At 48.4% G+C, this 136771-nt stretch overlaps 15 protein-coding genes, 2 long non-coding RNA genes and 2 pseudogenes across 31 annotated transcripts; 7 read left to right on the top strand and 12 right to left on the bottom strand.

The window, feature by feature from the left end:
• The first annotated feature begins 2400 nt into the window (after positions 1–2400).
• LOC120707685 lies at positions 2401–6012 on the top strand (annotated as a pseudogene).
• Positions 6013–14858: 8846 nt separating this feature from the next.
• On the bottom strand, positions 14859–18730 carry LOC120707680. The gene is made up of 4 exons (XM_039992645.1): positions 18464–18730; positions 18300–18372; positions 15300–15389; positions 14859–15171 (listed from the first exon to the last, which is right to left on the bottom strand). The coding sequence occupies exons 1-4, from the start codon at positions 18623–18625 to the stop codon at positions 15107–15109; spliced, it is 390 nt and encodes a 129-aa protein (XP_039848579.1). The 5' UTR covers positions 18626–18730; the 3' UTR covers positions 14859–15106.
• Positions 18731–22589: 3859 nt separating this feature from the next.
• Positions 22590–28456, top strand: LOC120707671 (4-hydroxy-3-methylbut-2-en-1-yl diphosphate synthase (ferredoxin), chloroplastic-like). Its single transcript, XM_039992633.1, has 20 exons — positions 22590–22753; positions 23394–23663; positions 23797–23954; positions 24100–24206; positions 24281–24381; positions 24463–24539; positions 24640–24759; positions 24833–25063; positions 25552–25668; positions 25795–25869; positions 25949–26026; positions 26261–26320; positions 26408–26470; positions 26563–26707; positions 26823–26964; positions 27109–27186; positions 27271–27430; positions 27624–27722; positions 27823–27927; positions 28125–28456. Exons 2-20 carry the CDS (start codon positions 23441–23443, stop codon positions 28224–28226), a joined length of 2241 nt encoding a protein of 746 aa, XP_039848567.1. The 5' UTR covers positions 22590–22753; positions 23394–23440; the 3' UTR covers positions 28227–28456.
• A 631-nt stretch (positions 28457–29087) lies between these two features.
• Positions 29088–34628, bottom strand: LOC120707655 (transcription factor bHLH128-like). Of its 2 annotated transcripts, none has more exons than XM_039992623.1 (6): positions 34110–34628; positions 30298–30614; positions 30087–30222; positions 29899–29964; positions 29689–29757; positions 29088–29581 (listed from the first exon to the last, which is right to left on the bottom strand). In XM_039992623.1, exons 1-5 carry the CDS (start codon positions 34357–34359, stop codon positions 29720–29722), a joined length of 807 nt encoding a protein of 268 aa, XP_039848557.1. In that variant the 5' UTR covers positions 34360–34628; the 3' UTR covers positions 29088–29581; positions 29689–29719. The 2 variants fall into 2 exon arrangements, with proteins under 2 accessions (XP_039848557.1, XP_039848549.1); XM_039992615.1 differs by having other exon boundaries at positions 30087–30227; positions 34110–34627.
• Positions 34629–39959: 5331 nt separating this feature from the next.
• Positions 39960–42430, top strand: LOC120707643 (leucine-rich repeat receptor-like protein FASCIATED EAR2). The gene has a single exon (XM_039992590.1). The coding sequence runs from the start codon at positions 40111–40113 to the stop codon at positions 41950–41952; it is 1842 nt and encodes a 613-aa protein (XP_039848524.1). The 5' UTR covers positions 39960–40110; the 3' UTR covers positions 41953–42430.
• A 332-nt stretch (positions 42431–42762) lies between these two features.
• Positions 42763–45954, top strand: LOC120707650 (annotated as a pseudogene).
• Positions 45955–50232: 4278 nt separating this feature from the next.
• LOC120707636 lies at positions 50233–53854 on the bottom strand. The gene is made up of 2 exons (XR_005689052.1): positions 52940–53854; positions 50233–51287 (listed from the first exon to the last, which is right to left on the bottom strand). It is a non-coding gene; the product is annotated as an uncharacterized LOC120707636 (long non-coding RNA).
• Positions 53855–54910: 1056 nt separating this feature from the next.
• Positions 54911–60705, bottom strand: LOC120707629 (vesicle transport protein GOT1-like). The gene is made up of 7 exons (XM_039992571.1): positions 60478–60705; positions 57735–57824; positions 56878–56969; positions 56689–56769; positions 55869–55966; positions 55707–55782; positions 54911–55524 (listed from the first exon to the last, which is right to left on the bottom strand). Exons 2-7 carry the CDS (start codon positions 57760–57762, stop codon positions 55492–55494), a joined length of 408 nt encoding a protein of 135 aa, XP_039848505.1. The 5' UTR covers positions 57763–57824; positions 60478–60705; the 3' UTR covers positions 54911–55491.
• A 4150-nt stretch (positions 60706–64855) lies between these two features.
• Positions 64856–69866, bottom strand: LOC120707624. 2 transcript variants are annotated; one of them, XR_005689050.1, is made up of 5 exons: positions 69397–69866; positions 66631–69316; positions 65766–66054; positions 65559–65666; positions 64856–65456 (listed from the first exon to the last, which is right to left on the bottom strand). It is a non-coding gene; the product is annotated as an uncharacterized LOC120707624 (long non-coding RNA). The 2 variants fall into 2 exon arrangements; XR_005689047.1 differs by having other exon boundaries at positions 65766–69316.
• LOC120707614 (protein FLOWERING LOCUS T-like) lies at positions 67199–70362 on the top strand. Its single transcript, XM_039992547.1, has 4 exons — positions 67199–67450; positions 69248–69309; positions 69416–69456; positions 69861–70362. The coding sequence occupies exons 1-4, from the start codon at positions 67259–67261 to the stop codon at positions 70088–70090; spliced, it is 525 nt and encodes a 174-aa protein (XP_039848481.1). The 5' UTR covers positions 67199–67258; the 3' UTR covers positions 70091–70362.
• Positions 70363–77556: 7194 nt separating this feature from the next.
• On the bottom strand, positions 77557–79343 carry LOC120655243 (UBP1-associated protein 2B-like). The gene is made up of 2 exons (XM_039932994.1): positions 79159–79343; positions 77557–78441 (listed from the first exon to the last, which is right to left on the bottom strand). Exons 1-2 carry the CDS (start codon positions 79341–79343, stop codon positions 77844–77846), a joined length of 783 nt encoding a protein of 260 aa, XP_039788928.1. The 3' UTR covers positions 77557–77843.
• Positions 79344–91054: 11711 nt separating this feature from the next.
• Positions 91055–93958, top strand: LOC120707591 (pre-mRNA-splicing factor ISY1 homolog). 2 transcript variants are annotated; one of them, XM_039992527.1, is made up of 2 exons: positions 91055–92126; positions 92965–93213. In XM_039992527.1, the coding sequence occupies exon 1, from the start codon at positions 91183–91185 to the stop codon at positions 92116–92118; it is 936 nt and encodes a 311-aa protein (XP_039848461.1). In that variant the 5' UTR covers positions 91055–91182; the 3' UTR covers positions 92119–92126; positions 92965–93213. The 2 variants fall into 2 exon arrangements, with proteins under 2 accessions (XP_039848461.1, XP_039848454.1); XM_039992520.1 differs by lacking the exon at positions 92965–93213 and adding an exon at positions 93440–93958 and having other exon boundaries at positions 91060–92126.
• Positions 93959–94148: 190 nt separating this feature from the next.
• On the bottom strand, positions 94149–97086 carry LOC120707584 (transcription termination factor MTERF5, chloroplastic-like). Its single transcript, XM_039992507.1, has 4 exons — positions 96725–97086; positions 95933–95982; positions 95606–95827; positions 94149–95524 (listed from the first exon to the last, which is right to left on the bottom strand). Exons 1-4 carry the CDS (start codon positions 96835–96837, stop codon positions 94458–94460), a joined length of 1452 nt encoding a protein of 483 aa, XP_039848441.1. The 5' UTR covers positions 96838–97086; the 3' UTR covers positions 94149–94457.
• Positions 97087–97291: 205 nt separating this feature from the next.
• On the bottom strand, positions 97292–99609 carry LOC120707602 (protein phosphatase inhibitor 2-like). The gene is made up of 5 exons (XM_039992536.1): positions 99422–99609; positions 98816–98892; positions 98630–98745; positions 98359–98520; positions 97292–97763 (listed from the first exon to the last, which is right to left on the bottom strand). The coding sequence occupies exons 2-5, from the start codon at positions 98842–98844 to the stop codon at positions 97639–97641; spliced, it is 432 nt and encodes a 143-aa protein (XP_039848470.1). The 5' UTR covers positions 98845–98892; positions 99422–99609; the 3' UTR covers positions 97292–97638.
• Positions 99610–99920: 311 nt separating this feature from the next.
• LOC120707549 (cyclin-dependent kinase G-1-like) lies at positions 99921–107124 on the bottom strand. 10 transcript variants are annotated; one of them, XR_005689034.1, is made up of 10 exons: positions 105364–107124; positions 105136–105264; positions 104895–105030; positions 104725–104813; positions 104523–104634; positions 104333–104439; positions 104067–104232; positions 103904–103992; positions 103615–103687; positions 99921–102673 (listed from the first exon to the last, which is right to left on the bottom strand). XR_005689034.1 is itself a non-coding variant. In XM_039992470.1 (7 exons), the coding sequence occupies exons 1-7, from the start codon at positions 106761–106763 to the stop codon at positions 104139–104141; spliced, it is 2067 nt and encodes a 688-aa protein (XP_039848404.1). In that variant the 5' UTR covers positions 106764–107119; the 3' UTR covers positions 99935–104138. The 10 variants fall into 10 exon arrangements, 1 of the variants encoding a protein (XP_039848404.1); XR_005689035.1 differs by lacking the exon at positions 103904–103992 and having other exon boundaries at positions 105364–106763; XR_005689028.1 differs by having other exon boundaries at positions 99922–102476; positions 102555–102673; positions 103615–104232.
• A 2645-nt stretch (positions 107125–109769) lies between these two features.
• Positions 109770–111638, bottom strand: LOC120657088 (remorin 4.1-like). Its single transcript, XM_039935341.1, has 3 exons — positions 110765–111638; positions 110410–110491; positions 109770–110296 (listed from the first exon to the last, which is right to left on the bottom strand). The coding sequence occupies exons 1-3, from the start codon at positions 111415–111417 to the stop codon at positions 110075–110077; spliced, it is 957 nt and encodes a 318-aa protein (XP_039791275.1). The 5' UTR covers positions 111418–111638; the 3' UTR covers positions 109770–110074.
• A 3284-nt stretch (positions 111639–114922) lies between these two features.
• Positions 114923–120491, top strand: LOC120707532 (transcription factor GTE8-like). 2 transcript variants are annotated; one of them, XM_039992458.1, is made up of 10 exons: positions 114923–115262; positions 115562–116837; positions 116929–117066; positions 117600–117667; positions 118724–118793; positions 118870–118929; positions 119025–119137; positions 119225–119267; positions 119358–119479; positions 119558–120491. In XM_039992458.1, the coding sequence occupies exons 2-10, from the start codon at positions 115589–115591 to the stop codon at positions 119822–119824; spliced, it is 2130 nt and encodes a 709-aa protein (XP_039848392.1). In that variant the 5' UTR covers positions 114923–115262; positions 115562–115588; the 3' UTR covers positions 119825–120491. The 2 variants fall into 2 exon arrangements, with proteins under 2 accessions (XP_039848392.1, XP_039848385.1); XM_039992451.1 differs by having other exon boundaries at positions 114934–115262; positions 119225–119479.
• Positions 120492–120772: 281 nt separating this feature from the next.
• Positions 120773–124641, bottom strand: LOC120707519. 2 transcript variants are annotated; one of them, XM_039992433.1, is made up of 3 exons: positions 124324–124641; positions 123245–124074; positions 120773–122434 (listed from the first exon to the last, which is right to left on the bottom strand). In XM_039992433.1, the coding sequence occupies exons 2-3, from the start codon at positions 123971–123973 to the stop codon at positions 121022–121024; spliced, it is 2142 nt and encodes a 713-aa protein (XP_039848367.1). In that variant the 5' UTR covers positions 123974–124074; positions 124324–124641; the 3' UTR covers positions 120773–121021. The 2 variants fall into 2 exon arrangements, with proteins under 2 accessions (XP_039848367.1, XP_039848374.1); XM_039992440.1 differs by lacking the exon at positions 124324–124641 and adding an exon at positions 124187–124311.
• Positions 124642–129145: 4504 nt separating this feature from the next.
• On the bottom strand, positions 129146–131109 carry LOC120707511 (pentatricopeptide repeat-containing protein At3g04130, mitochondrial-like). The gene has a single exon (XM_039992420.1). It carries the CDS (start codon positions 130947–130949, stop codon positions 129441–129443), a length of 1509 nt encoding a protein of 502 aa, XP_039848354.1. The 5' UTR covers positions 130950–131109; the 3' UTR covers positions 129146–129440.
• Positions 131110–136771: the final 5662 nt, after the last annotated feature.

Raw genomic sequence — 136771 nt, 5'->3', positions numbered from 1 at the left:
AGATTCTCGAAGCCATGGCCAGGCTAGAGATCCACAGCCCCGGAACATTTGTTGTGGTGAATGTATCCCACCCCGGGAATGCAGGATGGTACTGTCATGGTTAGGGAGTTATGGTTGTGGGTTGTGTCTCAGTTGGGTCGCTCCCGGCTTGCAGCCCGAGTGGGTACAGGTGTACAACCCCTGCAGGGTGAAAACTATACGTATAGCCGCGTACTCGGTCATGTACAACTCTTGATTCGGCCGCACTTTCATAGAGTAGTGAACCCCAGTATTCTACCTCTCTCTAGTCCACATCCCCCTGTGGAGTCAGATGAGGTGCAGGGAGAGGGAGTTTCCTGCACCGACCTGTGATGGGTGAGAGACATGATTATGGATATATATGTATATGCTTGTATAGGAAACCCCAGCCTATCCATTGGCTACTTTTTGTACCTTTGCATCCACTTAAAAGCTTGCATACGGATGGTGACGTGAACCTATTCTGTCCTTGGGGATAGTTTGGCAAGATGTAGGATCCGAGCAGGAGTTCGACGTCAACAATGACGGATGGTACGACTGAAGCTTAGAAGCACGTGCTACGCTCAAGTGCTGCCTGTGGAGATGAAGTTCGAGTTGAAGGATGGCCTGAAGACCAGCTACCGCTACTGTTTTCTGTTTGCTCCAGTTTAGCCCAATGGGCTTGTAATAAAAGTTTCGTACTGCAAATCCTCTGGATATTGTAATAATTAAATCCATGTTTGAACCTGTTTTAAGTGAGTATGAACTGATTTACTACCTGAAATGAGTTCTGTATGTGATAGCTACTGATTTAGGGACTATCACAACGATACAGGGATTCGGGTTCTTCGTTCGAAAACCTGGGTCGTTTCACCCATCATGCTTTGAAAGTTCTTGACTTGATGAATATTAAGTTATTACCAGCCCATTATGTTCTGAAGCATTGGACAAGGGAAGCAAGGGAGGGAAACATACATGACAGCAAAGGAAGAAGGATCATTGAAAATCCAAAACTGGACGCTATGATCCGCTATAGGTTTTTGTCTCAAAAATCTTTGAATTTGGCATATGAAGCTGCAAGGTCTACAGAATATTCCTTGTCGATGGACGATGCACTTGAACTTTTTGGTAAGCAGCTAAAGGAAAAAATCTGCACCTCTACAAATATATTGAGTGAATCAGCACCCAACCTGATGTTCACCAAGATGAGGCTTTGCTTAGTGCTGCACGCCTAAAGAAAAAAGAGGTTCAACCAAGAAGTTCGAAGAGACATAGAAGCTGGCTTGACAAGACACGGAAGTATAAAAAGAAAGTGCCAAATAAAACTACTGTATGCTGCTGAAAACCCTTTCAATATAGTGTTTTTATTTACTGCTACTTTCTAAACAGCAAGGTTTATGCTTTATGCAGCATGAAGAGGGTGGTTGTAATGTAGAAAGTCAAGTACCACCTGACAATTCTCATGTGGATTGCAATGCCTTCATTAGCTTTAGAGATTTGCTTACGGTAGTTTTCCATATTGCTCTCTCATTTCTCTAAACTATTTTCAATTATTGCCTTATTTTATTTTTTTATTTGTGTTTTGCAGGGTCCTAGTGAAATTGATGATATGCCTATTCAAGATCTTCTTTAGGGGTTACAGCATCATTTAGTAGCTCCTGTCATGTGCAAGGATATTTTGTTCTTTTATGATGATATTTTGTTATTTCAGGATAATAGGTGGAGCTCCTGGAGGCATGCAAAACATATGGCTAACTGTAGAAATTCATTGCAGTAGTAGCAGCTTTTGGTGGAACATTTCGAGCTAGTGTATTTTGAGCTCTAGAAGCCATGCAAACTGTATTACTAGATGTATATTTGGAGAATGGATAAATGGTTATTCTTGGATGAATTGTTGACCATTTGTGCACTTAAAAGAAAACATTATTTAGTTATACTTGGTGTTTCTATACTAAAAATTGCAAATAGGCAGCGTCGGCGGTCGGCAGCCAAATAGTACAAGGAAGCAGCTTTCCCTTTTCTCATATTAGGCCTTACTTGGGCCGATAATGAGAGCCAATGGGAGCCGGACCACACAAAATCCGGGAGCCTGATTGATAATGGGAGCCAATGGGAGCCGGACCACGCAAACTGATTGATAATGAGAGCCAATGGGAGCCGGATCACGCAAAATGCTGGAGCCTGATTACGCTAGGTGAATGGAGGGCATCGGGCGGGAGCGCAGCTATAAAGGCACGCGTGTCTTTCCTTCGTAAAGCCAGAGAATCTGAATCCCGCGTGCGACTTCGCCACCTCCTTCTCTCTCTTTTTGAGCAGTATTTTTTTTTGAGTAGTCCATCTCTTTCTCTCGTGCCTTTCCTTCGTAAAGCCAGAGAATCTGAATTCCGCGTGCGACTTCGCCACCTCCTTCTCTCTCTCTCTTTTTGAGCAGTTTTTTTTTTGAGTAGTCCATCTCTTTCTCTCTATCTCCTCCGCCACCTTTGAGCTCCCGCCCGCGACCTCGCCGCCGGCGGGGGGCACGAAGCGATCCAAGCCTCCTCCCGCATTCGTCTCTCAGCGCGCGAGCGCTACCTCTCCTCGGACTTTCGGCTAGCTGTGTTGCTGGTGGACGGTAGGTCAGCCGCCCGGTCTGCTTCTTCTCCTGCTGGTGAGTGAACCTAGCTGCTTGCTTCTTGGGCTGCTATATATTTTTTTCTCGAATACGCAGGAGAGCCGCGTATCATTGTATTGATAGAAGAACGGGCCGCTATATTTCATCTTGGACCTTTATTATTCTTCTTGAGATATGAGTTTGGACTCTGGACTCTGGATGCACTGTTATTGGGGTTTCTGAGAGGTTCTAGGATATGAGGCTCTAATTTTTCCCCGATTCTATCCCACCGGGAGGGAGAGGAGAGAGGAGGGGACGGTACAAATTTTGAGGAGTAAGAAGTAAGGAGAGGAGGGAGGAGGAAGAAGGAAAGAAGAGCGCCCCCCCCCCCAGCCGTCAATCCTGGCTCCGCCATGCCACCGTCATGCCGTCGCGGTGCGCGTCTGGGCAGAATCTCTTCACCCATATATTTGTTTCAAGTTTCGTTTTGTACATCACCTAACTCGAGTTTCAAAAGAAAAAAAATCACCTAACTCGCCCTCTCTGTTTTGCCTTGACTGTGGTATGTGAGAAAGGCTTGGTTTGTTAAGTGTTGGGTACAAACCACTAGGGGATTGTAATCATCACCTCCCTTGACGACCCAATCCCCTCCTTTCTTGAAGAGCTAATCACATGTTTAGTTACATCATTTGTGTTAGCTTGGATTGGTATGATATATATATTGCTTTCTCAGTTCTCATCAGTCAGCTCCATCGTATTTCGGTAGCCCAAATCATGTAACACAAAATGCATTTATGCCTCACTAAGTCTAAAAATATGCGAATTAATTACTCAAAGCAAACATAGATGGTTAACACATACATCATGTCCCATGCATACACATACATGTGATGGCATCTATTCATCTCCATTACAAATTATATTGTACTACATATCCTACTTCTGCTTAAAACTTTCTCTACTTAGAAGATAAGCTTATCTATTCTCCATCGAAGAAAGAAAGATGTACCATTTTTTATTTTATTTTATTTTTATTTTGAGCTAGCTCAAATTGGCCTTCCACTTCATCGTCTTGGAACCTTCAAGTGATATTCTTTCAACACTTTATGCATATTGATAGGAGTCACATAATCATAGTTGATAAAAACAGTTGTAATCCTATACAGAAGATTTTCAAAGTAAGCTTCTCTAGGTTAGGAGACTTCTGCAGAAATCTCTAAACATAGCCTTGGGTTTACCAACATCATGGTTGCTGAGAGAAAAAGTGGCATAGAATCTTCTCAAATTATCAAATGTAGGGAATCGATCTAATTCCTTATCTAACTTTGCTCGAAAAATATTACCAGAAACTGGAGTCCAGCATGGTGGAGCTCTCTGATATTGGCGAAATTTAGTGGGTATAGCATGTTTTCAGGCTTCCTTTCTAGTGTCTGCCTTAGAGGGCTTTGTGTCGCTCGTCTAATTCTTTGTTAGCCTTGTTTGGTCTTGTGATGGTTAAACTGGAGTCCCCAGTTTTGTATCAGAAATTTGCTTTCTTAAAAGCAGAGGTTATTCCTCTTTTCAAAAAAAAAAAGAAAAGAAAAATATGACCAAGAACTAAATTGAGCATTATAAATTAGTGGTTCAATTGATCCCATTTAGTTGCGGATTATTGTGTACTGCTCTTTGTGATTATCAAGTATACTTCCTCTGCAGCTATAGCCCTTGCTCTGGAGGACATTAATTTCAACATCCCCAGTCCAAATTACCTTTGAACTGCTTGCCATCACTAAATAACACATGCCCTTACGTAGTTAAGTAGAGTTGGGTCCAGAATATTAATTTCATTTGTTCAATATGATGTTTGTGGGCCTTAACCTAGTTGTCCATCTTCTCTTCCTTTTTTCTAATTCCACCTCAGCATCATCATCATACTTTAACTCAGGTTAATATTCTTTAACTCAGGTTAACGCCATGGCTTCTTGGGTTAACAGAATCATTGGGGGAAAAGGAAAGGCTATAGAAAATCAGCATCCAAAGACAGGAAGAATTCCCTTTCATTTGCTCCAACAAGCGACAAACAAATTTGACGAGAAACGGGTCATTGGACATGGAGGTTTTGGAAAGGTTTATGTGGGAGTGTTGAAGGATGGTACCAAGGTTGCCGTGAAACGGAAGAGCCTTGAGTCTCGGCAAGGCAAGAAGGAGTTCCAAGTTGAGATTGAGCTATTACCAACGTTGAACCACCCCAATTTAGTTTCTCTGATTGGGTATTGTGACAAAAAAAATGAAATGATCCTGGTTTATGAATTCATGGAAAAGGGGACCCTAAAGAGCCATCTCTACGGCTCTAATAAACCCCCGCTCAGTTGGGAGCAGCGGTTGGAGGTTTGCGTGGGAGCAGCGAAGGGACTGCAATATCTCCATACTAGTCCTCCAAATGGCATTATCCACCGTGACGTCAAGTCTGAAAACATCTTGCTTGATGAGGACCTCTGCGCCAAGGTTGGTGACTTCGGGCTATCAAAGAATGGTCCTGAGCTGAACCAAACTCATGTCATCACTCAAGTGAAGGGCACCTTTGGCTATCTTGATCCTGAATATCATACTACTCTGCAGCTGACCGAGAAGTCTGATGTTTATTCTTTTGGTGTTGTCTTGCTTGAGGTCCTATGCGGCAGACCAGTGATTGACCCAAAAAAAGTTTGATTGGGGATGTGAACTTGGTATATTGGGGAAAGAAAATGCTGGAGGAGGGACGTGTGGAAGAAATCGTTGATCAGGAGATTTCAGGCACTATCCACCCACATTCTCTGATGATATTTGGCAACATTGTGTTGAAGTGCCTGGCACAAGATAGCAAGGAGCGGCCATCAATGGGAGAATTACTCGAAGACCTGGAGCAGGAGCTGAAGTATGCCCGTACTGAGGGAGAGAGCATCACTGCAGCTGGAAACTCGTATGAGTCTGATCAATCTGGAAACTCATACGAGTCTGATCAATCTGACCATGACGTTTCGTCTCGGCCAATCAGGCCAAGGAATGGCAAAGCTTTGACCCGATCTGAAGGTAAAGCTTACGAGAGAACTTCAAACGTACCTCAGGATTCCCGAGGGTCTCGTGGCAACAACAAGAACGCCCGTGTGGAGCTCCAGAGCATCCTTGAGAGCATCAATGAAGCTGGAAACTCACATGGGTCTCTTCATGACACGATCTCTAGGTAAAGTTTAGTAGAGAGATGATCTGTAAATTCCTTTTGTCTTGTTTTGTGGTCGATAATTGCACTGAACTACCACCATTGTAATCTGTAAATTCCTCGTTGAATTTGTTGCTGGCTAAATGCCGGATCTGTGAACCTTAAATAGTGCGGATTTGCAAGCACCACATAGCCTGACATGTGTTGCTTTCTTCGGCTCTTGCGGTCTATATACAGTATATTAGTACCATTTTCATGTATGTCTTGGGAGGTGATGGCACGCTTAATTAGAAATATTTGTATGTGATCATCTTCAAGCCTATTGTGTGAATTGTCAGAATTACACACTGACTGTTAGCAGCTCAATTTTCACTCTCATTGAGCTGAGAGGATGACACTCAAGTTGGGGAAGTTTTCTGGGTTTTCTTCATTCACACTCACAATGCCATGCCATCCAACGGGAGGGGAGGCAACACATTTATACACAGCTGCAGGGCAGCCAACACTGAGGCATATTCTACTCCTAGTCTAAGATGCCAAATGAAAGGACTACTCCTAGTCTAAGATGCCAAATGAAAGGACTAACTGCTGTCCTATCTAGATGCTAAAGCAGTCCAAGATGCTGTCCTCTAGGGCAGCAATGGTGCTAGTGCATGCTGCAGAAAAATGAGATGCTGCAGCCCCACATGCTGCAGCCCCACACAGCCCCACAAAGACCACAAGTACAGAGACTTATTCCCTTCATTCTCCCCCTAAGTCTTGTGCATCGTCTTGTGGGAAGATTGGACCATCCCGGTCTTGGAGCAGAGCTCAAGGAACTTGATCCTCCCAAGGGGCTTGGTGAGCAGATCCGCAAGCTGATCCTTGGTGTTGATGTAGCTCGTCTTGATGGTTCCTTCCTCCAAGCAGCCTCGGATGAAGTGATACCTGACCCGGATGTGCTTGCTCCGTTCGTGGAAAACGGGGTTCTTCGCCAAGGCCAGAGCGGACTTGCTGTCCACCCTGAGCTCCACTGCTCCAGTGTCTCTGCCGAGTAGATCACCAAGTAGTCGAGCGAGCCAGAGCGCCTGAGTCGACGCGGTGGAAGCCGCTATGTACTCGGCCTCGCAGCTGGACAAGGCCATCACCTGCTGCTTGACTGACTGCCAGCTAATGAGGCACTCGCCGAGGAAGAAGAGGATCCCGCTCGTACTCTTGCTGGTGTCGATGTCGCCGGCGTGGTCGCTGTCGCTGTACCCACCGAAGTGTGCCGCCCCAGGGCACCTCGGGTAGTGGAGACCGTGGTCGAGAGTCCCCGCAACATAGCGGATGATCCTCTTCACGGCCTGCTGGTGCTCCGTCGTCGGTCGCTGCATGAACCGACTGACGTAGCCGACGGAGAACGCCAAGTCCGGCCGTGTGTGGGCGAGGTAGCGGAGGCTCCCCACAAGACGCCGGTACTGAGTAGCGTCCACCTCCTCCGCCGTGCTGTCACGGCTCAGCTTCAGCCTCTCCTCCATCGGAGTGAGAGCTGGGTTGCAGTCGGTGAGCCCAGCGAGCTCGACGACGCGTTTGGCGTAGGCGGTCTGTCGAAGTGTGATCCCGGAGTCGTCCTGGTGCACCTCGATCCCCAGGTAGAAGGAGAGAGGCCCCAGGTCGCTCATCTGGAAGGTGGCCTTCATCTCCTCCTTGAACGCCACCACCTCCGCATCCTTGGTGCCGGTGATCACCAAGTCGTCGACGTAGACACCCACCAGCAGGGCATTTCCGCCATTGCCCCGCCGGTAGATGGCCGCCTCGTGCGGGCTTTGCTCGAAGCCCATCCCCTTGAGCGTGGAGTCCAGCTTGGCGTTCCACGCCCTCGGGGCCTGCCGCAAGCCATAGAGGGCCTTGCGCAGACGTAGCACCTTACCCTCCTTGCCGGGGATCGCAAACCCCGGCGGCTGGTGCACGTAGACCTCCTCCTTCAAGTCGCCGTTGAGAAACGCCGACTTGACGTCCATGTGATGGACACGCCAGCCCTCCTGGGCAGCTAGCGCAAGGAGGAGTCGCACGGACTCCATCCGTGCCACGGGAGCGAAGGCATCGTCGAAGTCGACTCCCTCCTGCTGCACGAAACCTCGTGCCACCAGGCGAGCCTTGTGCTTGACGACGGTGCCGGCCTCATCCCTCTTCAGCTTGAACACCCACTTAAGGGTGATCGCGCGGTGACCGCGAGGGAGATCAGCAAGCTCCCAAGTGCGGTTCTTCTCAACCGCGTCCATCTCCGACTGCATCGCGGCACGCCATGCCGCGTGTCCCTCGGCCTCTGCAAAAGACCGAGGCTCGCCGTCGTCGCACGCGAGGTGCAACTGCGCCTCCAGGTCGTGAGGCACCAGTCCCGGCACCGGCTGATCGCCGAGAAGGTCCTCCATCGTACGGTACCGCAGCGGCTCACCGTCGTGGTACGCGTCGATGCGCTCCTCATCGTGAGAGAGCGGAGTAGCGAACTCCACCGGGCTGTGAGCAGGTGCTGGAGTAGGCGTGCCCGGAGGAGTGGCTGTTGGTGCTGGAGTGCGCGGCGTCGCCGGCTGTGGTGGTACAGCTGAGGAACTCGGCGCAGCCGGAGTCGTAGCTGAAGGGCGTGGTGCCGCCGGTGTGGCGGGCGCCGGAGTCGGTGGAGGCTCGGGGACCGGGGTAGGCATGCTCGGCAAAGAAGAGCTGCCTACTCCCCCAGCTCCCTCGAAGTGGACGTACTCGACGGTGAAGTCATCGTACGTCGGAGCCGAGCCGTCGTCCACCGCCTTGTCCCACGCCCATCCTCGCCCTTCGTCGAACACAACGTCGCGCGCCGTGCGCACACGCTGTGTCTCCGGGTCGAGAATGCGGTAGGCCTTCGAACCCGCCGCGTAGCCGATGAACACTCCCGGAGTGCTCCTGTCGTCGAGCTTGCCGATGTGGCCAAGCTCCTTGGCGAACGCGAGGCAGCCGAAGACCCGCAGGTGGGAGACCGCCGGCTTGCGCCCATGCCAAGCCTCATACGGTGTCATGCCGTCGAGTGCCTTGGTGGGCGAGCGGTTGAGGATGTAGACGGCCGTCACCACCGCCTCTCCCCATAAGACAGTCGGCATCCCCCTCTGCTTGAGGAGGGCCCGGGCCATCTCCACAACCGTCTGGTTGCGCCGCTCGACGACGCCGTTCTGCTGCGGGCTGTACGGCGCGGAGTAGTGGCGCTGGATGCCCTCATCCGCGCAGTACGCCGCGAACTCGGCCGCCGTGAACTCGCCGCCGTTGTCGGTGCGCAACACGCGCAACTTGCGGCCGCTCTCCGCCTCCGCAGCAGCCTGAGCACGCCTGATGGCGTCCGCAGCCTCTCCCTTGCTGCCGAGGATCATCACCCACATGAAGCGGGAGAGGTCATCGACGAGCAGCAGGAAGTAGCGCCGTCCTCCTGGTGTGACCGGTGTCACCGGGCCACACAAGTCCCCGTGTACGAGCTCGAGCCGCTCCTTGGCTCGGAAGCTCGCCTGCTGGGGGAAGGAGTGCCGCCTCTGCTTCGTCAGCACGCAGACGTCGCAGAGCTGCTCCACGTGGTCGAGGCACGGGAGGCCTCGCACCATCTCCTTGGCGCCGAGCCGCTTCAGGGCCTCAAAGTGGAGGTGCCCAAAGCGCTTGTGCCACTACCATGCCTCGTCGTCCCTGCGAGTTGCAAGACAAAGAGGCTGGGCCACCCCGACATGGAGAATGTAGAGGCGGTTCTTCCCTCGAACCACCCTGGCGAGAAGCTGGCGACGGTGGTCCCAGATGCGGAGGACCCCGCTGTCGATCACCACGCGGGAGCCGCTCTCATCGAGCTGCCCAAGGCTGATGATGGAGTTCCGCAGCGCCGGGATGTAGTAGACTCCGGTGAGCATCCGGTGCTCTCCGGACTTGGCGGTGAAGATCACGGAGCCCACGCCCTTGATCTCCACGGCGGAGGAGTCCCCGAACCTGACGGAGCCACCTACGTCGATGTCCAGGTCGGAGAAGAACTCCCGCCGCCCGGTCATGTGGTGCGTGGCGCCGGAGTCGAGGTACCAGCCATCGACCCTGTCGTCGTCGGAGCCGTTGCCGAGGAGAACTCGGGCACGCGGCTCGTCGAGGTGGAGTAGAGCGGTGACAGGCGGTGCCGCCGGCTGCGGCTCCATGTCCCCGTGGAGTAGGAACAGAGCCGGCTCGTCATCCGGCTGGGCCTCCGCGACGTGGGCTTGGCCCCCACGCCTCCGCTGCGGGCAGCCCCTGGCCCAGTGGCCGGGCCTGCCACAGTTGTGGCAGGCGTCGTCTCGTGCCGCCTTGGGCCTGTCAGCGGCGCCGCCCTGAGCATCTCCGCGGGCACCACCCTCGGCGCGCCCTCGTGCCCCGCCTTGGGCACCTCCGCGCCCCTTTCGCGGCTTGCCGCGCTTGCGGCCACCAGTCGAGGAAGAGGGCTCCCCCCTCCTCCTGTCACCGCGCCGAGCCTCCCACTGCTCCTGAGTGAGGTGGAGCTTCCCACCGATGGAGATGCCTCCCGAGGGAGGCTGTGGCTCGTCGCTGTCGACGACCTTGAGGCGACCTATCGCCTCCTCGATCGTCATGGTGGAGAGGTCTAGCAGAGACTCGATCGAGCGAGCGGTCTGCCTGTACCTCTCGGGGACGCAGCGGAAGAGCTTCTCGACGGCTCTTTCCTCGTCGTAGGTGTCGTCGCCGAACTGCACCACCTTCTGCAGTAGAGTGTTGAGATGGAGGGCGAAGTCATCAACATCCTCACCTGGCTTGAAGGCCAGGTTCTCCCACTCCTTGCGAAGTGCCTGGAGAGTGGTCTTGCGGGCGCGGTCGCTGCCGATACGTGCCGCAGCGATGGAGTCCCAGGCCTCCTTGGCAGTTTGCTTCTTGGAAAGCGTGAACTGCATCTCGGGTGGGGCTGCTGCGATGAGAGCATCCAGCGCCCGTCGATCCTCATCGTAGTCGACGTCGCCGTACCGGACTGCCTCCCACATATGCCGCACCTAGAGCTTCACCTCCATGACTGCGGCCCACTCGACGTAGTTGGTCTTGGTGAGGGTGGGCCACCCACCACCGGGACCGACGTCCCTGACCACCGCCTGGAGGCCGTGGTTGCCGGGGGCGCCGCCGCGCGCACCCCAGCCAGGAGCTCTGCCACCGCCCTGCGCGCCGCCGCCAAGGGCGCGGCCGCCGCCAGGGGCGCCTCCTCCGCCGCCGGGCGCGCGGCCCCCTGGGCCGCCGCCGGGCGCGCGGCCCCCTGGACCGCCGCCGGGCGCGCCGCCGTCCAGGCCGCCGCCGCCGGGGTGGACTGCTGCCCACCGCGCGGTCCGCTCCCGCGCTCTCTCCCTCTCCAACTCCTCAAGGTCCTCGTCGGCGGTGGCGTCGCCGGTGATGGAGCCGCTGAGGCTGCCGCGCAAGGTCTCAACCTCGACCTCCGCCGCACGCGCTGCATCCTCTGCCGCCTCTGCTTCCACCTCCGCCCTGGCCGCCGCCAGCTCCGCTGCATCCAGCCTGGCCGCCCTCGCCGCTGCTGCAGCGGCTTGTGCCGTCGCTCGCCTGCGCTCCTCTGCCGCGGCGAGCTCGGCATCTCGCTGACGCCGTGCGCTCGAGGCGACCGAGCGCTGAGACGGTGCGTCGGACATGGCACGACTCCAGGGGGCTGCTGCGTGGAGAAGACGCAGCCTCAGACAAGCTGCTCGGGTGAGGAAGGTGGAGTAGAGGGTGCAGCAGGTGCTGCTGCGCTAGCCGCTGCTGCTGCGCTAACTGTCGCTGCTACTGCGCTAGCTGCTGCTGTGCTAGCTGCTGCTTGGGAGGGAGAAGTGCAGGAAATGTCTAACCTACAGGAAAGTACGGCTCGGATACCAGATGTTAGCAGCTCAATTTTCACTCTCATTGAGCTGAGAGGATGACACTCAAGTTGGGGAAGTTTTCTGGGTTTTCTTCATTCACACTCACAATGCCATGCCATCCAACGGGAGGGGAGGCAACACATTTATACACAGCTGCAGGGCAGCCAACACTGAGGCATATTCTACTCCTAGTCTAAGATGCCAAATGAAAGGACTACTCCTAGTCTAAGATGCCAAATGAAAGGACTAACTGCTGTCCTATCTAGATGCTAAAGCAGTCCAAGATGCTGTCCTCTAGGGCAGCAATGGTGCTAGTGCATGCTGCAGAAAAATGAGATGCTGCAGCCCCACATGCTGCAGCCCCACACAGCCCCACAAAGACCACAAGTACAGAGACTTATTCCCTTCACTGACACCTGTTCTATCACGAATGTTGCATTCATGTCAAAAGTCAATAAAAGAATTTTTTTTTGTACCCTTGGAATCAAAATCTGAGTTCTAGGATAATAACAACTGCAACGACACACAATGATGAAACATAAGAGGAGAAATGCCTACGTCCTGTATCTATGCTACAGAAAGATGACAACTATCGCATCCTGCTTCACACATCATACAGCCGATATCCTGTGAATCATTTCTAAGCGTGCCGCAAAAGGTGCATCATCACCCAAAGTCCAAAGGGGGACTTGTCTCTGTTGATTCTATTTAATACAAACACCCTCTAGCGATCATCCTTACCTGATCGAGACAAATCGATTATAGTCGCTGAAGGGCTTGTACCATGCCCACAAACATAGAGAAACTTGTTGATACTGATGAGCTATGATACATGGATACGTCTGGGGGTGGCGTATCGCGTATCCGATACGTATCGGATACGGATACGCCTTGGATACGCCCCGGATACTTTTTGAGCCGTATCCAAAAAAATCGGATACATATCGCCTCGGATACGAGTATCCGACACGCTTGGGGCGCGTATTTGAGAGAGAAACCGGAGGGAGGAGGGAGGAAGTGAGAGGAGGCGGGGCGGCGGCCGGCGGCTGGGCGCCCTCGACGGTGGCAGAGGCGCGGCACAGCGCGTGCGCGAGCCGAAGGCGGGCAGCTGGATGGCCTCGACGGCAGCGGGGCGCGGATCGAGAGCTGGCGGGTGGAGCCGCCATCCGCCGGATCTGGGCCTGCCCAGCCTGGCCGCGCTGGCGCTGCTCCCCTCGCCGGAGAGGGAGGGAGGGGGGTCGAGCCCCGAGCGGCTCGGCGCGGCGGTGGCCCGAAGCGGTGGCCGGAGGATGGGCGCCCCGTCCGCGAGCGCGCTGGCCGCCCCCGCCGCCGGCCGCCCCGGCCATGAGGGAGGGAGAGGGAGAGAGATCGAGAGCAGAGGAGGGCGTGAGAGAAGGTCGAGAGGGAGAGAGACGACCGGCAGCAGTTTGTGGGTGGAGGAGATAAGGTTTGGTCTATTTTTGTTTTGCCCCTTTCTCTTTTTAATAATTATAGAGCATATGAATATACGAATTTATAACGCATTCTAGCCCCTGAAACTTCTATATTCTCACATTCTAATCCCTAGAACTCCTATTTTCTCACAAATGAACATATAAATATATGAATTAGTGATGCAAATCCATCAAATGCTAGACAAATGCCTTCTAATTATTAATTTTAAAAATATCCTAGCCGTATCCCCGTATCAATGTTTTTCGGGAAATGGTGTATCCGTGTATCCGATACGTATCATATCCGATACCCGTATCCGTATCCGTGTAACATAGCTGATGAGCACCTATGTATCACCAATACTTCAAGAAGAATGCCATACGCGTATCCGATACTTCCCGACACGTTCTGATACTTTCGGTTACGACAACAAGATATACCCGAAACATATATTATGACTAAAAAATAAAAGTTTCCGATACTCCACCGGTATTTCCTGATATTTGCCAATGTCACATTGAATGAGTTTGGATTTGAGGGTATGCATGATATATGAAGATGGAGAAACTTCTTAAACACAGAGATTGAAGAGATAGTTTGGATGAGACAATCCCATATTTAGCTTATTTTGAGCAATCATATTTGGTCTTATGGTACTGTTGAACTTAAATAATATAACGATTGTTGTCAGGGACTCAAGAGGAGACAAGCATTAGTCGTAAGTGGCCTGAAAGATCTGATCAGGGTTAAGTTTTCCCCTCCTGCCAAGCTGGAAATTCGAGATCAACTGACCAGCGATGACCAGGTATATGAGGTTGAGCAGGGCTGAGTAGGTAGATTGTTTTTTGAAACATAATAATAATATTTTATTTAATATGTATAATTGTGAATCTAGGTGCTACTACTAACAGAACATTACAAAAAGTAGCATGGCTAATTGAGTAATTTGTAAATGGGGAGCCGACGTGACAGACCATCATCGGCTTTCCAATTGGACAGAGTTAACGCGCGTCGCCCTTCGACGCGATTTGCAAATGATCTCAGTGCGTTGCGTGATGACCCAAGTTCTTTTCCCATCTTAATCACAAAACAACAAAATATATGTTGCCCTCACCTACAGGTTAACCATGGAGCACAACTTGCTTCTTCTTTTTTTTTAATGAAAAGAACTCGTTTTAGGAACCAAATTGCGACCAAGAGGATGTTATACTCCTAGCCTCACCAAGGATCAACCCCTAGGTTGGCATATCCTTTTTTACTACGTGGCTCATCAACGCGTTTATTTATTTAGTACTAGCATGATGTGCTTATCATTTTATCAATAGGGAACCATCAGCGAATACGCAACTTCGCTATTCTCGAGATCTGTCAGCTAACATAAACCATAGACTACTCACAATCATTTGCAAACCAAACAATCACTCTGTTCGCTGTGCTGGTGGCTGGTGCTGGAGCGGTGTGAGAGAAAAATACTGTTGGCTAGTGGGTGGCTGGTGCTGGAGCTGTATGAGAGAAAAATATTGTTGGCTGGCTGGAGGAACCAAACAGCGAACAGCGTGATTAGAAATAGGGGTGCAAACATGTTCGTCCGCGAATCCACAAATAGATCTTTTTTTTCCGCCAAAAATAAATTATTTGCGGGTTCACGAACGAGCCCACTTGCAGCATATATCAGTGCCTCTGTGGTGCTTCGTTACACTATTGCCAGATACTCCGCGGAGTAGACCAGCTTGCCCACTCCTTGCACTTGGGCGTAGGTGAATACCCAAACTTCGTGGTTGTGTATGATCAACAAATACACAGCAGCTCTGACAGAGCCTCGCATCTCCAGACATACACAACAACGAAACTTGTTGATCATAAAAACTGACGTGCGCACATTCAGAACAAGACATCTCCACAACCAACAGGAACTGGGGAAAGAAAAAAAAAACATGCATACTCAACTATTACAAAACTTGATTCATGTTTGAGGTTCGATACATTAACACCAGATCTAAGTAGTTCCTAATGAACATTCAAGCCCAGCCCAGTGTTCGGCCAAGGTCACTCTCCACAGTCCTGGCGATTGGGTCCTGTCCTTCACTCTGCCATGGAGTCTACTTTGTCCTTTGTAGGCGGTTTTGCATTTTTGGCTTTCTTTCTACCTGCAGAGTGAATCAATAAGGTTAGATAGATGTATCTCGTGAATCTTGATGGCACCAAGTAAGCAAACTGCTTGATTGTTTACAAAGAAGGAATTGGTGTTTGATGTTACTAAGATGATGAACAGCACCTTTGCCTTTTAATCTTTTGATCTGTATCCTGGTGGTTTTCTTCACAGTGAGCTTCACTTGAGGCTTGCCCTTTGCAGCTTCTGAAGACTCTGTCCGCAAAAGTACAAAAGTAAGAAACAGGTTAAAGGTCAACAAGAGAAGATGTGCCAAACCAAATATTATGTGGAAATGATATCAAACAGCACGCTGACATAATATCATAATATGGCAGAAAGAACAGAAGGCAATGGAATTCCCTAGGTAGGCAGGCTAATCTAAGACCACTCTACCTATGTTAAGAGCCTAGGACACACATAAGCCCTAGTTTGGAACAACTGCAGATTTGTGAAGAAAAACACATATGCCCTAGTTTGGAACAACTGCAGATTTGTGAAGAAAAAAAGTAAGCCTAGTTAGCTGCATCTTTGTGGAAAAAAATGTACCACAGTCACATCCTGCATCAGGAAATGAGCAAGCTAATGGCCCTGTCAGAAAAGAAGAGGCACGTTTTCTACCAAAATACCTCTTAAAAAATCATTGTACCATTGAAATGGTAAAAATAGTTTCACTATCTAGATATGGGCCTCTCTATAATTGATACTAATATACCAATTGCCATATATAGGCATATTTTTCATAAGAGTTTAGCAGTCCATAACAAATTAGAATATCTAACTGTTGGAAAACAGTTATTCTAAGAAGAATCCTTAAACAGAGTCTCTTTGTTTGATTCGCCTATCTAGAATCAACCATGGTCAGTGAGACGGATGCTGGACATGTTCTCCCTGGCAACAGGACTGGGCATCAACTATCACAAAAGTACGATTGTGCCTATGCATGTCAGTGAGACGGATGCTGCTGAACTCGCCAACATCATGGGATGCCAGTTGGGGGGCTTCCCCCAGACGTATTTGGGGCTCCCTCTATCCAGTGACAAACTCCGCCTTGCAGCCTTCGCGCCCGCCATCAGCAAGGTCGACAGATACCTGGCCGGGTGGCAAGCTTCCCTCTTGAACCCCATGGGGTGCGCCGTCCTCGTCAACTCAGTGCTTGACAGCCAGCTGATATACCTGATGTCCGTGATGCTTCTGCCCCAGGGAGCACTCGACGCTTTTGACAAACGCAGACGAGCATTCTTGTGGGCCGGTGAGGGGCAAGTTCATGGCGCGCAATGCCTGGTCGCCTGGGAACGTGCCTGCCAACTCAAGGAGCAGGGCGGTCTCGGCCTCAAGAATATTGCCATTCAGAACAAAAGCATGCTTCTCAAGTTGCTCCACCGCCTGCACACCTCCGACGACTCCTCCTGGGCACGCTGGATCCGTGGGAGAATTGACATGATCACAATGCATGGAGATATCTCCGGCCCCCATTGGCAAGACCTGGAGAAACTGCTTCCTTTGTATAGGTCGGTGACTGTCTGTGAAGTCAACAATGGAGATTCCACGTCCTTCTGGCTTGATAGGTGGCTGTCAGTTGGCCGCCTGGTTGACACCTTTCCGCTGCTCTATAGCCATGCCACTGATCCGGAGGTGTCTGTGGCTGAGGTCGTTGCTGAGGGCTTGGATCAGTTTCTGGTTCCACGCCTCACCTGGAGAGCCCGTGCCGAACTTGACAAAGTCAGTCAGCTCCTCGACATGGTGACCTTGCAACAGGCCGACGATCGTCGAACCTCACCGCTTGCTGCAGCAGACAACGTCCTCCGGGCTGGTCCTGTGTATCGCCTTGTCATGACAACTCTGGGTGCCCCTACCAGCCCCTTCTCCACTTTTGTCTGGGAAAACAAGACACCGCCGCGAGTTCAATTCTTCACCTGGCTCTTGGTGCAAGAACGAATTCAGTGCAGGGCCAACTTGGTGGTGAAAAATGTGATTGATTCAGCCACTTGTGCTCTCTGCCAAGCCGCGGATGAAGACTGCAATCACCTCCTCTTCTCCTGTCCTTTTGCAGCAAAAGTATGGCAAGACGTCGGCTTCCAGATCGACGAGGCTGAGGTCTCCACTCTATGGTCTATCCAGCGGCCGGGCGGGATACCGGCGAAACACTACCACACCCTGCTCCACCTCCTCTGCTGGCACATCTGGAAGCATAGGAACGATGTGGTGTTCAACAGTTTGCCTGCCTCGCACGCTCGGCTGTGGCAGGCCTGCAAGGAAGACACACGGCTATGGAGCCAACGCTGGCCAGCTGTCGATCGTGTCATTGCTGATTCCTGGTGCTCACGGTTTCCCATTATGTAAACCCTCTTGTAAATTTGGCCTTTCCCTCAAAAATTGCTGAAATTCCAGCTTTTGTAATGGCTTTGGCTGCCAAACAGCCCCTGAAATGAATATGAATTAGGTGGGGATGCTCTCCCCCCCGTTGACCCTCAAAAAAAAAAAGAATCAACCATGGTCCAGAAACTGGCTATGCTTTGCCTTGGTAGGTCAGTTATTGGACAGAAATGTATTTGAGCACAATGACCAAAATAACTTTGCTTTGTATGTTTTAGAAACATTCTCTGTTTTCAAGTGAAGTTAATACAGCTACCGACACAAACAAAATAAACTTTCGCACAAAACATGCTAGATGGAAAGTCGTTTCCAGATACCAACTAGATGAAATACCACCAACAGGCATAGACGCATAGTGCAGTGCAAGATGGAAACAGCACAATCAGTTTTGTCATGATCAAGGATGCAATAAACAGTAATATCCATCTTGCCCAACAAATCTACTGTGATATTTACAAACTGAGAAGCAAGAATCACGGGATGGAGAATACCGCATTGTGTTATCCCTCAACTACATGTTGAAACCAACGGCAGTAGAAATACAGTTCTGCAATTCACTACAGCACTACTTCAGCAACAATTACTTTTGCAATTACCCCTAACCCTCCAAACAACTAATCTAGGTCAATCCTATCAAATCACAACTAATTACTACACGAAATTCTAAAAAGAAATCGGCCTAATTGAATCCCAAAAGGATCAATTTTTCGTCGCTGCTATCAAAACAAGCCAGCAGCGCAAGAACCACACCTTCGGCAGAGGCCATGTCGACATCCCCCGAGTTGTTCTCCAGCGCCTTAATCATCGCGGCCTCTTTCTGCTCCTGCAACCCAAAACCACCAAAAGAGGCATCAGAGATGTCAAACCTCCGCGCCAGTAAACAGCATCCCAGAGAAGAAAACAACCAGACCTACCCGGTTGAGGCGGCGCTCGAGCTTGCGCTTCCGCTTGCCGGACATGGAGATGGGCGCGGTCCGCTGCTTGAGCTTGCCGGTGCCGGGCTCCCCATGCGCGGCGCGCTTGCGGTCCTGCTTCCACTGGCGCTTGTTCTTCTGCACCACGTTGAACTTGGCCATGGCGTGGCGGCGGATGGGTTCGGGTTCGCAGGCGCCGCCGCGGGAGAGGAGGGGAGAGACCGAGAGAGAGAGAGAGAGAGAGTAAGCCAAGCAAACCCTTGGGACGCGGCCAAACCCTTTACCCTCTGCTGCCTCAAGATCAGTGCAACTGCGCAAGGAAACGCGGCTGATTCCCTCACCGCCTCGAGATTCGGGCGCACAGGTGCCACCCGGACATGCTCTCGCGTTTCCGAACAGGGGGCTCGTTACGCGCTAAATAAAAAAGGTTTCAATTGTTTAACACCGTATAAAAATTCCAATTATTTAAACTTTTTATAGATAGATTTGCTTACTGGTTATACGACTGCAACTCGTTTCCACCGTATATTGTTGCAGGGAATATTTTGGTTACACGTCTGCATCTCGTTACCAAAATGTCTTGAGGGTAAACTTGCGCTACAAAATCTTACAGTTAATCAACTGCAATGAAGTCTACTTTTTTTTAAGAAGTGCAATGAAGTCTACTTAGCATTAGAGTACCTTGAAATGTAAGTTACTGTAACAATTTACATTCCTTGAAAGCAAAAGGTTTTGGGCTTTCGGACAGTTTCTGCTCGACACACTTGGTGCCTCTCTCTCCACCCACCTAGAGATATCTATAAGGGCAGGTATTATGGCGGGTGGATAGCCGGCGCAGACTTACATGGAGGGGAGAGAAAGAAGAGAACGGCCGGCGGCGGTCGGCGAAAACGCGGCGCGCGTGACGTGATTGGATGAGCAGGCATCTACAAGAGCAGCGGGACTCGCCCCTCTGGCTTGCGCCTTGCCGCCCGCAACCGGCGACGAGCGGGCGAAACTATAAAACATGCTCTAAAGTCCATGACCCAGTTAATGCATGGCAGGATTGTTGGGCCTTGGGGAGCCTCCGATCGCGCCCGCCCAGCGCGTAGGAGGACCCAATCCCAGGCAAGCCAGCAGGTGGCAGTCCAACGTGCAGAAGCGGAAAAGCAACCCGTCGACCGCTCTGGTACTTTTTTTCCTGCCCACCGTCGAACAGGGTGAATGTTGGAACTTGGAAGGCTCTACATGAGCACGGTGCTTTAGCTTCCTTTTGGTTTCTTTCTATTTTTCTACTCTAAATCTTGTAATACCACCTTCAAGACTTTAACACTTCATTTGAGTTGATTCAACAGTATGATAAGACTAATCCTACTCTTTGGAAAAAACTAATTCAACATTTTTAGAATAAACGTTGAAATAGTATACTACATAGTATGTTGAAATGATCTATTCAAAATGTTGAGATATTATATTGAAATAATGGGTTTTTAAACTAAAAAATAAAACAAATAATTCCGAAGAATATTCTGATTCAAACAGATTTTAAATCAGATCTATAGTTTAAGAGAAAAGATCATTTGAAGTTAGGAAATTGATTAGCTTTCCAACCACATACCTCCACTCATGCTGCAACACGTGTCTACTTCATGATACCACTTGCGCGACTCTTGCCTTTTCCGCACAGCTGCTACCGACCTTGTTTCATTCTATCTGTTTATTTTAATTAATACAGATCTTAAAATAGTGGAAGATGTCTAACAAAATAATTTACAAAATATATATAGGTTTTTCGGGGGCTCCTATCTATTTTGTGGAAGATAGATAAGACATTCATCTTTAAAGTCCACTTTGGCCCAATTATTTAGTACAAATATGTTCAACATCTTAATAGAATTAACTCAATATTTTGCTAAACATGTTCAATATTTGGCTTTCAAAATGTTGAAATTATGAAGACAAAATGTTGGAATTAGAAATATAAAATGTTGAGGATATTAAAATAGAAATGTTGAACGGCATTTTTTTTTCTCCGGCGCGGTGTACGCGAGCGCGGCACAGCAGCGGGCAAACGCACGCAGCAGCGGCGGCCAGCAGCGCAGCAGCCGCATGCAGCAGCAGCCCTGCTGCCCAGCAGCGCGCAAACGCACGCAGCAGCGGCCGCACGCAGCGGCGGCGGCCAGACGCAGCGGCGGCGGCCAGCAGCGCAGCAGCCGCATGCAGCAGCAGCCGTGGCCAACAGCAGTAGCACCGAGCGGCGGCGGCGTGCGGCGCGCAGGCGGTCGCAGCGGACGGGGCGGCGGCAGCGCATGGTGACGAAGGTGGCAGGAGGAGGAAGAAAGAGTCGATGAGATCTAACGGATGAGATTAACGGATGAGATGATTTGCATAAATCTCAAACACTAGAAATTGTGAAAGAAAAAATCTTCCGAAACATGTATAAGATTTGCCAGATTTTTCTCGCACGCGGGCCATCTCGCGACTCACGGCCCGGATCCTTGTGCTGTTTCCGGCCCTGGCCGTGTGGCCGCCGGTTTGGGGCTGCAAGCTACTTGGGCCCATCACAGATGAATACCAGCCCAATTCAAAAACCTCCTCCGCTCAAAAATAAAAAAATAAACAAATCCTCTCCGTATCATTCTGCAGCTTGATCATGTTTAGTTGGCGAAAAATTTGGATTTTAGTACTGTTGCGTATTTCATTGTTATTTAACAACTAATGTTCAATCATAGACTAATTAGACTTAAAATATTCATCTCGTTCTAATTAGCTTACTTTGCAATTATTTATTTATTTATTTTAATTGCATTTAATACTCCATGCATGTGTCCAAAAATTCGATGTGGCAAGTACTGTAGAAAACTTTTTAGGAACTAAACAGAGCCTGCTACCAGCTCCATTACTGTCTTCGATCATGAAAGCTCCGTCGTCCTGCTGATTACTCACTCCTCTTTCGTGTTCCTTTTGAGGCCTGAATAACCTAGGTCTTGACAGAAACAATCACTCTGCTATTCTACCGGCGCCATGCGTCAGGGCCAAAGTTGAGTTCCTGGGATCCGGTCAATCATCTTTGCCCAGTTGCCCTCAAAGTCCCCCGTGCCATACATGTGCTGTGAACTTCTCCAACATGTGTGCTCGACCCTTGACCGAACAAGAACGTGCGTTGAGCTTCGTTTCCAGGTCAACACATGTGGTGTGGGCTCGCCAGCTACCGGTCTCCTCCGTCCGGCGGCTGCACTGGCTGCCGTTCCTTCTTCCAACTCCCTCTCGCCGTCTCCCAACGGATGAATCCTCTTATCAAAAAAAAAACGGCTGAATCCTCCAAGGAAAAAAGAGCAGGAACGGGCGAGTCGTCGAGTCGATTGGTGACCCTGACCGGTGGCGCACGTTCTTCTTGCTGTCCAACATGTGGGCTTGACAACTGACAGAGCGAGCGATTTGGGGGTTGGGCTCAACGCTCGACTCGACAACGTTTTCTCTCGTCGGCAGGGTAAGAAGTCAGAGAGCATGCCCGATATATTCCAAAAAAAAAAGCAGAGGGCATGCCCGAGTACTACGCCTGCTCGCCGTGACACAACAGAACATGTGATGTTGAAGGCTTGAAGCGTGAATGGATCTCAAATCTCAAAATCTGAAAAAGAAAATTGAGTTACCTTCAGACAATCAAGTAAAATGTACAGTGATCTAAATCCAAAATAAAAAGATCCCGAGTCCTGAGCGTAAAAAAGACCGGACAGTTCAATTTTTTTGGGAGTAAAGACTCCATCTGCATCTCCCTAGAACATTCGCAAGCAGCAACAGCGATCGCAAAATTTCATGACCCAAACTACACGCACCCGCAGCGAGTGAACAATCCCTGCTAAAACTACAAATTCCTTTCGTAAAAAATAAAAAAAATATAGTAAACGAGACTCGTGTCGCATGGGAAAACGACGGACACGATAAAATCATGGCAGGGCCTCCGAACCCGCGCCTCCCCGCACCGGGTCCACGACCACCCGCGCGCCTGGTGACCGGAGCACGCGTCACCGGGCCCGCAGGGCCAGAGGCACACGGCCTGAGCGGCGCACCAAGACCCGGTGCACGAGGCTGCCTTGGCGGCCCCTCCGGCTTGGAGATAATAAAACCCACCACCAGGCACCAGGCTACCACGAGCTCGCGTGCCACTCCCACAAGCCCATCTCCGTCTCTCTCTCCACCCAGCTGTTTGTCTGGGAGGGGAAGAAAAAACTCGCGCTCGCTTGTCTGCTCCGCTGCGTTCGTGGTGGTGGCCGGGGGAGGCTTCGTCGCGGCACGAAGCGGCGGGGTTTGGTGAGATTTCCTAGCTCGCTGCCTCCGATGTCCGATCGCGCTAGTTGTGCTGCGTGGCTGGGGCGGGATTCGTGCTCGGTTTAGCGGAATTCTGTTCTGCAGCTTGGGCCTTGGAGCTTGGGGAAGTTGAATCAGTGCTGGGTCTGGGTGCTGCCGGAGCTGATCTTCTAGATGTTTACTTTGGTTTGGTTTGGGGAATTTTGATTCTGTGGGTAGGACTTATGAGGATGCGAGGCACCCGCTCACAGTTGGCTTGTCAGGCTGCAGCTCGATCGAATCAGTCGAATGGATTAGTAAGGCTTTGAGCTGAGCATTTCTCCCGTTCGTTTGCCAATAAGGATCTACGTCATTTTCGTCTTTGAATTATTGTTTTTTCTCGTTACCTTCACCGGGAAAGGCGATCGATTCGAGTTTACTAAATTTTTTTATGTGATCTATTATGCAAAACATGTTGTCAATTTCAGTGCACGAATTGTTAAATGCCCAGGTTTAGTAGCCCACACCATATTTGTCCTGTTCTTGCTCACCCAGCGATAGGGGTATATTCCACTTGTGCCAGTCAAAGGTCATCAGGATTGGCGTCCAGTACACTAGTACAGCGCTCCCCTCGGCCCTCACCACTTATTGGTTTGCCATGCAGGTGTTTGTAGAATTGCCTAGCTGAGGTTCTGCTACTTGCACACAGTCATGGCAACCGGCGTGGCACCAGCTCCTCTCCCACATGTCCGGGTGCGTGATGGCGGCATCGGGTTCACCAGGAGCGTCGACTTTGCTAAGGTCTTATCAGTTCCTGGTGTCAGCACTATGAGGACCAGCTCCTCGAGGAGCAGGGCGTTCGTGGTGAAGAACTCCAGTACTGGTTCAGAAACCATGGAGCTCGAGCCAGCATCTGAAGGAAGCCCACTTTTAGGTATGATTTGAGTGTTCTTTGTCGTTGCATGTTTGTATTTGTGTATTTTTCACGTCACAAGGGATTTGTCCCAGGTTTAATCTATTTGCTCCTTTTCTAACCTACCTTTTTCTTCTGTTCTTTACCTCTTTAGTCCCCAGGCAAAAGTACTGTGAATCTACACATCAGACAAGGAGAAGGAAAACTCATACTGTAATGGTGGGGAATGTCCCACTCGGTAGTGATCATCCCATAAGGATTCAGACCATGGCGACCTCAGATACCAAGGATGTTGCCAAAACTGTAGAAGAGGTGTGTCACATCTGAAATTCATGTTGGTTGTTCTTAGTATTCTCTATAGAGCATGGATGTTACAAATGAATTAATCACCCTTTTTCAGAGGATCTCTGCTTTGTGTATAGGTGACTAATAAAAGATTTAATCTGTGCCATTTCAGGTGATGAGGATAGCAGATAAAGGAGCCGATCTTGTTAGAATAACCGTACAGGGTAAGAAGGAAGCTGATGCCTGCTTTGAGATCAAGAACACCCTGGTTCAGAAGAAGTAAGCTGCCATTTTCCTCACACTCAGTGTATTCACATGCATGGGTCCTTACATTTTTCTTTGTGTTTCTGCAGTTACAACATTCCACTAGTGGCCGATATTCATTTTGCCCCTGCAGTAGCTTTAAGAGTGGCAGAATGCTTTGACAAAATTCGCGTGAACCCCGGAAATTTTGGTAAGTGAAATCTTGACATCACTGATTTTAGTATGTTTATGTTCTTATTTCACTGTGAAACACTGAGAACTGTACTTGCAGCTGATCGACGTGCTCAATTTGAGCAGCTTGAATATACAGACAACGAGTACCAAAAAGAGCTCGAGCATATTGAGAAGGTTGAAATTTTTTCACTCCCTTAGTCTTGTTTTAATTCTTATGATCATATGACACGTCATCTTACTTAATACTTACAGAGCCATTTTAACATCATTTCAGGTATTTTCTCCATTAGTTGAGAAATGCAAGCAGTATGGGAGAGCAATGCGCATAGGTACAAATCATGGAAGCCTCTCTGACCGCATAATGAGTTACTATGGTGATTCTCCACGGGGAATGGTGATTATCCCATTTTAGGATATATTTAACCATCTGTATGTAGATGCTTGACATTTTCTGCATACTATTGCAGGTTGAGTCTGCTTTGGAATTTGCTAGGATATGTCGGAAGTTGGACTTCCACAACTTTGTGTTTTCAATGAAAGCTAGTAACCCTGTTGTCATGGTCCAAGCATACCGCCTGCTTGTTGCAGAAATGTATAACCTAGGATGGGATTATCCATTGCACTTGGGTGTTACAGAAGCCGGAGAGGGTGAAGACGGAAGGATGAAGTCTGCTATTGGCATTGGAACACTTTTAATGGTAATTACTTCACTACTTAATTCTGTTGTATGAATTTAAATATCTTTCTTACGAGTATTATGGAAATGAAATGACATCATGTAAATAGTAGCCTCTTCTCTGGATGAAGAATATCTTCATTTTTTTGGAGCTAATAATTTTTGTTGTGGGGAACTGAGGATGAATATTTTGACAACATGATTTTTGTTGATTTATTATGATTCCGAATAATCTAAAAGCTTAAAATCAAATAGCTGGCTGGAAAAATACAAGTTTCAGGCTATTGAGCTTTGATATGTGCACGGAACTGGTTGGGCTATGTGATTCTGTTGATTTGTTTCTTCACATTCCGGTACCATGATTGTATAAGTTGTATAGGGTGTGTCGCTGTGCTATTCACTGAAACATAATAGATGTACAAGACTAACTATGAAAAGATTGAATTATGTGGAAACCAACAAGTTGTACAAAAAAGAAGTGGACTATATCTTCTGCTTGCTGTGTTACAGGATGGCCTGGGTGACACAATCCGCGTCTCCCTCACAGAACCACCAGAAGAAGAGATCGATCCTTGCCGGAGATTGGCAAATCTTGGGACACAGGCTACAAATCTTCAAATCGGGGTGGTAATGCACTTTCACGTTTTGTATTTTCCATTTATTCTGTCACAATACTGTAAATCTCAGTCCTTAATACTTGTGCTTTCCTTTAAACATTCCTTAATTTTTTTGCTATTTATCTTGTTTTCTCAGGCACCATTTGAAGAGAATCACAGGCACTATTTTGACTTCCAGCGTAGGAGTGGTCAATTACCTTTGCAGAAGGAGGTTGGTTAAAACAATAATTCCATAGTTTGATCATAAAATCTAATAGTGTTTGATTTCTCATCAATTGCTCTTATGAAAGGGCGAGGAAGTTGACTACAGAAATGTACTGCATCGTGATGGCTCTGTACTGATGTCAGTTTCATTGGACCAGTTGAAGGTAAACTGCACCTGTCCTACTCTTCTTGTTGGAATTTTCTGCAATATGTATTGCTACGCCAAAAGAAATTTTAGCAATGATAAATTTGATTTATAATCCGTTTGAAGTAACTATGCAGTAGTGCATTTGTTCTTTTCCAGGCATTCAACTATGAAAATAGGTTGTTGGAAGCTTTATTGTCTGTCCAATAGATAAATGTGCTTTGTAGTAATGAAAGTTCCTTGTATTTGCCAGGCTCCTGAGCTCCTTTATAGGTCTCTTGCAGCGAAGCTTGTGGTTGGCATGCCTTTCAAGGTCTGATTTATGGTTTTATGTGCTAGCACCAACTATGTTCTATGGGACTTTGAGTTTAAACTGATTTGTTTCTTCTATGACCATCAGGACCTTGCTACTGTAGATTCCATTCTTTTGAGGGAGCTCCCCCCTGTAGAAGATGCTGAAGCTGTGAGTTACACCATTTCTTTATCACCCTTGCAAGTGCATAACATTCTGTTCCATTTCTTAGTTGCCCGCTACAATTTTGTCAATGTATACAGAGACTTGCACTCAAAAGATTAGTTGACATCAGCATGGGAGTGTTGACCCCCTTGTCAGAGCAGTTGACAAAGCCACTCCCACATGCAATTGCGCTTGTCAACCTTGAGGAACTGTCAAGTGGGGCTCACAAACTTTTGCCACAAGGTAGTGATTTGATTTTTCACTATATCGTGGTCTGTGATTCTTTTTTTGACTTTAGAGTATTTAATATCTTGTTTGCCTAGTTTCATCAGACTTTGTCCTTTTGTGGTGTGTGTAGGTACTAGACTTGCTGTCACCCTTCGTGGAGATGAATCATACGAGCAGCTAGATATCCTTAAGGGTGTTGATGATATAACAATGCTGCTACATAGTGTTCCATATGGTGAGGAGAAGACTGGCAGAGTACATGCTGCTAGGAGGTAAGCAAACACAGTGGGTCAATCTATTCAATGAGTTTGATATTTGGGGATTATTTATTTATCATGCATCCATGCTTAACACACTGTTTCCTAAGTTTTTTTTCCCTTTGTTCTGATTACCATATAACTTTTCATGTTTTGCAGGTTATTCGAGTACTTACAGAACAATGGCTTGAACTTTCCTGTAATCCATCACATAGAGTTCCCTAAAACCATTGGCAGGTGATTCTCATCATTCCTATTTTCTCCCTGCGGAATTGTTGAGACCTGGTTTTCTTGTGCTTATTCTGATCCAATCAACTGCAGAGATGATCTTGTCATTGGTGCTGGGGCGAATGTTGGTGCTCTCCTAGTCGATGGTCTTGGTGATGGTGTACTTCTTGAAGCTGCTGACCAGGAATTTGAGTTCCTGAGGGACACATCTTTCAACTTGCTTCAGGGTTGCAGAATGCGCAACACAAAAACTGTACGTTGTGATGTACATTTTTGTTAAATAACATGGCTACCTCTGGAGAATTGTAGTGAAATTAAAAAGCCACAGTACTCTCCCTATAGCATAGAGAGAGAAAAAAACCTTCATAGTCAGCCATACAAAAAACAATGGCTGATGTTTTGTAGATTTTGTCAAAGTGGTTTCTGACTGTTAATGAATTTTGCAGGAATATGTGTCTTGTCCTTCGTGTGGGCGAACACTCTTCGACCTTCAGGAAATTAGTGCTGAGATTAGAGAAAAGACCTCTCATCTGCCAGGCGTCTCGGTAAGCTCCCTGACACAATTATGTGCCTGATCAATTGTACGTGTGTTTCCTTTTTAAAGTAAAAAAATACTGATCAACGGTGTACATATTTGCCTGGCAGATCGCCATCATGGGTTGCATTGTCAACGGGCCAGGAGAGATGGCCGATGCCGATTTTGGATATGTGGGAGGCGCTCCTGGAAAGATTGATCTGTATGTTGGCAAGGTAACCATTCCTGCTCCTGGAAATTTTTACTATGTTGTCGAGCAGTAGCTGTTGGTGGGTCTCAGAAACGCCCTCCAGTAAATGCGGTTCTGAACCTGCCATAGCGCCAAAAATGTTGTTCTCCACCTGCATTCATGAGTCTTGAAGCTGCTGGTTTTTTTCCTTCCCGCTGACACAGTGCATCTTTCTTCCCGCAGACCGTTGTGCAGCGCGGCATCGCCATGGAAGGCGCCACCGACGCCCTGATCCAGCTGATCAAGGACCACGGCCGATGGGTGGACCCTCCCGCCGAGGAGTAAGGGCTGTAGAGACTGCCTAGCCTCTGTAGTTTATTCTGTAAAGTGAAACACGCAATGCGTGCGGTAACTGAGCATTTATACAGTGTACGTATTCATGTTGAGTACATCGTCCCTGCACTGCACACATTTTGTACCGTGTACATCTATTATTGAGAAATAATTAAATTAAAAATAGGGGGTGACCGCAGGTTTGCAGCATCCCCGGCGAAGCGTATGCAGTTCAGAATTCAGATAATGTCATGTCATCAGCGTATACGTGGAAATAAGATTGTGCTAATATCTATCTCTTTCTGCTTATAAAAAAGTAGCTAGTTACACTTCGGTGAAGTCATGGGATGTGTATGTGTATGTACATCTGCTTCGATCTGTAGAACATGCCATGAGAAAAATCGCAACTCGCAAGTGGCAACGCTTTGCTGTTGGATGCCGCAGCAGCAAAGAACAGTGGCACGGAAAGGATCAGGGAAGTGCAGAGAGCTCCAAGGAAGCGCACGGATTCGGGGCTCGGACGTGCACCTGAAGTTCTGAATGTCCGTCAACCGTTGTCGGAGAGATCACTACGCCGCTGGAGTGCAAGAGCAATGCAGACGACAGACTAGACTCCCCATTTCAGACAAACAGACTTCCAGGTTCATCGCATCGAACAATTTCAAGATGGAAGTGTCTGTTCTTTGGCTATTCCTAGGTCGCCTACACCTAGTTTAGTTTTAACTTTTAAAGTGTCTGAATTCTGAGAAAACGCAAACAGGTCCGTAATGTAGGCATTCTTTAGCCGAAAAAAACTGAGCGTTTTTCTAGATGGAACTGTCGTCTGTTCTTTTAGCTGACTTATTTTCGCTTGATCCATGGGACAACATTCAGTCAAACAACACAATTGATCCGTATACAAAAATGAATGACCACGCGCAAAAGCAATTTGCTCTTGAGAGAACAAAATCAGGTGGCTCATAAATAGCAAAAACTGTTTTATGACAGACTAGAAAAGGATCAATCAGAAACACACCCAAAAAAAAAACAATCAGATTATCAGAACAGAACTTCTGGCCCCTCTTGCACTGCCTAGTTGACCACTATGAATTGCCTGATTGTTGCTGCATGCAGGTCGTCACTTGGAAACGACCGGCGGGCCTCCATTCATGCACGCACAACTGCACATGCACCCATTTGACAGCATATGATTGCGCCATCGATCGACACTCCCATGTGCTAACTAAAATTTAGGACTCCCTGCAGAGAATCTATTAATGAGGATGTTAACTGCTTCATCCATGCATGTACATCTATCGATTCCTCTCGGGCATCGACCGTCAGCGCTTCCTGCAGCAGGTGCACTTCTCCTGCTCGTGTTTCAGAGCCTGCATGCCGACGACAGGAGCAAAGATTCAGCAAGCCTGACGGATCAAAATTAAATATCAAGTTACCTTTTGTGTGACCATTCGAAGTTGGACAGGCGCACACATACCTGCAGTTCGCTCTGCAGGCCCTTGATGTGCTCAACTGCGAGGTCCAGCATGTCGGCAGTGCTCGTTTGCTGTCGCAGCACATGGACAAGAACATCAATCACTTCATCAGTTAGATTTTCTACTCTAATTGTATGTTCCCAGCTACATTGCCTCATGAAGATATAGAAAAATGATACACCTATGGGAGAACTTTGTTCAACGATCATTACCTTGTCCATGTTGGGCACGAGCTCCTGCAGATTCCTCAGCTTCTCGCTGATCCTCGTCCTCCGCTCCTGCACCGTAGAAACCACAATGGATCGCACGTGTGGGCAAGGCAAACATGTCAGTAACGAATCCATCTCGATTCGATTCGTGTTGGTGCATCAGGGCGTGCGTGTACGGATAGACGACGCACCCGCTCGGCGATGCTCCTGGGGTGCGTGGCGCACCCGCGCTTGGCGCGCACTTTGAACGGCACCTGCTCCTGCTGCAGCTGCATGTACCTGTCCATGCCCGCCGCCATCTCCAGCGCCGTGCCCGCCATGGCGCCGCTGTACTGCACGCACACAACCACACAGATCCATCACACAAGAACACAGGATGAGAATCACTTGGTGCCGCCGTACCTGGGAGTCGTACGCGCCGAGCGTGGCGATGATGTCCCTGGACTCCTCCCACGGCCCGACGATGGAGAACCCGCCGGAGAAAGAGCGCGCCGCGCCGCCGCCGCCGCTGCTCTCGCCGGCGCGGTCGCCGCCGCCGACTAGGCCAGCCGGGAAGGCGCCGTCCTCGGAGATCTGCGAGAGGTGGCCGCCGCCCTGCTGCGGCGGCCGGGTGAAGTTGAGCTGGGACGGCTTCATCCTCCTGCCGCCACCTCCGCTGCCGCTGGCCGTGGACGGGTGATGTGCCTCGGCGGCGCCACCGCTGCCTCCGCTCGGGTACCCTGCGTAGTTCGTTTATCCCAACCGGAACCGTATAAAATTCGTCAAATTGCCGAACTGGTTGATGCGTGAGCTGAGCCAGCGATTAACAAAACCGGGAGAAAGGATCTTACTAGATGATGATAATATAGTATTGCAACAAATTAATAAAATGCCGTCAAGGATCTTTACTAGATGATGATAATATAGTATTGCAACAAGTGATCTGGATTTATATTTCCGTACTTTGGGTGTGTTTAGTTCATTTTGCAAAAACTTGTAAAGATGTAAACAAGGCATTTGAAGTATTAAATGAAGTCTATTTGCAAAACTTTTTGCATAGATGGGTTGTAAATCGCGAGACGAATCTAATGATGCTAATTAATTCATGTTTAATCAATAATTAGCGGATGGTTACTGTAGCATCACTATTGCAAATTATGGATTAAGTAGGCTCATTAGATTCGTCTCGCGATTTACAGTCCATCCATGCAAAAAGTTTTGTAAATAGACTTCATTTAGTGTTTCAAATTAGCAAAATTCCATTTCACTTTAATGCGTTTACGGCTTTTTTGCGTTTACATGTAAAGATCTAAACAGAGCCTTTGCCAAGAGCTTCTTTGGTTTTGACATAAATTCTGCCTATACCTCATATTCGTCAAGAGAAGTGATGTGAATTTTGCAATTCTGTACCTTTTCAAGCAGGGAAATGGATTCTCTCTCATAAAAGCTCCATATAACTTCATTTTTTTTTCTGCTGCTGCTGATGGAGAATCTTATTCTCTCAAAAGTTATTTTTTTTACGCCAATTCTCTTCAAATTAGACAGGGAAGATCAGAACAAATGAACAATGGAAGTCGTCGGCCAATAAGAAGCTCGCGAGGTCACGTGGGTCCAGCGTGGACGTTAGGAGAGCGCACAAAGTGCCAAAGGCACTGTGCAAGTGGCATCTAGTAGGTTACTATTTTTAGCAGAACGGCCGTGACGTCATGGTGGAGCCGTCAGCTGAACCTGGACGGGAGACAGCGCCGGGCCCACCGCAGCCAAGTGGACGCGCCATGTGGTCCTCCTGCCTTTGATTAAGGCAAGTGACCTTCTTGGTTAGGGTTTGGGGCGCTAATTAAGGTCCATTAATTAGCTAGTACGCCTCACAATCTCACAAATGGCCAATCTAGACCAGAATCTAGACTCCCCGTTCAATCCGCTTCTCGAGAAATACCAGTACCAACTTGCCACGTGGGGCCCACTTGGGTAGCAATGACCGCCGGGTTGAATGAAGTATCGTTAGCCATGGATACGGTTTGCTTCTCTTTTAGGCAACTTTTTCAGGGCATGTCAAACGATGCTATTTTGGCCATCTCATGGGTAGCAATGGTAGTAGCATCAGTAAAATCGTACTACTAATAATTAATTAAAGAGAAAGTAAATTAAAAGTTGTCTCTTTGTTAAAGAGAAAGTAATGGTTTTTATTTGCATTGTGTGTCCCCAAGGGTGGCTGGGTGGGTATTATTGTATATATAAAGAGACATCTAACATACAAACACTGTGTTGTATGGGTCGTCTCTTACTTTAGCTAGAAGACAATTAACTTTAGAAAATGAAACAACATTTTTCTTGAGAGAGAGAGAGCAAATTCCTTTTGTCAACTTTGGAGAATAAATTATATATGCACACACACACACACACACACATATATATATATATATATATATATATATATATATATATATATATATATATATATATATATATATATATATATATATATATGTTCTTAAGATTTTGCACCAAACTTTCTTTAGGATTTGCATACGTAGGTTTTCTTCAAGTAAGTACATGTTCTCCTTTTCTGAAAGTGGGATGATCTTGAATAATCATAAGAGGAGAAACAATGATCTTTGACCATTATTTAACAAGCGAACTTTAGCAAAATGTCCAGTTAACCATAGATAAGTACATACATTATGTTGAGGAAAGAAATTATGGCAAAATGGATGGTTTTCTTATCCTCCTAAACTAATTAAAGGACATCACGTCAACATCAACTCATCATGCTCCTCCACTAGCATATATTAAAATTTATGGTTTCCATATATAGTACTCTAGTTAATTAAGGATGTACCAATAGTTCCCCCATCATGCTTTATACTCACCAACCAGGCATTAATTTAATTAAGGGAAAGTTGTGTTAGGTTGGAAGAAACCCACCAACTTTATATATGTTTGACTCTAGATAAATTCAACAAACAGACTATTTTCTTGTAATGCGATGAAGAAAGAAGCCAATGAGCAAAAGAAGGCACGGCTTAACCTCGACCAACTCATGCTCCTATCAATTGGGTAGTACTGTGTATCCAAGATTATATATGCGTAGCATTCTCTAGCAAATTAAAGGATAGACAATACATAATACATGCATAATGACTTTGCAACTGGTCCAAATTAATGAATGTGTAAATGAGAGGTAACGATGCGAAACACATCAGCGCAATGTGCAAGTGGTTAACAAAAAAATAACTAATATTAGCAAGTAGGATTATAGAATGAGACATACTATAGATATGTACAAAAGTACATGTAAAAAGAATAAAAGTGTGGTTTTCGAAAAACTTGGCCCCCACATTTCACTATTGAGCAGACCTTAGTAGGGGAAAAAGTCAGATACGTACAGTCCTTAGTTTTTCATCCCCTAGCAAGTTTGCAGAAGAGGTCTACATCGAAACAGCCAGCCATATGTATATAATATAAAGAGCTAAAACATCAAATTATTTGTACATTTTCGGATTGAGATTTGGCGTAATGTGTTCTATTCTTCAGTGGGCAAGGGTCCGTAATTTTATGCTGAACAATAGTTAACTCACCATATTAACCGTCATATGTGACTGATCTAAGACTTAACTATGCCAGAGTTGAAACTGTAAAAGATGCCCTTGCTCTATCCATGGGGCCATGGCTAGCAAAAAAGCCGCGCGTATGTGTTTTATGCATACCGCGGCTTGGCCTCATCTAGCAAAATTTCTGTACCTGCTGTCCTACTTTAATCGGCCAAAACCGGCAGGTAAAGTTGGGCAGTGCACGACACGGAACAAGTTGCATCAGCTGATGAGCTAGTAGTGGCCGGTGCACTAGAGGATTTCCTTTGCGGCGCCTATCGATCGAATCAAAGCAAGCAAGATCGCGCCAGCCCGATGCTGCTTCGTTCATCGTATATATCTTCCGCAGGGAAGCATATGAGCAAAAACCACATCGCTCTCGAAAGAGATTTCGATGGACGATGGATGAATGCCGCCGTTAATTAGCTACAGGCCGGCATTAGCCATTGTTGTTGGTTTCTCTGATTAACGCGCGAGTGTGACAGAAATCAAGCAGGATTCATGGCGGAAATTGAAACTGCGCGTGCTCCGAATTGACATGGTGAAATTAGAGAGGAAGGCGTATGGAAATTAAGTCGATTGAAAGCAGGTGATAATGATATGCGCTGGCAATAATAATCAGCAGGTGCCTGCTTGTTGGCTCACCGTTGTCCACCACGAGGTTGGAGAAGAAGCCGGCCGGCGAGCTGCTGTGGCGCGCCAGCATGTCCATGGAGCCGTCCTGCTGCCTCTCCGCCGCGTCGCCGCCGTGCCCGTGCCCGTGCCCCAGCGAGATGTCGCCTCCGCCGTACCGCAGCCCCGCCGGCTCCGCGGCCCTCTCGCCCGCGCGCCCGCCCGACGACGACGAGGACGACGGCTCCCCGCCGCCGCCTCCGACGGGCAGGAAGCGCCTCATGACGCGCCGCGAGCTAGTGTGCCGAGACGACGATGACGACCGCCCTCTCTCTCTCCGGAGCGCCCCGGCCGCGCTCGCGCGCACGAGCGAAGCTGCTGCTGCTTAATTCGACTCGGATCGATCGGCCGGAGGGGGAGGGGCGGAGGGGGGAGGTCGGCAGAGCGAGCGTGGGGAGAGCGGGAGCGGGACGTGGGTTTTGGCTGGTGGCGCGCGTGCGTTCACGCGTAAAACTACGGCAACTTGGAGGTGGGGTGGGGTGGGCGTGCAAGTGGGGAGGGAGTGGTGGGCTTAAAAGAGGAGAGCGGGCGGGGGAGGAGGCGGCAGGGCGGAGGCCGCGATTGGTTCTCGGGGCTTGCGGCGAGGGCAGCGCGCGGGGACCGCCAGCCCGCGCGCCCCAGCCGGGCGAGGGTGTGGCTAGCTTAGCTAGGCCTAGGGTAGGTGCTCTGCAAGTGGAAACACCGGCCACCGGGGCATCTCATCTTCTCTTCGGGTCTCAGTCTCAGCTGCTGGTCAGCTCGCGTTGGGCATTGCATTGCCGGCCGGGTGAGGATAGGTCCGGTCGCAGCAAGCTAGGGCGTGTCTACCGGGTGTCGCTAGTTTACGTCAACCGCCGTGCGGTCGATTTCCCGACCGTTGGTTTTTTTCCTATTTTATTAAGTTTTTTGTTGTTTTTTTATTTCAAGAAATGTTTTCAAGAAAAAAATTTTGACAAGAAAAATTTTAGAGAGAAAATTTTGAGGAAAAAATTTAAGATGGAAAAAATTTCAACAGAAAAAATTTTACATAAAAAAATTAAAAAACTCATGTAAAAAACTTGTATCAGAAAAAATAAAAAAAAAAGGAAAAAAAACTAGTGATGGCGACCGTGGATTCGTCGCGCGCCGCCGGAGCGGCGCGGATCCGCCGTCGCCGGTCGCCGCACGCCGCTCCCCCGCTACCGCCGCCACAGATCCAGCGTCGCCGGCCGCTCCCCAGCTGCCGCCGCCGCGGATCTGCCGTCGCTTCAATCGCCGCGCGCCGCTCCGCACGCTCCACCACCGTGGCCCCCGCCCGGGAGCACCGCTCCACCGCGGATCCGGCGCCGCTGCAGAGCCGGCTGCCGTGCCGCCGGAGGGAGGCAGGAGGGGCGGCGCGCAGAGGTTGGGGAGGGCGCGGCGGGGGTGGCCAGGCCCAAGCGGCGTGCGGCGGGGACGGCCGAGCCCAGGCGGCGGGCGCGCGGGGAGGAGAAGCGAAGAGAAGAAAAAAGAAAGAGGAGAAGGAGCAGCGAGTGGTGGGGAAAAAAAAATAAGAGACAGGGAAGGAGAAGTCGGATCACTTGGAGTCGACCGTGAGTTTAGAAACTCACGGTTGACTGTAGAATCAGCTTCGCGGTGTCTACCCTGCGTGCGCTCCTACGCACGCTGCATCCGCACCTGCCGGCCAGAGGCACACATGCATCATCTAACAAAGCTTATCATTGGGCCATATGCCTACTTTTTGATGAAGATGAGAGGGGTTTGACAAGGGTAGAAAAGTCAGCGGCGGCGATAATTAACAAACCGCACGTTGGGCGATCTTCCGCGTACCAATATTGCAAATATATGCAATCCATTCTCGTCCCACCTGCGCCACAGCGGATGGCACGGCGCTTCGTCGTTCTCCTAGATGAACACTGGTGCAGCGGGTGAACCAAATGCAAACACAAGTGCTGTAGACAAAGTTTGAGGTGCATGTAGGGGAGGTAGATGGAAAAAGGTATGCTACTTTAATTATGAGCACATATCTAGCTAGTTACCCAAATATAGTCTCAATGCTTAATAATTAGGGATAGAAGAGTTTTTTCTATACACCCATAATTTATCCTAAACACTTTAAAATGTTTTATATTTGGGGACAGAGGGAGTACTTTCTTGTATCCATTATCCATTTTTTCCATACCAACATGCTAAAAAAAGGCATAATTGTCTTTTCTTGTATCCCATATTGCTTTTAGTCCACTGATTTAAACATGCCATGCCTAATATAGTCTGCTAACCTTTATTTCTATCTAAACACTAATTTTATTCCATCAAAAACAGGCTTTAAATTTAATTTGTATACAAATATAATCACGTCCATTTAACTCTCCTACAAATACAAATTAAAAGTCCATTATTCTAACACTTCGAACTATCCTATCCTCCGTGGCATATGAATTCCGAACCAAGCAACGACGGATCCTCGTGGATACGCTATGCTAGGCTGGCCCCCAGGGGCAGGCAGGTCTTCTCTGCAATTGGCCCTGGTCACTGACGTGTGGATCCAAACCCACACATCAGTGACCTAATTGAAGTGGGACCAACTGTAAAGAAACCCTTCCCAACCCCAGTACCACCTGAGGTTGCGCCGAAGAAGGTTGTTGCAGCGGCCGATGAATCCTTATGGTCCTATTTTGATGCTAGGGTCCAACACAAGAAAAAAAAGATTGGGAATGTTTTTGCTAAATTGTGTCACAGTTCTGATGATCCTTCTCTTGATCAGGAACTCTGTCGTCTCTGTGAAAGGTGCGAATTAACAAAACGATCAAGCTAAGCTTATAGTCAGTCAATTACCATCGATCGATCGGCTTCAACGATAGAAATATTATACTCCATTCATCCCAATTATTAGTTATTTTCGTTTTCGTATATGCATAAATTTTATTATGCATCTATGTGTGTGTGTCTATATATATATATAGATAGAGATACCCGGTCCTCACACGCATAAGCCCGTCGACTGCGAAAGAGATTGGGCGGCATGTGGGTGGAGTCTTTTTCGTTCTCGCTGGGGCGAAAGGATCTCTAACTGACTAGGTTAGATAGCTGCAGTAGCACTCGTCAGATTCTCATTTGACTCACGGGGGGAGCAGAATTTTGGACTGAGGTTAAAAGAGGCCCTCAGTAACCACCTCAAAAGTACAAGAACCAAAGTGACCCGGTACTAATTCCAGCATTAGTAGTGGGTCATCTTCATTCCCATACTTTTGAGATGGATGGAAAGGTCCAGGGACCCTCTAGTACCAGTGGTAACGCCACCCGGTACAAAATTAAGGCTAGACATTAGTACCAGGTGATGTTATTACCCGATACTTGTATTGGATGGTAACATCATCCGGTACCTATGTCCCACCCGATACCTAAAGGTGCTGCACGAGTTATTTCAAAATTAGAATATCCCTCTCTCAATCATGGTTGCTATGTAGGTGAGATGGTAAGAGATGAGCTATGCACGATGCAAGAGGTTGCGGGGTTGAATCCTAACCATCGCATGCGTATTTTGTGTGACTTGCGACGTGGAATATATTTTATGTGTGCGGACTCTCTTTTTGTGTTTAATATAACTTTTTAACCAAAATACTTTAGTACAGGGGTGAAATTTTTACCTGGTATTAAAGAGGACCTTGAGCACCGATTCTTTTACCCGGTGTAGAAGAGTAGAGGACCGAGAGTTTCGAGGTAATAATCCTTTCTACTAGGTATTGAAGGCTTCTTTTCTAGTAGGGCATCCGATAGATTTTTTAGATCAGGAAGCTAAAGTTGCTCCTCCCTGATGCAATACAGCGGGGCTGTCGTATCCTCCCTACCCAGTTTTTTCTTCCCCCGCGGGGGATCCGTCATGGTCGGCGTCGCCGCGGCATCCATCCGTGACTCCGCGTAGGAGTATGTACTAGCGGCAGCTAGGTGCAGAGTTAGATATACGCGTGCGGGTGTGGTGGCCTGCAGATTCCAGAAAGGTAATTACTCCTACGCGGCGACGAATCTATTTAGTTGCTCGTATAAAATTTTTGAAATAGAATCTTTCACATTTAAATTATTAAATATAGACTAATTACAAAACTAATTACAGAATTTGTCTATAAACTACTAGACGAATCCATTAAAACTAATTAATATGTTATTAGCACATATTTACTGTAGCAATTTAGTATCTAATTATAGTCTAATTAGACTCATTAGATTTGTCTCATAATTTACAAGCAAACTATGTAATTAGAATTTTATTTTATTTAAATTTAATACTCTATGTATGTAAAAATTTTATTCGATGTGATAGTTTTAAAATTTTAAATTTTACAACTAACGAGAGCTAAGATGCTCCGGGCGGGTGCATGAACCTGGCGAGGATCGGAGCCCGCGCGGCACCTGCCACCCGCCGTTGTTTTATCGCCAAGTTGCGCGATACTTTTATCCCTCCCTCCCACTGCACGACGTCGCCGTCCGGGGGGAAACCCGCTAGGCGGCGGCACGTACGGTTTCGCTTCGCCCGAGCCGCCGCCACCGCACTCGGCCGGGTCAACGGCGACTTGCGCACCACCATACGACGATATTACGATGACCAGCGAACCACCCGACCCGACCTTAGATGGATCGAAAAGCCGAGACGAGCGAACGCCGCGTGCGCGAGGGAGGAAGAAGAGAAATAATAATCGCGAAATGACGATGATCCAAGAAGGGGCCAAAGGGGCCGGCAACGCGTTAGTCACAAGCGTGACAGTGCTCCAACCTATTTTTTTTTCAATTGTCGACGGCCGCCGGTTCATCGTACCCCTACTATGCTAGCAGCAGGAGCTTATTTTCAATTGTCTTCAGAAAAGGAGTACATCGTACTACGCTAGCTGCCAAGGTAGTACAAGCTGTCTGCTTCGACCTTCCGGTAAACAAGACGGTAATAAAAATCATCTGTTCGGCTGGCTGTGGCTGACGACTAGTGTTGATTTATTATGAGAGATAATATTGCTGGCTGTCTGGTGGCTAATGGGTAGTGGCTTATGCTGATTTAGTAAAGGAAAAAGCTGGTTGCTGATTGCCAGAACGGAATGAACGGAGGGAAATACAATACAGACGCAGACGCTCATAAATACGCACGCACACTCATCCCTATGAATATACACACGCAACCCTATCCCTATGAGCACCTCCGAGAGACTGAGCTGGCAAATCCTCGAGATTGACAAAGTCACCACAGGCGTTCCGCTGTCGACGGGAATGTTGCCTACTACTGAAAGCACAAACACCGTTAAATACTAAATAATTCACTCTCACGGGGAGTCGAACCAAAAACCTCACGTGCTACTAAGGCTCTCGTAACAACGAGGCTACAACGCTTCTGTCATCGCTGCTGTGTAGTCGTGCTCGGCTTCTGGGCTCCTTTTTGGCCCACGTGTTCCATAATGGGCTGGGCCGTAGATACCTCAGGCCCATTTTTGCAGCGACGTATGGCCCGTTGCTAAAATGCTCGTTGTCTAGTAATGCCGCCAAAATCACCGGGTACTCGAAAAAAGACAAAGGTTGAGTTGAGGAGGTCAATAAATATTGTGCGGGGTTACCGTCGCAGAATATTTCATTACTCAGAATATAGTCATACTACTGTTTCACGCGTGTGTAAAGGAGTGAAGCAGGCCGTGCTTGAATTTTTCCTCCCCGGGTTGTTACCTGCCCGTCTTGACAGATCTCTAGTGTCGAAACACTTCCACACTTCGAAGCTTCACCATCGGAGATCGGACATTCGCCAGCCCGCACCCCCGCCACTCGTCCGTGCCGGCCCGACCCAGATTCCTCCGCCCGCCGTCGCCACCTTTCCCCCCGAATTTCCCACACGCCCGCACACACTCTGCCTCGGCCCTCGACTCACTCGAGCGCTCTCCACTCTCACACGCCCCGAGTTCCGACCACCTCGCTCCGCGGCCGCGGCCGCGCCCCAAACCCCGCAAAACCCTAACCGGCCAGCCCCACGCCGGCCACCGCCACCGCCATGCCGACCGCTCCCCACCGCCTCGCCGCCTTCCTCCCGCTCCTGCTCCTCCTGGCCTCCGCGCCCCGCCCCGCGGCCCCCGCCTCCACCGACCGCGCGGCGCTCCTCGCCTTCCGCGCCGCCCTCGCGCCGCCCTCCCGCGCCGTGCTCACCTCCTGGCGCGGCCCGCTCTCGCCGTCCTGGCGCGGCGTCTCGCTCCACCCGGACGCCGCGCCCGCGCCCGGGCCCGCCGCCGCCCCCTCCGTCGCCGAGCTCGTGCTCCGGGGGCTCAACCTCACCGGCGCGCTCCCGGCGGCGCCGCTCGCGCTCCTCCGCCGCCTCCGCGCGCTCGACCTCTCCGCCAACGCGCTCTCGGGGGAGCTCCCCTGCTCCCTCCCGCGCTCGCTCGTCTCGCTCGACCTCTCTCGCAACGCGCTCACGGGGGCCGTCCCGACCTGCCTGCCGTCCTCGCTCCCCGCGCTGCGCGCCCTCAACCTCTCCGCCAACTTCCTCCGCCTCCCGCTCTCCCCGCGGCTCTCCTTCCCCGCGCGCCTCGCCGCCCTCGACCTCTCCCGCAACGCCATCTCCGGCGCCGTCCCGCCGCGGATCGTCGCCGACCCCGACGCATCCGCCCTCCTCCTCCTCGACCTCTCCCACAACCGCTTCTCCGGCAAGATTCCCGCCGGGATCACTACCATACGGAGCTTGCAGGGGCTGTTTCTCTCGGACAACCAGCTGTCCGGGGAGATTCCTCCCGGAATTGGGAATCTGACCTACTTGCAGGTGCTGGATTTGTCGAATAACCGGTTGTCAGGTGCGGTGCCTGCCGGGCTTGCAGGCTGCTTCCAGCTTCTGTACCTGCGGCTTGGGGGGAACCGGCTCTCTGGAGCGCTGCGGCCGGAGCTCGACGCGCTTGATAGTCTCAAGGTTCTGGATTTGTCGAACAACAAGATATCTGGGGAGATTCCACTGCCGCTGGCTGGGTGCAGATCTTTGGAGGTAGTGGACCTGTCGGGAAATCAGATCAGTGGGGAGCTCAGCAGTGCTGTGGAGAAATGGTTGAGCTTGAGGTTCTTGTCGCTGGCTCGTAACCAGCTTTCTGGCCAGCTACCTGATTGGATGTTCTCGTTTCCCCTGCTCCAGTGGCTTGATCTGTCTGGCAATAAGTTTGTGGGTTTCATCCCAGATGGTGGGTTCAATGTTAGTGCTGTGCTTAACGGTGGAGGTGGTCAGGGGATTCCATCGAATGGCGTTCTTCCACCTCAATTGTTTGTGTCAGCATCAGTGGACACAATGTCGTGGCAGTTGGGTCTGGAGTATGATCTTCAGGCAACTACTGGGATAGATCTGTCAAGGAATGAGCTCCGTGGGGAGATACCAGAAGGGTTGGTTGCCATGAAGGGACTGGAGTATTTGAACCTCTCTTGTAATTACTTGGCTGGGCAGATCCCTGCAGGGCTTGGGGAAATGGGGAGGTTGCGTACGCTTGACTTCTCACATAATGGGCTGTCAGGTGAGGTGCCTCCTGGCATTGCAGCCATGGCGGAGCTTGAGGTGCTTAACCTCTCCTACAATAGCCTGTCTGGGCCTTTGCCAACATCGAAGTTTCCAGGAGCATTGGCTGGAAACCCAGGAATATGCACCGGTGAAGGGTGCCCTGAGGATGCAAGGATGCCGGAAGGGAAAATGGAAGGAAACAATCATCGTGGTTGGCTTGGTGGCTGGCATGGAGAGAATGGATGGGTTTCTCTTGGTGCATTCTGTATCAGCACGATGACTAGCTTCTATGTATCTGTGGCAACCTTGCTATGTTCCCCTAAGGCAAGGAACTTGGTGTTTCAGCCTGTCCGGGTTGAGTATTAACAATAGAGGGAAAATTCCAAAATTAGGATGTACTGTAAATAAGATCTCTGTGGAGTTCGAGTGACTGTAGTGTGCAGTTGATCACCAAGAAAGATGATACGGATATCTTCGGCTAAGGGGTGATGTCTGATTGCTTTCTAATATTGTTGCTCCAGAGATTTGTAGATCAGGTTCCAATGTATTCGCATCTGTTGTAGAATGCTATCATGTGCTGGTGGTATACCTGCCATGTTTGAGAAGATTGGGCACCAGTTTCTGCTTAATCAAATCATCGAGTCTTTGTACCAAGGATGCACATAACTAGGTGTTGCATTAGCCAGTTAGCCACAATCAGAGGAGTTGTACTGTGAGCAAGTCCAGATGTAAATACGCTTTGTGGATTTTCAGTTCCAGTCCAGTTCAAAACTGGTCGTGCTTGTAGTGTTCTTGAGCTACTGTTTGATGTCATATCAATTTTAACTGCAGATCATTTGTTGAATATGTGAGTTCTGTCTACTTCTAATGTAATTTTGTAGAGTTGGCTTATGATTTCTGCTTAGTGCTGTCTGTATCATCTGGTAAACTGGGAGTGTGTTATTCATTTAAGTATAATGCCCATCACTGCGACCATGATTGTGCTAGATATTATTTGTTGGTGGCCATCCAAATTACTTTTACTGGTAAATGGTGAGTTCTCTATCCGCAACTGCAATAGCATTGAGCAAGGCAGCAACCTTTTTCTCTTATCGTAATAATACACTTCTGAAATAGAGATGAGGCAACCTATACCTGTTAGTGCATTTCCAAACTAACCTCAGCATGTATTTTCAGACAAAGTGAATTCTCCTAATACCCATCAGATGGTGGACTCCTCAACTGGAAAAGGTGGAGAATAAGCATCAGTAGCTTTTCAAAGGATTGTGCAACTGTACAGCATCAATCATAGTCAGTGCTGGAACCAGGTTCTTCTTTTATCAACATAAGCTCTTTTTCCTGAACTTCCTACAATACCACTAGTGTAGATACATTTTACCAGGAATACCACCCCAGTTTTGAACCAGAACTGCACAACTTTATTATTTTAATCAATCCTGGAATGGCCACACACACTTTTACAGTTCTACTGCAAAAGTGAATATCATGCTTCATGACCTCAGTTTTGTTTTGTTCAGTGGATAACTTAGAATATCATGGTCACACAATATGATTACTGAATTGAAGATGCTTTCTTACTGGATTTCTGGAAAATATTTCTCGGTATTATCCATTATGAACCTTGTTAATCTCATGAAACCTATTTGTTATGAGTCATTATTTTGCTAGTTATGTCTCGAAAACTACCATTTCTCTGCAATATGAATGGGTGAAGCTGTGCTGAATTAGTGTTTTTATTTGTAACTTATTCAGTTTGTCACCATGTATCATGCACAGTGTCTGTATTCACTGATTTTGTTCTGGGCTTCTGGCTGACAGTCAGTGACCCGTGGGTCTCTTAACATATTAAAGCTATCTGAATGGAACGTGCAAAGCCCTTGGAAGTGGAATGCTTGTTATGCTTGAACTGTTGAACACATGTCCAACTGGACCATGTGTCCATGTCCAAGCTGAATTCAGCTACCATGTTGTGCACCAGCTATGAGTAAAACATCACATCTAAACTAGCTTCAATCTGATTCTTGCAAGCAGGTCATGAAGCTATATGCCTCCCTGATTGACCGATCAGGTGATCCAGCTGAAAACGACTTGTTGATGGATGGTTGAGTTCACCAGGACCTCCTTGTCTAAACGAGGATCAAATTTTCAATTCTCTCCGTGTAAAGTGCCAGCAGTGATCTTTGTGGAAGACTGGCGGTTGAAGCTGACTCCTGAGTTGGCACCAGTAGCTACCATCAGTCCATCACATGAAGGACGTGAGCTCAGCTGTCAGCTCATTACTGACGTGGCTGGATTAACTCTTCAACGAGACGTGGAGCTTAAGGCTTATTCCCTTACCAACTGGTGGCAGCTGCAGATGGGACCGCCGGGTTATATGCATGCTCATGCTCATCTAGTCATCTGCTCACGAATTTGCTTCCAGATCCTCTATCTCCATCGTCAAGCTCGGGTTCCACGTGAGTTCTCTCCGGATGTGCTCCAGATTTTCCGCCCTTGTGACTTGCCGTGGTTCTCCTGTCCGTGAAAGTGTAGCTGGATGGTGCGGATATGCGTACGACAGCGGCTTTGATGTCACGTAACACGTGATTAAGTTCACGATTTTTTTGGAGAAATGGTATTTTTGGCAGAAGATTTTGGAACAAAGGAGTTCACTCTATAAACAGACCAAACCGAGAGGATTTATCACCCTGTTAAACAAACCCTTCAGCTCAACAACACCAGAAGGAGCTTTGTTGTCAGCTCTGCTTTCTTGCCACGTCGACCCTATGGTGAGCATGGCGCCCTCGCCGCCGCAGCAGCTGAGCCTGGCGAACCTCAGGGCGCTGTCCGTGCTCGGCCAGGGCGCCAGGGGCGTGGTCTTCCACGTCGTGCCTGTCGCCGCGGCGGCGGCAGCCGGGGACAGCTCCGCTAGTGCGGGCGCCGACCCCATGGCCATGGCGCTCAAGGCCATGTCCCGCGCGGCGGCGCGGCACAAGGGTGCGGGGCCAGGAGGCACGCGCAGCAGTGACGGCACCGGAGGATCTGGTTCGAGCGCGACGTGCTGCTCACGCTCCGGCACCCGCTGCTTCCCTCCCTCCGCGGCGTCGTGGCCACCGACAACGTCGTCGGCTTCGCCATCGACCGCTGCCCCGGCGGCGACCTCAGGTCCAATGTTTTAAATAGCGGACTAAGCCATTTAGCTATCTATGTCCAAAAACAGGCTATAGCGGGCTATAGCGGCAGCTAAGAGCTAAATTATACATTAAAAAAACTTAGCTAAATCTCTCTAAAAACAGCTATAGCCAGAGATAGCGGAAGCTATAGCCGGAGATTTAAAACCTTGCTCAGGTCGCTCCGGCGCCGCTGGCGCGCCGAGACGACGTTCCCGGAGTCCGTCATCCGGTTCTACGCCGCGGAGCTGGTGCTCGTCCTGGAGCACCTCCACAGCCTCGGCGTCGCGTACCGCGACCTCAAGCCGGAGAACGTCCTCATCCAGGACTCGGGCCACATCATGCTTGTCGACTTCGACCTCTCCACCACGCTTCCACCCCCTGCGCCGCCGGACGCGACTGCACAACGCGTCAGCTCGCCATCGCGGCCTTCCTCACGCCACCGCAGGTGGCGGCGCAAGATCAAGAAGGCGGCGGCGATGGTGTTCGCGTGCTTCTCCTCCCGCCACGCAGCCTCGCCGGAGACGTCGTCTTCCCAGTCCCCGCAGTCCGTTTCCATGGACGCGTCCTCCGCGTCCTGCTTCTCGCTGGCCAAGTCGAACTCGTTCGTGGGCACGGAGGACTACGTGGCGGGCAGCGGGCACGACCATGCGGTGGACTGGTGGGGCCTCGGCGTGGTGCTCTACGAGATGCTGTACGGGCGCACGCCGTTCCGGGGCCGGAGCCGGCGGGAGACATTCCGCCGCGTCCTCGCCGCGCCGCCGGAGCTGCCCGGCGAGCCGACGCCGCTGCGCGACCTCATCGCGCGCCTGCTCGAGAAGGACCCCCGGAGGCGTCTGGGCGCGCGCGGCGTGAGGCGGCACGCCTTCTTCCGCGGCGTGGACTGGGACCGCGTCCTCGACGTGGCGCGCCCGCCGTTCATCCCGGCTCCCGAAGGCGGCGCGGGCGCGGAGGCCCCGGCCGAGGCCGAGGCGTCGTTGGACGTGGAGAAGGTCGTCCACGAGGTGTTCGGCGCGGGCGGCAACGGTGAGACGCCGCCGACAGATGCTGGGAACGACGGAGGGAGAGATTACGACTTCTCCATATTTTTGAGTTCTTCTTGTTGGCTGGTACTCCGTATTTGTGCACTAGTGTAGCAGATCCGTCCAAATTAAACCGGTTTAAGTGCGCTAATTATTATTTTAATGAATAATCAAGTTATCACGCATTTAAAACGGTGTAATCCGGCAGTCCGTCGGGTAAATCTCAATTAAACTACTGTACTCCAGGATTACAATTGCACTAGAAGTCTTGCACGAAGACGAGCACATGTGATACAAGCATACCGAGATTCTCAAATTTATTTACAACACATGTTTTACATAAAAGCTTTAAATACAAACTACAGAGTTCAAATACACAACGGAAGTTTAAAACCGAGTTCGAAATACAATACGTAACTACGAACGACGATACAAGGTGAGCTCCACATCCTGCCCACCGATGTGATGCCAACCTACCCGATCTTCACGGAGAAGATGGGGCCCACTCGACGGTCCAACCCGGAGGAAGCGGTTGTCCAATCCAGGACGCACAGACCTCCTCGAAGTCAGCGGGAACACAACCTGCTCAGAAGGGTTACATCAACAATCCTGAGTATACTGATACTCAGCAAGGCTTACCCGACTCTGGGTATACTTAGCCCATTACCTAGACATGCAAAGCTTTTTGGCTCTGGAGTTCTTTTGCTGAAAGACTGTTAGCAGTGAATCCTTACTTTCAATATTTTAGCTCCATTTAGTATAGCGAGTATCAACTAAATTCGCTTAAGTATCTAGAGCACACATGGTGAATTAGATTATCTTTCAGTAACACACGAGCCAAACCTTTCCATTCCTTTCTCATTCCACTTCGTTACTACGATGTGACACAGTGACCAAGGCTCTCATATCCGCGAGTCACGGCGAATCGATCCGATTTAACCTTGCAAGGTGGACCTAACTCACACGACATGTGCAACCCCGTCGGGCCACCCACATCAACTGTTCCCATCATCACCCCGACGTCTGAATCACACCTGCCAAAACCCGGGTGAGGAGCCCCACACGGCGAACACCCAGTGGACCCGAGGGCGACTACAACACCCGCCATCATCCCACTCCCAGAGTAGCAAGTCGCGATTCAAAGTATCGTGGTGAATCGGGTAATAGGCTTACCGGTTTCGACTACCTCCTACTCCCGGCATGTGGTTAGTACTGTTCAATCCTCGATCAACAATGCCAACAACGGTACGGTCCTCAAACGACACAGGAGGAGATTTACTTTCCATCCATTTCTTATCCCGAACCAACTCATCTCCGCCCGGTCTCCATTTCTCTTTCCTTGTTGATTCATCTCCAAGCCACTTGCCATCGGAACAAAATCTCAAAACTTGCGAGTGACAGAAATCACTCAACTTCTACCGAGGTCCTACTTAGCAAAGCATTTCTAACGACACCTGAATACTAGTATGGACTCACGGGTACCTAGGGAGAACATGCATACTATACTAGTATGGACTCACGGGTACTTAGGGAGAACATGCATACTGAGTTCCATACAACTCCTAGAACTTAAATGCACAAATACTTATATATATACACTAAATTTATGGGTCATGCTCCGGGGCTTGCCTTGCAGGTCAGCGGGGTTAGCGATTTCTTCGTGAGCGTGCTCGACTGCGTCCTCCTGCTGTTCTCCTACTTTGCAGCTCCTGGACCGGCTCAGCCACCAGCTCGTAGACAACTTCATTCGTGGCGTCTACACGTATGAAAAAGAATGTCATGCACTAATTAAAACAAAGCATGGCGGCCAGGATTTAATGCAACGCGATTAAAAGATGACATGACTTGGCAATCCTTTAACGAACAACAAGGAAACCAAGCGATAAAGGAAACGGCTTGGCGCTGCTAGGTAAGTTTAGTTTCCAACCTAGTTTAGTCTGAAGTGTTTCCTTTCAAGCAAAGCTATAAAACTTACTTAGGATGACTAATCGCACATCTAGAGCATAAGGAAAACATAAACTACGGACTTAACATTAACTAACCACAAGAATAAAGGATAAATACTGAAGCTAGAACTAATTAAAGATCAAAACTTAACATGCCACAAGGATCTAGTAGCATAACTTTTCTATCATGAAAAACTACTGATAAGGAGTGCATAAATAAATTACCAACATTTATTGATATAGAAAAGTATTTCTTTTAGCCCTAGAATGGAAATCAAGCAATATTAGATCTACAAACATGCACATAGGCTATGCTCATGAATTTTTTTTAGTGGACTACACATACAAAGAGTAATATACTGAATAAATTTCATAATTTTTAGAGCAACGGAACAACCGGTATTAAATAAACTAGCTTAAACAAAACCCAAATTTAGCAGGGGCAAAAGTGACATTTCACAAGCATGAGTATTTTTCCTCTGAAGATCTTGGTCTAAGCAACCCAACAAAATTTAGTTTTTATTTTTTACATTTTTCTACTATTTACTACGCATTTTACAAGATCAGTACACAAAACTGAAACTGGAATTTAATTGGAAACCGGAAGTTCCGGTTTTGGGGCAAAAACAGAGGACAGCCAAGCCAAGGCCATGGCCGGCGCGTGGCGCGCACACGGGGCAGGGGTGGCGGCGCCGCGTTCCCCGCCGGCCGGCGGCGGGGCGGGCAGGCCGCGGTCAGGGCAAGCCGAGGGGGCGGGGCGCTAGGCCGCAGCGTGGGGCCCCGCGCAGAGGCAGGCCGCGGCGTGCGCGCATCGGCGCTTGGGCAGCCGCGGCGGCGGCGGCGCGGGAATCGAACGGGGAAAGGGCCGGGGAGGATGAGGAGAGCGTGGGGAAGCTCACAGGGCGTTCGAATCGGGCGGAGGATGGCCGGAGGGGTAACATCGACGAGCGCGGGCGGAGCTTCGGTGAGCGGCAATGGCGGCCGGGTTCGGCGGGCCCGATTCCGGCCAGGTTTGGGTGCGGCCGAGCTCGGGAATGGGTGGAGGAGGCAAAGGGCGAGGCGAGGGAAGCTCTAGAGCGAGGGATCGAGGCGGGGTGTCGAGCTACGGCCAGCGCGGCGAGCGGCGGCACAACTCTGCTCGGGCCAGCTCGAGCATTCCTCTCAGCTCGAGGAAGAAGATGAGGACGGGGCGAGAAGCATCCATGGCACGCGAACGGATAAGACGACGCGCACGGAGGGCGAGGTTCGCCGGGATGCTCGACACGTGGCGTCGCCGGCGGCACAGTCGCCGGTATGGGCGCCGGAGAAGGTGAAACAGAGCAAAACCGGAACTTTCGGTTTCCAAACCCGGAACTTCCGGTTTCCAAACCCAAAACCTCCGGATTTTGGGCAAAACAGATTCAATTTTTGGAGCGCCCAAAACTAAAATTTTTGCACAACATCTTGAAATTTGGCCAAAATAAGAGTTGTAGAGGAAGAGAAGATCTACAACTTTTGTTTTGGGCGAAAGTTGATTCGAAGCTCAGATTAGGGAGAAAAATGTAGTCGAACACGGCTAAAACAATGTTTAACACGCGAACTCGGTTAACACTAATGACGTGCTTAAGCCATAATTAGCGATTAAACACATGATTAGCGAGCATGATTAACACAGGGGTGTTACAACTAGTAACTATGAGTACATGTCATGTGTTCCAGTAATCTCAGTGTAGTTGTAGGTTTGTTTTTGTACGCATGCAGATGTGAGTAGTGTGTGTATAGTTGGTGTGAATATGTACACGAGCAAATTCTACAGCCGTACCTGTACCAGATGAGAGACAACAAAAAAAAACATGCCACTAGCTTCTTTTACTTTTTTCTTCTTCTTCTTAGCTTCATTTGCATAGTATTTGTACTAAATCAGCGTAGTGGAGTAGTGGTCTATCTCCATCTTGGAGATCTTGTATGCTCAAACTTGCATACTTAACAATGGCATGTTCAAGTCGGCAATTTTCCATACCGTAGTTTCTCATAGAAAAAGGGGCAGAATATTGCCAAGGTGCTGTAAACTACAGTGCATCCCTTCGAAATGCTGGAATCGAATCACGCTGCTCTCTTCGAAATTCCTAAGCGGGCCGCGGGCCTCGCCTCCGCTTCGCGCGCAAGCCCAGCAGCTGCTTCGGGCTTCGGCTGATCGGCGGGCCTCCTCATCACGGCCCACGGGAGCCGGGACTCCTTCCGTTTGGCCCCGGCAAAAACCCTGCTCGTCCTATCCTAGCACGGAGAGGAGAGGAGAAGCAACGAACAACACTGACGGGTAAGCTGCACGACCAAACTTTGAAGGTTGGGATGGGAAGCGTCGAGCATGGACGGCAAGAGCAGCGCGCCAGGATCCACGCACCCATCAGGCCTGAAATCTTGGCCACAAGCTAAGCATCCGATTGCAGGATCCAAAGGGCTACCAGCTTTCGCTCAGTAGTAGCCAGATCACAAAGATCTTCACAGTCTGCAAGTCGTGAAACGTATTGTGGGCTGGTTGTTCAGACAAAATTGTAATCAACTTGCTAAAACACGCCATCGAAATCACTTTATTTCCAGGAGCAATCAGTCATGGGTATTGTAATACGTCGGTGTACATGTATGGCTGCACCTCAAGCGAGACCAAACAACAGCTTCAAGGCTAGACTGAAGATGCCAACCGTTAGTTCTCTCTGTGTGCGCATCAAATACTCCCTCCGTTCCAAGTTATAAGTTATTCCAAGAATTTTGAAGAGTAAAAAATTTTCAAATTTGACCAAATTTATATAACAAGATAATAACATTTATGATATCAATTAAGTATCATTCAATTCTTTATTAGCTATATTTTCATAGTGCACTTATTTGATGTCACGAATCTTTATATTTCTCTCTATAATTTTGATCAAACTTTGAGATGGTTTGACTCTCCAAGATTCTTGGAATGACTTATAATTTGGAACGGATGGAGTAGATAATATCTGTAACAAAAGAAAGGGGTAAACAACTGACATTTGCAATAATGTAAAGTCATGTGACGATCACCTGTACCTTTTTTTTTTTGCTTCTGTCTATATCACGTCAAACTCTATTTAGTTAGAATATGCATGACACAACTTCAGTCTGCAGAAAGTAACCTAGGTTGAAAAGAAAAAGAATCTAAGAGAAACAAAAAGATCTTGACTTCAATATTCTGGCAACTACTTGTGTCTAATCCCCGTATGGTTATGGGCTTATGATAATTAGAATGGCATGTATCGAAACATTTACATAGAAGTTTTTGCCTACTTGATCATACAACAGCAGTGCATTGCAAAGACAAGATTGTGGCACTGAACAAGGCTTGTATTACAGTCTGCAGTGCAGAAAAACTTCAAAAGCTGGCCAAGTAAAAATAAGAGTAAAATACATAGGCGGTCCTCTACTTATCTTGAGGTGTTATCTAGATCCCTAAACTCTCAAAATACATTTTTAAATTCCTAAATTTGTTCGGAGGTGTTATTCGAGTTCCTAAACTATCAAGATGTATCTTCAGGTTCCAAAACTTGTCTCAATGTGTCAAACTCTCAAGGTGAATTTTCATATCCCTGAAAATTGCCATTAATTAGCTGTATTCAAAATGGACTGTTTATTAATTTTTTTTCATCTTATTCATTTAGAAATTGTACCACTAAGATCATTTCAATTCTAAATTAACTGCTCATTAATCATACATCATAGGTAATCTAGATCATTTGATATCAACGGCGGATATTATAGTTTTCTTGTTCATGGAGATATCAATCACTACTACAGAAATGGTCTTTGGTCCTTCACATTTGTCCCGGCTGGTACTGGACCCGGGACTAAAGGGGTCTTTAGTCCCGGTTCCAACGGCTAGAGGACGAAATATGTCTTTAATCCCGGTTCCAACGGCTAGAGGACGAAATATGTCTTTAATCCCGGTTGGAGCCAGGTGGTACCACCAACCCGGACCAAAGGGGTCTTCATGTGTTAGTATAAAGGGAAAACATCCCATCCAAGTTCACATGCGCTGTGTAGGTGGGGTGGTAAAGAAGCTACGCGCGAGCCAAGATGTCTCAGGTTCGAGTCCTAGATTGCGCAGATAGTTTTTACTTTGCCACATGACCCCTTTGGTCCTGGTTATTTGACCCGGGACCAAAGATCGGGGAGCTTTAGTCCCGGGCTCCCTGTCCCGGTTCAAAAACCGGGACTAAAGGGAGTTGTTGCCCGGGATAAAAAGCAGTTTTTGTAGTAGTGAATGCTAATCCTGAATATCTCCTTTGCATGTGTTTGTATAAATTTATTAAGGTAATTTGTTTCCATTCTAAAAAAACCAAAATAGCAATTTTATTAATTTAAAGTAGCAAAAAATGTTTTTATTAACTTAAAGTAGCAAAACAAAATTTATATTAAATTAAAATAGCATCTTGAGAGCTTATGGATCTAAAAATATATTTTGAGAGATTAGAGAGCTATGTGACACCTTGAAACAAGTTTGGGAATCTAAAAATGCATTTTTAAGAGTTTAGAGACCTAGATGACACATCATAACAAGTCTAGGGACCGCTAGTACTTTACTCTAAGAATAATAACAACTACTTTCAATTTTGGTATAAAAAATATAGTTATATATCATATTTCAGAGCCTGTCATATAATCCAAAGAATTTATCTTAAAACAAATTTCGTGCCACCAATAAGCTTTTCACCCGATTTTAGCATTGCCAGAGAAAAGAATATAACTATTCAATATGCTACCTCTGAATAAGAATAGAACTATTGAGACGTGTCCTGAATGACCCCCAATAATTTGAAAATATTCCAGGCATGACGGCAGCAAGCAAGATGCCCTGCCATCCACCTTCCCTAAATGGTTCCTAGCTCTTTTTTTTTCTTCAAAAAATGGTTCCTAGCTACAAGCAATACTAAGCTTTCTAGAGCAAGGAACTTATCCCCACTAGCTAAGATAACTCTAACCAACCAAACATTTCATTACCTTGGTATTGTAGAGTAACCCAAATGCTATACAATTATCATATAATCAGAACCACACGTCGTTAAGATGTTGTTATCATAATCAAACATAAAGTGCCAGTGCCGGTGCATAAAAGGACATGCTTTACTACTTAGTTCCTTTTTTCTTTTTTTGCTTTCCCCTTTTCTTCTAAAGAAAAGAAAGGTAAACAAGCTATATTGTGTGTGCATCGACTAGGTGCTTGATAGTTGATATCAAATACATGTGTCAGGCAAAATACATGTAGACAACTGAAGCTTTATGAAGAAAACATGCATCTCGGTCGATCTGCAAGTCAGATCATGCAAAAAGTAGTCAAATATATCATCACAGTAATACCAAGCATAGCTTTGAGGTTAAGGCATTAGATTTAGACATGAACCCATGAGCAGGGACCGAGGTGAGAGCTGGATGCAGAGGTTTATCGACCGATTCCCGCGTTGTCTGCAAAGCTGCTGCAACAAGAAACACTTGAACCACCGCTCCCGGATCAGCACAAGGCAAGGAAGGGATCGATAAACCACTGCGCCCAGACACCACCTGTAGATGAACACGGTCTGACAAAAAAATAAACCTCGCACCAATGCAAGAAACTGAAACCGAAAGCAGGGACGGCAGCCCCGGAGCAGCACAGGAAACACCTGCGAGAAGATCACATGTAGATAGCCCATGCGAGTAGATGGTCAGACTGGCTGCCTATGCAAGAGGGAAGGTGTGGGTGGGAGATCTGGATCTGGGATTTATATGCCGCAATGGGTGGGTGGAGGAGGATGTGACGGGGGAGAGAGGGGGGAAGAGAAAGGGGTGGTGCCGCTGCGCAGCCCAACAGTGGTGGCGGGCTGCGTCGGCGTGGGGCACCGAAGTGGGGAAGAGGACTAGGAATCTTTCTATGCTGTGCGCCTGTGCCTGTGCGGCAGACGGAGGGAGCACCCCACCACCACCTCCACGGCTCCACCCCTTGGTTGGAATCGAGGCTTTGCTCATCTTTTTTGAACAACAACTTTGCTCATCTTTTCTTGGTTGAAATCGAGGGAGGAAAGTTGAATTGAAAAGGGAAAAGAAAGAAATCTTGGGAAGCAGACGAGGAGTTATTGGACGCAGGGGGTCCCTCCATTTGCTTTGGCAATCGGCACTGGCGATGATTATGGTTTTGACGCGTTGCGGCGGCAGGCGGAGGCGTCGTGGCCGTGGGGGCAACAGCGGCGAGCAGGCAATTGCAGAGCAAGGCCAGTGAGCTCAGCTGGATAAGGACAGGTGGTGCCACTGCCCATTCGCCATCTGGCTATCTTGTTTGGCTTGTTAGTCCCAGCCAAATTGATTGACCATCAGATCAGATCATGTACTCTCTTTATATAGAAAATAGATGACGTTTAGAACAGCGACACGTCTTCAAAGTATAACTTTGACTGCTTATTTTTATAAAAATATTTATTGAAAAGTGATACATGTATATTTTTATAAAGGTGTTTTTTAATACAAATTTATTCATATAATTTTCATTTTTTCAAACTCAATAACTTAAAAAATATTCATAATTTATATTCCCAATGTTTCACTCAAATCTTGTCCAAAATGTCATCTAAATTCTTGTATGCATGTATCACCGCCAATCTTGTCACAAAAAAAAATTGATCCAGATTTCTTGTAAAGTTTTGCCGTAAGCTACCCACCTGCGCGAACCGATGGAGTTTGGAAGGGACGAGAGGACACCTATATGCCATCGCTGGTAGCAAAATGGGTTGAAAATGCTGCACTTTTGCAACTTGATGAGTATGATTGGCAAGGAAAGCGCCTGAAATATCTCCCTACCGAAAAGAAGCGTCAGAAGATTCGCTGGCACAGATGTTCTACACAGAAATCATGAGAAACGAAATTTTTGAAATTTCTCCTCGGCCATTGCTCGTCAGTCAGCAACAAATCACTGTCAGGTTAGCAGAACGCGATGGGGGGCATTCCAAATCTCCATCACAGCATAACTGTGGTTAAAGATAAGGCCCATCAGGTGATGGCCCTGGACGTGACGGCATGTTAGACCAAAAATAAGCTACAATGGCGGAAATGATTGCTAAAGCAAACGGCTTATCAGCAACCTAATCTGAATGAGACATGCAGGTAGCACGCTAGCACAATAAGTTCCTGTGAATCACATGACCGGCACTATTCCAGTCATCAACAGCACCACAATAACAAAACATAAGGAAAGAAGGCGAATCTTCAGCTGAAAGAACCATACGTGTCACCATATGTAGACTTCATATACAGAAAATGACATCACCAACGAAATTCAAATACCACGGGCATTTCACCCAGCGAAGGCCATTCATTGGACAAAAAGAAAACAGATCCCGCATAATAGTCATCAGGTGAGCAATCAAGCTCCTTGCAGGACTTCTGACTGGTGTTTCTTAACATGTTTCTTGCAACTGTCAAGTAATGTGGCAAGTTGCATCCAGAATCAGAAATAAATCAGGTGTGATCACTCTGACCCCACAGTTTGTTGTTGGGATGATGGAAGGCAATGAGATCCTCCTGTTTCAACAAACCGAGCATCCACCATCCAACACCTTTTGAAGTCCTACTTTGTCTAAATATGAACAATAAACTACTCAGAACAACTGTATATTAGAATCCGCAAAGTATGCATATGCACACAAGATTTGAAAGATCATTTCAATGCAATAGTGAAGGGTCCAGGTGATTCTTGTATCAACACCACAACAGCACGCTACTTTTCCCATGGAGAGTCAAAGAGTATCTTGGCAGTTGCAGAAGGTTTCAAGCACGCTTACGCCTCAACTGAGCAAACAACTGCAGAGATCAGATCGAGCCTCATGCATCAGTTATAATCTACAATGGCTACTGACGCAATTTAAGCTCATAAAGAAAATTAATGTTGCGGATACAAGTAACCCTATCAGAAAGACCATTGAAATAAATATAAAAATCCTGTCAAAAAATTAATTAAAAGTCCTCAGCAAAATATAACTTACCTGGAATGGGTATTGCAGAATCCAACCAATGATAGGTATTTGATATAGGAAGGCTTGGATAGGGGGGCCATAACCACTGCAAAAAGTAAAGGAATTGGACGCAAAGGTCAGTAATAATGAAACCAAGAAACAAATTGAAAATGAGGATAGTTAGACAAGTACCTGAATAGCACAAAAGATCCATATAGTTCCATGATTATACCAACAACAGGCCAACGGACAAACAGAAGAAACAGACCAATGAAGAAAGGTACTGATCCCTACCAAACAATAATAATATTATCTCTTCAATCGATTGTCATGGGACAAATTTCACTGAGGTCAGCAAGAGGAGCAATAATATATTAGCTAAGACTAATTAAGAGGGAAATCATGATACTAAGACACTTGGATTTGCTAAATGGAAATTATTGCTGCAGACCATGCATTCTGCAGTAGTAACACCTTGCATGTCATGGACTTATGCAGGATTCACTTTAGCCACATGTTTGTTTATTTGGATGCAATTTTGAAAACCACAAGGCTAGTGATTGCCATGGAAGGAACGAAACCACATCTAGGCAATTTCCATCACTGAGAAGCAATGATGTTACATGTTTGCTTAAGAAAAAATACCAAGAGAGGTTGTGGCATTAACACAATAACTAATTTGTTTAAGATATGGTAGATAAAGATAACTATCATATAACAAAAAACCATTAAAATACAACTTTCCCAAGTCATAATAAACGAAGAAACAAACAATAATAATAATCCTATCAATATCCTTGCAACTTATCTATTTTTATAGTTCTTCCACATTTTAACACTACAACAGTAAATTCTCAAGGTCAACATAACTAACTACCCTGGAACTTTATCAGTTCAATAGTATAGAATAAAAGTTTATGTTTCAGAACAAAAATTAAAAGTGGGCACAAAACAATAATGGAAGAGCACACTGCGCAGAAGTGGTCCTGTATCTATGCAAGCCTAAAAATACCTTAAGGTTTGCCTTCTTCGTGAAAAGTTGCCACATAGATTGCCAGCCAAGTAATAAGCCCACTCCAGTTAAAAAGAAAATCTAGTATAGAAAGTAGAAACAATGTAGAAGAATGTGAGGGCTGAGTCATGGTAACTTCATCAGAAACATAATATTACAACACAAGGACTGTGAAGTATAGTATCATACATTACCCAGAGCCAACAAGCCCCGATCAAAGAAAAGGATAACACCAAGGAACGAGAATAGGATGCTAAACCCCACCAGACCAATGCCAATCTCTTCGTATTGAAACATGGGGAATAAAATAAAAATTGTTAGTACCATGTTAGATGGAAACAAGCAAACGCATGAGATCAGGGAATATGAACAAGTGAAACTTTTTTGTAAGGGAGATTGATATTGTTACCCCCACTGGGAACTCCAATTGTGATTTTGAAACTGAACGCAAATTTTATTGCACATATGACATACTGGTTCTCTTTATTTTACTGAGCATACATGATCAGAATCTCAACACAGCAACCCCAACTATCCTATCATATTGCTTTCAAATATATCCAGTCAGGTTTGTGATTTTCAACAAATTCAATATAAACACAAGATATGCAAAGGAAAAGGTCTGACAAATGTGACAGTATGCAATAAGAATTGTGAGGTACTCCCATCATTTAAAAATATAAGGCCCATCATACCACAATCTCCAAGAGTGCTGATTTCTCTTAAAGTATAATATATATTGCAACAATATTATGATCATTTCAAAGTACTTTCATACAGGAATCAAACAGCACCGTTTCTTTATCCTAGTGTCAAAATATTGCAAGACAGACAGTTGATGACAGATTAAAAGTTCGAATGTTGGAATGTGTACACGCCGTACAAAAGTAGCAGTATAGCACTCAGTTTTTTTCATGGCATCCAGTAGAATGAAAGAGACTATAGTTCTGATTATTTCTTCTGAATATGTAAACAGGAAGGGCCAATGAAAGTGATTTGATTTGCTTGCAGTAAGTAACAGTCTTTTATTGAGAATTGAACATTACTTTTGATCTCACTAATCTCGTAAGCCATTGCTGTAGCTTGGCAGTTGACGATAGCAATACAGCTTCACTTCAACAGACCACAAACTGAACCTGCAGAAGGTACAAAGCATTGATTTCTTAGAAAGCAAATCCAGACAGTATATAGAAATGGAAATCAGCACAAAGCACTTGAATATTGCCGCTTTAACGTGCCCTCTTAGCAAATAACATGATAAAGTAAATTGCCCCCCCCCCCCCTGTTTTCTTGTTTGGTGTCATGCTCACCACCAGGACAACTAGATGAGAACTATATTGATCAACTGAGATGACTGCCACAGTGCCATGACCTTATATAAGTCCAGATACCACCAACAAACAAAGGTAATCCAATCCTCATGCTAGCAACCTTATCTCATTTCTAGCTAACATTCCCATCTCTGATCGTATATCTCTAACTATACTATCTTATATCCTGCTGTACGTCAAGGGGGCCTGTGGCATGCTGGTCCATGGCCCTCTTGAATTTTGATCCACATCCATGAATGTACTCCCTCCATCCCAGAATATAGCTACATTTAGACTACAAATAGTAAAGTAATCATAGAGGTTAATAACATAGAAATTATGTTAGTACATTTATCGTGAAATCAACTATTATAATATGTAACTTTTTCTATTTGAAATAAATTATTTTTAGAGATATTGTTGGTCAAAATTTAAAAAGTTTGACTTTGAAAAAAAAATCTAAACGTAACTATATTCTGGGACGGAGGGAATACCAAGGATCACAGTCAGGGTTATCTTTAGTTGGCTCAGAACACATCTCATCTGAATTATCACAATGCACTACATATGAGATATCTAACTGGGAAGAAAACGAGCACAACCTGCGCCAGAGCAATATGACAGTTAGCTTTGGTGTTTTACTAACAAAGAAAATTTATGAGTGATTTTCTAAAGTGGCACTTCTGCAATGCTATGATGCTATGTTTCTCCTAATGAGCAGTGCAAATTACAGAAATGGGCATTTCCAGTGCTAAAAACCCCAACATAAATACATATGAGGGGTCTGGGGAAGGGAATTTCTAGGCACCCTTACCCTTAATTTATTTTCCTAGAGGCTGATTTGAACCAAGGACCTCTAGGGCACAAGTGGAGATACTCTACCGCTGCGCCAATCGCTAGATCCATCCTTATTGTGAATTACATAAAGAATAATAGCAGAACGGTTTAACGAAGCATGGTTGCACAAGCTGGACATATAGAACGCTAGGCAACAGCATCCTGCCTAGACCCACCTTGGCCAATCTTATGGGCAATTAGGTGATCAGGCAGTGGTCCATCGCCTGACCACCACCTATAAAAACACTGATCTACACATACACCTACTATGAGTTACAATCTAGAATTCTACAAGTTAGGATGGAAAGAAATGACAGAAGATGTTCAATTGTTCATTGCAGAAAGTGGGGCTACACAATGAATAAACAAACCATGCAAAATGCACTGCTAGCTGCACCTTTCATCTTCATATTTGTATATATAAAGTAGTAGCTTTTGTTAATTCGAAATTGGGGTAGCTACCATACCAGAACTAACCTCTACACTAACTCTTAAATGTTTGAAAATGAAAAAAATATCTGCAATAAAAGTAAGCTTTATATCTTCCCATAGAATAACCATCACAAGCCTGCTTGAGGATGCAGAACTGTAGTGCATGATTTTTGATACAATAATTACACATGATCGGATGCTATCCAGTTAAAACCAAAACAATGAATTTGTTAATTATTCTTAAATATAATTCAAATATATGTATGCTTTAAAAATAATGTCATAAGGAAATATGTTAATATATCGTGCTTCTCTGCTTGTTTTTACTTGCTACTGCCATATCTTACATAAAGTTTACAGTAAGCTCCTGCAATGGCCTAGGCCTTCATTGACAACCCAGTCTGAGTGCTTCCTAGATGTGCCATGGAACAGCTTGTTTTCCGGACTCTTTCAGAGTAAAATTTTCCAGTACGCCAAAAGCTTTGGAGTAAAAGAAACAGGATACACCAAACCACAAGCTGTTATGTAATATAGCAGGAATAAGAAAACATTCAGATAATTTGCAACAACAAATTGCAATTAGAGTGGCAGTGTGATTGACACCTCCCTCTTTAGAAATGTGCTGTAAGATCCATGGTAGGATTTGAATTTTTAAGGTCGTGTTATGTGGTCAGGAAGGTAAAATGCAAACTAATCTGGACCTAGGTAAGTCCAAACCAAATGCAGTCATCACACAAGGACACCAGTGAGCCTTCTACCAAACTATCATAGCTCGACACAGCCCAAATTTTCGTCTGAAGACATATAACTCGGCAATAACCTCCTAGGGAACAGCAATTGTTCAAGGCATAGGCTAATTGACAAACATACAATACAATGCCAAAACCAATTCCATTTGGGCATTTCTACGCATCACCAGCGCTAGGCCAGTGGACATTCAGCTAAAATTCAGCTAATGTGTCTGACCCCCGCTACCCCAGCATGGCAGCACGAATTCCCATGCTCTGGGGATTCGCGCGCTCACACGTTGCACATCACGGCGGCTTGGGATTGGAGAGGAGCGCGCCCGCGCCCACGGTACCAGCACACGGCACGGATGGTAGCAAGCGGCGGGGTCAACCTACGCACATGCACAGCAAACAACGCGGGATCGGGCCGCGCATGCCGCAGAGAGCAGGGGGATGGGGGGTGGCGGGGTGTTAGGGCTTGCCTGCCGACGAAACTCGGGTCCCCCCGGTACGGCGAAGCTGGAGGAGGAGACGAGACCGCGCCGCGCCGCGCGCCTGCGAGCGGCCGTGGACGACGTCGGCGAGGACCCCGCGCGCGGTGGCCGCCGCCGGGCCGCCGGCTCGGGTGGTGGCGGTGGTGGAGAGAGATCGGAGAGGGAGGGGGAGCGCTCAGCGGAAGGAAAGCGAAAGGCAGCGTGGCGCGGCGCTTCTGGCGCGTGGTCCAGGCCCCAGGGGTCAGAGGGTCGCGCCGTGAGCGGATGGGTGGGGCCCGCGGAAGATGAAGCCTCACGGGCCCGGATCAGAGGTCATGTTTGGTCGTGGTGTGAAAATATTTTGACGAGAGAGAAACGATGTTTTGACCACTAATTAGGGATAGTAAATAAATTCTAATTATAAAATTACCTCCACAACTATGGTACTGTAGCAGTTGCTCCAGCTAATGAGGTCTTTGACCGTACGATTAGAGGATGTTTGAGCACGGTTACTGTAGCATCACTGTAGCCAATCATGATGAGACTTGGCTCATTAGATTCGTCTCGAAAATTTACACCCATTCCTAAAAAAATTTTGCAAATAGACTTTATTTAGTACTGCATGCGAGCATTCGTCTTTTAGTGAAATCTTGATGTGATTGTTAGCCAAACATGACCAGAACTGGGCCTTTCCTTAGCGCTTAAGCCGAGCCCACGAGCCCCTCCTCTGTCTGCTGGAAAAAGAGAAAAAAGAGCACAAAGCAAAAGAGCTCACCAGTTTTGGCTTGGCTGGCAGCTTCGCTGTCGTGAAAATCCCATTGTTCTCCACTGCCACTCGCGAGTTCTGATCGGTCCCATCCGGGACGGTCACTGCTCAGAGTTCTGCAGGCTTCTGCAGAGAGATTATTCACTGACCATCCAGAATTGCTCGCAAGTGAGATTGGCCGGATCTGAACTGAAACGATCTAAAGAGATCAATGATCATCTTGTTTATTTGTCCTCAGAAACTGCAGGTTATACTGCCCAGAGATTGCATTGTTTGCCCTCAGAAAGTATTGTTCAGAGGTTCAGTAAACACTTGTCTTCTCGTATAGGAGTGGACGTCAAGGTTCTTCAGGTGTTCAATATTCTCTGACCACTAATTAAGGCGACCAAATCGCTCGCCTCGTGGTACCCTCGAAGCGACGCACAGGTAAAGCCTACTCCCTGATGACGAGCCTCTCGTGAAACCGCTGCAGGAAAACCAGCCTCTGGTTTGGTCGATGCCTGCCGCCGCGATGAGCGAAAGCAATCGACCGAACACGCATGGATGGACGAGATGCAGCTCTGATCTCTGTTCGACTCTTCCGTCAGCATATCAGGCCTAGATCTCCCTTCGCAACTGTTAGCAGCAACCCACTGGACGATCTCTGACAGCGACGCGACGTGATCTGCAGACGGCGTTCTTTTCTGTACCGAGACCTAAATCTGGACTGGGGTTTCGCGCTTCGCAGGCACATTTCGAGCAAGCCGATGATGGCAAAAGTTGCCGCCACCGCCGGGGCCGGCCGGACTTGTTTACTGCAACTGCGCATGATGCATCATTATATTCCCTCTCTTTCCGCATCGTCTACTGCTGTCTGCCTTTGCATACATTCCTCGCCTTTTAGGGAGATGCATTTGGAAAGCTTGTTGCTCGCCTAATCAGGGAAGACTTCGCTAGCTCATCGCACCTTTCTCCCTCCGTCCCACAAAGAGTGCAATTCTAGATATTAGATCTCAATTACCTGCCTAATTGAGTGGTTAGATTTGAATTGTATGTCAAAACTAACTATATGTGGCAAACAAATGAGAGTACGGGAGTCTTTTCACGCCACCACTAATCTGTTTAAAAAAACTTAGAATTGCACTCTTCATGGAACGGAGGGAGTAGCTTGTTTTCGTAGTGAAAACAATTGTCTGTTCCAAAAAAAAATGGACTTTGTTAGCTCACTCCTCTTCATCACTATGCTGGTCATGCTGAATTGCTAATTGCTTGTGCTTGACTGCTTGCTAACCGTAACACACACACACTGCTGCATGCACAGTTTGATTTGAAGAAAGTAATTAAAGAAGAACACATATCATTGCAGCGCATCGGTTTTTGTTAGTGGCGTCGTGCTATGATCTGGTTGCAATGGGGAGGGAACAATTTGGTGGACTTTAGGGCAAAGGGAGGGGTACCCAACTTTGCTGCTTTCAGTTTTCTGTGCTGCAACTTGGGCACACAGAAGACGGGCCGTACCGATGATTGGACAGTACCTGCATCTGCATGCCCGTGTCATGTGGTTCTTCAGCTTTTCTTTGAGAAAGCTAAGCTAATGGCACGCAACCTTCCCTTTTGACTGGAATCATATCTGCACACGATCCATTTGTTTGGCGAAATCTGGCCTCTGGCGGCCAAAATTAATGTGCTTGTTTTGGGCTGCGGATTGTTTCCAGATAAAATGAGCACCGTATCGACCGATCGCCTCTTGCAACGACGACAGCGATGGTTAGATCGTTGCGTCCCGTCAGCAAGGGATGCAAGCATGATGATGATCGCTGGGTGCTCACACGAGTTCTTGTCCGGAACACAAAGAGAGACGATGCGAAGCCGTGGCCGCTTTATTTACAGTGTGTCCAATGACGATGCGAAACCTCGCGCATGCACATGGGCGGGCGATCGAGCTCTTTCTTTCTTTCTTTCTAGCCAGTCCCAACTCCAAGTTGCTTGGTGCGAGAGCTGGGACGGACGACGACGACCGTTACCAAAACTGTGGCCTGCGCGAGTGGTTTCAGACAGTTAGGCCATGATGCAGATGTATCTGATGAATGCAATAATCCTCGTAATAGTCCTTTAATGGTGGTATCTAGAGTGAACAAGTGGGTGTGTTTAGGCATGCTCTCATCTGTGAATGTAATCATACATTTATGCAGTGCAGGTTCGCCCGGCCAACAGATCGCAGTGACCGGTGTTCTGCGTCGCAACCATGGCAAAGCTGGCCTGGAGACGCCCACACCTCACCTGCTTGGTGCCGCGGCAACAATGCCATCCTGCCATCCTTGTAAATGGACCTACACAAAAGTTTGGGAGGCGCTGTGAGTTAAATCTGAGGAAACGTTGGGATAACAATTATTCATCTTCTTTAGAGAGAACAAGAAGTTATATAGCACAAGCTCAACAGACCGTGAGAACTAGCAGTTCTGTGTATATGCAGATGCATTGTAGCAATATACAAGTCGGAGTCTCGAACAGAAACCTTTTCTGTTGCATATCTGATTTCCCTGAAGGGGAAAAAAAAGCTACATACATATACTGATTCTTCCCTATGTCACACTTTGCTTTCAATAATACAAAAGCATGACCAAAGCCTTTGGTCTCTAGCAGCCTATAGCTAGATTATTCTGTGTTGCATCATCTTCACACACTCTAGACTGGCTACATTTTAGTTGTACGTAGACGTAGTACGCTAGCCACTGCCGACATGGCTAGTTGGCTTTGGCCGCTGCACCAGAAAGCTCCAGAATAGCTTCCGATCCTGCCTCCGCCACCGGTTTCGGCGGCGGCGATGCTGCAGCTTTTATCATGTGGAATGGAAGGATACGAGATGTGCGCGCCCGCGTGCCACCGCTGACTTGCCAGGCTCTCCAGGCCTATAGGAAGGTGATAAGATCGATCGCGATGCCAACGCACGCCACGCCAAGGTAGCACGCACCGGGTGAATTGGCGTAGCGGCAGCAAGCGATCATGTTCATATCCATCCATGGCGCCCGGCACTCGGCTCGAAACGCCGGCCGGCGCCAATCCATTCCATTCATGGACAGCGCTGAGGCGGCGGCGAGCATGCAACTTACACACAACGGCAACCAATGCAGTGCCGCACGTACGCCGCCCCCCATCCAGGGCCCCTCGTCTAGCTTAGCTTAGCTTAGCTCTGGAGGGGAGGAGGAGGAGGAGCCGTTGCTTTCAGCAAAGAGGCAGGGGAATACCGGCCGGTAGATCAAGTAGCGCACGATGCTGGCCGTTTCCAGAAGGATTCTCGTCCTCCACCGGATTCCCAGGGCGCGATCTTGATCGGTTCAGCAGCCGTCGTTGCCCTGCAGGCAGTGACAAAACAAGCAGGCAGTAGGTGGACGGCAGCAGTGTATAGGATGTTAGGTAGAGAAGATGGTATATACCAGCAATATATACCTGAAAACTGCTATATATATAATAGGCTATTATATACACTCTTCACATACCAGAGCTCGCACTTGAACGGTGATCAAACAACTTGCAATGAGAACCAGAAACTTGAGTCTAATTTCTTCAGAAATCCTTCCATTTTTTTTTGGGTGTAGGTTTCATCTCTAGCCTACCCCAACTTGCTTGGGGGAAAAGGCTATGTTGTTGTTGTAAGGAATCCTTCCAACTTTGCGAGGCCATGAAAGAAGCAGGCATCGCAATCCAGTTTTTGCCATCAGAGAGCATTGACAGGGTAGTGGAGGTTTTCTGTTTGTGGAAATTGCTCTGTACCAATACCATTCAATGCAATTCCAGCGCTCATAGTTTCTTTGTCAAATGTCCATTTCCGAGCTTTAGCAACCCATGTGAAGTACAACTTTTTTTGCATTCGCCCTTGGAGTGGCTGGACCAATGGGATATGCTCACGTGAAGAGAAGAACTGCTTTATTCGTTGGTCAAGGATCAAGAATGTGCAATGAACCGGGAAAGAGTTCCATGGATTCCAGTCATTTCACTAACTTTGGCGTTCATACTCAATGAACCATCATGTTAACTGAACTCTTTCAGTTCCATGTTTCGGAACTCGCAGAAGTGGCTGAAGGTCTGGTATTAAGGATTGGGAGACAAGTTTCTACTTTATTAGCATCACCTTTGTAAGGCACAGCAGAGATTCTCTGATCGATTTTGAGCTTCTTGCCTCCAATGCAAGTAGTGTCACCTTTCAGGCTTTCGGCACAGAACTGAAACACAAATACCTGATAACCTGCACAGTTCAAGTAAGCTGAGAATGTAATATCAGAAGAATACAGTTCACACAAATCTTGTGTGAAGTACAAGGACAATATGAGATTCTATGGTCCCTTACTAGCCTAGATCATTGTAGACCTTATCTGTCACAGCTCTGCCACCTCTCTTTGGAGACCATATCAGCTGCCGTAGGCAGTTCATTTTCACCAAAACAAAAGATCAGCAACTGGGAGCAGAATATTCCATTGTGTTATTCCGGCAGAAATTTGAGAGGGCACATGGGTCAAAAGCAAATGAGTTTCAGCATCAGTCCACATGAACTTACACTTGGAGCTCCTCCGAAGGTCATATTCCATCAATTTAACTAGAATAGAAGTCAGAAGAGATGGGTGCAGGTATAATGTAGTTGTGTGCCTGCATTTGTAAAACATGCACATCAGACACCAGAATATGTAGCTTTCAAGTGAATTTTTCAGAATGATTTGGAAACTTGAAATTGTGATTAGTCAACTGTACCAATATGTCTTCGGATATGTGGTCCTAAACACCATGGAGTGCATAGAGTAGCTCCCAAAAGACTGATGTCATAAGGTACACAGGGACATGCAGATATTCTGAAACACAGTGATCTAGGATATAACACTACGATGTGGCAACATTTGTTCTAAAAAATAGAACCTCAGGATATTGTAAGAAGCAAAAATCAAATGGATTTATGGCTTTATACATTCTCTGGCACATCTATTTGTCCTGAGAAATAGAATTTTAAAATACAAAGAGATTATGTTTGACCACTACTAATGTCTGCAGATCAGAATAGATCCTAAAGTAATCCATTACAAACATATCATATTTACAGTATCAAGCTGCAAAGAAAGAATAAAGCTCCAACCCCCCTTCTTTACAGATATAGAAAAGGAGAAGCTGCTTCTCAGTGGAAATTTGCATCAAAATTGATAGAATGAGTGCTGAAACCCCACATAACAATCGTTAAACAAAAAGAAGCAGTTACTACTTATGATGTTTGCAGAAGAACTGAACATGATTCTGAATTCTAGATGACAGCATGCAGTGAGATAGACCATACACTTGTACCACAAATTAGCATCTTGGGCATCTAATATTGAAATTATTATCTTAGGAGCAGACACCGAACACTTGTTGCATTTGTGAAGAAAATCCCCCACCACCTTCTATCATTGCAGTATAGTATGCTCGTCCCACCAAAACTTCTATCCTGGTCAACAAAACCTCTTAGTTATTCATATTACTTAGAGAGTTCATCCTTGTTAAAATACCATCAACACAATCATTTTTCAATATGCTACGGAGCAGATAGACAGATAGATAACAACCAATAAGGCTAAACGTTAATCGTGCAACATATTTGGGAAAAAAAACTGAAAACTGAAAACGAAGAAAATAAGGCGTCAGTCTGGGAGATTACAGACAAGTCAAAAGGCAATCTACTTTTTGGCTATGAACAACTATTTAATAGGTCCTAGATATAGGGAATAAGTGAATGTGATACATCAGATTTTATTCACCTATGTGGAAATGCAGTGAGCACTCCTTCCATTGGTGTAGGTGCAGAGGGTGGACAACTCGAAATATTTTCAGTGATGGCAACGCATATCATTCTTTGCAGTATAAAGCAAGATACCATGGCGTCCAGAGCTAATATTTTCAGTCATCGTGAATGATGCCTCATTGGGGACCTGCAGTATATATAGAGCACCAGCCTGCACCCTTCACTTCACCCAAGCTCATACGACAGGCAAGTTAGCTCGTGTTCAAGATTGCCAATCTTAGCTAACCATGTCAAGGGACCCACTTGTCGTTGGCAACGTAGTTGGCGATATCTTGGACCCATTTATCAAATCAGCATCACTCAGAGTCCTATACAACAATAGGGAACTCACTAATGGATCTGAGCTCAAGCCGTCACAAGTAGCCAATGAACCAAGGATTGAGATAGCTGGGCATGACATGAGGACCCTTTACACTTTGGTGAGTTCATACCCACATGTCTACTTGCAGCATGCTAGGATTTTAAATTAGTGTAAACTGCACTTTGCTCCATGTAAATCGTATTTTGTTTGCACCTGGTTTAGTGCACTTTCTTTTTACACCATGGTAAATTATGACCTGGCACTAGAGTATCATAAAGCCTACAGAGAACTCATGAATTTTCACAAAACCTTAATGAAACCTTATAAAACATGATCGAAATTCACGAGGTCTCATGTGATTTCCCTCATATTTCATAAGGTTCCACTCAGGGTTCACGGCATAATTCGTTAAAAAGTAAACTTATTTTGATTTACATTGGTGCAAAGTAAAAGAGTGTGGCAAACATAATGCAAAGTAAAACATGGTGCTCTGGTGCATGATGCAAGCTACTCTTTAAATTAAGAAGCCAAGTTGGATCACTGTTTTTTTTCCCCCAAAAGAAACGTGGTATACCTCTTAACTGCAATATCAGTTCAGAGTAGATCCACTTGAAAGTTGCTTTCAGTATCTATAGATTATCGAAAGTCATGAATGTTTTTTTTTCTCGAATATGCAGGAGAGCTGCATATCATTGCATTAAGAAGAGGAAAAAGGCCAAAATAGCCAAAGTACACACACCACTACGCACCCAAGACACACACCACCACCCAGCCCCTGGGGTTCACTGTTTGAAAGTTACAGACGCGCCGATAAACAAAAAACAATAAAACAACCACCGTGACCACTAGTCTGTCGCTATATAGGACTCCTAATCAGGAAATGCGACCGCGACCACCGCACTCAGCCCCTTTGCACCTGCAAGCATCCAAAGTTCAGCTTCATCCCGTGCAAGCAAGAGGGCTCTATCAACACTGGGAGCGATCCTATCAAACACAGTATCATTTCTAGTCCTCCAAATAGACCATGCTCCCAGAACGACCAGGGTATTGAACCCCTGCAACACACCAGCACTTATCCTGTCACCAGCCTGCTGCCACCACATAAAGAAATCCAAATCATTAGGAAGAGGCGTGACAGCCTGAAATCCAAAACAGCCCAAAAACCGATGCCAAAACTGCCGGGCAAACACACATGCCGAGAGAAGGTGGTTGATTGTCTCCTCTTCTTGTTCACAAAGAGGACAATGATCTGGATGTGATAGGCCCCGACGAGCAAGTCTGTCTGCTGTCCAACAGCGGTTATGGGCGACTAGCCACATGAAAAACTTGCATTTCTTTGGTGCCCAAGTGCCCCAGATCAGTTTGCCCACTGCAAAATAAACGGATCCATTGAAAAGGGCCTCATAGGCTGATTTGGTAGAGAACTGACCCGAAGCTTCAAAACGTGAATGTTGACCTTGTAGATTTGAAAGTTGTTACTGTTGATTGAAAAAAAATACAGTTCCCAATTCCACATTTGGTTCAAATTATAACTTACAGAGATGCCCACCTTGCTTTTTTGCTAGTGTCAGCAAATATACCAGCATATTTGGGCGCAGGCACTTATTGAGAATCAATATTATGTGAATTACCTAAAAATATTTCCATAACAAAATCTGCTAGCATTTGAGCAGATAAAGTTCAGAGCACTTCAATTTGTTTGAAAAAACTGACAAACTAGTTGACAGCTCACATGGCTCATTATCTTATCATACATTAAGATTTGTACAAGGTCAAGAACAGTGTAAATTTGCCTTAGACGACAGGCAAATGTTGTGCCATTTTAAAATAAAGGTATCTGCGTCAACATGATTTACTGTATGCATTAAAGCATTATTGTTTATGTTTCTAAAGAAAATAACCAGCTTATAACTAGGTGATGGTGGATCCTGACTCACCGAGTCCAAGCAATCCAACCAAAAGAGAATACCTTCATTGGTAAGACCTGAAAAATATGCGATGAATGGAATTTACTATTACTTGTATATTCTGCTGACATAACAAATAGGAAAAAGAATTACTTACGGTGGCATGATGCATGCAGGTTGGTGACAGACATTCCAGAATCAACAAATGTAAGCTTTGGTGAGTTGCCCCCATCGCTTACATCTCATATCCCTATTTGAATGCTTTGTTTCCAAGAAAATCAAAAGAATAGACCATGCAGTACTTTTTTACACCTAAAGAAATGCAAGCTATAACTTGTGAAAGGCATATATATTAGTTACAAAGAATAGGACAATATGCAGTGTATATTTACATATTTACAAATTTGGTTGCAGACAAATATTTGAATAACTGGATTAGGCTTGTGCAACATGACTGTCTATTAGCATTTGGCAATGTCTACTTGTGATATGGACTAATTTATGGTCAACTTTTAACCCTGGAAAGACCAAATACAAAATCTTGAGTAACTACAGTTCTAAACATGGGAATGATATCTGCATAAACTTGCTCTAATAAGTTGTATTCAAAATATATTCCAGGAAATGAGGTAGTAAGCTATGAAAGTCCAAAGCCAACTGCTGGAATACATCGCTTTGTCTTTGTCCTCTTCCGCCAATCCATCCGGCAGACTATTTATGCACCAGGATGGAGACCAAATTTCAACACAAGAGACTTCTCAGCACTTTATAATCTTGGACCACCCGTGGCCTCAGTGTTCTTCAATTGCCAAAGGGAGAATGGGTGCGGTGGCAGACGATACATTAGATGATATTGGAATAACCTCCTCTACAGGAGGACCTGCATCAGGCCAAGCACACCGAATGGGTAGTAAATGCTGGACCGCGATATAGCTTAACTAGATTACTTTGGCACCTGTACAAGCTCTGACTACCTAGAAATGAATTTCACTTACAATGTGGATGCGGTAAAATATATGCCGCTATATCTCTGGAGCTCTCAACACTGGATATAGGATAGCTGAATGCAAGAGAATATCCCTTATGTTTGTATGCCAACTCAGAAATTCCAAGTTGCAGGTAACCAGAGAAAATGCCATTTCGCGAGAGTTCCTGTGCTGGGTCCAGAGTTTGCTGGCGCGTAGCAAACTAGCAATGCCACGACCTCCTTTTTCGCGACTGTACCTGGGCACGTTTTTCATTAAGATGGAGTAGCAATGCTACGACCTACGAGGCCTTTTGAAATGATTACCAGCCAGGACTGATGCCAGCGACCTACGAGAATCAGAATCCAGAGGGGCCTTCTCCCCATCCACCAGTCATGCTCAATCATTCCAGTATGCCACCAACACCATAGCAGCAAAGCTACCTGATAAATTGTGTCTACATGCAACACGTTATCAAAGGCATAAATCATGAAATCCTTATCTGGCCCGACATGCGAGTGCAGTCCTGGTCAGATTATGCCACAAAACCAATTCCACGAACCGAATGACAGCAACCTTGGTGTCGCCTCTTCGCGTGCCTCCAGTTGGCAGCCTCTAGGAGAAGAGGAGTCCCAGGTGCTTGACTGAGTGACGGCACAGCATATTCCCCAACAGCGAGAGTGTCACACCCGTGGCCAATCGATAGAAATCGCCGGCATGAGATAGACGAAGGGAATCAAACGCAGAGCGAAATGGATCGGGACGAGGTCACCTTTCCTTTTCAGTTTGGGGATAAAATGTTTGTTACAGTTTTCCTCCTTTCCCTGGCTTATAAAGCCAAACTCACGCACACCCCTCGGCACGCAGGCCGTGCAAACCTCAGTACAAAACGTATTTTCTGTCTACGCCTACTCTCCTCGGTATACGGCTTCTCCACGGTTGTGACATCCCCCCCCCCCCCCCCGCCGAGATTTGTGGCTGTCCCCAGACAGAACTTGAAGGAAAGCGCGTCTTCACCACATACAGGTCTTCCCACGTTGCGGAGTCTTCGTGTAGACCAGCCCACTTTACCTTTATCTGTGGAATGGCAGCATTACCTTTCTTGACTAAGCGACGTTCCAACACAGCTTCTGGACTTGTATTGGCGAGTGCCAGATCAGTGACACGAGGTAGCTCAGCATAAACTGGTGTATAATCCTCATGAAACTGTTTCAGTTGAGAGATATGAAAGACTGGGTGAATGATACTGTCATCAGGCAGCTTCAGCCGATAAGCCACTGAGCCGATACGCTCTGTAATTTCATATGGTCCATAATATTTGAAAGACAGTTTGGGATATGGGCGATTGGCAACAGACGTCTGTGCATACGGTTGGAGTTTAAGCAGCACCTTTTCCCCCACCAGAAACTGCATTGGACTGCGCTTCTTGTCTGCTTGAAGTTTCATCCTGTTCTGAGCCGCTAACAGGTGCTGCTTCAGGGATTGAAAATGCAGTGCCCTGTCTTCAACCAACTCAGACACTGAAGTATTGGTGCTTGGGATGGATGTAGGAGCTAACACCAAGTTGGGTTCATGAGCATACAGTGCTTTGAAAGGTGAACAACCCAGAGAAGAGTGATATGAGGAGTTGTACCATAACTCAGCAAGAGGAAGCCATGTTTTCCACTGTCTTGGAGAATCATGAATTGCACACCTCAGATACATTTCTAAGCACTGATTTACTCGTTCTGTTTGTCCATCGGACTGTGGATGATATGCAGTACTCATGGCCAGCTTCACTTGATAGATTCTGAATAGCTATTTCCAGAAGTTACTCAGGAATATTGGATCTCTATCAGATACAATAGTTTTTGGAAGTCCATGCAGTTTGACTATAGTGTCCAGAAATAGTTTTGCAATCATGGAAGCCGTGTAAGGGTGCTTGGTTGGTAAGAAGTGCGCATATTTAGTTAACCTGTCCACCACCACCACAATTACACTATAGCCGTCAGACTTTGGAAGGCCCTCGACAAAATCCATTGAAATGTCCTGCCAGGCTTGAGAGGGAATTGGGAGAGGTTGGAGTAACCCAAATGGATGAGTGTTAGTATGTTTGGCCTTCTGGCAAATGAGGCATTGTTGGACAAAACTTTCCACATGTTGTTTCATGCCTTTCCATGTAAAGAGCTGCTTCAAACGTTGGTAAGTGGCTTGAGATCCAGAGTGTCCTCCAATGGCACTGGCATGGAATGCATTGATCAGCTTGGTCTGTAATGCAGAATTGGCACCCACCCAGATTCTTTCCTTGTACTTGATTAGTCCTTTGTCCAACACAAATCCAGCCGAATCAGGACTGGTAATAGCTAGCTGTGTCAACAAAGACTGAGCATGGGGATCAGTTACATAAGAGTTTAGCACCTCCTGCACCCATATGGGTTTAGCTTCAGCTACACTCTGGACTGTCATAAGATGAGCCACTCTGGAGAGAGCATCAGCAGCTACATTATCAGAGCCCTTGTTGTACAGTATTTTGAATTTCAATCCCATCATTCTTGCCATTGCTTTGCGCTGCATCTCAGAATGCAAGGTCTGTTCATTTAAATAAGCCAGAGATTTGTGGTCAGTTTTAATGATGAACTCTTGATGTTGTAAATAGGGCCTCCACCTTTCTACTGCCATGATTAAAGCCAAAAACTCATTTTCATAAATTGAGAGGTGCTGATGTTTATCACCCAAAGCTTTACTAAGGAATGCTATGGGTTGTCCCTTTTGCATCAAGACTGCCCCTATACCATCTCCACATGCATCTGTCTCTATGGTGAAAGGTTCAGTGAAGTTTGGTAGAGCCAATACTGGTGTGCACATCATGGCCGACTTAAGTGTGATGAAAGCTTTGTCAGCCTGGTCATTCTAGCCAAAGTTCTTCTTCTTGAGTAGTTGAGTCAATGGTTTTGCTATAATGCCATAATTTCTCACAAATTTTCTATAGTAACCAGTGAGTCCCAAGAACCCTCTCAGTTCTGTTACTGTTGTTGGTTTGGGCCATTTGAGCATAGCTGATGTCTTAGAGGGGTCAGTTGCAACTCCATCTACTGAAATGATATGACCCAGATATTCCAAGCTGTGTTGAGCAAAAGAACACTTGCTGGGTTTCAGGAACAATTGGTTGGCCCTGAGTGTGTCAAAAACCTGTTGGACATGCTTTTCATGTAACTCCAGTGTGGGACTATATATCAATATATCATCAAGAAAAACCAAAACAAACTTCCTCAAAAATGGCTGTAACATCTCATTCATAAGACACTGGAAAGTAGATGGGGCATTGGTCAGCCCAAATGGCATGACCTTGAATTGATAGTGTCCTTGGTGGGTCTTGAATGCTATTTTAAACTCATCTCCCAACAGCATCCTGACTTGATGATATCCTGATCTCATGTCCAACTTTGTGAAATATTTTGCTCCTGCAAGCTCATCTAATATTACATCTATGATAGGCATAGGGAATCTATTTTTAATAGTCATAGCATTCAGTCTTCTATAGTCCACACAAAATCTCCATGTCCCATCTTTCTTTTTGACTAATAGCACAGGTGATGCAAAAGGGCTAGTGCTGTGAGATATCAGCCCAGCTTGCAACAGTTCTTGTACTTGCTTTTCTATTTCTGTTTTGTGTTGTGGAGAGTACTTATAAGGTCTGCAGTTGACTGGTATTGACCCTGGTTGAAGAGGAATTGCATGATCATATACCCTGGATGGTGGCAATTGCTTGGGTTCCTTAAATAGATCTTGATATTGCAGCAGGAGTTCTTGTATAGAATCAGGAATTGGTTGTAATTGTTTTGTCTGGGAGGCTTCCAGTATTGCATAGGCCCATATGTCATTGCTCTTAGCACATTTCCATAATTGCAGTGCATTGATTGGTAAGATTTGTTGCTCTGGGGAAGACTGCCCCTTCAATTTAATTGTCTTGCCTGCAACCACAAACTCCAAAGTGTTGTGTTCCCAGTCACAGTTCATTGGGCTGTATTTCTTGAGCCAATCATAGCCCAATATTGCATCATAAGTCCCCAATTCCAGAACTCTCATATCCATAGACATAGTGTGTCCCTGGCACCACCACTCCATATTAGGAACCATTTTATCAGACAAAAGAATCTGTCCATTAGCCAACTTAAATTTTTTGGTGCCCACATCTTGCATAGATAAGCCAACTTGGGAAACAAAATCAGCACTAACAAAAGAATGAGAATTGCCACTATCAACCTGGATAAGCATCACCTTGTTCTTTACTTTTGCTCTCAGTTTCATGCAATTAGCAGCTTCAACACTAGACAACGCATGGAGAGATAAGTACCCAAACTCTTCAGTGAGAACATCTTCAGTTTCCAAGGCATTTAAAATTTCCTCCGGCAATGGCTGATCAAGATTATTCACCACTAAGGCATTGAGTTGGGCTTTTGTTTTCTTAGTACAAACCTCCAGATGGCCAGGTTCAAATTTCTCTCCACAGTGGAAACACAGCCCATTGGCCTTCCTGTAGTCTCTTAACGGTCTCTCCTTCCATAATGTCGTGTTGGCTTGTTGGGGCTTATGATCTCTGAACCCTGGCCTTTGAGACTTGCTCTTGCTTCTATCCAAGATTTTCTGCTGAATTTTTGCTAACAGATATGCTCGGTCAACATCATCAGGAACTTGAGCTTGAACCGCATAACGAATATCCTCTCTTAACCCATTAATAAACTGAGAAGTGAAGAAAACCTCCCCATATTCTGGATTGTACATACATATTTGGAACTGTAAAGACTGAAAAGCTGCATAGTATTCTTCCACAGTACCAGATTGCTGTAACTCCAACAAGTCAGTGACTGCCTTCCTATAGTTATCTCTACCAAATTTCTGTTCAACAGCAAGGACAAACTTCAAACAAGAGGTAGACTTATGTTGCTTTTTGTATACTTGCAACCATTGAGCAGCAGGTTCATCAAAATTCATAGATGCAACTGTAAACCACATGTGCTCTGGAATATCGAATAACTTGAAGTAATCCAAACACTTATCCTTCCATACAACTGGGTTATCACAATTGAAACGGGGGCAAGACATTTTGGGCATAGAATAGCGAGGTACAGGATCGTGGGTGGTAATGCGATGAGTCTCACCTCGAGGTCGCTGATGCCGTGATGGTTCTGGTGTAGTGGAGGCAGAGGAAATGGAATCACTGTCTGAAGATGGGGTTTCCCGAGAACTCATCTGATCGATCCTGAGTTGGGCGATGGCTTGCCCGGCTTCAGCAATCTGCTTGGCCATGATCTTCTGCTCGGCAGTCTGCATATCTACCGCTTGAGTGTTGAGATCCAACTGAGCCCGCATCTTCTGTTGGGTGAGGCCGATGTCCGTGACCCGCGTGAAGAGCATATCAATACTGTCTAGGATCTGATTCAGCTTGGCCCCTTCCTTCTTCGCATCCTCAGCCATGGCGTCGAGGATGAACTTCGTCTGCACGGATGGTTTGGGTGGCGCCGTGTTGGGCGATCCCGCACTACTGACCTAAGCGGCGTGGAAATTAGTGGGCGACGACGCCGGAATGGCTAACCGGCGGTTGGCGTGGACGCCGTGGTCGATTGATGCACGGCGGAGCTGGTCCAGATCGCCGGTGAGGCGGATCAGACCGGAGCGGAATCGTGGGCGAAGAAAAGCGAATCGGAAAGGGAATAACTGGAGAAACGGTAATCGACGTCCAAAGAAGCGAATCACCGGATAGATACCTGAATCTGATACCAAATGTCACACCCGTGGCCAATCGATCGAAATCGCCAGCGTGAGATAGACGAAGGGAATCAAACGCAGAGCGAAATGGATCGGGACGAGGTCACCTTTCCTTTTCAGTTTGGGGATAAAATGTTTGTTACAGTTTTTCTCCTTTCCCTGGCTTATAAAGCCAAACTCACGCACACCCCTCGGCACGCAGGCCATGCAAACTTCAGTACAAAACGTATTTTCTGTCTACGCCTACTCTCCTCGGTATACGGCTTCTCCACGGTTGTGACAGAGAGAGACCTGAACTCCTGAAGTACAAAAGTCCATTGCCTTTGCCAGGATGCGATGAGCCGATGAGCACAGCACACCGCAAACCATCAGTTCCAACTCCCAACCTCCATCAATATCCATCCGTATCAGTATGCCTGATTGGCTGATTCAGCTTCTCTGCCCTTGCCATGGCACGCGGGACCATGCTCATGTGACATCCTGCTGGCAAACCATGGCCCCTGGCTGCCAGATCCCCGCGGCTGCGCCCACATTCTTTGCCGTCACGGTGGAACAGCCAGAGCGGCGGCAATTTTCAACCAGCCAAACGATGCAGTGGCCTTGTAGGTTGCCCTGCAGCGGCATTTCATCGAACACCTTAGTCGCGCCAGGGTCCACGGCGTGTGCTTGCCTCGGCGGCTTGTGTGGGAGCGCGGCATTGGCGTTGGCGGGGGCGTCCTACGCTCCGTCCGTCCAGCGGCAACGGCGGAGGACAAGTGGGCTGTGCGATCCAAGCCACAAGGAGAGGAGGCTACCAGTGGCAATGGCATTCGCCGTCTGATTTGCTGATCTCCCTCCTCTTCTACCGTTTACAGCTGTACACCTCCTTGCGGCTGTGTTGACTGTCAACGCAGGAAACGATCGTGGTCCAGTTTAAAACTGGGATTTTTTTTCTCGTTTCTGCCTGAATTAAATATTTCCTAGCCACCTAGGTAAATGCCTAAAAAGATCGGATCTGTTGCTAATGCCTCACTGTATGCAAGTTCTCATTTGATTTGTACTCCAGATTGTAATAGCCATAGCCGCCAATGGCTGACATCAACTCTGTTGCTCTAAGTCTGAACCAAACTAAAGCTTGAACACTGCTGTGTCATGTCTACCAGTATTCGTTTGAGCAAACGAAGGCTCGGAGAATCCATCCTCCAGATACAAAAGGATAGGCAACCAGTACATTGATTTTCCATCCAGAAGCTGGTTCAGGGCGTCGCAGCTTGGAGAACATTCGAACAAAAACCAAGGAGACGCATAATTCAGCCATTATTTGGCCAGGCAGCATCTTCATATTGGAATCTTGGCACCTGTTATTTCAGATTTCTTCATCATTGTCAGACAATGGGAGAACAGGTGTTCAAAAGGTACCTGTAAGTCTGTAACTTCATAGCTCTGTGGAGCAAGAGGAAGTCTTGTTTGAATCTTCTCAAGGCTGCTATCCAGGAAGCCTCCAGTTAAATGTTGCAGAATATTTTGCTCTCAAAGCTTACAGCACCGCAAATCACACTTTCTCTCAGTTTAGAATAAGTTCTCAGGTAAAAAGAACCAAACTAATTCTGAGCCGCAAGATTCACAGAGATCAACAGGTCCAAGATTGCTCTCACCTGTTTCTAGGAACGACACATTCACTGACAGCCTTACAGATTATGAGTCTGTTCTACAAACCATCTACAAAATCACATTTCCTAGTAATTAGATATCACAATCGTTTCTCCCATGATAAGCAGGAAAACTGAAAACCATGGGAATGAGATGCACTGAAGCAACTAAGGTTGCAGTTCCTTACTTCAGTGTGAAAGTAGCATCAAGTCCCTGCTTAGGTTCTATTCGAGTTCTTGTCTAGCAAAATGTCATGATACTTCACCTATCTTCCCAGGTAATGCTGTATTAAGCCAGGCCTAGCCGACAATCGGCCAGGATGTGAAGCACCCAAGGAATTTTTTGCCCCAATTATAGGCTCAATGGTTGAAGTACCAGCTCTAGCAGTGTTACCCAATCCAACATGCCCAATTGCAGCGCCACAATGATTTGGTGGTGTGCTTGATGTGCCATGAATCAGCGAAGAGGCCACAGGAGCTGCACCGAGGATACCAGCGCCACCAGCAGGCACATTCTGACGAAAGCCAACGGTGGCCGGGGCTGAGCTACTCCCCTCGGCTGTCAGCCCAACTGGCTGATTCGATGAAAGCACCGACTGCTTGGATGTCAATGCAAGGTCCTTGGCCTGGACAGAGGGCAAGACCGCGGCAACAGCGCCACCATTGCTCTGGACACCTGTGTCCACGGGTGCGGCGGCAGCATGCTTCCTATTGGTCACCCTGTATGCGCGCCGGCACTGGAGCTCGCACCCGTCGAACACCTTGGTGGGCTCCTCGAGGGCCTTCTTGAGCCCATCGGGCGTCTTGAAGAAGAAGATGGCGTACCCGCGAAAGAGCCCGGTATCCCGGTCGGCGCCGAGGGATACCGGCGGTCGAACGCAGCATTTTTCGCATTTAACGCACCTAATCTACTCCATTGGACTCTAAATTCATATTTTGGTGCGTTGTATAGTGTTTGGATGTATTTGTGATCGTTTCGTAATTGCATGAAACTCGATGCAAAACAGGTTGAACTGGTGTAATTAATGCAAAAGTTCGTGCCATGAAGTCACGTCGGGATTTTTCGACGTGAAAAGAGAAAACCGGCGGGGTCCGGTACCAGTATACCGGACCGGTTTGGCTGGAAACCGATAGAAACCGGTCAAATTCAAATTTGAATTCAAAAAACTCAGTTCAACTGGTTCATACTGGTATACCGGCCGGTTTGACCGGTTTAAATTCAAATCCAAATTTAAAATCGCATGTGTAACCGGTTTGGAACGGTATACCGGCCGGTTTAACCGGTTTACCAAGTGGGCTTTAATGGGCCGTCTTATTTTTTTCTTTTTCTTTTTTGGTTTAACTTTAAATGCCCGAAAAGTATGTTAAACGAACGAATTTTTGAGAAAATTTGACACCATTAGATTCGTCGCACCTTGAAGTATTTTTAGAATTTTTTTGGGAATTTGTCATTTTTTGAATTCAAATTTAAATTTTGAATTTGGGCCGGTTTGGTACCGGCCCAAACCGGAACCGGGCCAGACCGGTTTGACCGGTCAAACCGGACCGGTTCCCACCAGTTTGGTGAACCCTGCGAGGGGCCCCTCCTCGATCTCGCCGAACTTGGAGAAGAACACCCTCAGGGCGTCGTGCGCGGCGCGCTCGGGCCGCGAGGCGGGAGAGCAGGGCGGGGTCGCGGAGGTAGGCGTCAGTGAGGAGGTCCCGGAGCTCGTCCCTGGTGAACGGCTCCAGCAGCTCACCGATATCTTCTTCGTCCTCCGCCGCATCCTCTCGCTCGCCTGCCGCCGATGATTCCGCCATTAGAGGGTTCGTTGCCACGAAGTCCTCGCAGTCGACTTCTCCGCCGGCAGTCTCCCGATGGACCCGCTCCGCCAGTGGCTCGACCATGCAGGGCCGCTTCCGCTTCCGACCCATGAGGGACATCGATTTGGGAGGTGGGGTTAGAAGATTTTGCGCGATTGCCGGCGGCGCCGTGCACGCCGGATGCAGATCCAGTGCCTTGGCTTGGTAAAGGCACGTCATTTTTTTTTGAACGAACGACATTCCACGAGTGTGTTTCTATTAATATAGCAGAAAAAATATAAGGTTATATCTCTGGGAAACTATAACCAGACAAACAAAAAAAACACAAAAACAAACCGGCGGGTTGGATTGAGGCAACAACACGCGCCGAACTCAAACTACTCAACAACTTAGACCGGTCGGATTGGGGCATCGACACAGTTGCACAACTCAACTCCAGAGCCAACTCTGCCCGGTTTGGAATTAGCCCACACGACGAAAACAACAAAACCAAAGCCCGCGGCACACACCGAACCATCCACACTCATGTACTCGCCAAGAATCTCCAGACGTGACTCGCGTCGACAGGGAACTGAAAGATGCAGACCACACCGCACCGGGAGGACCACCGCCATGCGGGGTCCACCGCCACCGTGCCGCTGCAACACCACTCACCACCTAACGGAGTGAAACCACCGAAACCGGACCTCTCGAAGGCTGCCACGCAGTCGCCACCACGAAAACACCAGTTCCCCGCCGCACTGATGATTGCCAAACAACACCAGCCGCCGTGGTCCGCTGCAAGCAGCCACAACCGACAAACATGCGACAAGCTCCGACCACCACCAAAGCCGCGAACGCCACCACGAGAGCTTAGCAACACCCGTTCAGCTTGGCACACGGCGGAATAGCCAACACCATTTGCTGCTGCCCATGACCAATGGGTCAGGAATACCTCAAGCCTAGCTGGGTCTCGAAAGATGACGCCTCCAAGGAGGTCACGATGCCAAGGGTGTCGCCGTCGCTCGTCCAGGAACTGGACCGGGTTTTCACCCCGAGAGCCCCGTGTAACAAGGTTGTAGCTCCACGATGATGCCCTCAACAGGGAAACGACACCCTAGGGTGCCGTCATCATCACTGCCAACAAGAATGCCGGCAAGGGCTTTCGCCCGGAGCTTCCAAACTCTTGCTACCTGATGATGGCTTGGCACTCCCGGACCACTGAGACGGTAGCCCATCTGGGGCAGCTCTGCCGCCGTGCCTCCACGAACCATGCCACTGACCTCCACCTCAGCTGCGCTCATTGTCTAGAGCTCCTCACACGAGGCCACCACTGCACCGCGGTCAACTCTGCACGCACGCCGCCACCACAACAACGCTCAAGCTACTCCGCAGGGAGTGCAGACCCCACCATGGCCTGCCACTGCCAGCACCGGCCAGCACACGGTGCCACGCCTGTGTCGAGGCCGCCGTCTTGCCTGCCGGCACTCGCGTCGAGGCTAGCAAGCCCCCACGCAGCCACATATCGTCGTCGCCGGCACGTTGTCGCGGGGGGGTGGCCGTCCACAGCCGCAACTCCACCCCGGCCGCAGCACCACGTTGCCGCAGCTCCACACCGGCTTCACCTTCCCGGGGCATCGCCACCAGGTCTCCAGCTCTGGCCACGACCGCCGCGCGCGCCACCTCACGCCCCCAACGCGCCGAGCACAGGCAACGCCAAGGGATGGCCACCGCAGCGCCGCTCGTCAGATCCGGCAGCTAGGAAGCCGGATCCACCCACAGCAGGGCCGGATCCGCGCCGTCGTCGCCCCGATGCGCCACCCGGCAATGGCCACCAAGCGCCGTCCCGCACCGGCGTAGGGGGTCGCCCACCGGCCGCCTTGCCCCGTCGTCGCCTTCCTCACCTGCCGCCGGGCTTCCGGAGGCCCGCTCAAGCGACGGCGAGGGAGGGAAGGGGAGGTACGCACGGAGGTGCCGCTCGGCGCACGCCTTGTCGCCGAGGGTCAGGAGCCTGTTCGGATGGTGGCCGAGCAGCCCTGCACATGACTTAGGATCGGCGTTTAGTAACATACCCACGTGGTCCCAAATTCTGTTGGCAGAGGTCCTTTGAGATACGCAGCCAGACCTGTGGAACAGAGCTTAGGAGGCCAGCCCTCAAGCTAGAATGAGGTCTGGACCTCTAGGTACGCAGTTTCGGGTACTAGGGCACCTGTTACAGAGTGGTGGAGTGCACAGGCTTAGGGTACGGAACCAGGTTAAGCGGCTGCACAGGGCTCCGGACCACCCCCAGGAACAAGTACTTCTTCCCCGAAGCAGGTTCCTAAGGACCCGGACCCCCCTCTAGCAGTGAGGGGGTGCCAAACTGAACCACATGCCGGCCGACTCAATTCGGACATAGGAGTGGGAACCACGCGGGGGTTAGCGCAAACAGAATGCGTAGATTGAAATAGGAATGTAACATCCTTAGAGGCGAACTGAGAATAAACTTTTCCTTTATAACTAGTTGTACATGAGATGTGCGATATAAGTGTTGTCGGTCAAAACCCACCGGCGAGTAGCGACAGGCAACACGAAGAGCCGGGAGGCTGCCGGGGCGCTGGCTGGCACCGGTCCCTCGGTCAACGGCCCAGATCCTGGCACACGCCGATGCTTCCAGAGATGCAGTGCGTGCCACCCGACCTATACCCGATTAGGAAGGTGCAAATGTGCTTTCGACAATTTGCCTACATGCACAAACACGTGTAAACATTAGTCCAAGCCGTGGTCGGCTCCCCGGGACGACTCTTGCATCGGCTTTAAAGAGCCGCTCGAGTCCCGGTGTCAGATCAGATCTGCATATCTGGATATTAATAGATAAAGCAAATAACTGCAAAAACTACTTCAATTAGATCTAGTTAATCTAATCCACGACGGGAAAAGCTTCACTGCTAGATCAGAACATCCTACACGTAGTTAGGCCTAACGAGCGTAATAGATAACCAAACTTTAACCAGAATAGAGGCCTAAGAATAAGCAAAAGCCGATTCCCGGATCAATCCCTATTAAGATCAAGGCAAAGCATCTAATACGTCGCTGGATCGTCCAACCCGTTTGCAAGGCCTAAACTAGCAGATATTAAGCCGATTCTTACGTATAAGAACAAACCATAACAGATTAGATCTACTAGATAGAAAAGAAGCAGGGTGTTATCTCTACGCGACTAACTCTATGCAACGAGAATTAGTATAAGATTAATATGTGATCACGCAGAGATAACATGATATTCGTAGATGATAAACAACAAGAGCATGATAGATCTACTAAAGGTCATGCTACGAATACCAGGATAACTAGCACTACTCGCCATAAAAAACACTTCAGTACGAGTAATACCAAGGTAAAAGTAAGAACAATGCTGTCCTGATCACAAGTAGTGATCAGGGCAGCATGGCGCTTACTTGGATGAAACCCTAGGATTAGGGGTGGCGGTGCGCAGAGAATTGTTGTTGCGAGACGTGATGACGTTCTCTCTTTACGAATGTCATAGGGTACATATTTATAGTCCGGAGACTTGGAAAACAATCTAAACTAGCGTGTCCATATTGGACTCTATCTCTAACTCAAACCGAACTTAAACCTAAAGGTACATGGCCCAGATAGCCCGAACGCCCACGCAGGAGCCGATTCGTAAGGCTCTTTTAATTTCTGCATTAAGCCCAACTCACTTGCGGCCCATTAATTAACCCTATTAATTTATGGCGATAGCAGTAAGCCAGAATACGGGTTTATGAGGCCGGTGCTGTCCGGACCTCCGGGCCCCCAGTCTTAGGTACTACGGTACTCGCCCTAGGGAGGTAGAGCATGCATGCTTAGGGTACGGAACCAGGCTAAGCGGCTACACGACTCCGGACCTCCCCGGAGGGTGAGTACGCTTCCCTGAACCTGGTTCGTAGAGGTCCGGACCCCTCCATTGGGGAGGCTCACCGGACTGGACCACACGGAAGTACTATCTAGTTACAACGAAAAATGTTTTATTCCCTGCTGGGCCTCTAAGGGTAGGACTTACAGAGATGTAGAGTCAGGAGTGCGAACGGAGTCGGCTTAACATCGGAAAGAGCCACCAGAGTCGGCTTAGTGCGACCGGAGTGGGGTTTCCGCCGGAGCGGGCTTGGTGCGACCGGAGTCGGCTTTCTGCCGGAGCGGGCTTCCTCACATGAGTGAGGTATGCTACGAGCTGGGATTTGTTGAAGCAGTGCTCCCCCAGACCTGCTTGATGACGAGCTGGGAGAGCATGACCCGCTATCGCCATCCTGCTGACGCGTGCGCTTGCCGCGCGAGTTCTGGCCCCCGGGCGCTCGCCACCAGCTTGATGACGAGCTGGGAGAGCATGACCCACTGTCGCCATCCTGCTGACGCAGGCGCTTGCCGCGTGAGTTCTGGCCCCCGGGCGCTCGCCACCTGCTTGATGACGAGCTGATGATCAAGCGAAAGCCAAGCAGCCCCTACCTGGCGCGCCAAATGTCGTAGTGTGGAAACCACAGCCGGGTGGCGGAATGCACCCGTCTAATACTAAGTGTAGGATGTGTTTGGGGGCAGTCAAGGAATGCTCGATCTAGAGGCGTAAGAACATAGAAGCACACAAGGATTTAGAGTGGTTCGGGCCGCCGGAGCGTAATACCCTACGTCCACTGTGTGATGTATTGCCTGAGCTTGTGTGCAAGCTGGGGGAGGAGCAATGCATGTCTCTGCATGTGTGAAAACTTGTGGAACCTGTGTTCTAGCGGGCGTGCTCTCCCTTTTATATGTCCAAGGGGAGCACGTACACTGAGCGGGGCCCCGACAGGTGGGCCCGGCGATATATTTGATATTGTACACAGCGGAGCCTTAAATGATACAGATCCGGAGATCTTCGTCGTTGGCCTCCGTGCGTACCTTCCGACTGGGTATGGTCTTGAGCCGTCCTGTCGGTGTAGGCAACTACGAACATAGAGGGTAGGGTGCAACGCCGCGATACCCTCTCTGTTCACTGTTGCGGCGTACTGTTACCGAGTTGTCAGAAATAGGTCATCATGACTTGCCGCCCATGCGTGGCGCTGGGATTTGACCGCACGCCTCGGTAACTCGCGAGCCGCCTCGGTAACTGGTGGGGATTCCGTGTTGTCTTGTCATGCCTGTGCAGTCTGCCAGAAGCCGTTCCATGCCCTGGTCTGGCAGCGCACGTCTCAACCACCCGCATTTAATGCGGCAGACGGCTTGGCTTCCGGCAGAAGGCTCTGTGGGACACGTGGCGGAGCCGGACCTTGCGGTTGGCGGCCACACCCACAGGTGCATGTGGCAGCTCCGGACCTCCTCCTGAGCGGGACGGGAGGTCCGGGTCCCTTGGCACGTGGCGGCTCCGAACCCCTCCCGAGCAGAGTGCGGAGCCGAGGGCTCGGGTTGTCCGGATAGGCACGTGGAGGTCCCGGACCCGACTGTGGGGGTCCGAATCCACGGCAGAAGACCCTGAGCATTTCCATCTCTGGGACACATGGCGTCACCGGACCTGTCCCTACGTGGTGGAGTAGGTCCGAGGCCGTTGGCCCGGTGAGACGGAGACGGACCGCTGGGGTCCGGCTGCTCAGGACCTTAGGGCATAGTTACGGATAACTACGCGTGTATTAGCCTTGACACAGTAGGAGTGGGTACCCCGGTCTGGGTACACCAATAGAGGCCCCCGGGCCCACCTGCGGGTAAGGTACGAACCCGCAGGTGGGGCCAGAACCATGTCGGAGTCATCGGGAAACGTCGTTCTTCCCGCCCTGGATTCTGCTGTCGAGCGCCTGCGTCGCCTGAATTCCGCCCTCGGTGCACGCCTTGTCGCCGAGGGTCAGGAGCCTGTTTGGATGGTGAAAGTGATCGGGTGCTCTAGCCTAAGAGGGGGAGGGGGTGAATTAGGCACTAATAAAAACTTAGACCTATGGCTCCAACTAGTTTGCACAAAGCTTAAACTAAAACAAGCTATCTAGATGTGCAACTAGGTTGTTCTAGTGTAAAACCCCTATCCCAAAAGAGTTTAGCAACCTATAGCCTTTCCTATCAAGAAACTATTCTATGAAAGTAAAGGCATACAAATTACTAGAATGAAATGCGGAAGCTTAAAGAGCGGGATAGGAGATAGCAAACTCTTGACGCGGGTGTTTATCCCGTGGTTCGGTTAGCCACAAAGGCACACCTACATCCACGTTGTTGTAGCACTCACTAAGAGTATTGCTACTCGGCCACCAAGTCTCTTCCGTGAACACAATCACGGTCACCTTGGCCCCGGGTTCCACTAAGGAGCTTCTCCACAAAGGATGGGGGTCTCCACGTCCCCCGCACAAAGGTGTCGTCGCCGCTCCACACCAAGTCGGAGGGTCGATGACGTTGCCGGCGAGCTCCACGCTCCAAGGTGCCGGCGCACCAAGCTCTTGTTTTGGTTCACTAATGAACCACAGCACAAAGGCTCTAAGCCTTGCAAACTCACTCACTAAGAGCTAATCCTTTACACAACACTCTCAAAGTGTGCTAAGGGCTAAGGATATGATCTTGATGCTTTTGTATGGCTTGGAGATGTTCTTGGGTGTGTGTGGGATGTCCAGCAACTCCAGCAATCTTCAAATGGCCGGGGTGAGGCGTATATATAGGCCACCAAGTCTTGTAGCCGTTGCTCCAACGGTTAGCTGAAAATCTGCGTACCACCGGAAGAACCGATGCCTCTTGGCAGGGTAGCGTCGGTTCATCCGGTCACTCATAACACGAAGTAGCCGTTGGACTCCTGATGGCTGACGCAGAGACCACCGGTTGAACCGATGCTTTGCACCGATGCCTCACCGGTTCAACCGGTGCTGAAGGAATCTTCTCCTGGACGCTGACGTCATTACACCGGTGGTATGCACCGATGCACCGTCGGTTGAACCGGTGCTGAAGAAACTTCTTCTGGGCACTTGACATCGTCTCTGGTACAAAGGACGGCCATTGCACCGATGCCCTATTTTAGACCGTCGGTTCAACCGGTGCCTATAGGCTGACTTGGCTTCGATTCCCTTCTGCACCAAAGTATCAAGGCGTCGGTTCTTCCGACTACCATCGGATGCTCCGATGCCCTGGCGTCGGTTCTTCCGGTGCTCCTGAATCGAAGAGCTTTCAGGGCGCTGCCCTGAGACCCGCGAGGGGCGGCTCCCCCTCGACCCCCGTCCGCTAACCGGGTAGCGGAACCCCCGTAGGGGCAGTCCATCGGGCCTTGCTACGCCTATCTTATCTTTCTCTTTGTCATCACTTGAACCTAAAAGCCTGAGAATGATTATCTTAACAATCATATTAGTCCAAGTGTTGTGTTGTCATTCGATCACCAAAATCACTCGAAATGGCATAAATGGTGCCATGTTCGTTACAGATGGTGGCCGAGCAGCCCTGCACATGACTTAGCATCGGCGTTTAGTAACATACCCTCGTGGTCCCAAATCCTGTTGGCAGAGGTCCTTTGAGATACGCAGTCGGACCTGTGGAACAGAGCTTAGGAGGCCAGCCCTCAAGCTAGAATGAGGTCCGGACCTCCCTCAAGCTAGAATGAGGTCCGGACCTCTAGGTACGCAGTTCCGGGTACTAGGGCACCTGTTACAGAGTGGTGGAGTGCACAGGCTTAGGGTACGGAACCAGGCTAAGCGGCTGCACAGGGCTCCGGACCACCCCCGGGTACAATTACCTCTTCCCCGAAGCAGGTTCCTAAGGACCCGGACCCCCCTCTAGCAGTGAGGGGATCCCAAACTGAACCACATGCCGGCCGACTCAATTCGGACACAGGAGTGGGAACCACGCGGGGGTTAGCGCAAACAGAATGCGTAGATTGAAATTGGAATGTAACATCCTTAGAGGCGAACTGAGAATAAACTTTTTCTTTATAACTAGTTGTACATGAGATGTGCGATGTAAGCCAGAACATGGGTTTATGAGGCCGGAGCTGTCCGGACCTCCAGGCCCCCAGTCTTAGGTACTACGGTACTCGCCCTAGGGAGGTAGAGCATGCAGGCTTAGGGTACGGAACCAGGCTAAGCGGCTACACGACTCCGGACCTCCCCGGAGGGTGAGTACACTTCCCTGAACCTGGTTCATAGAGGTCCGGACCCCTCCATTGGGGAGGCTCACCGGACTGGACCACACAGAAGTACTACCTAGTTATAAAGGAAAATGTTTTATTCCCTGCTAGGCCTCTAAGTGTAGGACTTACAGAGATGTAGAGTCGGGAGTGGGACCGGAGTCGGCTTAACATCGGAAAGAGCCACCAGAGTCGGCTTAACATCGGAAAGAGCCACCAGAGTCGGCTTAGTGCAACCGGAGTGGGCTTTCCGCCGGAGCGGGCTTGGTGCGACCGGAGTCGGCTTTCCGCCGGAGCGGGCTTCCTCACATGAGTGAGGTATGCTACGAGCTGGGATTTGTTGAAGCTGTGCTCCCCCAGACCTGCTTGATGACGAGCTGGGAGAGCATGACCCGCTGTCGCCATCCTGCTGACGCGGGCGCTTGCCGCGCGAGTTCTGGCCCCCGGGCGCTCGCCACCAGCTTGATGATGAGCTGGGAGAGCATGACCCGCTGTCGCCATCCTGCTGACGTGGGCGCTTGCCGCGCGAGTTCTGGCCCCCGGGCGCTCGCCACCTGCTTGATGACGAGCTGGGAGCGCATGACCCGATGTCGCCATCCTGCTGACGCGGGCGCTTGCCGCGCGAGTTCTGGCCCCCGGGCGCTCGCCACCTGCTTGATGACGAGCTGGGAGAGCATGACCCGCTGTCGCCATCTTGCTGACGCGGGCGCTTGCCACGCGAGTTCTGGCCCCCAGGCGCTCGCCACCTGCTTGATGACGAGCTGATGATCAAGCGAAAGCTAAGCAGCCCCTACTTGGCGCGCCAAATGTCGTGGTGTGGAAAACCACAGCCGGGTGGCGGAATGCACCCGCCTAATCCTAAGTGTAGGATGTGCTTGGGGCAATCAAGGAATGCTCGATCTAGAGGCATAAGAACACGGAAGCACACAAGGATTTAGAGTGGTTCGGGCCGCCGGAGCGTAATACCCTACGTCCACTGTGTGATGTATTGTCCGAGCTTGTGTGCAAGCTGGGGGAGGAGCTATGACTGTCTCTGCATGTGTGAAAACTTGTGGAACCTGTGTTCTAGCGGGCGTGCTCTCCCTTTTATATGTCCAAGGGGAGCACGTACATTGAGCGGGGACCCGACAGGTGGGCCCGGCGATATATTTGATATTGTACACAGCGGAGCCTTAAATTCTACAGATCCGGAGATCTTCGTCGTCGGTCTCCGTGCGTACCTTCCGACTGGGTATGGTCTTGAGCCGTCCTGTCGGTGTAGGCAGCTACGAACGTAGAGTGTAGGGTGCAGCGTCGCGTTACCCTCTCTATTCACTGTTGCGGCGTACTGTTACCGAGTTGTCAGAAGTAGGTCATCATGACTTGCCGCCCATGCGTGGCGCTGGGATTTGACCGCACGCCTCGGTAACTCGCGAGCCGCCTCGGTAACCGGCAGGGTTTTCGTGTTGTCTTGTCACGCCTGTGCAGTCTGTCAAAAGCCGTCCCATGCCCTGGTCTGGCAGTGCACGTCTCAACCACCCGCATTTAATGCGGCAGGCGGCTTGGCTTCCGGCAGAATGCTCACCTCTGTGGGACACGTGGCGGAGCCGGACCCTGGGGTCGGCGGCCGCGCCCACAGGGGCACGTGGCAGCTCCAGACCTCCTCCCGAGCGGGACGGGAGGTCCGGGTCCCTTGGCACGTGGCAGCTGCATACCCCTCCCAAGCGGAGTCTTGAGCCGAGGGCTCAGGGGTTCCAGATAGGCACGTGGAGGTCCCGGACCCGACTGTGGGGGTCCGAATCCACGGCAGAAGACCCTGAGCATTTCCATCTCTGGGACACGTGGCGTCACCGGACCTGTCCCTACGTGGTGGAGTAGGTCCGAGGCCGTTGGCCCGGTGAGACGGAGCCGGACCGCTGGGGTCCGGCTGCTCAGGCCCTCAGGGCGTAGTTACGGATAACTACGCGTGTATCAGCCTTGACACAGTAGGAGTGGGTACCCCGGTCTGGGTACACCGACAGGCTGGGTCTGTAGGCGGCGGCGCGTGGGAGGCCCCCCGGTCGCCTTGCGGGAACGACGCAGGGGGGAGTCGGTCGTATCGTTTCTCCTACGAAATCTACTGTAAACTGCAGATCCAAAGGCTAGAAAAGTTTCCGATTAAAAATTTTTATCCAACCATCGCTTTCAACCACAAAAGCCTGGAAGCAGGCGGCGGGAGAGCGCGCGCTGTATCTCACGCACGCGCTGCCTCCCGGGCACCGCCGCCTGCGCGCAAAGGTCTCCCGCGCGCCCGGCGGGCATGCGCCGCCGCCTGCTGAGCGCGCGCAGGTTAGATGGTATTTTGGACAGAGCTGACTATAATATTTTATGGGTTAACTATAGTATTTTGTGGCTTAATTGTACAAGCAAAATGGCCAAGCGATAGCATTTAGTGTGTCAGACTATCAATTTAAGTGATTGAAAGTGCCATGTATTGATGTTGTACTATGAATGTCACTTCAAATGGTTCAAAATGCAAACTTTATTTTATATTTATGTGCATGTTAATCTCTAATTTAATCTGCATAGATTGTTGTTTTGCATGCTCAGTGTTTAATGCACACTGTCCAAATGATAATATAAATTTTGTTAGTGGATTTGCTAGACCATAATGGCTGAAAAATACTAAGTGATACAACTTTGCTTTGAGAAGAATGAGATACGTTAGATTTGAAATAGATGGTTGGATATCGAACCAAAGTTGCAACGTGCCTTTGTTCAACAAAGGCACTGAATCTGCGTCCGTGCACGCCGGGGTCGAGCGGCAGCGGCGAACCACTTTCTCAGTTTTCTATTGCGCAGGAAATTTTGATTCCAGATTTACTTTTTTTAAGAGGACTTAGATTTTGTATTTATGTAAGTCATCAGTGTTAGACTGTGTTCTCCGTACTCATTTCATCACATGCGCTCACCGAGCAGATTCATGACAATTTAATCCCTACCCCTTTAATCTTGACAAACTCGACACCAACAAGATCTTATGCTTCTCGTTAAGCTTCTGAGATAATGTACGCCATGAGAGGCAGTCCTCTACGCAGAAGAAGGTTTAGGATCTATTTTGTGAAGCTCCTTTTGCTTCTGATTCACTATGAAAAAATGATTCTTTAAGATAAATAATTATGTGCTTGAAAATGATCCTTTAGTGAAAAGTGAATCTGAAGGACCTACATTTCACTTTTTTCACTTTTGAGCATCTTACTTCATTCTAGAAAACTAATTTAAAATTTTATTTTAGAAGCATTTTGTGAAGAAAAATATTTGAGGAATTTTGTCAAACAAACTCTTTTTCTGGCCACTGCATCGGCTCAATCAAATATTGCACGGATTCCTTAAAGAAAGCTTGATATGATTTAGGTGCGTAGTGTTCAAATTTCTTAGATCAATGTTGCCGTCGAACGAAGAAGTTGATGACGAGGACTACGATATGAAGTTCATACTTTGTATTTGTTATCTCAGAGTGGAGTGCTCAAATTTCTCAGTTCGACTTTACCGACCTGGCGACCTCCTTTGTACCTCTATCGATCTGGACCGTTGGATCCACATCAGACACCGCCTAATCGACTAGGGAGGCTGGATGGCTCGTAGAACAGGATCTCGGCCCTCGTCGAGCCCAATCCTCCAAATCCCAATCGAACCCGCCCGCCTCTCCCCCCAAACTCTCGCCCTGCTCGAGCACCTCGCCGCCGCCGGCCGCCGTCCCCGCCCCGCCGGCCGCCATGGCTCGCAACGAGGAGAAGGCGCAGTCGATGCTGAATCGCTTCATCACGATGAAGCAGGAGGAGAAGCGCAAGCCCCGCGAGCGCCGGCCGTACCTCGCCTCCGAGTGCCGCGACCTCGCCGACGCCGAGCGCTGGCGCTCCGAGATCCTCCGCGAGATCGGCGCCAAGGTCGCCGAGATCCAGAACGAGGGCCTCGGCGAGCACCGCCTCCGCGACCTCAACGACGAGATCAACAAGCTCCTCCGCGAGCGCGGCCACTGGGAGCGGCGCATCGTCGAGCTCGGCGGCCGCGACTACTCCCGCAGCTCCAACGCGCCGCTCATGACCGACCTCGACGGAAACATCGTCGCCGTCCCCAACCCCTCCGGCCGCGGGCCGGGGTACCGCTACTTCGGCGCCGCCAGGAAGCTCCCCGGCGTGCGGGAGCTCTTTGACAAGCCGCCCGAGACGCGGAAGCGCCGCACTCGCTACGAGATCCACAAGCGCATCAACGCCGGGTACTACGGTTACTATGACGACGAGGACGGCGTGCTGGAGCGCCTTGAGGCCCCTGCAGAGAAGCGCATGCGGGAGGAGGTCGTTACAGAGTGGCACCGCGTGGAGCGGGTGCGGCGGGAGGCCATGAAGGGGGTGATGAGCGGCGAGGTGGCTGCCGCCGGTGGCCGCGGTGGGGAAGCTGCTAGGGAGGTGCTGTTTGAGGGGGTGGAGGAGGAGGTCGAAGAGGAGAGAAAGCGTGAGGAAGAGAAGAGGGAAAGGGAGAAAGGGGAGGACGCTGGGAGGGAATTTGTTGCACATGTGCCGCTACCTGATGAGAAGGAGATTGAGCGTATGGTCTTAGAGAGGAAGAAGAAGGAGCTGCTTAGCAAGTATGCAAGTGATACCCTGCTGGTCGAACAGGAGGAGGCCAAGGAGATGCTCAATGTGCGACGATAGAAGAGACGGTCCGTTCTTGATTTACATACCTCCAATGAAAACTTTTAACTGATGTTAGTGATCTTGATTTTAAGTACTGTAGTCATGTGTTCAATATGCTTTAGAGTTAAGATGAGTGTTCTTATTTTTTGCTGCCGTCTGAGTTATTTGCGCCATTACTGTTGGTGTTGTCTTGCTGCAAAGAATTCATTTGATGATGAGTGCCTCTTTTTACATTTTTTAATCCATTGTTTACATTGTATTAGTATATTGTGTTTCTGGATGTTAAAAGCTGTGTTCGGCAACATATCACCAATATTCACCAACCCAGCTGTACCCATATCCGATGCTTTGATACTCCACTACTTCCTATATATCCTATTCCGGTGATGTGCAGGTGTTTAGTATTGCAATGTAGATGTAGGAATGAGTTTTGGATGTTTAAAACTGTGTTCAGTATTGCACTATAGATTTCTATAGCTCTCAACCTTTACTGCTTGTGTAGAACTAAAAAATTGACATATTGTTCTGGCATTGCTGTTCGTGCGGCTCAATCTATGCTGCCACTAATTAGTTGTGTTCATCTAACTTTCTGAGACCTGGTTAAATTTGGTGTCAGGGCTCCATACAAGCTCTTGCTTTAGCACAAGTCATGCATGAGGCATAAGCTGAAATTTTTTTGCTGTAGCAACAAGGTCTAAAACTATAAATCATATATCTTAAACCAAATAAGCAAGTAAGAAGTGGAATTTTTCATGTTATTTACTTCTTTTTTTATTTCAGTTATTAGTTCCATAAGCATTGCGAAAGCACTTGCCTGTCATGTAAAAAATCCATGTTGAAATTCAATGCTGACTGTTGAAACAGAAAATCATCATTCAAGCAGAAATTAAACACGGCTACCTGGGTGAACTGCCTTACAAGCAGATCCTTGTGCGAGTATCTTTCTTTTTTCTTTTCTTTTCTTTTAGTATCCTTCTTTCTTAATAAATCAATGTATCTGCCTTGTGCTCGAATTGGTGGATAGATTGTGTTTGCTCAAGCAAATCAGATTTGTGAAATAGTGTAAGACTGCATTATACAAGCAAATCTGAACAATTTCCTGTGACGTATGTATCCGTCCTGATCCATATGTGGTATGTGATATTATGTTCTGATTTGTTTTTACTATGTTACGGAATCACCTTTCCATGGTGTGGTATGGAGTGCCATCTTGCTTGCATGTCCTATTGTGCTCTTTTTCTTTATGATGCATCAGTGAAACTGCTTGATCTTACTGCCTTTGTATTCAAATATGAATAGTTACTGTCTCACGGCCTCAAACCCGGTTCCTTTTAACCAGGTTGTCCAATTGCCACATTGGTGGGTTCTTCATGGTTTGAAGCTGAGTGGTGGGCGCTGAAGCCCACAAAGGAACAATCTTTCAGTGGCTGGCATCGACACAAACCTAGAAGATGTCTAATGTGAAAGACAAGGGGTTTGCCTGAATTGCATCAGTATTTTTAATCAGCCTGAGTGATGACTGGTGCCTGGTGGCAGTTTAATGAAGGCTAAACCAGCGGCAGGCATGCCGCGTATATGGGCACAGTGCACTATCTGTTATCATGCACTTAGCCATTGGCTACAGACTCAGAATTTCAGTGATACAAGAGGATCTGACGCTATCTTTAATTTAGCTCGATAGGCACTTAGCCATTGGCTAGACTCAGAATTTCAGTGATACAAGAGGATCTGACGATATCTTTCATTTAGCTCGATTCGCCCTGTTTACATCGTATGCAGTTGATGCAGATGTACTCTCTGGAACCTACATCGTAGGAAATTTCCGTGAAACAAGAAAAAATCAGACGTTTAAGTATTATTTCGATCTCATCTCGTGTATCAGTCTATCAGCTCACACAGCCCATTGCCCCAATTGTGTGGCAGTACTGCTCGAGTGCTCGTGCAATTGTATTTTTCGGAGGTACGGTTGAAAGCAAGCGGGCCATTAGTAAAAAAAAAACTCCTGAACAAACTTGTGGAGCAAGCTACAATGTCACGACAAATGCTACTAATTGCGTAACTGAGCATCAAGCACTCTTCTCTGATCGATTCGAATCATAACAGCTACAAATGGCATTTTCTGAGGGACATTTGTCAAAGTTGACTCCCTTGCAAAAGTTAACCAGGTACCTAAATGACTCTACAGGGTAAGTTTTACATCAAATTGTCCGCTTTCAAATTTTGCGTATCCATCTAGCCCAACACAAAGGTACTTGCTCTGAAAAATTAACGCCGCATCAATCCCATAAAATATGCTGTAGTGCTGATTGATCAAATGCAATGCAAAATTGAAATTATCTGAAATTATCATCCTCTTTTCAAACTCCGGTCCTCTTCTTTTCTAGAATTTCCTCAAACCTGGCATCAGAGACTGACAGCATCTGGTTCAAAATCAACCTCACCCCAGAACCAGTCATCTGAGCATACCGTGGCTTTATCCGTTGCTCCAAGCTGTATCCAAAGTACTGTGGAAATTTCACGAGCTCACTCCTCGGGTACTCCATCGTCAGGAAGAACTCGTATTTCGGGAGTAAGTTTTCTTCCAAGCTTAACGTATGAATAATTCCAAATCTGTTCACCATAATGCCAATTTCCTCTATGCTAAACTCCCTCGCCAGGAAGAATTCTGTGATTGGCTTCAGCTTCGCCTCGACATTCAGACCAAAAGCCTGTGGACTCTTCTGAATAAGAGATGCAGCATCTGCACCAATAGACCGGAAGTACTCAGCAGTTGGCCTGAGATTGTCATCGACGCTGTAGCTCATGATATGAGGGCATCGTGTCAGGATCTTGCCAATGTTTTTCTTGGAAACCCCTAGCTCAGTAAGGAAGCTCACAGTTGTCTCCACCTTGTTCCTGCTATACGTGAGAAATGCAGGGAACCGGGTAATCACCTTGCTCCACTGAGCTCTGTTGACACCGATGTTTTCCAAATAAGCCATCATCGGTTTAAGATTGTCTGACATGCTGATCCCACAGAGTTGAGGCCTCTTCCTTATGATTCCTGGTATGCTGGACCTCGGCACACCAAGGTCAAGCAATAGCTCCACCAGGGGTTTTATCTTGCGATCCACATTGTAATATGCAAATGCTGGGAACTTGCGCACAATATTCTTGATCTCCTCATGATCCATACCAAGGTCTAGTAGGTAAACCACTAGCTCAGGGAGGGCTCCCCCTGAGGTTGGTGTGCTTATTCGAGCAACTGCCTTCTGTTTATTTGAGCTTGTGGGTGTAAGTACCATTGAAGAAGATTCCCTTTCCATAGAAAAAGGATCAGCGAAATTCTCCACCACCTCAACCAATCTATCACCATGTTCTCTGGAAAGAGCTTCAAGATATGGAAGGAGAGCATCTCTGATCTCAGGTGTGCTCAGCTCTCTTCCTGAAAAAATAAATATGGTGCCAAGTTTAGTATCAGTAAGAAAACACATGTATACAGAATAGCGCAATAAAAAATCACAACCTTCAGCATATCGAGATCTGTAAGCAATCTGGAGCTTTGACACCAGGTGCTCAATAAAACCATCTGATTTGTTGACGATCCTTGCAGCTAGCGTACTTCTCAAACCTTTCTGTCTCAAGAATAATGACAATACAGCTTTTGCCTCCTCTCTTTCTGCAGCAAGTAACCTTGAGCGAACCGATGCAGGGCTCTGAGGAGCAGCTACCCATAGTTCATCAGCATCTGCATCGCAATTCGCAGAGTAATTGTGTATGCCACAAGGTTAAATTGTGTTAACCACATACTTATATGTAGGAAAATCATTAAAGGGTGAACAGGTAATCTTACATGACTGTGCATTGCAAATTGGAAGCTGTCGGGACACCAGAGTACAAGCCCTGAATGAACAGAATGCAGAAATCAGTGAACTGGAGCCAACGAGCAGTGGAGCATGACATAAAGTCTACGAAATGATCGAGTTGTTTATATTTAGTAGCCGAGCTAGGGCTGAAATCATAGAGGCACACCCAATTTATACAGATCTAAATTCTAATACAACTATACAAGTACAGTTTTTATACGGCGGAAAACTGAATATTCACATTGTATCCTAAGATGAGTGCTTTTTGAATCACCACCAGAAATGTGACTCCTCCTAATCCTGTTTGGTTTCAAGAGGAGGAAAAGTGCGGAAATTCAGCTCCCAACTATCCAGTCTCCAAAACTGAAACTTAGAGTAGCACACAGTGTACTGGTGTAGCTAGGAATTCAGGAGATAGGAATGAATATTAAGCTTTGCATAACTCGCAAGTTGCAATCATGGCTTGGAGTTGGGGACTAATTTCGGTCGCCGTACTTTTAGACGACGACTCTATTAATTCAACATCTTATGAGCCTACAAAATTCCTGGAACATCGGAATACTGAAAACATCTTCTTTTGTTTTTGGGCGAAATGGCACATGGCAAAGGAGATGCTCACTGCTGAACGCCGGCCAGCCGGCCAGGGGCATCCGCCACCGGGTACCTGTGCTATCCTGGGCCAAGGGGGCCCAGGCAGCAGCAGCCGCACGCCCACACCCTCGCGGCCTCGCCTCGCAGGCTGGCGCAGAACAAGATTGAAAACGATACGAGGAGCTTACTTGCATGAGGAGGATCTCGGCAGGCTGAGCCGCCATGGCTGCAGCTTCCGGCCGCGGGGTTGGCCCGTGGCCGTGCGGAGGTCGAGGGGAGGGGGCGCTTCCAAGCAGGCCATCGCCCGTAATGGGAGGGACGACAAGGCACCGTAGCCGCGGGAGCGAAGCGAAGGTTGGATGAGGCTAACGTTGCTTTCCGCCCCAGTTCTGTTCTATCTTTGTTGTTTCCCAGATAGAGCCCTCAACTGTCGCCAAATCAGTACCTGCCCCTTCTGGACGCCACGATGAATCGACGACGGATTCTAGTAGAACATTAGGAACAAGGATTTCCACATGAATCGGTACAAGATCCTTGAAAGGCCTGGCGTCTCAACTGTGTCTTAGAATCTGGTAAGTGGATGAATGCACCATTTCACTTCCCAACAACAGCAGCCTAACCATAACCTGCCCAAGTTTACACGCCAAGAGAATCGTGGATTGCAGCTTGGTTGCTACAATCTGCAAACTAGAACAAATTTGTTTAGAATTGTAATCAGATTGTAACAAGCTAGATTGTTACTGTCCAACAATCTATTTAACAATATGGAAGCTGCAATTTACTTTTTTTTTTTGAAAACTGAATTTACAATTTGCAAGCTAAAAAAACAAGGCCGTCTAGCCTACCATTCTCACAAATTCGTGCCCACGTTCCAGCTTGCGGCCGGCAAGACTGACTACAGAAACAAGTCTCAGCTGCAAAGATGCCTGAATCATGGCATACAGTTCCAGACTAGTGTAAGGAAGAGAACAACCAAGTTCTGTGCAGGAAATACTGAAACAGTTATGTAGTCCTGAAGTACCCCAAACAACAAACTTTTCCAAGATTCCATCTGTCAGATGCAGAAGATTTTCTGATCAAAGTTCAGACAGTGACAGAATCATCACTCCTTCCTCTTGTCTGGTACGCTCTCATCTTCATCTGCATCATCATTCATGGTTCCCTTCTGAAGCAGCTCCTTCATCTTATGGTATTCATCATAGTGAACCTTCCGCTGCTCCTCAAAAGCTACAAAGGGGCATGGATTAATTCTTCCTTGCTCCAAACACAAAATAATGGATAGGAAAAAATACATGGGAGAAATTTTCTCCAGTTACGATAATCAATCTTAGCTGAACCACTGTTAATTACCATAAAAAGGGCTAAATATCATATTAAACCAAGTTGGCTTCATCTTTTCACCATGCAGAAAATCGGTGGCTTAGAAGAAGTCATAACTGAATCGAAGAGAAAACTGAGCAGCCTGAAAAGAGTTTGCTATACCATACATAGCAAGCAAATCATGGTAGGCGAAATCGCTATGTACTACTGATATCTTTTGAATCCCAGAATGTAAATAAGTCGAAGAAGTCCACTACAGCCTACAGGTAGGTAAAATTGATTCACAGATAATAAATCGTCACACGAGATTTAACAACCTATGTTACCTCCTTTAATATGTCACTTCGCTTGATTTATGGCGAAATAAAGGAAAACTGTAACATGGCAATGGAACATTTGGAGCTAGCATAAGCAGTGGATGATGGTATGAAGAGCAATTATCCAACTTTAGCATTAGAATGGGTAATAGAATCTTGTCGAAGAAAGATGACAGATTAACAACCTTTGCCTTGTTTTATGGCTTCTTCATTGTCACATGATTCCCAACTACTTCTGTCGAAAATCTTTCCACTGGAAACAGCTTCAGCTAAAGCAGTTTTGATGGCATCAGCATGAGCAGATTTATCCACCGACTCTTCACTTAGTTGTAATGGTGAAACAGGCCCTGCCCATCAGAATGGATAATCAGATTCATGCCATCTAAGAATTTCTAGTGGCTGTATTTACAGAAAAGGAGGAATGTGGATTCAGCTTGCAAAACCCAGATTACATACCTTCGTCTTCATCAATCATTGGGTGGTACGGCGTCTTGGGCTCGTTGATCTTTTCTCGTTCTGGTTTGTTTGACTCAATGTCATTCAAGTTCTCTTCATCCCATTTGACACAGCACCTGAAACACGTTGATTATAGAATCTTGCTTGGCAAACATTACATTGAACAGAAATTGAGACTGCACCAACCTTGTCTTCTTGGGTTCTTTAGCTTTCATTGTGCACTGACAAACCGCACAACAGCTTCAAGAGAACAGCCTGAGAATCTGCAATAGGTTACCATGTAACATCGCAAACAGAAGTCAAACTACTAATATCTCAGGCAATGGGATGAACAAAGCCCCCCCCCCCCCCCCCCCCCGGCAAAAAAAAAATGAACATCACTACATAGCCTTCCATGTACTAAGAGGTAATCATAAAAATAGAAAATTAGATTAGAACATGATGTAGAACAAATTAAATCGGAACAAAACCATAAGACAGTATCGTCTAGTGCGCATCTGAATTCCATAGTGATACTATCAATCAAACATGAAACGAACAATTAGGTGCCAATTATGCACAATTTATGGCCGAACTGACGCAAGAGAAACAATCCAAAAAAAAAATGCCCCGCAGTCTTCGGTGATCTTTCAAATCTTTCAGTATACGCCACAGACAAAGGACGTCCGACCATAATCGCGGCCCATCTGCCCCCTTCGCAGAAATGGGTACCCAAATCAGACCCCGATTGGGATGACCGGAGAGACGCACCACCCGTGAGGGGAAAGGGGGGCTAAGGAGGCGGAAGGGTACCTTGTCAGCCCCCGGCGGGGAAGGAGGAATATGGGCGGAGGATGAGGACCTAGCCGAAGCGCGCTACCCTGGCCTGGCGCGGTTGCAGGGGAGGAGATGCTGGTGTAGAACTGTAGACGATGGTGGCCGCCCGGTTGTTTCTGGAAAACACTGTATCTGTTACGCTGGATAGTGGGCCCGGTAAATCCATGCTCGGGTGCTGGGGCGGCCAAAGGTGCCCAACTCCTCGCAGCCTCGCAGGGTCTCATGTCTCATCTCATGTGCGCTGGGCGTTTTTACTTCCCTTTCGGATGGCCAGAAGCAGATGAATTGGAATTACGATTTGCTGTCGCACTGTTTGCTCGTTTTTTTCTAGCAACTCACTGTTTGCTCGTTCGGTGTTTGGTTTCCATCGCAGTCGCAGGGGTGTGATTTATCTTTCTTTCCTGTCTACTCCATACGCTTTGCGAAGCTTAGGGGACTTGGTACTGAAGATACATGCATATGAGCCGGGACGGCACAGGACAACATGTCTATATTCAAAGAACTTTTGAGACCGTTTACAGAAACTTTGGAACTCGGCAATTCGGTGCCAAGTTGTCAAATACAGGATGTTCTTCAGGCAAAATTGTAGTCTCACATTGCATAGAAGAGAAACAGGAACCATCGTGGATCGAAAAGCTGTACACAGCATTAATCATCAAACAAAAAATTAGCCCAACCAGAAATCTACATAGCTCATTCCGTCATGGTTTGTTTCTTATCTTCAAATAAATTCAAACGGGCCTAACAAACTGCAGCATCTTGAAAGCCGGCTCGACTCGTGCCTTGCACCTCCAGACCCTGAAAATCGTGCCTTCCAACATTCACTGTGTTCGGCAGGCTGGAGCTGGAGTGGTGTGAGAGAAAAACACTGTTACCTGGCTGGTGGCTGGAGTGATGTGAGAGGGAAAAAATGTAGCGCTGGAGGGCTGGAGACCAGCCGAACGCAGTGAATATTGTTTGCACTCGCAAAACAATGAGCAAAGTTAAAAACAAGTTAATGAGTCATAAAGTCATACAAAAGCAAGAATAACTCGCTGAAGGCAGAAATAATAGCTCCCACAGGTGTACCTAGAGAGTTTAAAGAATTAGAAAATAGTTTTTAGCTACGAACTTCTATAGACCTCAGCATGAATCGAGTACAGTTAGAAGGATATTGGAGGATTCATGATGATAATACGCCACCATGACATGAATATGGTATAAGAATGGCATCTAACTGAATGTACAGATACGAATCTTTTCAAATTAAGTGAATATAAGATTCTAAATTGGAAGTGATTAGTAATCCCGTGTAGTTAACCTGTCCATAGCCCTCCACCAGTCTGGAATTTAAGTTGATCTGACCTGAACGCGCCATCTCCATGGGTGGCTGCCATGCCTGCTATCTCGGTCATGTCCTAGGTAGCCATGAAATGGAGATGGCATTTGGCCACATTGGATAATTGGAGATGTATATCACTTAACTTTTATTTTTTAAAACAAACTCACTGAACAAAATGAGATGCCACAAATCAAGCTTAGACATTCTGTGGTTCAGACATTAGATCTTGGTACATTACATCATAATTCCCAGAACTACAGTGCCCTGAACAATAGTACTACCTGCAATGCACTGAACAGTAACACCAACTGTAGAGTCCTAAGTTTTCAGGCAACTGAAAGCAGTTGGGTTTCAGGCAAACATGATCTCACAAAACATCACAATTAAGCCAGTATCAAAGAAAAACATCACAATCAAGCCAATATCAAAGACACCGATAAGGCGATAACTAAACTATATTCATTACCACAATTATATAGGAGTATCCTCTTTGTTAGTGGCTTCTATTGGATCTTATCTGGATTACTCCAACTTGCTTGAGAATGATAAGCTTTGTGTTTTTAAATTTTTATCCATACAACTGAAGAAATACTTAAAAGTAGTTTACCATGTCCATGCATATGGGAAGTGAACCTTTTGATCCTAACCTTTTTGGTCCTAGACAGTTTATGCTTGGAACATCAATTTCCTTAGCATGCCGGTCTTACTTTTAGTCACTAGCCCTAAAACGTTAGGCTAGTAACCTGAGTCAAACCTAAAAAACTGTGAATCAATGATCCCTCTTGCAATCAGAGGGATAAAACATGTCATGTCCATTGGGGATGACAAGCAACTATAATCATGGTAAAGAGCCCACTGTGACGTCCATATAAGATCATTTGAATATCATGTTCGCTAATATTATTCCTTATGTTTGTTACCGATGATTATTTTTGTACATCCATAGTCCAGTTGCCAAATAAAAACTTCTATGAAGGAAAATTATAGAAGGTCTAAACGCCAAGATCCATAAAAACATTCATCTCCCTAGCATTATCTATTGTACTTATTCACTCATTCATGCTGAAGATGGTATGAAAGAGCACACTGGCCAGAGTTTAAAAAATATGGTTGAGGGTTCTGTTACACTGTTACTGTAAACTTGTTTGGAGTATACCTAACCTTTCAGGTTTCAAATAGCATGTAAGTTTCAGGTTTCCTTAAATCTAACTTGTGTATCTTTGGTTTAAAATTAATACAACATGCTCGAACCAGAAGATGGAAAACTTAACTCAATATCAAGCTCAAGTAACAGCTTTGCAAGAAAGAATTGGAAGTTTTCAGAACCATGAGTTTCTTTCTGATAAAGTACACACTGTTTATTCACTTCAAGGTGGTGAAAAGGACTATATTTCGAACAGTAAGATGCAATCATTGTGGGAAAGTAGGATTTCTCGATTCTGATAGGAGAGCTAATGTGCCTTGACAAAAGCAAAGTATGTTCACTTTTGGTGGGAGGGGGGGGGGGTTATTTTGGCAAAAGAACTGGACCCTTGAAAATTCAATATACTGTGTTTTTATTTAAATACTTTTTTTCATATGAACTTACCTCTGGATCCAGGACGCAGTAATGGTACAAAGATGATGATGATGAACACATGAAACAAAATTGGAGTGCAATGAGGAAGAGGTCAGGAGTTACCAAAGTAGTTAAAGGAGCTGACCTGAACTCTGCCAAGTGAAGACGAACACGTGAAGATTAACAAAAGTTAAAGCAGTAATGTACAGAAGATAAGATAGTAGACTAACCCCTTGGATTCATAGTAATAGGTGAGACCTTTGAAGTCCCAGCCAGAAAGAAAGTCAGTTCAAGTATAATAGTCTGACGTCCAAGAAAGCTTCTGTCTTGATACAACCACAGCTTTAAGCTGCAGACGTGTCGCATAACATTTACAGTGAGTTAAGTAAACTTTCTAACAAGTTCATCAAGAATTAATCATTGCTTGAACATTAATTGTGCAACAAAAATCATCAGGACCAGGTCTAACAATATATATATACCATTCCCAAACAGCAGCTGTTAGATCTAGGTTGACAAGTTCCAGCAAAGATGCTAACCACAATTCCACAAATGCAGTAGTGTCTCACAAGAAATAGTTTAGTGTCTCAGAAGTGGCTTAAGCTGAAGCAATGAAGTTGCAACAGAGAAGCTCGCAGAAATGAAGATTGAACAGGTCCAAGGATTATTAAGCCATCTGAAAATTTTTAATTTAGCAGTGTAGGTAACTTTTAGAAACAGAACATTAGAAAATTATGGCATGTTTAAAAGAATGCCCAAGAAGATCAGACAAAGAACTGTCAATATTTTGGGAAGATGACAGTAACCTGTAGCCAAGCTCCAACCATCATATTTATATCACTGTGTGTTCAGGAAAGCAACCGACAAAAGATATGGATCTCTATTTCCACATTCTGAAGCCATTTAGGCTACTGCAAAAGGCTGAAGGAACTGAGACAATTAAACCTAAATCACTTTGTTGCCATACCCTACCCAGACTGAATGATGCATAGAAACTGCAGTGATCCAAAACTGTCTAATGCCGTTATTAATTCTTGGAGATAGGAAATTCCCGTGTCAGATAAACATTTGCACCTTTGCAAATGAGAAAGCCATATATTTACTAGACCAGGTGCACCAAGGATCAAGATAACAATTTACAAGCACCACCAGAGGGTGTCATAGTAGATCATAACTCTATTCAGTACAAACCAGTCTTTAACAAAATTAAAATAAGAAATGAAAGGGGCAGATTAATCACATTTTTACAATAGCACATCAGCAGAGGGAATAGGCTCCTCAGTATTTTACCTTACAATTTGTGATAAGAGGGCATCAATTTCCTTGCGAAAAGCAAACACACCCACCCCTTCGCTTTTCAACTCTTGCAAACAAAATGGAAAGACCAAAGAAAGATGAACTACTTGAATAGGATGTCATTAATATCTCATTGATTACTGATTACAAGGCAACGATATATGATATTTTACACAAAGAAGTTTCAGAGGTGAAACCGGTGTACCCAATCGGCCCAACCTTCAGATGAAATTGAAAGTGAACTGAATCTACACCTTAAAATGATGGTGGATTAGAATGTGACCTGAGTTCTGACAAGAGACTTAAGCCTGACATTTGAATACTAGCTCAATGGACCACAATGAAATATTTTATTCCCTTCTGATCATGTGCCTGCTATGGAACAGAATCAGTTGTCACCGCAAACTAAGTGGACAGGTACTTTCATGTCCATCGGGACACCTCACCTTGGCACGTGTACTCACAATTATTCACACTGGAAACTGGATTACTGCAGCAAGCCCAAATCTGGTTTCAGATCAACCAAAAAGACCACGATCTCCTGAGCTCCCTTGTTCTTTCATCTGTTGCTCCACCAGTGGATCAGGGCTCTTCATGTATTTCTTGATCCTCCTGCATGCCAAGAATGCAATATATAGCCACATTAATCAAAATTTCAGTCTATGCATGTTAGTATTTGAAACCAAATAAGCTAGTGAGTAGTGACAAGTACCTGTCTTGTTCATTCAGAGCAGGAAAAGTTGGCATGAAATCCTTTGTTTTGGGCAAAGGAACCTCACGGAACCACTCATGGTTCAAGGCATCATCTGCAGATATGCGCTGCATGAGAGAAACAAGCATATTAAGGGGCATGCAAAATGAGTATAGAAAAGTGAGGTAATGCAATACAGAACATATATTACCTTCTCAGGGTCATATGTCAACAACCTATTTAGCAGGTCAAATCCAGCTTCTGACAAGGTCAACCCTCCAGTGAAGGATACAGCTGGAAACTTGTCCCTTAACCTATTGTACCTGAGGTAGGAAATCAAAGGTAAGACTTCCATAATGTGAACCTGTATGTTCAAAACACAATAGCAGCAATAGAAAAGGGTAGCCACTTACGGTTGCTTTACAAATTTGCATTTGGCACCGGGCAATTTTGAATAACCACACCACCGCTCCTCATTGGGTGTGCCAAGTATTCTAAATATCTGCAATAGAAGTTACTGTGCCATTAGATTTCACTGATGTAGTGATGGCAAACAAAATAGAGTAAACTACACACTATGTACCTTATGAAGTTGATCTATCTCATTTTTCCCTGCGAAGAGTGGCTCTTTTGATAAGAGTTCTGCCATTATGCAACCCAATGACCACATATCAATAGCAGTAGAATACTCTTTTGCTCCTAAAAGCAGCTCCGGAGCCCTGCAATCATAAGAGAGCAAATAATGAGACATCATTTTTTGAAACAAAGTAAAATCATGATACAAGAACAACATTTGCAAAATCTTATGCTGGCCCATATCTTACCTATACCACAAAGTCACAACTGGTTGAGTGTAAGGTTTTAGCGGGCTGCCATACTGACGAGAGAGTCCAAAATCACATATTTTCAACTCACCACGGTTATTCAAGAGGAGATTCGATGTCTTGAGATCCCTACAAAGCAACACATCATTATTGTATTGTACAAAACATAAAGAACCATTCAGAATTATGCAAGACGGGGAAGAAAAAATTTCAGTAGTTTGTCATTACCTGTGCAGGACCCAATTGTCATGAAGATACTTCACGCCTTCTAGCAGCTGAAGCATCAAACATTTGACCTCACTTTGGGTATATGGTTGCTTCATCGTCTCCATGACACCCTTCAGGTCATGCTCCATGTACTCCATCACCATGAAAGTATCATCATCATGTCCACCAACAACTATTTCCTTGACATCCACAATAGAAGGGTGGTCAAAGGACAAGAGGATATTTATTTCCCTAAGAGAGGTCAATGGAAAACCTTCCCGTTCCCTATCCATCTTGACCTTCTTCAATGCAACAATCTCACCAGTTTTCTTGTCCTTCACCCTAAAAACAACTCCATATGTACCCTCATTGATTGTGTTGAGCCTCTCAAACTCATCAATACTCCTACAGCCCTGAAGCATGTTAAAGCACCTACGTGGTGGACATACAGCCTCAGGTGTTCTAGACCTGCGTGCATCACTCCCAAAATGAGTATCCACCGAGTAACCAACAGAAGAATCAATGACATCCTCCTTAACATACATGCAGTCACCCCCGTCTACCTTGATATTCCAGTTTTCACTACCCATGGAGTTAGATGAACTTGAGGAGCTTTCTCTTGATGTTTGAACCCGCAGCACTTCTCCAAGCTCTGGGATTGTAACTTTCTGTGTAGATCTATGTTCATACAAGTTAGTAGGAGAGACACTTTTCTTCTTTTTGGGCACAATCACTTCTTCCTCGTCATCAGCTTCTGCCCATCTTGAAGTAAAGATGTTTCTCGTTGTTGGGCACTCCTCTTCCCCCACCATAACCCCATTCTTCTCATGTTCATGAGAAAATTCGGGCTCATGCAGAACCATTGAAACATCCAAGTGCTTTGTTGGGCTTGAGCACCCACCAAACGTGGCCACAGAACTATCATCTGATAAAGGAGGTGGTGAAGGCAAAGGGAACTCCACTGCTGCGGTGTCTACCACTCCCCCGCTCCTCACATCATCTATGGCCTGCAACTTTGAGACATGGGCATCCAGGACTACAGGTGAGTGCTTCCTCTTCGTACTTAGTGGTAACGCACTGCCGTCCTTGCAAACTCCCAGAAAACCATCCTCCCTCGGTACCCCAGCCTTCAATGGGCGCCCACCAGAATCCGAGGCGCTGCCGCTTGAGACCTCGCCAGGCTCCCTATCATTCTCCCTTCTTGAAGGCCAGCTCCTCGGTGGCGGATACGGCGAGCGGTGGCGACGGTGCCCGCCGTCGCGGCCCCCGCTGCGGCCGCCGTCGCGGCGGTGGTCCGAGTCGCGGTCGTGGCTCGGGTGGCGATGACGATACTCCTTGCTCCTCCTGGAGCGCTCCAAGTCGAGCTCCCGCCCCCTCGCCCCATCATGGCTCCTGTAGCTCGCGTGCCGCGCCGCAGCCATGGGGCGCAAGCAGGGATCACCCGGGACCGGGCAAAACAACTGGACCCCCAAAATTCACGGCGAAATCCGCAGGCAAACCCTAGATCCCCGGACCAAAACAGCAAACCCTAGAACAAAAAACAGGTGCGCTAGGGTCGAACTGGGGATAGGATGAGACCTCACGGACGCTCGGATTGGAGAATTGGGCAAGCTAGCACTCTGATTTTGAGCGATTCGGTTTGCGCCGCGCGAAAGCTTTATCGCGGGGGTCGGTGACGCGACACGAATAGACGAGGGAAGAACCGAAGAAGGGGGTCGTGCGGCTTCGTGGCCGCGGTCTCGCGGAGATACCGCGTCGAACTGGGGCGGGGCGCGACGTTCGACGCGGCTTGCCGACTTGACGAGGCCCATGGCAGGTGGGGTACGCACTTTGGCAGGTCCAACTTGTCAGTGGGTTTTTAGCAGTTCACGGTACCATCGGACGCCTCGGGTGGAAGCACCTGCTCAAAACTTGCCGACTTGATGGTGGGGCATACGGTGGCAGTAGCTACCGAGAAAATTCCGCACAGCATATACCATCCGCATTCATATATTCTCATACTCCAGTTTTTTTTTTTGAGCAACATTCATATATACCCAGTTGGCCAGTTCCCAAAGCAAGATGCAATAAATATATGGAATGCAATTATGGGTACAAATATATAGTACTCATAAACCAAATTGCGTGCTGATTTTTTCTTAAACTATCGGATGCAAATAGACATCAGGGGTAAATGGTATTTCCGTCCTCCGACTTAATTGGAAACTAATTTCAAACCTAGTGTCAAATAAGGAAGATTGAGCTTTCTAAGGCCAATGAAGGAATAAACAATTTTACCAGTATCGAATAAAAAAATTTCTCAATATATAATGGCATGTCGGTTTTCAGGTTTCAGCCTTCCCAAATCCATATGAATAAATCCTTTATTAGAGAAATTGGACATATTTTCCTCGCCAAAATACATGGACCAGTCTAGATCAAACGTATGGGTGCTAGTTAATTCTTGCATATCGTAGACAATAAATAGTTTCACTAATTTAGTTGAGAAACAGAAGTAGAAGTAGCCAATGACCGAGGTGCAAGACAATTGTTTTGTGATGCCCCTACACATCGTAGAAGGTTTTGTAAAATGAAAAGCTTGTCAAGGGAAGAACTACTAACAAAGACCTGAAGTGTTATACAAATGTCGGATGGGAGACAAATCTGGCAACACAAGAAAAAAACGTGAGGGACTAAATTTTTTAGGAGCATGGAGAATGGCAGCAATTTTCATAATGGTATACAGGAAAAAGGCTCCCATAGTTAGCCAGTCCCTTCGGCACGAAACTTTGCTATGTGAGAAGAATACGAAGGGGAAAAAGAAAAGAAGCGCGGCAGAAAACAAAAACAGTAAACATCTCGACGAATGTGTTAACTATTATGCTACGTTTGGATGTTGGCATTGGAGTATGAAATTGGAAATTGGAATTTGCTGTCACCAATGCCGTCGTTTGGATGTCGAGGGAATTGAAAAACGGAATTGCGAACAAATATTGTGCGGCATTCACTTCTATTGCGCGCACGTCCCCCCAATTCAGAGGCTTGACCCTCGGTATCGCGAGGCATTCGGCCCGCATCTCCCTTGTCTGCCGCCTCGAAGAAAACGGAGCCCCGTCGCCTCCTCCATCTCCCCTCCCTGCGGCCGCCGCCGACAACCCGTGTGCGGCGCACGCCTTCTCCTTTGCCAGCGGCCTTCCACCATCTGCATCTCCGGCGGCAGCCGCCCTCCATCTACATCTCCGGCGGCAGCCGCCCTCTCCCTCACCGGCCGGCCTCCTCAATCTGCATCTCCGGCAGCGGCACCCGTCTAGGCACGTTGGGATGCGGCTGGCGACTCGGAGCAGCCCGTCGTGGCAGGGCGGGTCTGGCAGCCCCATACCCCCGCGTGCGCGAGGCCGCCGCTGCCACCGTCAAGGCCGGGTCCGCCGTGTCTCTGCCGGGTCTAGCGGCCCCATCCCCCGCGCGCGAGATTGCCACCACCGCCGAGGCCGCACACGAGGCCACCAGACGAGGCTGGGTTCGCCGTCCCTTTGCTGCCGGATCTAGCAGGCCCCATCCCTGCGCATGCGAGGCCGAGGCCGTCATCACCGTTGAGACCAGCGGGATAGGCCGCGCGAGGCAAAGCGGCGATGGATGCTGGGCACAGTGGAGCGCAGCAGTGATGGGGGCTAGCGCAGTGGAGAAGACAGGTCCATTCTCAATTTGACTGTATGTACATCCAAATAGGAATTAGAATTTATCACTTTATTGAATTCTATCTAGTAATTTCATCTACATCCAAATAATGGATTTGGTATTGTGACTCATTTCCAAAGCCAGTCTGATTTAGTATTGAACCCAATTCAATACAAAGCCTTCCAATATCAACATCCAAACGAAGTCTTAGAGTATTTACAATTAATCAGTTCATCACTCCTTTCCAGTCAGCTGAAGATGAAACCCCGAAGAAGATTCTTTTCGTTTATTGACTTTTGCAGATACAAAAATAAGCCAACACACACTCTCTCTCTATCTGTGCTGCCGCATCATAAATCCCTCACGGTCGAAAAAAAAGCCAATACACTCTCTATTGGGAGACATATCCTGTGCAATCAAGTTTATGGTGTAATCACCGTGCAATCCAACTAAAAAAGTCTCAAAAAATTCTGAAAAAAATCTTGAATGTGCATCTCAACCTACTTCATCTATATATACAATTTCAGGGTCAAATTCGTCCTCCTCTAGAAGTTAAAAAAAGACAAATTTAGGTTGCATTTGAACTATTACTTTTGTCAGAAAATTTGTCTTTTTTTAACTTCCAGAGGAGGACGAATTTGACCCTAAAATTGTATATATAGATGAAGTAGGTTGAGATGCACATTTAAGATTTTTTTCAGAATTTTTTGAGATTTTTTTAATTAGATTGCACGGTAATTGCACCATAAGATTGATTGCACAGGATATGTCTCCCTCTATCTGTGCTGCCGCATCACAAATCCCTCACGGTCGAAAAGAGGACACGAGTAACGTCGCGAGTCGCAACCACGGAGTCCACACTCTCGGAACTGAACACCCCACCACCCTCTGACTGCCACGCCGCACGTGCGCTCTCCATCAGAACAGAAGACAAAAACGTGCGCGCACCAGCGCTCGGCCACGTATAACGTATCACCGCAACGCCCGGGAACACGCACGGGCGACGTCCCAAGTCCCCCCCCCCCCCCGCGGCGCGCTCTGCGCGTGCACGAGCCCCGCTGCCCGGACAGAGCGGCGCTCAGCTGCACATCAGCGGCAGCTTGAGCAAGAACCCGGAGGAGGAGGACGGCGGCAGGTGCCCGGTCCGCCGCAGCACGTCGGCCTTGTCCCCGACCCGCGCGGCGTGGCGGCTCAGCTTGGCCTCCGCCGCCGCGCGCTTCTCCCTCGCCGCCGCCTGCGCCGAGGCCAGTTTGCTCGCCGTCTTCTCCCGCGCCCGCAGCTTCATCCTCTCCGCCTTGGCCTGCCCAGCAAAACCAAGCCATTCTCAATCTCTCCTTGTCCAGAGATGAACGTTCAGGGTTGTCTGCACTCAACATCTGCAGGATCATGAGATTGGAACACGATCATTCGTACCTCGGTCATCTTCATCTCCAGCTCGGCCTTCTGCCGCCGCCGGTTCTCCCATGCCTGTATCTTCATCTCCTCGCGCCGGTACCTGCGAAGAAAAAGAGTGGCGCCGTCAGCACGCGCAGTGCAGGACAAGCCGCGGAAAGGTCTTCCTGGCGTGTCGGCGTGGTGACTCGCTGGCGAGTCAGGGACGCAGGCGCGACGCCGCCCCGGCACTGCTCGGCCACTGTTGCCGACTTGCCGTGGCAGTGGCGCTTTGTTTGTTGCTTCACATGGCTCGGCAGCGTGCGGACGAGAAAGAGAGAGAGAGAGAGCAGAGCAGCGCATTGGTGGTAGCGTACAAGGTGGGATGGGCGCTCACCTGGCCATGTGCTTGGCGCGCTCGGCTGCGTCCCACGCCGTGGCGGGCGACACCGCCGCCGCCGGCGACGCGCCGGCCGCCGCATCCTCCTCGCGCCCCTCGGCGTCGGCGGCGCCCTTGCAGGCGTGGCCCGATGGCGATCTGCCGTCCGGCCGGCGCCGCGACGCGTGGGTTCCGCTCGCGCGCCCCGCCGTGGAGGTCGGCGCCGCCAGGGTGGCGCGTGGGGTGTTGGCCCTGGACGGCTCCTTGCTCCCGGTCGGCGTCATCTCTGTGCCGATGTCCCGCAGCGAGAGGCACCTCGGCTGCTGCCCGTACGCCAGCACGGAGTCCACCCTCTTGGTCTCCGTCTCCGCCTCCCCCTCCGCGTCCCCGTCGTCCTGCGCGCCGGGCGCCGCCGCGGCGGGCACGGCGGCGGCGTCCGCGGCGCTCCACGAGTGCCTCCCCTTCTGCGACGCCGAGGGCAGCAGCAGCCGGTCGTCGGCGCAGGAGCTCCGGCGCCGGTCGTCGTCGGGCGCCCGGGAGGAGGAGAGCCACCGCTGCGCGTCGTCCCACTTGGACGGCCTCGGCTTCGCCCTGACGTAGCAGGCCAGCAGCCCCCTCCCGTCGCCCGCGTCGTGGCTCTGGCTCATCATCCCCTGAGACGATCTCCTCATCTCCGAGAACAGACCCAGCGGATGACAGACGCAGGAAGGGGCCTGAAGCCGACAGCAAAAGATGGCAGCAAGCTGAGCTCAGGCAGCTCGGAGACGCAGCGGCCGGGTGGGAGGAGGGCCGGGGGGCTCGAAATAAGAAGAGGCCTTCAGGACGTACGACACGGGATAGCTGGACGACGCGAGGGGGCACTGAATGGAGCGATGGCGACGGGCGCAGGGACCGCGCGTCTGCCCTGCGGCGGGAAGGGGAGCCATCCATCCACCAGAAAAGGCCCGGACCCGAGCTCGGGCTCATGATTGGCCTGGCGCTGTCGCTGTGCCGTGGATCTGTGCAACGCGCGGCGCGCAACAGCACACCGTGCTCCGACTGCCCCCTCCGCCCGCCCCGGCGGCGCGCGGCCGGCACCCCAGCACAGCACATGACCCGCGCCTCGAAGGTCAAAGCGGCCCCGCCCCACAAACCCGGACGACCACGCACGCACGCACGCACGGCGTCGCCATCGCCATCGCCATCGGCTCAGCTACCACGCTGCCGCGGAAAAAGTTGGCGTCCCGGAAAACATGCCACCGCCGGATCGGGGAACCCTGTTTCGCTGCGCGCCGCGCGGTGGCGCGCGCACGAGCCGCTTCGAGATCCGGTGCGGCGTTTTTGTTGTTCGCGGCCGACTGGGCGAGGAGCCGGGGCGTCGCGCTCGCTCGCTCATGTGGGCCGGCCATGAGGGCTCTCGAGATACTAGCTAGCACCGCGTGCGCGTATGGAGCGAGCACGTGGTTTTGTTCCCCCCGGCGTGCTAGGATCCAAGGCGACGTCCATGTGCCGAGTGCGCGGGGAGTGGTAGGTCGCGGCGGATCCGCCGTGCCCCGGCAGGCCGGGCGGCTGGATTTTTTGTTCGGTTGCTGGAGGGTCCATCAGCTTGCCTCTTTCATTTTAGATAGAAGATGCGCTGCCGTGTTGTGGCATGTGTCGCGATTCTCACCCTCATTCTTGATCTTATCTTATACTCTTAGGCAGTGGTGGGGGGGGGGGGGGGGGGGTGCAAATGAGAATCGGACGTGCTTTCGTGAAGTTATCCATTGACCATTGGCCTTACAAGGTCGAGTTCTCGCATGATAAAAAACAACATGAAGAGCAGAAAAAAAGGGAGTTTTCACTTGTCCTTACGCATGCATGACTTATCAAAGACTATTCGTTTTTTGTTAATAAATGCGGTAACAATCGGCAAAAGTTTACTTTCGAAAGACTGAGTCGACAAAAATGTAAATAAGAAGCTAAGAATGCTCAAATGAGTATCACGCGAGAGGATGAAAGTAAAGCTAAGCTAAGCCATATCTACACAAGTACGTGCACATGATCCTATATCCTATATTTAGTTAAAATTCAGTATCCAAGTCTTCGTGACTCTGTGCGGGGGCGGATCTAAGCCTTGCCATAAAGGTCAGTTGACCCTGACAAAACTTAGATGATCCTATATAAAGTTAGTCTTCATTACTAAGAGTATCTCCAAGAGTTTATATACTATGTTAGTTAAATTTGGCGATTGTACCCTATTTGTAAAAAATAGAAACCATGTAATTATATGGCATAGTCCAAGAGATTAGATAAAACATGATGGCTATATTCAAAACCAGTTTCACATCATCCTCTCTCTCTTATCCTCTTATCCTTTCTCTCCTCCCATCCACTGCGTGCAAACGCCGGCAAAGCCCGAGCTCCAGGGAGCTCCTGGACGGCCACAGGACCTGGATGCCGGCTCGCGGCCAGTGGAGCTCGTGGTCGGAGCTCGCACCTGACAGAGCTCGCGGCCGGCATGCACGAGCTGGACGCCGGCGAGCAATGGAGCTTGCAGCCGGCGCACGAGGCTATGGACGCCAGCTCGCAGCCGGAGCTCGCGGTTGGAGCTTTGCGTCCGGTGGAGCTCGCTGCCAGCAAAGCTCGCGGCCGGAGCTCGGAATCGGCGAGCAGGGGGGTGTGGCGACCGACGGAGCTCGCGGCTCGCGAGCAGGGGAGCGCGACGGCTGGAGCGTGCGGTCAACAAGTTGGGGGAGCGCGATGGTCGGTGAGCCGGGGGAGCACGGGAACGAGGGGCGAGGGCGCAGGCGAGCGGGGGTGGCGAGAGCGCGGGGCTCGGCAAAGATGCCGTGGGGAGGCGGAAGGATAGGGAGCCAGAGTGGATGGCGAACCTGTTGCCGTTGTTTGTTGGATGACGTTTTTTTTCCTCTCCTTTTTCTTTGTTTAGCTTGCTCACGCCAGAAAATAATAGCTCTTGGAGATGCTATAAGTTCGTGTTCGTTACTGTTTTTGTAGCGCTGCCGCCTCCGTCGTGGAATGGTGATGACCCCGGTGGGTGCCGTTGGTGGCTTCGCTCCTGTCTACTAGCACGAATGTCATAGCCAAATATTTCTCACACTGAAGTGTTTTGTTGCTGCGCAAGGAATTGAAGGACTATGTCATACACTTGTTGCGAAGGAGTTAATGAGTTGATCAATCCGGCTAATGCTAGATGAAAAGCTGAGTTGTTCCGAAGAACTTACTTCCATCAATTCCAGTTCATGAGCACATGTAAGATTGCATTGTATGAAACTGAGGAAAATTTAATGCCAACTGTCAAGTCACCATAGAAAAGTCAGGCCCAAGCGGGTAGGCGGTGAATCGAAATTGGAATTCACTTTCCAATTTTTTTTTGAAAAAAACAGTCCTCGAAGCAACCGAATTAAACCCACAAACTTTGAAAGTTTGAGTAGACGACGTGCGGCCCATGTGCACAACTACAGCCCAATAAAGAACAATTCGTAACCTAAAGCCGTGAGGCCCAGCCTACCCAACCGGTGCATCTATATGCTTCCAGATGTGTACCTCCCTCTCAAAAAAGAAAGAAAGAAAGATGTGTACCCGGATCCGAAACCCAACCCGTTACGTGCTCTCTCTCACTGGACAAACCTCCACCGTGTTCGTTGTGCCGGTGCTAGAGGCTGTTGCTGGAGTGGTGTAAGAAAAAAACATTGCTGACTGATTGGTGGCTAGAAGTTGCTATTGGAATGGTGTGAGAGAAAAACACTATTGACTCGTGCTGAGCAGTGCTGAGCAGAAACAGAGGACCCAGCCACGCAGCTGCCTGCACGTGTAAGGTATCCTTCTCCACCAAGTCACCCCGCGCCCAAACCGTACCCAGATCCCGCGTGCTCGACAAAAGACGGCCGATCCCCAACGCCTACTCCTCTTCGCACACCCACCATCAATGTCACGTGGCCCCGGACAACCTCCCAGCCCCACCGGTCATTGGTGCATCAGGCGACAGACCCGCGTCCGCCGGGAAACCGACTCCAAGAAAGTCAAAGCGCCCCGCGCCTCCACGTCACGTCGTGCCCCACCCGTTCCCCGCGGGCCCACCCCCCGATCTGGCGCCTGGTCCGTCCGATCCCCGCGAGCCGACGGCCCGGATCCGACTTGCCCCGCCTCAGCGCCCCGCCCCGGCCTATAAATACGCACCCCGAACGCGCTCGCCACCCGCCCGTCCCAGCCGCATTGCTCGCACCGCATCTTCGCATCGCTTCGAGTTCGGGTCTCCCACTTCGGGTTCGCTCGCTCGGCCCGGTCGGTTCGAGAAGGAAAAGGAAAAAAAAAGGATAAGCAAGCAGCACGGGGACGACTCGACTCGAGCGGCGAGGAGGCGGAAAATAAAAAAAGAGGATAAGGCGAGGCGCGACCGGGCGGCCACCGCGCTCTCGCAGATCCGTCCTCCTCCCGCGCAGATCCAGCTCGCCGGCGCGCCCTCGCGCGGACGCCGTACCCTCGCGCCCGGATCCCGGCATCGGGGTTCCAGCCTCCTCAGATCCAGCGTTACCAGGTCAGGGCTCGTATCCTGCTCGTTCCGAATTCGGGGTAGCTTTTGATTTCTTTTTGGGGCTCTCTTCGATTGGTGCGGGGAGGTGTCTGATTCGGGCGCGAATTTGAGGATTTGAAGGTTGCGGTGTTGGATTCGTGCGCGGTTGGTGGGTTCGGGCTGGGATTAGGTTCCCGTTTGGGATTAGGGTTTTGGAGAGGATATTTATTGTTAATTTTGGTTTGTGCACGCTTTGTATTGTTGCTTTTGAAGTTTGAATTTGGTGTCTGGGGTCACTGAAGATGGTTGTAAATGGTGAACAGATCTGTGTCCCGCTGGCGCCTGGGCACATGACACCGACGGTCCTAATGGAGTTTGGGCAGCAGAGGCCCATAAAACGGGGCTATGAGGAAATGGCCTTCCGGGGCGTGGCGCCAGCTGCGCCTCGGGGGTACGCAGCAGAGACAGTTGCGGAGTCGGAATGTGTAGCTGGCAGCCCTGTTCGTGTTGATTCCGAGGACTCTTCAGCGCCGAAGCGCAAGTGCATCAGCCTGAACAGCGATGGCTTTGACGTGAAGCGGGAGATCTTTGTGCCATCCAAGATGTCATCGTCTGAGCGGCGGTATCTTCGGAAGAGATTCCGGGCGGAGCTTGATTCTGTGCGAGATCTCCTCAAGAAGCCAGAGTTTGCAACCCCTGTTCCGGTGAGTCGGGCACCTGCGTTGTCATCCTCAGCAGCCCCTCGAGCCAAGAAGGTGCACCGTGGGAGCAATGTTGCCCGTGGTGCAAAGGGACGGTTCTTGCCTGCTAAACCCCGGCCTGAACCTTCTGCAGAGTTATCTGAAGCTGCAGTGTTTAAGCAGTGTGAAGGTATTTTGAAGAAGCTCATGACTCAGAAATATAGTCATATATTCAATGTCCCTGTTGATGTTGTGAAGCTGCAAATTCCTGATTATTTTGACATAATCAAGACCCCAATGGATCTTGGTACTGTCCAGAAGAAGCTTGAATCTGGCTCATACAGAAGTCCATCAGATTTTGCTGCTGATGTTAGGCTGACTTTTAACAATGCGATGGCTTACAATCCTCGTGGCCATGCCGTACATGACATGGCCATCCAGCTGAACAAGATGTTTGAGAATAGATGGAGGACAATTGAGAAGAAGTTAGCTTCTATGTCTGCTGAGAAACATGTTGAGGTTGACAGGGCTGACTCGAAGAGGCGGAAGACTCCTGTGGACTGCAGTGATGTGTCAGTGGAGGGTGTACGTCAAACAGAGCCTGTAAAGCCTAAGATGACAGCTGCTGAGAAAGAAGCCTTTGGGAACTGCTTGGCTTCTATAGCCGACGACTTACCTTCTCACATCCTTGAACTGCTGCAACAATGCATTGACAGTAATGCCGATATGGCTGGTGATGGAGAGATAGAGATTGATATCCAAGCAGTCAGTGATGACCTGCTATTTGAGCTGAAGAAACAAGTTGACAAGTATTTGCAGGAGCGAGAGCAGAGTCAGCAGGTGGCGAAATCTGAGCCTTCTGAGAACGAAGCTGTGAATGTGTCTGGCCTTAGCCACTCGTCTACAAATCCTTGCAAAGGTTTATTTCCTTCTAGCCTGAATTTCCCTGTGGATTTAGATTATATGCCTTTTGCGCTGTAGTCAAATTTTGTTTTTCGGTTCACATGCAGGTAGTGAGCCTATCGAGGAGGATGTGGATATTTGTGGCAATGCCTCCCCTATCATGTTAGACAAAGATGCACAAATCAGGAGTAGCAAGTGCGGTAGTCCAAGTAGTTCCAGCAGTGACTCTGGATCATCTTCTAGCGGTCTGTGTCTCACGGTGTTTATCTGCATTTGTTTTTATTATTATAGACATTCCTGTGTAAATAAAATGCTGCTTTTGTTATCAACTTCATGTTGTAAATTCTTTGAAAACATCGTTATTATCTCTCGGCATACTTCTATTTTCGAAATGAATATTGTGTTGACATCATATTTCCATTTTAGTTAAAAATTCTTGGCAGTGAGTTGCAAATTTGGCAAGTAACTAAAAGTAGTAGACGTGCGAATTGATAAGTGTCGTGGATATCATGATTACCACTTTTGGTAATTGTTTAGCAGGATTTGAAGAATTTTGAATGTCTGCTTTGATTCGAATAAATTGATGCACGACACCATGTTGCATTTACCTTATCCCAGTAATTTTTAGCTGACTAACCTCTCAGTGAGAAGTAAGCTCCCACAGACTATTAATTGTTTGTGCATTATTATCCAGAACAATCATCATATAATCTGTCTTCAAAATGTTGCTGTTTTGATATAACAAAAAGAGATTTTTACAATAGTGTTGGTAATGCAGATTCAGACTCAGGCAGTGATTCTGAAAGTGAATCAGAAAAAGTGGGCAGCCCAGCAAAGATTGCGAAGGTACTTGGGTGATTTACAATTGGGTGCTTGAGAAAAAAATGGACCTTTAAATCTTATTAGTGAATGGCTTGTTTGAGTGCTTAGTAGTAGTCTAAAATATTACTCCATGCATTCACAAACGAGTGATGTTTGAGTTGTCTTTAATAAACAATTTTAAAATTTGGTTACATTTGTTTGCTGAGTTTGGATATTTGAAAATGTGTTGGGTTTGGAGAAGCTATTTAATTATTTTCTTAACAATGTAGCTTATCCTAAACATTTATATTAGAAAACAAATGTCTGGAAATGTGGTTTCATTAAAGTATATTTTTGCAATGTGTATAAATAGTTCTTAACAGTGTTAAAGAACCTGTGTTTTGGAGATCATATCGATGTCCAAGACATTACTTATTTGTTGTATTGACTAGTGTGCTAACATGAAACATGTCATATATTCATGAAGCTTCCATCCTAAAAGCATGTCATTCATTACCTGTCTATCTTGTCTGATGTTGACTCCTTCCCTCCATGATCGCCAGCACTTTTGATTGACAGTGTCCTGTTTCTTGCTGCTCCATTTGCTGACAGCAATATCCGTGTGTGAAACAAATACCTTTGTTCTTATGATGTACTCCCTCCGTTCTTTTTTATATGACACCGTTGACTTTTTTCTTCAACTTTGACCAACATTATTTGATTAATCAGTTAGTTAAATGAAGTGAAATGAGTACCTTTACGTCTATTATCAAGAGTCTCTTGAATCTAACTTGAAGATTTGGCTATTTGCATAAATATTTGTAGAAAAGACGAATAGTCAAACGAAGAAAAAAAGTCTGGTGTCATATATTTAAGAACGGAGGGAGTATAGCTTAACTCATGCATTGAGACTTTGCCAGATAATGGCCTATTCTGCAAAATTGTATTGACAATCTGTGGATTTTTGGCTTCTTTGGCATTCTGGTTACTTTCGACCTTTATATTCTGTTGATGTGGTTTTCTTGTGCAAGACGATGTGGATTTCCGTCCAATTTAGTTGACTTATCTGTACTAAAATGATCGTCCCTCCCTTAATTTTAGGGTACTAAGAAACCCGACCAGCTGGTGGAGCAAGAAAAGAGTGATGTTATTAGTCCAGCTGATGCCAACTGTATGGCTTCCTTCCCCTGAGCCTGTTGCAAACTATGTTTCAATTTCTGGGCTAACGAGACATACTTAAATCACAGGTCCTGCGGATACTGTGGGACTTCGTGAAGACGATAGTGAATCAAAGCCTGCACCAGAGGGTAAGCATGAATTGTAGGCAGGTACATATGAGACCAGCTGTCTCCGTGCACTAAGATGATCGGATCATCTGATCCTTTCCCAATGAAACATTTAGGGGAAAACTCAAAACCCAATACACAAGTCTCACCGGACAGACTTTTGCGAGCTGCCCTTTTGAGGAGCCGTTACGCTGATGTGATTGTCAAAGCTCGTGGCATTCTGAGCCAGGTATAGGACCTTGCTCATTTAGCATCTTCCTTCACTGATTCTATGATGCCATAGTATGACTCATTCCTGACCTGATGTTGAGCTCAGGGTGGAGATAAACAGGAGGAACTGGAAAAGCTCCAGAAGGAAGGTAAAAGGCATACCAACCTGTCTTGCTGCTGCTCACTATCTAGTTTCTCTTTCTCTAATAAGTATGTTCTCTTTTTATTTGTAAATGCAGAGAAAGCACGGCTATTGGCTGAAGGCAATGCAGCTATGGAGGCTCAAAGAGCTGAAGCTGAAGCTGAAGCTAAGCGTAAACGTGATTTTGAGAGGGAGAAGGCTCGTCAGGCCCTACAGGAGGTAAGTGTAAACCTCATCTGCAAGGAACAGTGATTTGTCTTTTTGTTGTGTTGCTAAGACTACAAATCCTACATACAGATGGAGAGAACTGTAGAGATCAATGATAACCTCCATCTCAAGGATTTGGAAATGCTCGGAGCAGCCACAGCAGAACATATTGTGAGCTCTGTTGATGAGACTAGTCCAGAGCGCTCCCAGGATGGCAGGACTGGTTTTCAACCAGGATCTGTCAATCCGTTGTTAGAACGACTTGGACTTTTCATGAAGGTAGACGATGAGGAAGATGACGAAGAGCCGAGCAGTGTTCCCGGCGTTAAAGAAGCAGAGGAAGGAGAGATCAATTGAGGGTTCTGTCTTGGCTGCCATGCCCTGTCGTGGGCTAGAGGCTGGCGCGAACCTATTGATTCAACAAAGTGATTGCCTCTTGCAGCCAATGTTTGCCTGGTGATGGCTGGACAGCTGCACGCGGAAGATGCTTAATTGCTTCCAAACTGGTGCGGTGAAAGCCATAAATTTTGTTGCTGCTGATGCCAACCTTGAAGAAATCACCTTGAACAATTGTAAAAACGAGAGATCATGTGCTTCAGGAAGGCTTGCTGCAGGTCGAGGTCACCGTGGACAGCTCCAAATGAACATATTTATATGCAGAGGAAGGTATTTTTTTGACGCCCACATGAAAGATGGCGACGTGATACTCAAATGATGCCGAACTGGTGAAGTTGAAATGGCTCATTGTTTGCCGCAACTCTTCTATTTGGAGTGGGTTTGCCCAGCGGCTTATAGCAGTTCTCATCTTCTGTTTTTGCCTTTATTTTTCTTGTTTTAGATTGTGTAGTTGCTTCCTGCTGTAAATCTGAATTTTGATGTAGTGAAGGAAGCCCTAGATTGTTGGGCATGGGCAAAAGGAACTGCTCTTGCTTAGCATTTACAGGAAAAAAGTTGTTTTTGCGGATGCACGTCCAGCACTTTTTATGTTTTCTATAATTACATTTTTCGCAATTTGTCGTGGAAATCGCATCCCTGTTTGATATTTTCCGTCCTGGATTTCTTACCAGCTTTGCGAAACTAAACAAATTTTGATCAAGGTTGTCTCCGAACTACTCTCTTCGTTCCAAAAAAAAAATGTAAATCTCGCTTCCGAGAAGTCAAACACTTTTAATTTTGACTAAATTTATATAAAAAATTACAAACATTTGTCTTCGAATTGATATAGTATAGAAATATATTACATGATTAATCTAAAGATATTTATGTTATAATATATATTAGTATTATTTTGTATAAATTTAGTTAAAATTAGAATTATTTGACTTCTCGAAAAATAAGATTTACATTCTTTTTGGCCGGAGGGAGTAGAAACCAGTTGTGAATGCATTACTCCATCACAGCTTTACATTATCACCAGTAGTAATGCAAAGCAGCACAAACAGAACCAAACACGCCTTGCTACACTGTAGAGATGTCAATCCGATCACACGATTCACACGTACGCACATAATACACGCATCAGTTAATCATGGAGCTCAAGGAAGAAGCAACCAATCATGACACCCTGAGGCATTGCTGCTTGAACATCTTGCTCGTCGGCTGCCCGCTCACCGTGTCCTCCACGGTGAGGCCCTGCGCACCGAAGCAGATGTTGATCAGCCTCCCGTTGCCGCACCCGTGCTTCTGGGCCGTGCTCTCCGCAGTGTCGCCACAGCCGTCGTCCATGGACGAGTTGGAGCACGACGGGTCGTCCGTGGCGTCGTCGCTGTCCAGGACGATGTCCTTCAGCCTGCCGACGGGCGGCGTCACCATGGAGATCTCGTCGTCGTCCAGGCAGATGTCCTTAAGCTTCGCCAGCGGCATCGGGGTGGACGACATGGAGGACCTCGGGAGGGTGTCGCTCGGGGACCGGGACCGCGCGGGCGGCGGCGCCAGCTGCGGCATCGCCTCCATGATGCCGTGGATGAGCTTCGTGTTGAGCTTCTTCTTGGTGGCCGAGGAGCCCGGGGTGGAGCTCTTCACCGCCAGAGTCCGCTTGCCGTTGAGCGCCGTCGTCTTGGTGAATTTCTGCCTCAGGGGAGCGGGGGTCTCGACGCCGCGCTCGCCCAGCTTCTTGATGGAGTCCAGCGGGCTGCTCTCCTCTGATTTCTTCAGCGTCTTGGACATCTTCTCCTTGTGCCGAGGCCATCTCAGCATCATCTTGAGACGGTCCTTGGCACGACTCGCGGAGCTCAGCCTCTTCTCCGATGATCCATGGTTTTCGGCGCCGTTTGCATCTGTGTGGGCAGGGTCATCCTTGCCATTGCTGGAGCACGAGCTTGGCCTTTGAGACTCTGCAGCCCCGATACCCGAGAACAAGAAGATCTCTGCATCTGATACCTTGAAGGTGGTACCGGGACTGCTTGCAATTCCCCCTTGCATCTTAATCTGTGACGCAATGGCAGACCTGGTTCTCAGAATGCTGGAATTTAAGACTCCTCCAGCAGAGACTATCTGCTTGATGAGGCGGTCGGATGTCGCTGAACGCAGCTTCTGCTTCAGCAGTGCCAGTGCAGTCATGCCATTAGCGTCTTCGGCATTGAGGTCGATCGATGGGGTGGTCATCAAGAGCTCGACGAGGTCTGGGTGCGCACAGCCAACCACAGCCATGTGTAGGGCCGTAAGGCCCGCGTCGTTTTTCAAGTTGATGATCTTCTGGTTATCTGTGGTTCTATCGCTTATGAGGTATCTCATCAGCTCCATTTGGCGGTCAAGCCGTCTGAACCCTGGGGTCCTGAATCCCGCAACTGCTGAATGGAGAAACGTATCACCAGCATGGTTGACAGCTGACAAGGTTGATGGAGACGCAGCAACCAATGCTTCAACAACAGGTTGGTGCCCTCGATAGGCTGCTACATGTAATGCTGTGTTCCCGTGATTATCAGTTGAATTGATTATGTCGAAAGAGGCCAGAAGGTACTTGACAACCTGCAAAAGGTATGTTTACAAGATGAGGCGCAGAAAGAGGAAACTTCTATTTTGCAATTCACAGATACATACAACTGAAAGCAGCCAAAGAAATGGTTGCATAGCAACATCAAGAAACAAGAACAAAAGTTGTCTAGATATCAGCAGGAAACGGATATAAAGTTGGGCTGCATAGCAACATCAAGACGTGTGTGGATCTAAAAAGTAGGCCTTTTTGTGGATCTAAAAAGTAGGACTTTCTGGTGAATTTCTGCTTATGAACCGTAGGAGTTGATAAGTATGTTCAGTAGAAATAAAAATGCCTGGCCAACAAGTATATAGCAACTCCCTAGCTTAATAGTTAACATAATGTTGTGCAAGATAACTCTAACCACTGGCTAAAATCACACAAGGAACATTTGCCATCTGGATGTGATATCACTGTCACATTAAACTACAAAGCTTGTCGAAGGAAGTTACTGAAGTAACACATTGACTTTAGATGACACTCAGCGTTCCTGTGTGAACAATATCCTTTTGATTATCTGGCAGAGTGAGAAACATATTAGACTTAAGTCCGTTATGAAGTAACTCAACTATATTTTCAATGAAATTCATCTTCACTAAATCCACATTGAACCGAGCATTCAAGATGAAGAACCACAAGCATATCAAAATCCTAAGCATGCAAAACACCCTAGAACTTTCTTCCATGGCATATTGCATTGCACAAACTAACAACTGATCCACACAAGATTCCATGTTTGAAGCGAGAACTAAAGCATCTGGAAAAGATGTCTGTAAGCAATGGCAACGAAGCAGATGCTTCACCTGCAGCTGGCCTCTCCCAGCAGCGGCATGCAGAACGGTGGATCCACGGACGTCGAGGTACACGGACATGGCCGAGCACCCCTCCTCGAGCAGCTCCATCAGCATCTCCACGCTCCCGCCTCTCGCCACGGCATGGACGGCCCGGCTCATCATCTCCAGCCGGAACACGGAGCCGCGCCCGGCGCCGCTTTCCCCGTCCCGGCAATTCGTCGAGCACCTCGGCGACATGGCGTGGTCGAGCAGCAGCCTGAACACGTCGGCGCTCCCTCCCCTCGCCGCCGCGTAGAACATGTCCGTGACGCCGTACTCGCCCTCGCCGAAGACGAGCAGCGGGTCCCTGCTCAGCAGCTCCTGCACGAACGCCACGTCCCCGGCCGACGCCGCCGTGTACAGCACCCACCCGCCGTACCCGGCCCGGAGCAGCGTGTTCTCGCCGCCGCCGGCGGGGCGGTGGTTCCTGCACTCGCACTCCAGCAGCAGGCACCGCGCGACGGACGCGCGGTGCCTGGCCGCGTCGGCGAAGCGGGCGTCGTCGTCCCACAGCGCTTCGAGGCGGCGGATCCGGCGGAGGGAGGTGAGCTTGATGAGCAGGTTGGGGTCGAGGTGCAGCAGCTGGCGCACGATGTCGTAGTGGCCGTCGGCCGCCGCCCAGTCGATCGGCGACGCGTACCACCACTGGTCGCCGGTGCTCTCCCACCGCAGAGGGAAGTAGCTGGACGACTGCTCCATCGCCGAATCTCGAGAGATCTAGCGTTGGTCTGCCGCTGCTGGCGTGCAGCTTCGAGTGGCTGACTGAGCTCTGGTCAGCTACTCTACTCACATGGCATGAGCTGCAATGCAATGCCAAGAACTGCAGTAAGGTGGACGAAGTGGGAGAAGAGAATGTGTGCACCAGCAAGGAAACCATGTGAGGAGACTAGATCAAACGACAAATAGACTGACTTGTTTATTGCTCTTCTGCTGGATTGAAATAGTAAGATGCAAGCATTTGTAAACAGTAGGATTGAACTCAGGCAAATGGAGACTAAAAGATTAGAAAACAGGCGCACTCAACAAGAAAGCTGAAGACAAGGCATTACCTTGTGCACAAGAAGTTGGCGTGCGCAGCTCAACTGCTCAGGAACAAGAACTAGACGACGATGCAGTAGCAAAGATGAGGCCACTGGATTAGGCCACCAAAGTGGTTTAAGAGGTACTAGTAGGCAGCGTGGTGCAAAGGTGCCATGTCGTTATGGATGAAAGAGAGAGAGGCTGAGGGAGGGTCCATACACATTACAGTGAAAGTCAGTGATACAGCCGGCCAGACTCCAGACTCGAGTGGTCCTCTTTGGAAAAGAAAGCGAGACAGATAATAATTGAGCTGGAGAGACGCCGGGGAATCTTTTCTCTGAGGGCACGGCACGGGGAAGGATAGGTGAAACACGGCCATTGATGGCGGTTAGGCAGTGCAGCCTTTGCAACAGAATCATCAGGCCCAGTGGGGGCGAAAGAGAGGGCGCAGGGGCAGGGCAGGGCTAGGACAAGGAAGGAGCACAGGAAGGTTGGTTTGGGGTCGGCAATGATGCAAAAGCGTGGTAGTGTGCAGTTTGGTGAGGGCTTTTTTCTTGGGGCAGCTATGGAGATTTGGCTGGGTAGGCATGTGCTTTGTCCCCGCGTGCACGAGGATGTCTGATGTCTCTTGCTGTGCTTCCATGGATGGCTGCGGATGGTCCGAACCCTGAAAGGTCTTCTCTGAATTGTAATGTGTGTCTGTACCTCTGAATTCTGTAGTGTTGGCGTCACACAAATCTCATTTTGCGCTTGATGGCCATTAACTTTCGAAAAACTTGATGGCTATTTACTAAATCGAAAACATGTTTCTTTTTCGGATTCGAAAGAAAACATGTTTTGCAACTGAAACAACCAGTGGAGGATTTAGGATGTTAATCTAGGGGGTTCATTTTCCTCCTCTTCTTCACTGATGCACGGTAATAGAATATGTGTACAATTTACATAAGAGATTTTTTTAATAATGGATAAACCGATCTACTATATCTACCTCCACATGGTGAATATATACAACCAACTTATGAGAATTTGTATACATATATAATATCTTGTCGGCGCAAGCGCTTGAATCCGAAGCAAACCTCTTGGGGCTGCTTGGACGAATGATAGATGATTCGTAATTGATTGATTGATTTGAGTTCATGCCCATTCATTCGTGAACAGCGCGCGAGGTGCCGATCTATAATGCTGGCTCGGACGACGTTGATGTCCGAGCGAGAGCGAGTAAAAGCGTGTCATGTGCGCTCGCGACCAGACTCCTCTTTATTTGCTCTCCTCCTCCATCCATTGATCGCATGATCCATCCGTGATCCGTCTCCACATGCACGCATCTGCATGCTACCTATAGATGGCAACGGGTACATATTCGTCGGGTATTGGCCACCATACCCGTCGGGTATTAGCCACCCATACCCGTACCCGCTAGAACTAAGTTTTATCCGTCGGGTTATCCGTACCCGTACACGGGTAGGAAAATGTTTTCATACCCGTACCCGGCGGGTAATTTATACCCGACGGGTAACCTATACCCGAAAAACATACCCGAGAATTACATATAAATATCACATATTCATATGAAAAACAATTCATTTCAAACTAAAATTGGAGTGAGTGTAGAGTAAGATTTGAAGGAGAGTTCAACAATATATATATTAGGAGGGATTAATTGGATTTGGGCCAAATTCATGGGCTATATGGGCTAAAATGAGTTAGACACTTAAGATGGCTTATTTTTTTGTGCGGGTATTTCTTACCCGCGGGTAGGCGGGTATGGGTAGTATACATCCGCACCCGTACCCGCCATACCCGACGGGTACAAGATTTTGCTCAATAATATACCCACGGGTAGAAAACTCATTCCATACCCGTCTTCTTATCGGGTAAAACCCGTCGGGTACTCGGGTTTCGGGTACCCATTGGCATCTCGACTACTACCCAATTGGCAACTCTCTCTCTCTCAAAAAAAAGGTGAATTTGATGCGAAGGTGACGTACTCTATCTCCCTGCGCGTGCGTACAGGCCAGGCCAGCGAGACTACTATCATCTACGGATGGTTTTCACGGCGAGAAAGTAATGATCCGCAGATGATTAAATTCCCGTGGCTGTTTCGATTAGCATGGGAAGCTGCGAAGCGGACAGTGGCCGCCTTTGCTATGTCTGAATAATTGCACGGAGGAGCTCAAGAACCATCACGGTGTCAGCGTCAGAGAGAGCTGTGTGGCTCCCTCTCAGCAGCTTTCCCCTGGCCGGCCGGATCGCGTCCCGGAGATAGCTGGCCGATGCCCATCGGCGCGGGCCATGGCCACGTTGTTCCTGCCGCGAACCACCGCCCGAAAGGCGCCCGCTCCCCGTTGATCTCCCTCGCTCAATGGGCGGATCGATCGGGCGGCCAGGAGCTCAAGACGACGCGCCGGCCGCGGCGCGGCCGACCGGCAGGCAGGCAGCGCGTGCCCTTCGCTCCCGATCGCGGACGGCCGGCCTCCGTCTCCGTGCGCGCAGGTCTCGCGCGCACGGCGGCGGCGGGGGGTGGTGGGTGCCCTCTAGACCTGGGCAAACGTCGGGTCGGGTCGGGTTCGGGTCGGGTCAAGGCCGGGTCACGGGTCACATAGGACGGCCCGCGCCCGACCCGTACCTATCACCGGGTCGGGTCGGCTTGGCCCGTGCACCCTGCGCGGGCGTGTTGGGTCGGGTTTTTTTCGGGTTGGGTCGGGTTTTTTGGACTTTGGGTCGGGTTTTTTCGGGTTGGGTCGGGTTTTGGGTCAAAAATCACGGCCCGTGCCCGGCCCGTTGATTGTTGCGGGTCAAAAAATACGGCCCGCGCCCACCCGCCACGTAGCTCGGGTCGGGTCGGGTCGGGTTTTTTTCGGGCGGGTTGGGTCGGGTTGTTCGGGTCGGGTGACCCATGCCCAGGTCTAGTGCCCTCGTGCCCCCAGCTCCCGCGGCCCCACCTCGGCACGTTGCTTTTCCAAAAGGTGCCCGATCTCACGTCCTCGCTCTCACCAACCGGTCCGGCCCGCCCGGCCCCCCGCCGTGGTCGCGGTCGCCGCCAGCCCGCCACCACGTGAGGCCCCCGCTCGGATCGCGTCGGCGTCGCCGTGGGCGTAGGCCGGCCCACACACCCCGTGGTCCGTGGATAAACCCAGGACGGAGACAGCCAATTTCGTTCGGCAGAGGAAGCACTGGCCGGATCAAGTTCACTAGGCAAAACGCGCGCTAGCCGCACCGGACTGGATCACGCCGCCCCCTTCTCTGTTCTCTCTCAGCTCCGGCCTCCCCTGCCTCGCCACATCTCGTGCCACCTATGCTTGTGGTCGAGGCGGCCCCAAGCTTCGGCGCGGAGCTCGACCTCCGGGACAAATCGGCCCACCGTGAGGTCCGCCGCCCCCTGCACGTGAGCTCGAGCGCCTTCTCCCTCCCTCCCTCCCACGCCGCCGGCCCGCCCCTCCTCCAGCTCCTCGTCGACGGCGGAGAGCTGCGCAGCGTGGTAGCGGCGGCCGGATCCGCCCATCCCCTGCGCAGATCCGCCCCTCCTTGCTCCTCCCTCCTCCCTCCTTGCGTCTGGTGGCGCCTCCTCCTTCGAGCTCCGCGGGGGAGGGCGCTCCATCCGAGGGCAGAGGGTGCAGCACGCGGCAGAGCAAGGGCCCCTCTTCCCTCGATTCGGGGCGGTGGCCACCGCCTCGGCCCCTCCGCTGCCACCTCCTTCCCCAAATCCGGCGAGCGGGCGGGCCTCCTCCTCCCTCCTCGCGCCTCGAGCTCGCCGGCAGCGGGCGGGCGGGCTTCCTCCTCCCCCCTCCTCGTGGCCCGCGCTCCGGCGGAGGCCCGACCAATCCAGGCTCCGCGGCGGAGGCCCGACCAATCCTGACTCCCTGCTGGGCCCCACTGGAAGGCGAGTGAAGGCAGTGCGGCGAAACCACGGCTCACATCACGCGTCTCTCTGCGCAGGGGGGGGGGCACGTGGCGTACTGTGGACATCCGGTGCCTCTCAGCGCCCGTTCTCCAGGGCCAATAGTATATAGAGTAAGAGTATGCGGTCAGATTCACCGCTTCCGTTGCAAAGAAAAAAGAAGCCGGCAGATGCCTGAATTGCCGTTCCGTGGAGGCCAGACAGCTTTGCATGCCAATGTCCGCTGGCATTCCGCTTTTGATTAAAAGCAGTGGCCAACTGGCCATTGCATTGCAAGCTTTGCAGCCCTGTTTACCAAATAGAAAACAGTACAGTGAAGGACCAAAGCGGAGGAGCTTCTCCTGGAATATTAGAGTCCACCATTACATGGTTATACTGCCACCAGCACACACAATGCAGCAGAAAACAAACAGATCAAACCTATCTGACAGGTGACAGGAGTGCAACATCACCATGTTTGCCATCACAGAGAGTAGTTTTTACACGGTGAGCAATGATATTTTCCATTCCTTAAGTTCAAAAAAGATATTTTCCATTCCATGGTCATGTCACTCCATGATGGAGGGTACAAGTCTTCACAATCTTACTCTTCGTAGATCACAAGAGAGTTACATGGTGGATGCTGAAGGCCAACCCACACTCCAGTGATTGTTAATCAAAAGCAGGCATCTGACCAACTCCAACTCTGTATTTACACCCAAATTTACACACAAGTGCTCTGACAAAAGCTTAGACCATGGAACCTTCATTGGTCCAAGGAGATAAGTACAGGTGCAAAATACTGCACAGACGTAAACAATATTGAACGAAAGATAAATTGTACTCAGATATCGCTTAACACCTTCCACAGCAAGAATGGTATATGCAGTAGACATGGATATTGATGTCACTTATACTTTTCATAGCAGTATATGAATAAACTGCAATACGTTTTTAACTGTACGAGCTGCTGGGTTCAGTGAGCTTCTATTTGATTCAGAGCTTATTCTCGAACACACAAGAAGTTAATCAACATGTACAATGCAGGAAATATTTTTGCGCCTGCACAGTTTGAGATAATATACAGGCATGTACAACATTTTGTGCATAATATGACAATACAACTAGGTGCCACAAAATATCTTATGTTGTCTGAAGATGCTCCCTGACTTCTAGTCTATGCAAAGTTACAGATTGTGCCATAGTATTAACTGGTTGTTAGCAATTAACAAATCAATCACATGAAAGAGGGAAGCGCTGTCAAATTTATGGACAAAGGCCAAAGGAAATTATATCATTCCAGATTCTTTCCACATACGCCTCCATGTTTTGTCTTTGTGTTTCACTCAAAAGCAACTCACACGTTTTACGCCTAGGTACTATTTCACTACTTACCATCTCATCATACAGTCGATAAGCCCAGTCAGTTTCACCGACCCTACAAAGACCATGGATCAGAAGGGTGTATGTATCAAGATCTAAACCTAGACCACTCTTTTTCACAAGCTCACTCAACAGGTGGTCAACAGCATCGCCTTGCCCTCTTCTACTTAAAAATAGCCTAAGAAGTGGTTGGTATGTCTGAAGATCAGGCTTACAAGATTGCGCCTCCATTTCTTTCAACACATCAATAGCATCATCATCTCGCCCATACTGGCAGAGAATTGATATCATGGTGTTATATGTGGCCAGGTTGCGTGGCACACCATTCCTCGGCATCTCCACACGGAACACTTGAGAAGCTTCAAACAAATGGCCCGCTTTACCGAGAAGGTTGATCAGGGAGTTGTAGAACAGGGTATCAGGCTCACATCCAGATGATCTCATTCTATCCGAAACACTCAAAGCTTCTTCAAACCTTTCACATTTCGCCAATGAGGTCATGATCATAGTGTAAGTGATCACATTGGGACGGCAACCCTCCGAAACCATCGAATCAAGGAGTTCATAGACCCTCCCAAACTTGCGCTGCTTACAGTAAGCCTCAAGAACAGCAGTGTACGTGATGACCGTAGGTGGGAACCCCTTGCTTTTCATCTCCTCGATCGTCCACATAGCCTCGTCGATCCTGCGCACGCTGCACCACCCATGGACAAAGATGTTGAAAGTGTACGCATCCGGCGCGATATGCGGGCTGAGCACGACAAACACCTCGCGCGCCAATTCGACCTTCTTCTCCTTGCAGAGTGCATCAAGCAGGACATTCATCGTCTCCGTGTTCCTCTCCAGCCCCATGTCCTCCAACCGATCAAACAACTCGACGGCATCCTTCCACCTCCTCGCAGCCGCAAGCCTCCTGGTGCTCTTGGCGATCGTGTCCACCGTGACCAGCCCCCTGCAGTGCAGTTCGGACAGCAGATCCCACATCCGGTCGATCTGCCTCATCTTCCCGAGCAGGTCGACCATCCGGCTGCAGGCGTAGGGCGTGGGCGCGTAGCCGTCGCCCCGCGACTGCGCCCACCGGAAGAAACCCAGCGCGGACTTCCAGTCGTCCCCGAACCCGCGCAGCAGGCGGTCCGCGACGCCGCTCGTGAGCCGGACTCCCGAGCACTCCGCCCCGAGGGACCGGACGAGGTCCTCGACGCTCCCCTTGCGCGCCCTGAGGAGCGACCTCCTGATCCGCTCGAACGCGGCCTCCTCCTCCGCCGTGAGGGCGGCGGCACCGGAATCCTCGTTCGGGCGCGTGGATGACGACGACCAGCGGAGGGGGAGGGGGAGCAGGGCCCTCCCGGCTTCGCAGCACCCGCGCTGGCGCCGGAGACCGCGCAGAGCCATCGGGAGACGACGATGTCCGCGGCGGCGGCGGCGGCGTCTTCTAGCGATTCATCAGGATCTGGCACTGCGACAGTGATGGGCGGCGGCGGCGGAGGCGGCGGAGGAGAGCAGGAGCGAGGCAGCGAAGCGTTTCCCTTTGTTTTGTTTTGTTTTGTTTTGAGAAAGGCAGCGAAGCGTTTGTGACTTTTTTTTTTTTGAGAGTGAAGCGTTTGTGACTTGTGAGTAGGGATGGACTGGCGCGGCGTGAAAGTGAGTTCGAGGCCCATAGAGGATGCCGGATAGAAGCCATCGAGGCCGCCAGCCCAGGCCCAGCGCACACTGGCTGATCCATTTCCTCTCACAGGCCCATCTCACAGTTGCACGCGCACATGGTGGGGTTCTCGTTCGCCGAGCAACATCCTCATTTCCTCTCGTCTTCAAAAAAAAAAAAAACATCCTCATTTCCTCTCAGTTCCGTCCCACCCACCCCGGCGGGGCATGATCCATTCGCCATGTGCCCGCGAGATCTTAGGAATACGTTCAGAACGAAGATGGCTGGACGGTATTTTAGTTTCTGCAGCACGTTAGTCTTTTTTTTTTCTTTTGAAAAGAGACAGCACGTTAGTCTAGCTATCACGATTGCATGCATGCCATTACTTTCTATACAGACCAAGTTTTCAGAAGATCTCAATAAATTTTCTAACGCCATGTACTGAACCGTCACACATCTTAGGAATGCATGACATGCTAATTTTTGCCATCATCATGGGGAGTTTGGAAAAGGTTAATTAACTCTCTTTGCACATGAGAAGTATAATCGAAAGACAAAAGTGTCCGCTAGAAGTTCACCGCCGAAAATTTGAAAAACCGTATTTCTGCTTGTGTTTGCCACCATCCGGAGCTAGCAACCAAAACAGTTGGGCATTCGATCGATCTGCCCTTTCTTACCGGAGTGGAATACCAGCCTCGCCAGTCGCCAGCCAACGTTAGGACAAGCTCTGCGCCTCACCACGATCGCTCGAGACCACCCTTACTGAATTCCAACAAGTTAAAATCCCCTCAATCCTCTTTGAAAAGACAGAAAAGGAACCTTTATCGGCAGCTTCCGCAACCGCCGGTAACGAGGAGGGGGCTCTCATCACTGTCAACCTCGCGGTGAAGAAGAGCATCGTAGTGGGTGAGTAGCAAACGGGAACGTTAAGCCCCATAAAGGCACAACAAAAGGGGAAGATGAAATTTTAGTGACGAAGCCGAACAAGATTGTGTCACGTGCAAGCTTTGCATCGAGACTTCCAGAGCCCCCGGGCCTGGTAATGTTCAGGGTCACGGCCGCGGATGCGATGCGGCCCATTTGCGGAAGTCCCGCCACCGCTGTTGGCTGCGCCGCCTCGAATGCCGGAGTTAGGCTTCCGGGGGAGCGCCGCTGGCGAGGGGTGGGGGTGTGGGGAGCGGCCAACAGTGAGGTTGCCGCCATCCAGGGTGGTGGTCAAGGACGCGGTTAGGGTTAGAGTTTTGGGATTTCGAAGGTGGATGCTTCTATGGCCGGCGGCTATAAACGAGAGGTCGTAGGCGGCCGTGATGGCCTAGCGGTAGTCACCGGTCGGCCGTCGGCGGAGGCGAGGTGGCGCAAAAGCGCCGCTAGTCGGGTGGGACTGGACTCCGGTGGGTGGTGGGCTCGCTGGCAGCATCCGCTAGGCGGGGCTGTGGACAAGGAAGAAGACGAGGTGAGGCGAGGGAGCAACGCCGACCACTGCGTTGGAGGCGGAGAAGCTTTTTGCGAGGCTTTTGCTTCCAGTCGCACCTGCAAGAATAGCTGCCCCTTCAGCCAATCAACCTGGCCAGTGCCACCGCTTGCCAAAATGAAACCAAATGCAACTGGGAATGCACACGAGGCACGACTAGACCCGGCAACAGGGCCGTGAGCAGGGCAGTACTGGGCTGTGCGATCTGGGGTCTTTTCTTATTGCACGGACCATGGGCCCATAGCCCATTGCCTCTCCTCCAAGACCCCCTCTATTTTGTCCGACGTGCATCCCATCCGGACTCCTGGCTCCCACTGTCCGACTCGAACACGGCGGCAGACGGACGCAGCATCAATAAAACCTAGTGGGGATTCCTATCGTCTTCTCATCTATGAAGCCGAAGAGAGGAAAGAGGCGACAACAAGTATGGAGAAGAAGGTGGCAGCTGCAGTCGTAGCGGCGACGATGGAGGGCGCAAGGGCGGAGAAGGAGGAGGCAGTGTCAATTGACGCTGCAAGGCCGGCTCCAGCGTGGATGGACAAGAAATCGGCTACGGATAAGGCGGCGAGGATGGAGGACGCGACGAGATCGCAGGCGCATGGGGATGACGTGGCGGGAGGACTACATGAGGCGGAGTGGCTTTACCAGCATATCGACCTCTGTCTTCGTCGGTGGGATGGATACCATCGACAACATCGACGTTGACACCTTGCTCGGTCTCAACAGGTATGGATCATCTTATTACCAGCCAGAACGATCTTATTACCAGCCAGAACGATCTTATTACGTTTGCTAGTTTTGCTGGTAGCGGGGAATATAACATGCAAAGGATTTGAATTACTATTCATGCTAGTCTCAACAGGTATGGATCATCTTATTACCGACGAGGAGTCAAGGCAGATCCGCCGCCATCCTTGCGTCCGTCTGCGCCTCCGCGGCCGGCCGCCGCTCGCATTCTCCTCTACGCCCGTCCACGGCCGGCCAGCCGCCCGTCCGCAGCCTCGGCCCTCGTCCGCCGACCGCAGCCCCCTCCCCGCCGGCAGCCGGGCAGCATCGCCAGGAAGCCAGGCGCCACCCAGATCCGCCGTCTCCACGCCCGTCCGCCGCCTCCACGCCCGTCCGCCGCACCTGGTACCCTCTCGCCTCTCCTCTCCTTAGTCCTTACTCTCTTCTCTCGCCTCTCCTCTCCTTAGTCCTTACTCTCTTCTCTCCTCTCCTCTGTCTCTTTGCTTTGCTTCTGCTGGACTGTTGTGCTGGACTGTTGTGGCCTGCTCTGCTGCTCCTTGTACTGAATTAGTGAATTCCTCCATCGTTTTGTTTCAGTTTGCCGCTCCTCCGCCGGCCAACCCTAGATCTGCCGCCCGCCTAGCCCCGCTCGGCTCCGGCAAGGCAAGAATGGAGCTGCCGGAGATTCTCGTCCAGGAGGTGCTCCTCCACTTGCCACCGGCGGAGCCCGTGAGCTTTCTCCGCGCCGCCGCCATCTGCAAGCGCTGGCGCCATCTCATCTTCGCCCGCAGCTTCGTCCTCCAATTACACGAGTTCCACCGCATCGATTCCGCATTCACTTGGGCGAGAAGGGAGGAGATGGAGGAGGGGGAGCAGAAGGCGGCGGCGGTGACGACACCGCCCACTCTGCGTAGGAGCCAGAGGCTCGCTCGGATGAGCGCGGCGACGACACCGGCCCTCGTGCACAGGTCGGCTCGGAAGGCCGTGGAGATGACACAGCCCACCTTGCGCAGAAGCCAGAGGCTCTCGGCTCGCAAGGGCGCAGCCACACTGCCCATGACCCCGGTGACGCTCCCGTCGCTGCAGGAGGCGACTGAGTCCATGATCCTCGTGTCTGGCCCGCGCCGCTCAGGTCCTGTTTTCATACCTTTCATCTTAGAGTTCCCTTTTTGTTGTGTTAATTCGCCTTGGATCGTGCTAGCTTGTCGTGCTGGGTTCTTCGAGTTCGGGGGTTCCTCCACAGCAGGAAATTGATTCGCGGTTTATTGTAATATATATCTGCCAACATATCTATTTTGAGTTGAATAGCGTCCTTAACTGACTTGATTGATGCCAACAAAGTGAATAGAGAACATAATTTCAAAATGCAATAGGGTTGCTGTGTATCTATTAATTATGTGCCACCTATGACATTTTGCTGATATCGCTAGTACTTAGAGAAGAGAAAAGTAGACAATCATAGATATATTTGGTAAAACTTAAGATGATTTGACTTAGGAGTTAGGACAAAGCTAGAATGACACTATTTTTTTTTGATCGAGTGAGGGAGTATTTATATGTTCTCTTTTCACATGATATGTGGCATCTTTTGGAGAGCGTGAAATGAAACAATAGATTGGGAATAACCACCACTATAGCCCGCTATAACCTTTGGGAGAATAGCCACCACTATAGCCCGCTATAGTCTTTGGGAGACTCGTACACTCTACATGACAATCATACCATCTTCTACTTGAGACCTCATATGCTATAGTATGGCAAGAGGGAAGGGGAGCACCCCTATTAATAGGACTCCATGGCTCATGTAGTTTTTTCATGTGTTCATCTTCTACACACTTGCTACAAAATATCTAACTCTAGAATTTTTATTATGCTTATCTAATCATACAAATATCTAGTTTCTCAAGTATTCCATATTTTATCATAAAGCATGACAACTATGGTTCATGCATACTCTTTAATTTTCTAGAAGCTTCTCACAAATATGAATTGCTATTTTCAACAGTATTGAACTTTATCATTTACAAAACTTAGTATTTCATTAGTAATGAGGGCATGAGACTCTAGACGTATTTCAGTACATAATTTTTGCGACCGGTATTTTTGTGCATGATGTAATGAACTTTATGACCTGTATCTGTTTGATTTGATGTTTTGAACATATAAATTCTGAACTTAATTACTCAATTAGCAAAACAAGGTTAGCGGAAGCTATATCCCGGTATAGCATTCTCCTAACCTCTGAAAAACTAACCGCTAAACGTCTTAGCCCGCTATTTTTAACATTTGTTTGTTTCTAGATATGTGGATAAGAATGAAATCCTTGCTATGGAGAAAGTTGTATGGCGTCATGCTATGGATTATTTGAAGTCCCATGATAATGTAAGAAATCTTTACTAATGCTTAGATTATTTTGTTATTGCTCTGACCACCTACAATTTGCTAATGATCTATCTATATTTCTATTCTAATTAGAGCCATGAATATGACCTGATTCCTGATAACATTACCTTATACCTTGTGGTGTTTGAGAGCCACACATGGTGTCACTGCAACCTCTTGGGTCGAAGGAGGGATATGGCTCAAGCAAGCCCTATCGTGGTTTTTTTGTGGAGTTGAAGCGCAAGACAACTTACAACGTGATGTCTTGTATACCACTAGGTATAAATAGTCTGATACTTTCTTCATGTTTATAGTTGATTAAGAGAAATAAAAATTGTAAATATCTTAATGCTTTTGTAGATGATAACAATTGCAACCGTTGTAAAGTATGCGCTAGAGTAAAATGCATGAATGGTCATTATACTTGTTAGCGTGTTTCAATTTGGCCATCGTATTTTCAAAAGTGCAAATCGTGGCCACTAAGGTTGCTTGACTCTATCGATACGGTCATTACCTCTGTAGCCATACGTATTTGGATGATGTGGCATCCAACATGGAGCTTTTTTTTGCAAATAGCTCTCTCTCATTTCAGCTATTTGAGACATCGTGTAGTTAGCCTTTGTTCTTTATTATACGGATTGGATACAGTCGGAGCAATCGTAATTTGCGTTGGCGGCGGCGGCGATCGGTGGCGGCGGCTGCGATTGCCCAACGATCGGAAAACAACAACGCTAGGCAACCTATGGATCACGGGGAATTCAATCTTCTCTGATAATGGCTCCCGTCCACTGGCTAGAGAATGCACCAGCTCCCTCTTACAGTAAGTCATTCACAAGCTCTATTATTTATTAGCCTCCTTCACAAATACAATGTCTTTGAATTAGATATGTTACTTGATGTCCTAGGTGATCATAGCGACTCATTCAGTGTGCAACTATTTCACGGTGGAGTTTTCATTAGTAGTGGTACCAACTAGGATTATGTGGATGCAAA

Source organism: Panicum virgatum, chromosome 1K (assembly GCF_016808335.1).
Source record: "Panicum virgatum strain AP13 chromosome 1K, P.virgatum_v5, whole genome shotgun sequence".
In the NCBI taxonomy this organism is placed as follows: Eukaryota; Viridiplantae; Streptophyta; class Magnoliopsida; order Poales; family Poaceae; genus Panicum; species Panicum virgatum.
This window is presented reverse-complemented; position numbering and strand designations above follow the sequence as displayed.

Coding starts and splice junctions, on each gene's coding strand:
- LOC120707680 (XM_039992645.1), bottom strand. CDS start 18,625: ATGGCCAAGTTCAACGTGGTGCAGAAGAACAAGCGCCAGTGGAAGCAG. Junction 18,373..18,463: donor TCGAGCGCCGCCTCAACCGG/GTAGGTCTGGTT, acceptor TTTGGGTTGCAG/GAGCAGAAAGAGGCCGCGAT. Junction 15,172..15,299: donor CAAAAGATTAAAAGGCAAAG/GTGCTGTTCATC, acceptor TTCACTCTGCAG/GTAGAAAGAAAGCCAAAAAT.
- LOC120707671 (XM_039992633.1), top strand. CDS start 23,441: ATGGCAACCGGCGTGGCACCAGCTCCTCTCCCACATGTCCGGGTGCGT. Junction 23,955..24,099: donor TTGCCAAAACTGTAGAAGAG/GTGTGTCACATC, acceptor GTGCCATTTCAG/GTGATGAGGATAGCAGATAA. Junction 25,870..25,948: donor AATTACCTTTGCAGAAGGAG/GTTGGTTAAAAC, acceptor CTCTTATGAAAG/GGCGAGGAAGTTGACTACAG.
- LOC120707655 (XM_039992615.1), bottom strand. CDS start 34,359: ATGAGGCGCTTCCTGCCCGTCGGAGGCGGCGGCGGGGAGCCGTCGTCC. Junction 30,228..30,297: donor TCGGCGCGTACGACTCCCAG/GTACGGCGGCAC, acceptor GTGTGCGTGCAG/TACAGCGGCGCCATGGCGGG. Junction 29,582..29,688: donor GCCTGCAGAGCGAACTGCAG/GTATGTGTGCGC, acceptor GTCGGCATGCAG/GCTCTGAAACACGAGCAGGA.
- LOC120707643 (XM_039992590.1), top strand. CDS start 40,111: ATGCCGACCGCTCCCCACCGCCTCGCCGCCTTCCTCCCGCTCCTGCTC.
- LOC120707629 (XM_039992571.1), bottom strand. CDS start 57,762: ATGGCTTACGAGATTAGTGAGATCAAAA. Junction 56,770..56,877: donor GCTTGTTGGCTCTGGGTAAT/GTATGATACTAT, acceptor TTTCTATACTAG/ATTTTCTTTTTAACTGGAGT. Junction 55,967..56,688: donor CGAAGAAGGCAAACCTTAAG/GTATTTTTAGGC, acceptor ATTGTTTGGTAG/GGATCAGTACCTTTCTTCAT.
- LOC120707614 (XM_039992547.1), top strand. CDS start 67,259: ATGTCAAGGGACCCACTTGTCGTTGGCAACGTAGTTGGCGATATCTTG. Junction 67,451..69,247: donor TGAGGACCCTTTACACTTTG/GTGAGTTCATAC, acceptor GCTTATAACTAG/GTGATGGTGGATCCTGACTC. Junction 69,310..69,415: donor AAAAGAGAATACCTTCATTG/GTAAGACCTGAA, acceptor TGATGCATGCAG/GTTGGTGACAGACATTCCAG.
- LOC120655243 (XM_039932994.1), bottom strand. CDS start 79,343: ATGCGGCGGAGGACGAAGAAGATATCGGTGAGCTGCTGGAGCCGTTCA. Junction 78,442..79,158: donor TTCGGCGAGATCGAGGAGGG/GCCCCTCGCAGG, acceptor TCGACCGCCGGT/ATCCCTCGGCGCCGACCGGG.
- LOC120707591 (XM_039992520.1), top strand. CDS start 91,183: ATGGCTCGCAACGAGGAGAAGGCGCAGTCGATGCTGAATCGCTTCATC.
- LOC120707584 (XM_039992507.1), bottom strand. CDS start 96,837: ATGGCCTGCTTGGAAGCGCCCCCTCCCCTCGACCTCCGCACGGCCACG. Junction 95,983..96,724: donor CCGAGATCCTCCTCATGCAA/GTAAGCTCCTCG, acceptor CTGTTCATTCAG/GGCTTGTACTCTGGTGTCCC. Junction 95,828..95,932: donor AATTTGCAATGCACAGTCAT/GTAAGATTACCT, acceptor ATTGCGATGCAG/ATGCTGATGAACTATGGGTA.
- LOC120707602 (XM_039992536.1), bottom strand. CDS start 98,844: ATGAAAGCTAAAGAACCCAAGAAGACAAG. Junction 98,746..98,815: donor AAAGAACCCAAGAAGACAAG/GTTGGTGCAGTC, acceptor AACGTGTTTCAG/GTGCTGTGTCAAATGGGATG. Junction 97,764..98,358: donor AGCCATAAAACAAGGCAAAG/GTTGTTAATCTG, acceptor GCCCCTTTGTAG/CTTTTGAGGAGCAGCGGAAG.
- LOC120707549 (XM_039992470.1), bottom strand. CDS start 106,763: ATGGCTGCGGCGCGGCACGCGAGCTACAGGAGCCATGATGGGGCGAGG. Junction 105,265..105,363: donor GACAATTGGGTCCTGCACAG/GTAATGACAAAC, acceptor GTTGCTTTGTAG/GGATCTCAAGACATCGAATC. Junction 105,031..105,135: donor GTTGTGACTTTGTGGTATAG/GTAAGATATGGG, acceptor TTATGATTGCAG/GGCTCCGGAGCTGCTTTTAG.
- LOC120657088 (XM_039935341.1), bottom strand. CDS start 111,417: ATGAGGAGATCGTCTCAGGGGATGATGAGCCAGAGCCACGACGCGGGC. Junction 110,492..110,764: donor CGCGCCAAGCACATGGCCAG/GTGAGCGCCCAT, acceptor TTTTCTTCGCAG/GTACCGGCGCGAGGAGATGA. Junction 110,297..110,409: donor TGGAGATGAAGATGACCGAG/GTACGAATGATC, acceptor TTTGCTGGGCAG/GCCAAGGCGGAGAGGATGAA.
- LOC120707532 (XM_039992451.1), top strand. CDS start 115,589: ATGACACCGACGGTCCTAATGGAGTTTGGGCAGCAGAGGCCCATAAAA. Junction 116,838..116,928: donor GTCTACAAATCCTTGCAAAG/GTTTATTTCCTT, acceptor GTTCACATGCAG/GTAGTGAGCCTATCGAGGAG. Junction 119,480..119,557: donor CTCGTCAGGCCCTACAGGAG/GTAAGTGTAAAC, acceptor TCCTACATACAG/ATGGAGAGAACTGTAGAGAT.
- LOC120707519 (XM_039992433.1), bottom strand. CDS start 123,973: ATGGAGCAGTCGTCCAGCTACTTCCCTCTGCGGTGGGAGAGCACCGGC. Junction 122,435..123,244: donor CTGGGAGAGGCCAGCTGCAG/GTGAAGCATCTG, acceptor TACCTTTTGCAG/GTTGTCAAGTACCTTCTGGC.
- LOC120707511 (XM_039992420.1), bottom strand. CDS start 130,949: ATGGCTCTGCGCGGTCTCCGGCGCCAGCGCGGGTGCTGCGAAGCCGGG.